Source organism: Mytilus galloprovincialis, chromosome 13 (genome assembly GCF_965363235.1).
Source record: "Mytilus galloprovincialis chromosome 13, xbMytGall1.hap1.1, whole genome shotgun sequence".
NCBI classification, from domain to species: Eukaryota; Metazoa; Mollusca; class Bivalvia; order Mytilida; family Mytilidae; genus Mytilus; species Mytilus galloprovincialis.
Genome location: NC_134850.1, coordinates 5,907,672 through 6,048,719, shown reverse-complemented (window position 1 = coordinate 6,048,719; position 141,048 = coordinate 5,907,672). Strand labels below are relative to the sequence as shown.

The 141,048-nt window shown below is 32.4% G+C and overlaps 2 protein-coding genes and 1 long non-coding RNA gene across 4 annotated transcripts; 2 read left to right on the top strand and 1 right to left on the bottom strand.

Moving 5' to 3' along the window:
• Positions 1–60,342: 60,342 nt before the first annotated feature.
• Positions 60,343–95,380, bottom strand: LOC143057373 (condensin complex subunit 1-like). The gene is made up of 34 exons (XM_076230677.1): positions 95,283–95,380; positions 92,408–92,533; positions 91,519–91,594; positions 87,023–87,081; positions 86,523–86,701; positions 85,808–85,953; positions 84,931–85,058; positions 84,547–84,670; positions 81,641–81,788; positions 80,720–80,842; positions 79,825–79,899; positions 79,489–79,623; positions 78,500–78,602; positions 77,871–78,018; positions 77,348–77,476; positions 76,521–76,682; positions 75,670–75,781; positions 74,859–75,112; positions 74,534–74,618; positions 73,879–74,015; positions 71,914–72,046; positions 71,227–71,311; positions 70,486–70,656; positions 69,871–70,064; positions 69,092–69,203; positions 68,740–68,863; positions 68,115–68,270; positions 67,616–67,793; positions 66,846–66,940; positions 66,297–66,377; positions 65,251–65,434; positions 64,146–64,299; positions 61,218–61,397; positions 60,343–60,707 (listed from the first exon to the last, which is right to left on the bottom strand). The coding sequence occupies exons 2-34, from the start codon at positions 92,523–92,525 to the stop codon at positions 60,580–60,582; spliced, it is 4,416 nt and encodes a 1,471-aa protein (XP_076086792.1). The 5' UTR covers positions 92,526–92,533; positions 95,283–95,380; the 3' UTR covers positions 60,343–60,579.
• Positions 95,381–95,625: 245 nt separating this feature from the next.
• LOC143057624 (uncharacterized) lies at positions 95,626–118,137 on the top strand. Of its 2 annotated transcripts, XM_076230966.1 has the most exons (12): positions 95,626–96,190; positions 104,559–104,747; positions 105,651–105,734; positions 106,498–106,578; positions 107,190–107,430; positions 108,760–108,860; positions 109,400–109,499; positions 110,226–110,324; positions 111,296–111,422; positions 113,249–113,323; positions 114,663–116,543; positions 117,510–118,137. In XM_076230966.1, the coding sequence occupies exons 1-12, from the start codon at positions 95,649–95,651 to the stop codon at positions 117,668–117,670; spliced, it is 3,681 nt and encodes a 1,226-aa protein (XP_076087081.1). In that variant the 5' UTR covers positions 95,626–95,648; the 3' UTR covers positions 117,671–118,137. The 2 variants fall into 2 exon arrangements, with proteins under 2 accessions (XP_076087081.1, XP_076087083.1); XM_076230968.1 differs by lacking the exons at positions 95,626–96,190; positions 104,559–104,747; positions 105,651–105,734; positions 106,498–106,578; positions 107,190–107,430 and adding an exon at positions 107,750–107,856.
• Positions 118,138–134,529: 16,392 nt separating this feature from the next.
• On the top strand, positions 134,530–136,084 carry LOC143057098 (uncharacterized). Its single transcript, XR_012972633.1, has 2 exons — positions 134,530–134,715; positions 135,952–136,084. It is a non-coding gene; the product is annotated as an uncharacterized LOC143057098 (long non-coding RNA).
• Positions 136,085–141,048: the final 4,964 nt, after the last annotated feature.

The window sequence follows — 141,048 nt, the reverse complement described above, 5'->3', positions numbered from 1 at the left end:
CACGCTTATAAGGCAATGTTAAAATACCGATTAAATGACAACAATCAGGACAGAGAAATACATAAATAAATAATATAATAGTACATTACAACATGTAAACCACAGAATAACAACAGACACCTCCCATGCATTTACGACAGTTCACCACACACATATTATTAACTGTGCGTCACGCAAATGTATCAACGACACAAAAAGTGACGTAATTGTTGTGACGTTTATATTATCACTGTTAAATTTCTGAAAATAGAAAAGATTAGTTTTTTTTGTAGACACGAACAAGAATATAAAATTAGGATTGAGTTTGTAATAAATAAATTTTGTGTTTTTACTGTCTTCTGATTGGTTAAAATTATTAGTTTTATTTTCAATGTTGTCAATTTTGATTGCGACACGTTGTGTATTTATACGGCAACATGTGTGTACGTTGTTATTGTTAATATAAATAATATAAAAAGTTCTTTGAGCCTAATAGTTTTGATAGAAATTTATTTATAATGATTGGCAATAATTTATTTTGATTTTATTGAACCATAAAACTAATTTTTGACTCTTCACATTTTACATAATCCGCTTTGCGGATTATTCAATGTGAATGTTCAAAAATTAGTATTATGGTTCAATAAATTCAAAATAGATAATAGCCATTCATTAAATGGTGTAATTATTTATATTTTCTAACCATGTTGGTTTTTCTTCTAAATCAAAACTGTGTATAAACAAAAGTATCCTGTACATATAGTTGCTTTAAACTAAAAATCATATAAATGAACTAGCTGATTAATTATCTTAACTTTACATAAATATAGAAAATATAAAATAAAATAACTTTAATATAAGGCAAGATCATATAAGACCAAACAGTAAACACACTTGAAAACAAATAACATAAAACAAAAACAAATGTAAACGAACCACGAGTAACTGGACTATACTTATTTGTTTTCAAGCCTTGTAGCGGCATTAGCCTGCTCTTTTTCGAAATCTACAAGGGTGTCTTTAACGTGCAAGAGATATTGCTCTCTCTTAACACGGGTCAGCTATTTGTCGTCCCCTTCCGACGGACTATCATCGTTTCCTCAAGACCATACTCGCAAATGGTGTCAAGGGAGAGCCGAAAAATCAGTCCCTAAAATGTTCATCCCAGACGGAAATCGAACCAGGAACCTTTGTGTTAGTAGTCCGATGCACTAACCACTACACCACGGCTCTCTAAGCTATTAAACACTTTGTTCTCTTTGCAGCCATGGTGGCCATGTTGATAGATGTATAGGAATAAAAAAAAAAAAAAAAAATTCAGAATGAAAATGGGGAATGTGCCAAAGAGATAACAACCCGAACAAAGCAGAAAACAGCCGAAGGCCACCAATTGGTCTTCAACACAGCGAGAAAAAATCCGCACACGGAGGCGGGCTTCAGATGGCCCCTAAACAAAAATGAGTACTAGTTCAGTGAAAATGGACGTCACACTAAATTCCAAATTTATAAATGAACTAAAATTAAAAAACATACAGCATTTACAAAGGCCAGAGGCTCCTAAACTTTGTTAACGATACTCGTTTGGTTGTAAGTGGATCAATGTTTTAGAGGACCAAGGACGACAAATGATGGCAATAATCTAGCAGGTCCATAGGGTTAGATGAGTTACAATGACTTATTTAACACAAAAAATAGTAATGAAATCATTTTATTTTGTCTGAAGATTAAGATAAGACACAGCCAATTTCAATATAAAAGTAGCCAGTTTCACTCCACAATCAAGTTTAATATAACAACAGTCAATTTCACTCCAACGACAATTTTAAAATAAAAGCAGACAATTCAACTCCACAGACAATTTCAATTTAAAAGCAGTCAATATCAATCCACAGTAAATTTTGATATAAAAGCAGCCAATTTATCTTCATATTCAATTTCAAGTATATTATCAGCACAACTGTTAGTTCGTCAGCATCATTGTAAGTTCGATTTTTCCGGATTGTCAGCTTGTCTGTGCATTTTGTAGTTGAATTATTTCCATCTTATGTGTTAAGAGGTTTCTTGATTTTATCTCATTCTCATATGCAAATTTTCGTATGGTTGTCATTTCCTATTCATTTCCATCTCAAGGGCACGCCCATTAGGATTTTTCTTAAAGAGCGATATAATCTCATTCCTCAATTTCATGGACATGATGATGTAAATGATGAAGTTGGACAGGCATCCAAGCAATGTAAACAGTTTAATGATTTCAAGAAAGAACCTAAAGACGGAATATCTGTACCAATAAGATCCACTTATCATATATGTATGATCTATCAGTAATTTTGACATCTCATCTTCATAATTTTGAAGAAGACGAAGAGATCTGAATCTTTCGTTAGCCAAAAAATCGCCAGCTGTATGCTTGAAACACCACCATAAGTTCAAAATAACTTTTGGAATCTCTGTTATGAGGAATACGACCAGAACTATTACTATCATTATAACAGACCTTCTCTCTTGTCTTCTTTGTTCTGTCACTCGACCCTTGAACTTGTTGGTACTTAACTTGTAGATGATGAAACATGTAGATATTACCATTACGAAGCAACAACAGGTCATGAGAGTAGTTTGAAACATCAGGTAATGAACAGATGCATACTGTATTACATCTTTGTCGTTTACAGAACCGATACATATTTGTCTTTGCATTGATATATCTTCTTCTAACCTAATCGCAAAATGTCGCGGTATACCAAGAGCAACTGACAATACAAAGAAAAAAACGCATATTATTGCAGTTTTATTTATTGTCAGTTGATTTTTTGTCCAGATCGGATACCGAATAGCTATAACTTTCTGCAACCCAAGACATGTTGTGATCATGAAGGAAATATTATGGAATGTGAAGAATGATATTGACAAATGTGTAGCCAAAGAACAATACGGGTGTTGTAAAAAACACTCATGAAGTGTAAGTGTCGTGCTGTATTCACAATCATATTCTAACAGTAACAATGGATGCAGTCCATAAGACGAAAATGCGGTAAGAAAGTCGGCTACAGCTAGTCCTTGCATGAGTATTGTAGCGGGTGACCGCAAAGCTTTGCGACACAGTAAAAGAAATACAAGGATGTTAAACAGCATAGAGACATAGGCAATAACAGAGCCAGCAGTGAACACGTCTAGTAAATGTTTGTCACTGTCAATCAAATATAGAATACGTGATTTTACCGCACCCATTTTTTCATTAACTGTACACTGTACCTGTTCTATAAACTAGTCTTGCCACGATATGTAACGTCAGATCTTTGGGTTGAAAATAAACTTTAACTAATGTCTTATTACTTACTATTTCCTATAGCGTATATTCATTCCACATGTCCGTATTCTTTTTTGGTCGTTTTGCATAACCTTTCTCTAACTCATATTCAACAAGAATGAGTTATGTTATTACTTTTATTGTGCTATATTATCATATTTTGTATTTTACTTTAGATTCATTTCCATTTAACACATTCTATATGTCAATACAATAATCTATATTCATAATGAATTCAAAATTTTTAATAAGAGACAAATCGTTTTGTTACAAGTAATTAGTATAATTGTTTTTGTTCATAAATATTGATTTGATTCGATCAAATTAAAGGTTAGGCTAATCCAGTCAAATATCAGCTTTATGTTCAAGGCGAAAAGGATAAATCATAAGCATTTACAAATGTTACAGTGTAAAGATCTATTTTGTAAAAATATCCCGAAATGAGAAAACAAAAATCTATTGTATTAGATCAGAGCAAAGTTTGTAAACTTTTTAAGCACACTGGTTTCGATCATTAAGTTTACCGATAGTGACATGTTAACTGTAGTCAGTATTTCCGTTTTGACATGATTATAACAAACCTTTCTAAAATTGTCCGTTTATAAATTTTGAAATATCAAAGAAACTAAGGTTTTAACTCCCTCTGGCAAAGTTGACCTTAGATAAATTTGGCTATTGTTTAGATATACTTCGGTCATATAGCTTTTTAACTGTTTTGGAACGTTTACATTCTCGGCTTAATTTCAAATATTCGGTTTTGAGTGTTCATGATGAAGGTAAATTCAGATATGCGATTCGGACGCAGGAAATTAATGACGTGTTTCTTTCACTTTTTAACTGAACATGAAATGCCAGGGTGGGTGATGCAAGCAAAGGAGGAGATGCATTTTTGATTTTTTGCATTTCCCTTCAAAGTTTAATTTTCTAGCCTGATTTGTATATTTTTAAACGATTTCTGAGATTTCAACATGGCAAATACTGTCACCTTAATTTGTAACATTGAACAGTGTAACCTATTTACCTAAGAGAAAAAAGGTCGATATATATTACTGGCGTGTTACAACCGAGTTAATGTTTCAACTACCTTCTTAAAAGTAAAATGTCGATAGAAAAACAAGATTATATGCAGCGTTGTTGTTTTGATTATGGGAATTCGAATAGATTGACTAAAAGTGAACCGGGTTTGTACTAACATGAGCAAAATGACGGATGTTACATGTGGATAAGGATCTGTTTACCCTTCCAGAGCACCTGAATAAACCCCCGGTTTTTGATGAGGTTCGTGTTGCTCTGTCTTTAGTTTTCTATGTTGTGGTTTGTGTACTGTTGTTGTTTTTACCCATGCATTGTCAGTTAATTTTTGACTTATGAGTTTGAATGTCCCTTTGCTATCTTTCGCCTCTCTTTTGAATTGATGTTTCATCTCTGATTTGATACATTCAATTTATTCACAACTATGAGACTCATGACGATTTAGAGCTTGAAACATTGCAAAGACATGTGCCTTATGTTGATGATTGCATGTTATCTTATAGATATTTGTCATTGACTTATAGCCCGCATCCTCTTTCATTCATAAGTACCTTCATAAATGACGTCTTTTAAAACTACCTGGGCAGATTGACTAAAATCTTACTGTTTAATTGATCCATTCCGTTTTAGTGTACAATTGATATATCGTTATATTTTTTTCCTATTTTTCTTTGCTGTTATGCTACGATCGTATCTTGTTGCTGTAAGCAAAACCTTCAACGTTAATTATTTCACAAGAATAGAAAAATAATCTGATATGTCAAAGGGCAAGAATATCAGAGCAGCATTTGTCCTTGTATATAATTCCTTAGTTTGAAAAAAACATTTTTATCGTCCTAGTGAATCACTGTTTTGTGTTAAATGGCTGCTTCATTGAAATTAAATTCTTTTATAATTTGTATGAATGTTTATAGGAATTTTTGTCAATTCACTTCCTATGTATGTGTACATCAACAAATTGGAACATATATTTGAGTCTACTTAAACAATAATGATAAGAGCAAGATTTTGCGAGAGTAAAGTAAAAGTTGCAATACAATTTAGCAGGATGGAAACCCTTTAAACTAAAACGACCTTTTTGAAACTCCCGGTAAAGCCATTGTAGTAAATAAAAACTTTCGAGTTCCTATTTAAATAATTTGTTTTGAAGTATTCCTTTTTCTATGATTATTCAGCTTAATTAAAACAATATTGAAAATAATGAAAATTGAAATACAATAGCACATCAGAGAAAACTTTAAGTTGTATACTGAAGTGTCCGACAAGAAGCTTGATGTGTGTGCCGACTCATTTACAACTGTACTCAGTCTGTCATTTGTTGAAATAAACTGTTGATGTTGAAAATGAAAAACCGAGTCAGCGAATAATTGCTTTTTTGTTGCGAGTTCAAAAATATTAATGACAGACAATTTCCAGATATCTATGAGTTTTACATTTTTCAATTCCATATTTTCAAATACTATAGCAAAGTAAGACTAATATTTATCATACCTTTATATGACAATTGTATTAGGATAAGGGAATGGAGGAGTGCTTGGATGATTTGCTATTTTATAACGTCATATTAAAATGTACATCGTGATCTTCGATGAGTAGGAAAATAGAGGAAATGTCATTTTTATTTTGAAGAAATATGTGTGTAATGTTGCCATTGATCAATACAATGAATTATGAATTAAAATGAAAATATCTTTACATGTACCTTATAACTTCCGATGTTAAACTATAATTACATAAATATTAATCGTTTCTCCACTAATTTTAAAAAATGATCAAATGATTAAAGTTGATTGTTTTGTATTGGTGACTCTTTGCAATGGCATCATTTCATCAATTAATATTCAAACCTCTCTCCAGTAATTTCATCCTTCAGACATGCAATGAAATGTTATTACCGCTTAAGAACATTTTGGAAATCTACTCCATCTTCTTTTACACAACAATGGGAAAATTCACAGAAAACAAATATTCAGATAGAAACCGTTTTTTTACAAAAAAGAAAACGAGGGATCACAACTTTTTTTTATAACATTTGAATAATAATAACTCATTGATGGCCTTTTCTCTTAAAATACAATATTCTCGCAGTGTCCCTCTGTCATTGGTCAGTTAAAGACGCGTGTGATCATTTCTGAAGTACTACTTTCTAACTCAAGCTTATAGTGATTTAACACAACTTAATGCTTATTTTTTGTCCCTGAGCGGCAATATTTTTTTCTTCTAATGGTCTAAACAGTGTATCAAATTTGGTTCCCATTCCAGAATAGTAATAAGCTTGTTCACACCTTTATTTCTGAAACCAATTCAAAGAAATGCTAGTTTTAATAAGTAAAAACATTCTATATTCAATGTGAATCAGTATTCTCAAATTTTAATGAATTCATAAATATTTTGGTATGTTCCAATTTAAAACAAACATTATGTCATGTTAAAAACAAAATCATATTAAAGTTTCGTTGAATTTAATAAGAAGTTTTGATATATTTTTTATAGATATTATCCATAATACTATGTATTCAATTTATTTCCATCAACACTGAGGAGCATAGATAACAGCATGTTGACATTAAAATTCATTTAATAAAAATCAATTACATTAAAATGTCAACAAAAGAAAAGCACTTTAAAATATTACATGTATTATGTATGCAATAGTGCCACTATTTATTAATTGATATATACAGTCTATGGAAGAAGCGTATCGATAAAAACTTTTCTTATATCACATATATAGCGATATTGTCTAATATCAATTGTAAATATGCAGACATTCCATGCGGAAAATGTTGTTTTCGGCAACGAAAAATTAAGAAAATACTTACTTTAAAACTTATTGTTCAAATATAAACAACAATTGAGTCTAAATATACATTCAGAAGTTAGTTAGAAGCTAAAGTTTATGTCCGTGTAAAATTTGAAGTGCTGTGTTTTTCTTATATACATAAAAAAAACAATGCGATACTTTTAAAATATCATAGCGGTGTTTTTGTTATATCAATATTAGTACCGATTAGTATTAATATTAGACTATTGTATCCATATTTTGACAATTTTACCTATTATGTCTGTTTTGTTCACGCATCGTTGTAAATATGACAGAATTTGACGAGACTTTCATACACGTGAGAGGTTAAGCGCTATAAAACCAGGTTCAATCCACCATTTTCAAAACTTGAAAATGCCAGTACTGAGTCAGAAATATGACAGTTGTTATCTATTCGTTTGGTGTGTTTTATCATTTGATTTTACCATTTAATAAGGGACTTTCTGTTTTGAATTTTCCTCGGAGTTCAGTATTTTTGTGATTTTACTTCTTAGTATAGTATTATATGTAAAAAAGCAGTTTTAAGACCATTGCTTAAATTCAAATTGTTTTGGGTAAAATCTTACATATTTCTCAATTAGTTGTGGAAGCAAAACTTATCAAATAAGGGTTTAATAAACAATTCCGTAATCAAATAGATAAGTATCAAAATGATTGTTCACATATATAACATTTAGCAAATTTCATAATGAACGCACCGAAATAATATATATCCGATATGCTCGCAACGCACGCATGGAAGACTTTCATTGGATAACAATGAAACTAACTTGTGACAACGATGAATCATACTGTCCTCGTACTGATTGATTCGACAAAATCTGACCTGTACTTTTGAATCTCCTTTTTTTTTTTTTTTTTACAAATTAGACCGTTGGCTTTCCTGTTTGAATGGTTTAACACTAGCAATGTTCTTGTTCCTATATAGCGTGGTGTTCGCTGTGAGCCAATGCTCCGTGTTTAAGGACCTACTTAGGTCTATAATGGTTTACTTTAAACAAATTATTACTTTGATGGAAAGTTGTCTCATTCGAACTCATGCACCATCTTCTTATATCTATAAATCTTTAAAATTTCCCCTTATAAATAACTACTTTCCAGTTCTCAAACTGAACGATCTAAATTTATCAATATAGAAAAGATATATACACATTTCTAACGTCAACAGACATTTACATCTTTTTTATTTGTGTTCTAAACATTTTTTTTAGTACTCATTGAAGAAATTAATTTATAAAAAGCGATACGGACATTAACAACTATAGGTCACCGAAAGACCTTCAACAATAAGCAAAGCCCATACCGCATAGTCAGCTATAAAAGGCCCCGATAAGACAATGTAAAACAATTCAAACGAGAAAACTAACGGCCTTATTTATATAAAAAAAAAATGAACGAAAAACAAATATGTAACACATAGACAAACGAATTACAGGCTCCTGACTTAGGACAGGCACATACATAAATAATGTGGCGGGGTTAAACATGTTAATTAGTCGGTTAAACCATGTGATTGAAAACAATAGACTGAACAGATTATTAACACTTCCAACTATCAATAATCTTTAATTTTGTGACAGTTACGAAATTTTAGTGATATTGATCCTAAAACATTAAACCGGTCATGATCTAAGTTTGTGAATTATGTTTGCAGTTTTCTTGACATGCATTGTGACGTGTCATCGTATTCATTTTATATTAGAAAACTATAGCAGTTATATTAGAAAAGTATCGCATTCATAAATTTTTGATATTAAAAAATCATCGCTATGATATAAGACAAATATTGCATTGATATTTTAAAATATAGCAGTATCTTTGACTTATGGGTGATTTTGGCGTAGCAAACAATTGAATTCATCTCAATTGCATTCCACTGAATTTACTACATGATATTTATAGAATGTGTACATCTACAAATGATAAATCATGCATTTTTGTTTCATTTATTCAACAATTCAATTTTCTCGTTTAAATACATTTTGCTTGTTATTACATAAAATAATTCATGGAAATTACACACCATACGTATGTCGTGTTAAATGTCACCCTGTTTTAAGAAACGAGTCATTACTTTATACCGAGAAATCTGCCTTTCGTCGTACAAATGCTAACATTCGTCTGAAATTTCCCACAATGCAACTCGTTGATATAAGACAATATCGCTCGTTGATATAAGAAAAGTTTTTATCGAATCGCTTCTTCCATAGACTGATATACATATACACAGCCATGTATCACCATCATTGCTGGTGATCCGATGGAGAAATCTGTTGTAGAGTTGTCACTGACTCAGACGTACTTATAAATATAACTATTTTCTATGGCTGTATCTTGCATTAATTTGTAGGATCCTTTACTGATTTTCTTGATAGAGGGTTACTGCTCACAAGGAAGCTATTAAATCAAGAGTTCCAAATGGTGAAGTTGAAATCATCCCTTCGTAAATTTTACGGACGCCATCACGAGTTGGTAGACCGTTATGGAATAACCATTTCACAAATGATATCGGATATGTTCCTCACGTCGTAACTACAATCCCCTTCCCTTTCATGAATTTGACCTACCGAATTAGACTATTTACCGGATTTGTAATCACATAAGCAACACGACGGGTGCCGCATGTGGAGCAGGATCTGCTTACCCTTCCGGAGCACCTGAGATCACCCCTAGTTTTTGGTGGGGTTCGTGTTGTTTATTCTTTAGTTTTCTATGTTGTGTCATGTGTACTATTGTTTTTCTGTTTGTCTTTTTCATTTTTAGCCATGGCGTTGTCAGTTTGTTTTAGATTTATGAGTTTGACTGTCCCTTTGGTATCTTTCGTCCCTCTTTTACTATAGATAATTGAGCTGCTCTGTAACAATAACATCTCCATGCCTTATATATCATGTACTGTAGTACGACATTAGATTAAAACGAGGAAATGTAACACACGACCACCGAAAGCTTTATTTTTGTGAAGCCCAGGTTGTCGTGTGGTCTAGCGGGACGGCTACAGTGCAGGCGATTTGGTGTCACGATATCTCAGTAGCGTGGGTTCGAATCCCGGCGAGGGAAGAACAAATAATTTGCGAAAGCAAATTTTCAGATCTCACATTGTTGGGTTGATGTTTAGACGAGTTATATATATATATATGAACGAGTCTAAATTGAAAACTACGTTCAAACCTATGATTGCGTTGGATAAAAACCGCAATTTTTATACGTGTGCATGTAAAACAAATTTCATTGTAGAAGGGTATAAATACAGCACAAACAAAGTCTACCCTATATAATCCTATTCCTGGGAACGAAGCTATCAATGTAAATGACTTATTGGTCCAGGTTAAAGATATGGACATTTTGTTTGACACTGTGGTGACAGAACACAGGACAGAATTAGTTCAAACTGAATTTGGAAAATTCCCTAAAGGAAGCATTCTCAGTTATCAACAAAAAATGGCAAGTGACTACCTCCTTAACTTAATGGATAATAATTCATTTCCAGAATTACCATTGAAAAATGTCATGATTAACAATTTTGAAACTGTTCTCATGAAAGATCAGTTAAAAAAGAATGACTCCTTGAAGGTTACACTGCTGCAAAGTAAAGAGATTGAGGAAGGAACACGTCTTCAATCGAATGATCCTAAATGGCATAAAATTAGACGTGATCGTATCACAGCATCACATGCAGGAGAAATAGCCAAGAGAAGAGCTGATGGGGCTAAACTTGCTGAACGCTTACAGTCAACTAGACATGTTCAGACAGCAGCTATGAAACGTGGTATAGAATGTGAGGTTACTGCAGCACAAGCCTATAGCAAGGTGATGAATGACAATGTCAACTTATATCCATGTGGTGTGATTGTAAATCCCTGGTGTCACTGGCTTGCAGCTACCCCAGACAGAAAAGTATATGCACCTGATAGAAATCAACCACATGGTTTATTGGAAATAAAATGTCCAAACACTGACCAATTATCAAGCGTCAAATGTCTTCATTTAATAGACGGGGAGCTAAAATTGAAAAAAATGATAACTATCATTATCAAATACAAATGCAAATGGCCGTTACAGGATTAGACTGGTGTGACTTTTTTGTTTGGCTTGAAAATGATTCACATTTGGAAACAGTTTATTTTGATAGTGAATTTTGGGAAGCTACAAAAGACAAACTTGATTTGTTTTTCAACACTTATTTTTTGAACTAAATTATGTCACTGTATGCACTGTATAAATTAAACACAATGCCAACTTTTAATTAGTGATGATTTAGTTTTTTTGTTTAATTAATGGTCTTCTGAACAGAGTCAATAGATTAGCAACAGTCCATAACTGATTCACAGATCCAGCTAATGAAAGTGGGACTGTATACTGTAAAAGTCTATATTCTTTAGCCCGCTTTATATGCCGCTCAACATGTATTCTTAAGGATGCAATTTTTTGATTGTCCTCAATTTGTGACGGTGTAAACTGTCCATCACTGCAAAGGAAGTGTGGTGTAGCTATTGATACACCTGTATCTTTAAGTAATTTATTTAAAATAAACCCTTTATCCGCCATTATTTGGTCTCCTGGTTCTAATAAGTCAATAAGTCCACTATGCTTGGTAATTTCTATGTCAGACATACATCCAGAATATAATGCAGAAATGAAAGTGATAGCACCATGTGGCGATATTCCGACCAGTCCTTTCCAGGTGTTGTGACTTTTGTATGATGATAAGGTTTTTGACGCCAAGGCTAAAGAAGAAGGTCTTTCTGTAAAAATTTCGGTACAGTCTATTATCACACGCGTGTTAGGGTACAGAAGTTTGAAGTCCTGTGGCTCCATTATTTTACCCCTACTAGGCCAGATATTAATGCCACCCAATATGAAATATAAATAATTTGTCCAAGTTATTTTTTTTCTGCTTACTGTTGATGCATGAATGTTAAATCTTACTGACAAGTCCTCAGTCAGAAAACCACACCTTAACCTACATAAAAACATAAACAGTTCATCAATAGGATCCATTGACTTTGGACGTCCTCTATTGCTGGGTTCCTCAGAAGACTTATAATACACAGTTTTCATTCTTGTTGCAGTAGGCTTGATAACAGAATAGAAAATTAAAAATAAATCAAAAGTTGGAAATCCAGTATAAAACTGTATCATTTCATGGTCATAAGAAAATCTTGTTACTCCGAACCGTTCCATTTGTAATTTCTGGTTTAAACTTGCCAGCTCATAGGTCTTGTCTTTAAGTTCATAGTCCTTTTGCTGTACCACATGTTCCAGTTTCTCAATTTTCTCAAGACAGCCAGCATGAATGTTAGAATCACAACTCCTGTCAATACAAAATAAATGTATTAAGTAATGGTATAATCTCCTTAACATTAAAAAGGGGGAAGTAGTTTTAAAGCACACTGTGTTTCCCTTTGATTTTATAAAATATTTTTATATTTTCTTTTTAATTATTTTGAAAATAATTATATACATAAAAAAAACATGCAAGTTTAATTTAAATTTGAGTGTGTACATTTAATAATTTTTGTATTTTCAATTAATACAGTTTAATAACTTAACTTACATGTCATTTTCATGATCAACACTTTGTGAATTGTGAACTTCACAGACACTCTCCTCTACAACCATTTCATCTTCATCTTCACGATCGTCAACTTTCATCTTCTTGAAAAGGGACTGTCTTGATGTGGGGGCCTTTCTGCTGCTTTCATTTAATTTCCAATCAAAGACAGATGGAACAGCTTCTGGTTTGAGACATTTTCTGGAGTCCAGCGGTAATCTTCCTTCTTGAAATGTTTGGAACAAACCACTGTATTTCCTCCAATCTGAAAACAAACACAAATGAATAGGTTTCGTTCTTGTATAGCATTGTTCTTAACTTATCATATTTATAATGTAGACCAGTAACATATTTATAAAAAAAAATAAGAAGTTTATTCTTTTTATTATTAAATAAAAGTATTTGCAATTTACAAATGTGTTTATAAGTAAATTACAATTTTCAAAGAATGTTGAGAATGATATTGATGGTGTTGTTTACAAATACATCACATTATTTTCATTCCCTATGACCATGATGACTGACGTGTTTGGAGTTCAAAATGCATATTATATTTATAACAGTCTCATACACACAGTGATAAAAACAACATGGGATAAATTTATTACACATATCTACAGATATGATGAAGGAAAAATCGCTATCAACATGTGGTAACAGTTTGCCATGGAACACTTAAACAGATGTTTTACGGCTAAAATAAAAGTATTGTTAAAGAAAATATTGTTGAACATAATCTTTTAGTCTGTCTGAAACTAATTATTGAAAATTGGGACCGGTATTACATATAAAAGAACATTATCGGCTTCTATGAAAAGTGTAAACAAATGCACGTGTTTCTAGTATTTACCTTGAAAAATTCACCTTCATCTCTACGGATTGCAACAATCCACTGTTTTTTTGTAAGCATTTTCTTTTCTGATGGTATATGATGAAAACTCAGCTCTTTATTAGTTCTGGCATTGCCATTACAAAATGGCACACAACAGTATTCATCTCTTTGTTTACTTGTTGATGATGCTGGAGAAGCCATTATTGATAATACCGGTGCCTAGCTTAGCCTCATTTTCGAAAATTGAACTCTGGGTCAATGCATACATGAATAACTTTTAAGAACCGTCTATAGGATGAACGGATCATATAAACCGGAGGGAAAATATGATACAAGCCCAAACGAAAAAATATAAACGAGTCTAAATTGAAAACTACGTTCAAACCTATGATTGCGTTGGATAAAAACCGCAATTTTTATACGTGTGCATGTAAAACAAATTTCATTGTAGAAGGGTATAAATACAGCACAAACAACATTTTCCAAAAGACCAAAAAAGTGAAAAAGTATATCTAAATATATAGTTTCGATTTTAAAGCCACAATGTGACCTTGAGTTGAAGAACAGCAAATAAAGGGCTGTTACGATGACTTTTCTTTGTTTTTTGCTGTTCGTGAACTGATCATGAACTAATTTCGTATCAAGAATACTCCGTATCCCTTCTTTCCTAATGTACGGTAAGCATTTCTTATCATTCTGTTTCTTTACTGTGATACTCTTTAAATACTACTCTCCTTCCTCTGATACCGTTAGTATCGCTACCATTTCCCGTTATTACACAATTAAGTATTGCTACCCTTTCCTGTTATTATATAATGAAGTATCTCTACCCTTTACCGTTATTATATAATTATGTATCGTTACCCTTTCCCGTTATTATATCATTAAGTATATATTCCTCCTCCTTATTTCAATACATACTTTGCTACGTGTTGAAGGCTTCATTGAGACTTTGAGACGGAGAAAAATCAATGAAAGCGCTGTTGCGTTGCTTTTTGTGTGTGTTTTTTATGTGTTTTTTTTTTTTGCTGTGTTTTCTAATGATTTTGTGTCATGGATGGATACCTCATATCCTTTCTTTTGTATTATACGGTAAGTATTTTTTTGTCATATTTTATGTTTAACCCACCATTTTTTTGGTCATATTTTATGTTCAACCCAACATTTTTTTCTTAAAATTTCCTGTACCAAGTCAGGAAAATTGACATTGTTATATTATTGTTCGTTTTTGTGTGTGTTTCATTTTAATGTTGTGTTTCTGTTGTATCGTAGTTCTCTTATATTTGATGTGTTTCCCTCAGTTTAAGTTTGAACCCGGATTTGGTTTTTGTTTTTCTCAATCGATTGATAAATTTCGAACAGTAGTATACTACTGTTGCCTTTATATATAATTAGTCCGTTCGTTCACTATGGTACTCAAATGTTTATCCCCTTTCTTACCATATTTTGAGTATCCATACCCTTCCTTCCGATACCGTAAGATCTTCCTTCCTGACCTGTCGCACTGTAAGTAACCCTTTTCCTATTATACTGGTAATAAGCTCATTACCTGAATGTGCGGGTATGTGTAACATCTCCTCATCATGACATACTGTAAGAATTCCCCTTCATGCCGTACTTTGGTTACCTCAGTTCCTATAATACTGTTAATATCTCTCCTCCAAGAATGACATCGTATTTGGAACCTTATTCCGACAGTCTTAAAAACCTTTCCCAAAGTTAGGCGTTCATTTGGTTTTGCTTGATGAACATGCAGGCAGCCACGTCGAGTCATCATATCCTGTCATTATGTCATTATACCGCTCTTTTTGAAAATACTTTTTTTTTCATCCACATTGTTATTCTTCCTCTTTCCTGTAATAATGAAAGTATTCCTTTCCTGACATATATAATGCTCCAATTTCGAGGCCTATCTGTTTGACTTTGAAATGAAGAACGGCAATAAAAACGCTGTTCAGTTAGTTGCTTTCTGTGTTGGTTTTTTTGTATTATGCATGGATACACAATATCCTTTCTTTTGTAAAATACGGTAAGTATTTCTTGTCATTCTGTTACTATTCTGTCCACACCCTGTGGTACTGTAGGTACCTCTCCTCCTCCCTGTGGTAGTATATGTATATCTCCCCATCCTGAATAGTTTTAGTGTTCAAAACCTTCCCTTCAATACTGTACGTATCATTCGCTTTCCTGGCAAACTGTAAGCATCCCCATCAAATTTCCTTTCATACTTTAAATAATCCAATCTTTGTGATATAAGTATCCCTTTCACCGTCATAGATACTGTCATTAACCCTCCCCTTTCCCGCCTCTTCCCTTCCCTTTAATACTGTAAGTATTTCTCCTCTTTCGTGTGTGTAACCTTGAAATGAAGAACAGCAATTAAAGCGCTGTTCCGTTGCTATCTGTGTTATTTTATCATGTATGGATACCTCGTGTCCTTTCTTTTGTATTATATGGTAAGTGTTTATTGTCATTCTGTATACCAGGCAATCCAATACGATATGACAACATTTTATTAATATCCAATCGAAACATGTAATCCTTTGTAACCATATACCTCCTATAGATGTGCGTTGGTCCGGTTAAATTGTAACAATGCTAAGATGTAAGATTTTTTATTTGAAGTAAATACATTTAATTCACTTTGATTAGGCATGGATCAAAAACTGCTCAGCTCGGAGTCAAAATAATATGTCCGGGTAAGTTGACAAGTCTTCCTTTGGACTTCTTATTTGTCTATTAGCACGTTAAAATGCTGCTCAGCGTGTCGGTCTTGTACAAAACTGGTTTTATATTCATATAACATTATCATTGTTTTGTCATTTGATTTTGCCATGTTATTAGACACTTTCCTATTTGATTTTCCTCTGAGTTCAGTATTTTTGTGATTTTAATTTTTGCTTGTCCTCAATGTGTATTTTAATTTACCGCGAAGAAAAGTGATAACGTTCACAAAGACGAATAGGCAAAATAAATTGTATTTTGGTGTTTTTTAAATTTGGAATTGTTTTTGAAAAATACAAAGTAGTTGAGATATAATGTAAAAAACGTATATTTTTTGCAAAATGTAAATCCTAGGTTATAAACATTTTGTATAACGGGCTGTATAACATATAATGGAATACCTAATAACCTATCATTTTGTTTGTCATTGTGAGCTTCAAAATTGTATTTTCATCTTTTATCTAAAAAAGTTATCAATTATTACTGAACAAAATAAATGTTTCGAATCAATTTGATAAATCTGACACTAAGTTGCAAACCACACTCTCTATTTTGAGAAATAAAACATTGTGTTCTAGTTGTCTAGCTATCTATTCTTTTTTACAACTGCTTTTATCAATTAGGATATGCGATAAAAGTTATATCTTTTCTATTTCGTTTTAACATTAACGAAAAATGTAACAATCAGAAGTTCAGAGTTTTGTCACTATATTTCATATCATTGTATACAAGTTTAACCATATTTAAATCATATAAAATCAGGCGGAAACCCGGTTGAAATAGAACGAAAGAATCGAAGCTCTTTGTTAGAGAAGGCGATAAATGCTTACTGTAATGTTTATTGTAGTGACCAAAAGTTTGAAAGTTAATAGAAACAAATAAAATGAAAATTTTCTTATCAATTACGAAGTGTTTTATTTTAAAAACACCATTTGCATACGTTTTCAATTGATCTAGTACATAGCTTAGCAGAACAATTAGATATCAAGTCGACGACATGGGTATCTTTCAAGTTGGATGTAGAAAATGCATAACCTCCGATTTTTTTTTGAATTACCACGGACGGAAAACATATCAATCTACTAGTGCAGTAATTTTCGTGTCTGCCCTTCCATTATGTGACTCAAGAAAAAATTCCAAAAAAAGGGTAACAATTGTATCGAAAAGAGAAAATCGAGTCCACCTTTTTATGTTAGGGCGTGTTTGAGTTTAATATTTTGTCTTGATATCGTACAAAGCAAGAATATTTCATACATCGTCTCGCTTCAGATTATATCATTTATATATATTAAAGCTACAGGTTGAATTTATAACATAAAAAAAATCACAGTACTAAAAGATGAAATATATGGGTCAATGAAATACCTATCCAATGAATCACAAAAACAGAGAAGGTGTGTTCGAATAGCTATTTTTTTACTAAAAGTACTTGACGACAGTCTTTCAAGTTGGATGATGAAAATGCATATCTTCGAAAAATTATATATAGGGTTTATAGTCTTCAACCAAAATCTAGTCTGCCCTTTCACGAAATATTTAATTATAATTTTTTTAAATGTTTATGAATTTTCGAAAATTCCACCTGACAACCGATCAGACAATAGTTTTTAATTTGACTCAGTGCAGACAAGATCATTAACTGATGCTCATTAGCTAGTTGATACATTTGTCTTTTTAAAATACAACTGACATATAAGGATCGTAATGGTGCAATGTGGAAAAATTTATCGGTTTCCAAGAGTAAAATTGGCAGCGCGTCATGCCTACAGTGGCTTCCATTTCTACGATTGTGAAAATGAACCGACGTAATGGGAAGATAATTTTAACAAAGTAGAATCCTGACTGTAATTCAATACAATTTTACATCAATCTAATTAAAATTAAATCTCCGCACTTGCTCCTCTTTGTTTATATATCGCGCGACATATAAACAACGAGGATCAAGTGCGGAGAGAGCAAGTGCGGAGATTTAATTTTAATTGGATTGATTTTACATATACAGTTATGATTGTGTATGTATGCAGCTGTATGTTTGTGTAACAATAAAAAATAAATGATACATTATATAGAATATAAAAATAATATAAAATCGGATGGGCTTGTCTGAGGAACTGGATTGGGTTGTTTATTTAATTTGAAGACTTTTGTTCTCTATTCTTGATAAATTTTACCCATTGTTCTCAATCATTGATATTTCAACACTCTATTTTTCTCTTTTCTTTAAATTGTTTTGCTTGTAAAATAAAAATAATAAATAGAAAAAATATGTATATTCCAGTTCGTTAACTCAAACGAACATAATCTATACACCTCGCCAAAAGTTAAGCAATACCTATATGTTATTGCTTCTATTTTTTGTTTTAAAATCTAATTTAATACTGCTTTGATTCCATATATTTCGTTAATCTATTGTTAATCGACAGGTTAGAATTCAGGAACAAATTCTATTCCTAGGTACCTTAAAAAACAGGTTTTATAATGCTACATACAAGTTTTATCCTTGCAAGTTTCGTACAATGCAATGTAACTGTTAATCGCAGACTAAATTGTGTCAATTTACGTGCCCGTAGACCAGTCAAAAGACCATTGCTGACTCGTAGGCATCGTCAATCTCGACATCAGTGGTCACGTTGTCACCGCAATAGGACTTTGAGACAGTGGCGTTACGTCCATTGGTCTGACGAGAGAAGATTCCTCCAACATCATATTGATGAGCGCATGCGCGTATGGCGTCTTCGGAATACAGCAACAAGGAAAAAGTTCATTCTTGGAACTACATGTAAGGGTTTGCCATTTTGGAGAGGCTTTTCATTTGACTGCAAACTGGACCTTTATGTTCTGGATGGGACTATGACGTGTCTAAAATATCGCGATAACATACCCGGGATATCGATGTGCCATAATTGACTATCACAATCTTGCAACTAGACCAATATTCATTGACGATAATGCTAAGCCACACAGAGCACGCATTGTTTCAAATTATTTACGCAAGAAGGTGACTGACACTATTCCTTGGCCACCCATGTCACCGGATATGAAGCCCATTGATCATGTCTGGGATGATATTGGTCGAAAAATCAACAACAGGATTCCTGCTAGTAAGAATTAACAGGAATTACGAGCAGCCTTGATTGAAGAATGGCAAAGAATTCCTGTGAGAACATTACGACGCTAAGTTCAGAGCATGCGACGACGTGTAAATGAACTAATTAAATGGGCATTTAAAAAGTCAGAATGTGAATATATATGTTCAAACTCTTTTAGGTCATTTTTTAGTAGCAATAAACAAAAAAACTATGTCAATTGGACATGCTTTGATACTATATCTGCCCTTGAATTTTTACTAGATAACATTTTTGTTCGCTTTGGAGATTCCGTATAATGCCAGGTTATCGGAATTCCAATGGTGACTAACTGTGCACAACTTATTGCGGACCGGTTTTTTGTATTGCAATGAGTTACAATTTATGACAAAAATCAGCAAAGTCTTTAAGACCCATCGAAACTACATCTGATTCACAAATTTAATAATACTTTTACATATTTGAATGATATTTTGGCTCTCAATAATGACAACTTCAGTATGTATACTAAAGACATTTTTCCTGTTGAACTTACTTTAAATAAAGCTAATACTAACAATGACCACTACCCTTTCCTCGAACTGATATCTATATCATTAACGGAAAGCTGAATACTAAAATTTAGGATAAAAGAGATGATTTCTCATTTCCTATCGTTAATTATCCATTTTTAGATGGTGACGTTCCCTTGTCACCATCTTACGGTATTTATATATCTCAACTTGTACGATTCGCTCGTGTTTTTGATTTTAACGAAATTTATGTATTACTGAAACATTATTACATCAGGGTTTTCGATATCACAAACTAGTCAAAACATTTACTAAATTTTATCATCGGTATAAGGACATCATTTGTAAATATAGCTCAACATGCAGACTTCTTATACGTTCAGGTATTTCACATCCAATGTTTTATGGAAATATTCTTTATAAAGCACAAAAATGTCAGTGTTCACCTCAGAAGCTAACAAAACCTTTAAATAGACTTATTAAGAAGGAATATAGTTACGATACTGTTGTTAGGTCATTAAAGATTGCATATTTTGGCGTTAATATTGATTCACTTATAGGGTCTTTGCATCAGAACTAAACACTTTTATTTAAAAACCAGTTGTTGGCATGACACGGGTTATGTTCTTCTCATATATGTTATGATGGCATGATACTAGACCCCTCACGGGAAGGATTGTGATATTCATATGATAAAGACATAATCTATCAATCAGTTTAATTGAAGTCTGGAGCTGGCATGTCAGTTAACTGCTAGTAGTCTGATTTTATTTATGTATTATTGTCATTTTGTTTATTTTCTTTGGTTACATCTTCTAACATCAGACTCGGACATCTCTTGAACTGCATTTTAATGTGCGTATTGGTATGCGTTTACTTTTCTGAATTGGCTAGAGGTATAGGGGGAGGGTTGAGATCTCATAAACATGTTTAACCCCGCCGCATTTTTCCGCCTGTCCCAAGTCACCTGGAGCCTCTGGCCTTTGTTAGTCTTGTATTATTTTTAATTTTAGTTTCTTGTGTACAATTTGGAGTTTAGTATGGCGTTCATTATCACTGAACTAGTATTTATATTTGTTATGGGGCAGCTGAAGGACGCCTCCGGGTGCGGGAATTTCTCGCTTCATTGAAGACCTGTTGGTGACCTTCTGCTGTTGTCTTCTCTATGGTCAGGTTGTTGTCTCTTTGACACATTCCCCATTTCCATTTTCAATTTTATTGTCCGGAAGCGTGAGGAATACACTCGCTAGTGACCTACATTTTACTTTAATGTATTCACAAATTGTCACTCTCGCGTTTTAAAAAGAATTTTGTGAATAGTGCAAAGCAAATTTTCAAAAACGTCAGTATCAATTGAAACTACATCTTGTATTTCATTTTGCCATTTTACAACCATTTGCCCAAAATGTAATAGTAAAATATTCAATCATGAAAACAGTCAAAACTTTCACTATTCAATTAATATTATATATGTAATCTTATAAAAACGCAAATTTACTTTATTGTATCGATATTTCGATAAGTTATGAATTCAGTAAAAAACGATTCTGGAAAATTATCAGGTGTTGCTTAACTTTTGGCGAGGTGTATATTTATAAAAGTGCACATTTTATAATTTATCGCTGTGTCGAACGTTCGGGAAAATACACCAAAATCTAGCAGCTGGTACTGGTTGCCGCATACATGTTAAACAAATCTGCAAATAAATTTTAAAAAAGACATAATAATTAGAGAAAAAAAAGATTACAAAATTGTCCCCACAACAAGCTATATCTGCCTGAAATTTTTTTAGAAAAATAAGTTGACTCGTTTTAGAGTTTTACCCCCGAAATCTAGATTAATTACTTCTTTTGCACATCTTTGCTTTCCTCTCGAAAATATAGGAAGCTAGGTAAACTGTAAATGCAATTATATAATTATCTACCCCAAAAAATCAATTTTCCCTGTAATGTCTGTAAACGACAATTTATTTTGGAGTTTTTGGTTTGGATGTTTTGTATCATAGAAGCTAGTCAGAAATGTAATTGCAAAAAAAGATAGGAAATGATAATGGCACAGTTTCAATGAAATGAAAGAAAAATGTTTAATTTATGCAGTTTTCCATACATTTTTTTTTTGGAAGCAGCATGCACTTCCACGTGGACCAAATTTTTTCTAGAGAAGCTTTATTGTAGTTATATATATATCTTAAGTTGTTTCTCGTGTGCGCACATATCTTCCAATCAAAAACAGATTTTAATATGTATGTAAAACAAGGAAAAACATGAATAATACAAATGTTGTCATGGTTTGTTGCCATGGCAACTCGTCTAATGTGAAATTTTCTGAACATCTTTTATCTTGGTATAGTTCGTTCATATATAAGATAACGCTGCTTCCAAATTTGAACAGAAATGGACCAAATAAATGCCTTATAGCCTCGTCTCCTTTCAGAAAAGGTGGGTTACCTTTTTGGAGTTGCTTTCCCTGATTTTTTTTATTTATTTCGATTTTCACACATGTTAGGTTATTTTGATGCAGGTAGGTTAAATTAAGATTTGCAAAAATATCGAATAAGAAGATTTTGCAACCTGTTTTGGGCTTATTTTAGTCTTATCTACGTTTTCTCCAAAAACGGATATGAATGAAGTCTTCTATAATCGTAGTGACAATGCAAAGGCAGACATTCACTTTTTCACTAAGTGAGCAGAACATGCTTATGTTAATCTATTGTTTCAGATATTAATTAGCAAGATTGTAAAAAAAATCAAACTGTTGATTAAGATAGATTTTATTAATGTTTATTTTTAAAGTGGCCGTATGTCATATTGCATTATAATATTCTCCTATTTTAAAAGAACTTATAAAGACAGCACATTATGTGGGTTTCGTTGGGTTGCACGGTTACATCCACTTCGTAAAGGAATAGTGAAGCCATAAATTCTTATGAAAATTAATTACATAGTATGATTATATGATGGCAACAAACAATGGCGACATTTCTACAAGTATACACCACAAGGTATACATTCAGTATTAATATACATTGAATTAATAAAATGAGTTGTAACTTACAATTGATTTTTTCATTTCCAACCAAAGCATGGTAAATATAGTATATGTTCTTTTAAAACAAAATTGATTGATCAATGTCTAACGGTTGACGCTGCAAATATATAAAAAAAAAAAAAAAGAATTAAGCAAATTACAACAGAATTCGTGGTAAATTTCTTTCTGAAAATTCATCGTTATTTTTTGTTTATGCAATAGTAAAACGTCTTACTACAGCAATATGCGCTTTCTGAACTGTAAAGCGATAAGTTAAGTAGTCCTGGTAGAATATGACACACATTTCTGGAATAAAAAGTCCATATAAAATAATATTCAAGATTTTAGTCCATGTGTACATAAAAAATAGACTTTGTTTCCTATGTTCAATATCCCTGTTTCACGTTTTGAAGGAAAATTAATGTCACACATTCTTTACTAAAGGAGGGACGAAAGATATCAGAGGGACAAGCAAACTCACAAATCGAAAAAAAAACTGACAACACCATGGCTAAAAATGAAAAAGACAAACAGACAAACAATAGTACACATGACGCAACATAGAAAACTAAAGAATAAGCAACACCAACTCCACCAAAAACTAGGGGTGATCTCGGGTGCTCCGGAAGGGTAAGAACTTGAGATCACTATGGTCCCATTTATCTTGGATTTATTGTAAAATTATGAACATGGACTACCATAAATGTATAGAAAACAAATTAAAGATACCGATTTTAAGGACCAAATGTTATGTTGTTTCACCTTCAAATAGTATGCCATGCCGGTTGTTACACTGGATCACACGCATTCTCGTATGTTGTTGTGTTGATAACGAAAAATCGATTATTTGAGCTTATCAAACGTCGGCGGAAACTACGGCGACAACTATTTGTATGAAGCTTTATATTTCAGAGAATAAAAGACCTGGAGGTGTTTTACTCTGCAAATGACAGCCATATGTCCCAAAGTTACTATTCGTCATCTATCAATTTATTTGAACTCAATTGTATGGTTCAGTAAGTGCTGAAAAGTATAGATTTTGTTTTATTTGAAATCTTCTCTTATTTAAGTTCGATGTGACTGTCATATAAGTGAGATGTTTAGCTAGCTATAAATCCAGGTTAAATCCACCATTTTCTACATAGGAAAATGCCTGTACCAAGTCAGGAATATGACAGTTGTTATCCATTCGTTTGATGTGTTTGAGCTTTTAATTTTGCCATTTGATAAGGGAATTTAAGTTTAAAAGGCCAAATAAAGTACGAAGTTGAAGAGCATTGAGGACCACAATTCTTAAAAGTATTGCTAAATAAAGCTAAGGTAATCTATGCCTGAGGTAGAAAAGCCTTAGTATTTCAAAAATTGTAAAGTTTTGTATACAGTTAATTTATAAATATGACCATATCAATGATAATTCACGTCAACACAGAAGTGCTGACTACTGGGCTGGTGAAATGTTCAGGGAATTAAAAATCCACTAGCAGTGGCATCGACCCAGTGGTTGTAAATAAACTCATCATAGATACTAGGATTAAATTTTGTATAAATGGATCGTATCTTAAGTTGTTTTTTTATTTATTTTTTTAACAAATTTGTGCTATCCCGTTTTGAATAAGAACACAGCTTCAGCCAAACTGCCAAAACAAAACTTTTTTCATCTATGGAAGAATTTATATAACGTTTTAAGAAATTTATGCAAGCAAAATTAAAAAAAAAATACCATTAATGCATAAATTATGTTAATTGAAATCTTAAAGACGATTACATATATGGGCCGATAGCGAACAAGTTGTGATATACACACTGTAAGAAGGGACAAAAAAGGAACATCACCGTCCAAAAACGGGACAATAATAATAAAAAAAAGATAGTGTTTCCAGTGTGAAACTGAAATATCAAAATCAATAGAAGGACAACCCTTGCTGTGAGTTTTAGGTTTATTTAAAGTTAGTGTTCTGCTTCACTTGGCACCCGCTTGCTGTTCTTGTTAACGTTACTACAAAGTTGGTGATAAGTCCAATCTGTAGGTCACGTTCGCGGACAAGAGGGTGGGATATATCAGAATATGTTTTGGTTTTGAATACTATAACTTGCCTATCAAGTAGTTGTAATAATCGGAATATGGATTTTAAATAAACAAGTACATATAACTCACCCTCATGTCCAAAATTAACACTTCAAGATAATCTACCGGATTGTCAATCATTTCTTTTATCTTATATACCATGCTATATTGCCGTCCTTGAAACAGATTCACATTGGGAAAGAAGAAATGTGGAAGATGGTTCTCCTCAATAGATTTCAGTAGTCTTTTCAGTGCCGATTCATAACGCTCTGCTAATTTGTCTTCTTTCCAGTTATTTGGGTCTGGAAAATCATGAGCTTCATGAAGCAAAATTGTTTTCATATGATAAGAGGTCAAAGGTGGTGTTGGATTAGAGCCCTCGGGTATTTCCATCAATCTCACGGCTTTGAGAATGACCAACAATTTCTTATGTATAAGCTCATCTTGACAGTGTCCAAATATGCAGGTTTCAGCGCGAGAAACAGAATATCGCCACATCAGATGTACATCAGCTGCAGTTTCGCTAATGAAACTATCTTCTGCATTCACATTTTTAGCCACCAGTCCAAAGCCGATTGTGTTTTGAATTTTGTCTACAGTATCAAACGACGGCCACCGTTTTATTTGCGATGAACTTTTTTTAAACCATGGTGCTAATACGGCGAGCCAAATTTTTTCAAAACTGATTAACAAAACCATCAGTTCAAAGCCGATAATGTTCCGAAAATTCTTTAAAGTATCAAATGTCGGCCATCGAGTGATTTGCGATGAATTCCCATTCAACCATGGTGCTAATTTAGTGGGGGGCAATCCTTCACAACCAATTAACAAAACAAGGTCACATTTGACTTTTCCGAAAATATCGCTGCTTTGGCCATATTCACCCACTAAAGTTATGGCTACTGAATCTCCACCTCCTACTTCTATATTTGTCAAACCATGAAGGTCGTTGGGATGTTTTGATTTGATGTTAGATACAGCCCATTCAAAGCATTTTTTGAAGTCAGAAGATATCCTTCTAGGATCAAGATATCCTTTGTTATTGATGCAGTCTTCCCAATCTTCCCAGACAGACGGGTCAACTTTAAATCTAGCAAAACCAGGGGAGTCAGGTTGGTCAGTTATGACCCCTTTAATGTTGAATATAAGAAGAAGATCCATTTCTTTTTTCAGCATTGCAAATACGTCTGTTGCAGAACTTCCAACTAATTCAATTTTGCTTGATCGAAAACGTGGATATTTCTTTGCAACCTCCTCAAGCGCATTTTCGATGTAATGTTTAAACACCGTATATTCTTCAAGCTGATAACCAAATGCTCTTTCCAGATAAAACCTCTCAAGTGCAGCATTTAATCGCAATTGCTTCTGGCACTGAATAATATAAAGTCCAAAGTAAACAATTTATATATTATATATCAGGACAAAGTTTAATGACATTTTTTGTTATCGTTAAAAAAAAAATTAAAATTACAAGGCACGGGTTCATTTATATGTACGATTATATGTATCTTGTGTATATTAGTCTAGACACCATCTAAATAAAGGCAAGAGTAGTATACCGCTGTTCAAAACTCGTAAATCTATGGATAAAAAAAACAAAATGGGGGTAACAAACTAAAACTGTGGGAAAAGCATTTAATATAAGAGGAATTTAACGACACAACATTAAAATGTAACACACACAGAAACGGACTAAGCATTAAACCAAATGCGATGAAAATAACAAACATAACATCAAAACCAAATACATGAATTTGGGATAGAAAAGTATCGTGACACGTCTTATAGTAATGTGAATTCACACTCAAATATAAGAGAAAATAAATGATACAACGGAAACACAACGTGAAAATGTTACACACACAGAAACGAACTATGATATAACAATTGCCATTTTCCTTACTTGGTACAGGACATTTTTAAAGAAAAAATGGTGGGTTGAACCTGGTTTTGTTGCATACCAAACCTCGCACTTTAATGACAATGTTAAATATAACATTAAAATGACAACATAATATTACAGGACTACAATAACAACTACTAACAAACTATCGAGTTAACCTAAGAAGACTGCAATATAAGCGATTCAAATATTTAAAAAAAAAGTGATAGCGAACTCGTGCAATCAGATATTCTAGGTTTGTTTAATTTCATATGATAGGACAGAGATATATGTTAATCATCGTTTATACCTTAATTAGAATGATTTTTGGTGGATATAATCAGTCAATTAAATGATTTACCTTTTTCACTTTCAATGTTGACATTTATTTCCCTTTAATAATAACTCATCACGCATATTTCATGCGTAATCTCTCTCTAGCTATGGTGTTAAATTGAAGATTACACGAATACAGATTCAATGAGGTCGAATTAATACTTGCAAGTGATAAATAAGTCATTGATGTTCCTTGACATATTATTTTCCAAAATTGAACCATACTGGCTAAAAATTATTTCACTATTTCACTTTAATTAATGATAGAACCTAGCAAAAATATATTTATTTATTTTTCATATCTCATTGCTAGTGGCCCTTTAGCACTAGTAATCTGTAAAATATCATAAAATTGATATCGCATTTAATGTAAATGTTTTCGTTCTACTTCGAGTTTGTTTATGACGTAAAATTCCAATGGCTATATGAACAGCTGCACACTTTTCATAACAATTTAAATAGACAATTGATGTTTGTAATGTAATGTAATGTAATGTCGGTGCTATGTTGTAAATGTCCAACCCAGCTGTAAAGGTTTTCTTTTTTGTAAACATCGACAGAATTTTTCAACAAGCGAAAAAAGAGTTTGTCGGTTACCTAACAGCAGTTTGATGTATACAGAAATGCAATACTCTTCCCAATTTTAGTCTTCATAGATTACTATGCTCTTTATAAAGCCGACTAAAGAATATAAACCAAAGACTCTTGAAATGGCGTTGAAAGCTTTACGACTCTTTAATTAAATCGAAATGTAACACCTTTTTTTTAGTCTTTGCAGAATCCTACTCTCTATTATAAGCTGACTGAAAAATATAAACCGAAGACTATTGCGAAGGCGTTTAAGTCTACAAACGTATAAAACAGAAAACTTTTCTACGGAAGAGTAGTTTCACATGTTTTCTGGTAAACTTTACCGTAACAAATAAAAATATCAAGAAAATTTTGAATTTCATTCACAAAAAAATTTGACTGATTTGGATAAAAAGGAATTCAGATATTCAGCATACAACAACCATTTTAGACGAGAAGTGACTCTAAAACAGGAAGTAGAAAATTATATCCCTTATTTCCGGTAATAGTATATAGAAATAATCAGTATGAAGAAACCAATGGGAGGCAAGTAGTAACTTTAACTAAATTAGAAGTACTTTTTTGTCGATCGGTTAGAAATATTTTAGTTGATAGACCTTCTAAAGGTTTTGTTATTATCTTTTTATTATCTGCCACTGTGTATTCTTGTGTAATATTTTTGTTACGCTATGCCATAGTCATAGGCATATAATCGGTATATTCTGCACATTATATTGAACAGTTATTGCACTTTTTAAACTTATCCTGTTTAACTAAACACTTATAATTTGAGAGTTATCTCCCCAAAATTATTTTTAAACACACTATCTTTGTAAACTGAAAAGAAATCTACAAATTTATTGTTTTCTAAATTGTTGGTAATATCCTTAGGATTTCATGTTCAATGTTTATTAAAACGAGACAAAGGCTTCATATTACGGTTATTTTCCCCTTCAGTGCACTTTATGTTTAAGTACAAGAGTAGTTTAACTCGATTTTGTTGAACTTCACACTTCTACTACATCTTATTGGTACATTAGGCTTTAAGATCGACCCATAAGATTTTAGAATAATTCAAGCAGAAGTAACCTTTCAAAGACTGCAACTAGCTAGTTTTTACCTAATTCATTAAATAGTACCTATAACTATATATTTGACAATCAGTGTGAAGAAACATGTCAAAAGAAACCGAAAGTGACTTTTTCAATAATTAAGTAGCATTTTATTTAAAACAAAATCAAATAGAAAATATATATTTTTTAAATCATAGTTAAATTTTTCATGACATCGGAAGTGATTTTAATTTAACCGAAAGTTGCTTATTAATAAAGATAACAGTAGTATACCGCTGTTCGAAAGTTATACATCGGTTTGAGAGAAAACAAATTGGGGTTACAAACAAAACCTGAGGTAAACAAATAAACTATGAGAGGAAAACTACGAAACAACAGAAACACTAAAGTGCAACAAAAAACCAAACGGCAATGTAACACACACAGAAAAGAACTATAAGCTAACAACTGCCATTTTCCTGACTTGGTACAGGACATTTTAAGAAAAAATGATGGGTTTATAACCAGTGAAATCAGTGTCATCTGACCCCACAGCTTCTATGTTCCTCCTACTTTTCTTATCTATCAGAAACTTGTGTGAATACCCCTTCAATTTTTCTCTGCAACATTCTTGTTTTTTTTTATTTTGGCCCCGCAACGAAGTTGTCGGTGCCATATAGTTTTACCCTTGTCCGTCATTCCGTCATTATATCATTCTGTATTTCCGTCATTCCACAACAAACCATTATACGGAGTTTTTGTCTAAAGGCCTTCAGATATTGGACTGATATTAGGTGTGTGAGTTAACAATGATGAGTAACAGATCAAGTTTAAGTTCCGTTCCTCTAATTTGTGCCGAAAATACGGGCTTTGGACTATGATAAATTGTTGAAAATCACAGTTTTACGGACCTTTCTCTAAACGCCTTCAGATATTGCACTGCTTTTTCGTATCTGAGTTAACCATGATGAGTTACAGATCAAGTTTAAGTTTTGTTCTGCTCCGCTAGCTCTGGCCGAAATTACGGGCTTTGGACTTTGAAATTGTTAAAAATCACAGTCATACGGACTTTTTTCTAAACGCTTTCAGATATTGGACTGATTTTTGGTATCTGAGTTAACCAGGATAAGTAAAATTTACATTCGCCATCACGAGTTGGTTGACCGTTATGTAATAACCGTTTCACAAATGATATCGGATATGTTCCTTACATCGTAACTACAATAACTTTCCCTTTCACGAATGTGATCTACCAAATTATAAAAAAGAAGATGTGGTATGATTGCCAATGAGACAACTATCCACAAAAGACCAAAATGACACAGACATTAACAACTATAGGTCACCGTACGGCCTTCAACAATGAGCAAAGCCCATACCGCATAGTCAGCTATAAAAGGCCCCAATAAGACAATGTAAAACAATTCAAACGAGAAAACTAACGGCCTCATTTATGTAAAAAAAAAATGAACGAAAAACAAATATGTAACACATATGCAAACGACAACTACTGAATATACAGGCTCCTGACTTGGGACAGGCACATACATAAATAATGTGACGGGGTTAAACATGTTAGCGGGATCACAACCTCCCCCTAACCTGGGACAGAGGTATAACAGTACAACATAAGAACGAACTATAAAAATCCGTTGAAAAAGATTTAACAGATGGACAAAAATACAAGTGGACGTGACCGGGTACTTATACATCCCGACACAAAAAGAAACATTGAACAGATCTGAGAGTACTCGCAGTCATCTGACAGCTAGTTCAAAGCCACTAACAACTAATACATAAATCATGCATCTAAGACTAAACTATCAATCCGTACACAGCCAAAATCCAATGGATTTAGTGTAAAGACGTCATAAACAGCCAGAGAAAAACATGACTTTGTGCAATGCCAAGTTACAGGTATCGACAGATTGTAGATCCATTAATATGTATATGTATATAATATACTAGTAATATTTAGTTTCTTTTAATTTGCTGATAACAAAATTAATATTTAAACCAATAAAAACAATATTCAATGACCTTATTACAGTGTTGAGTAGGTAACCTTTTAGAATAAGTTTATTTAAAGGAGCGAATTAGACTATTTACTGGATTTGTTATCACATAGCAGCACGACGGGTGCCACATGTGGAGCAGGATCTGCTTACCCTTCCGGAGCACCTGAGATCACTCCTAGCTTTTGGTGGGGTTCGTGTTGTTTATTCTTTAGTTTTCTATGTTGTGTCATGTGTACTATTGTTTGTCTGTTTGTCTTTTTCATTTTTAGCCATGACGTTGTCTGTTTATTTTCAATTTATGAGTTTGACTGTCCCTTTGGTATCTTTCGTCCCTCTTTTACAGATCAAGTTTAAGTTTTGTTCCGCTCCGCTAGATTTTGCCGAAATTACGGGTTTTGGACTTTGATAAATTGTTGAAAATCACAGTTATACAGACTTTTTTTAAAACGCCTTCAGATATTGGGCTGGTTTTTTTTGGCAAAGTATGTTAACCATGATGTCCAGTTTAAGTTAGGTTCCGCTACGCTGATTTTTGTCATAATTAAGGGTTAATGACTTTGAAAATAGTTCAAAATTTCAATTACACAGCCTTTTTTTCTATAACCCTTCAGATTGTGAGTTGATTTTTGATATGTGAGACTACCATCATGTCTGTGTCCACATGTGTTGTTGAAATTATAGTTTTTCATTATTTTTTTTAGACGGGGCAATTCGTGTCGTTTTGACACATCTAGTTGTATTTAGTTTTTGTGATTGTTTATTTTTTTACCTTATCTGCTCGGATACACTAAGCATCTATCATCACTTACATAGAGTCTTACAGCTTAAGGCGTCACCGGAAAAAACATATACTGGAATGTTTCACAAAAAATATATACATTTAAAAGCATGCATTATAGGTAAGAACATAAGGGTAACTGGTGAATAGAAATATATAGTCACCGGTGGTCTTCTTCCGAACGGCAGTAAAATCCTAGCCAAAAGGGGGCGTCCGTTTGACTGTGTAGGATGTACAAATACGTATACAGTCATAATGGGGATGAAAATTTCAAAAAGGAAGCCATTTGTAAATAGAATGCCACTTTCTCTGTACGTTATGAACCTTTGCAACAACTCTTTGACGGGTCCATAGGTGGCCTGTTGCCTATCCAATATACACTCAGTGACATTCCAAACTTCCTAATCATTCACCCTCGGTCAACCTCTATTACAGGACCTTCATATTGTATTTGTTATCAATTTATTCTCATCCTGAACATGCATGAAATAGTAATCGATCGATCATTAAAGGTTATATTGATGTGCATGTGTTTTATCTTTGAATAAAGAAGGATATAGTTTAATCAAAGATATCCCTATTGAAATTGATATTATTAGTACACCTTTTTGTTGAAAAGAAAGAAAATAAAATACAAGGTAAATAAAGATTTAAAGACTGAAATAAAAGGTTGCTTTTGAAAAGGCAACAGTAGTACATCGCTGTTCATAGTCATATTTCAATTAAGCAAAAACTAAATATTAAGATAATAATATATATGCTTTATCATTAGTTTCATTTACTGATACAGAACTATGAAACAATAAAAAGTATTCATTTAGATAAATGCTATTTGTTCGAATAACACATATTTTTCCCTGGAATAAATTTGCTATTAGAATAAAAAAAAAAAATATCCTCAAAAGTCTGAACCAGTTAACTCGTTCTTAGCCTGTTTTCAATGTCTGAAACATCCTCACCCAAAAGTCTCAACTTCTTAATCATACTTGACCATATACAAAAAGAAGATGTGGTTTAATTGTCAATTCCCCAACTCTTCACAAGAGACAAAATGACGCAGATATTAACAACTACAGGTCATTATACGGCATTCAACAATGAGCAAAGCCAATACCGCAAAGACAGTTATAAAAGGCCCCGGAATCACAAATGTACTTCGAACGAAAAACTAACGGCCAAATTACTGTACACAAAAATGAACGAAAAAATATGTAACACAGCAAGAAACGAGAACTATTTAATTATAGGCGTTCCTGGCTATGGTCAGGAACATTTATACAGAATGTGGCGGGTTAAACATGTTAGCGGGATCGCAACACTCCACTTACATAGGACAGTGGTGTAATGACAATTTATTTCTATGTTATCAATCTTGGTATGGTGACTTACTATCATTATTAACTATACAATTTATACAATATATTTTTAAAAGAGGGATGAAAGATACCAAATGGACAGTCAAACTCAAAAATCTAAAACAAACTGACAACGCCATGTAAAATATATACTAAAATATATACTATTGTATTTAAGAGTAAAACAGATCTAATTTACTGTCATACAAGTGCGAGGTTAAGCTAGCTATGAAACCAGGTTTTATCTTGGTCACTTTGAAAACTATTTACACCACTGGGTCGATGCCACTGCTATCACCAGCCCAGTAGTCAGCATTTCGGTGTTGACATGAATATCAATCATAGGGCCATTTTTATAAATTCCCTGTTAAAAAACAAAGGATTTTCTTATCCCAGGAATAGATTACTTAAACCGTATTTGGCACATCTTTTTTTTTGAGAATTTTGGGTCCCCAATGCTCTTCAAGTTTGTTCATGTTGTTTATAACTATTTTGATCTTGGGCTTCACTTATGAGTCTTATGTAGATAAAACCCGCGTCTTGCGCATTAAATTATAATCCTGGTACCTTTGATAACTTATTAATCCATCATTTTCTACATGAGAAAATGCCTGTACTTAGTCACGAATATGTCAGTTGTTATCTATTCGTTAGATGTGTTTTTGTGCTTTTGATTTTGCCATTTGATTATGGACTCTCCGTTTTAGATTTTTCGCGGAATTGAGTATTTTTGTGATTTTACTTTTTACTACGGTCATTGACCATTGGCCATCATCACAAAAAAAAAATAAAGTTATGTTTACTCAAATAAGGACTTAATCTGAAAAAAAAATCTTTATAGAAAATATAAAGCTATGCAAATACAAATTTGGTTTTTTTTTGTCAAAATGATTACGAATAGTATGAAAACGGTACAATTTAGTCTGTAATAAACAATGAGAAATAAGTTATTAAAAATACCGAACTCGAAGACATATTTAAAGTCCTTTATCAAATGGCAAAATCAAAAGCTCAAAGGAAAACAACTGTCATATTCTTGGCTTTACAGGCATTTTCTTGTGTAGAAAATGGTGGATTGAACTGGTTTTTAATGTAGTTAAACCTCTCACGTGTATGAATTTCAATATATTGACAACAATATGTGAGCAAAACAAAAAAACTTTATAGTTAAAATTGTAAAATAAAATTAGAAATGATAGACTCAAGAATATAATGTTTCCTGAAAGTTTGATTGCCTTAATGCAAATGGGTATATTCGTTACACAGGTAACCATAGAAAATAAATATATAAAATAATATTAAAGGAATTTAAGTTAATATAATTGCAAGATACAAGACTAAAACATTTTACAGTATACAAATTATATGTAGAGAATCTTTGAAAGTTATATTTATAATATCAACAAAAGTAAATCATTTTTCCAATTAATTATGAATTATTTAGTTTTAATGAATGTATAAATGGTATAAGGAAAAATAATAACTTGATATTATATTTTTTTTTAGTTTAAAGCATTTATTAAATTGAAAACACTTGGATCATTTGAATTTAAGGGAAACAATAATATTTCATTTTCCAGGCTTTAAGTTTTACGTTTATCAACGGCAGTTGTTTAAAGTCAACTTAGGACCGCTGCGATTGGATGTAAGGTAAAATACATATTTTTTTTACTATTTAGTCATGAGTTACTGAAGTGTGTTTGTTTAGTTCTTAAAACAAATAATTCTGAACAATTAATCGAAAACGCTACCACATTTTCATGAATTTGAAGTAAAAGATGGACAAAAGATACCAGAGGAACAGTCAAACTCATAGATTGAAAATTAACTGACAGCACCATGGATAAAAATAAAAAGACAAACAGACAAATAATAGTACAGAAGACAAAACATAGAAAACTTGAGACTAAGCAACAAAAATCCCACCAAAAACTAGAGGTGATCTCAGGTTCTCTGGAAGGGTAAGCAGATGCTGCTAAATGACAATCGACATGGATATCATTGAAGGGCTATGTTTGAAAAAAGTCATAATATCATGATTAGTATTGTCGTTTATGAAAGAATGAATGATATCGTTTTCCTTAACGTATTGGTTGTAAATGATTTTTGGGTTAAGGTCCTTACAAATATAAAAGTTTAACATCTTTTATGATTTCTTGATTTCGTTTTTGATGTGTTTTGTTATTTGATTTTGCCATGTGATTATGGACTTTTAGATTGGATTTTCCTTCAAGTTCAGTATTTTTGGGATATACTTTTTTCCATGATGACAGAATATATAATTAACGGGTATTTTGTTTACTCTTATTGATATTTTAAAGATTATTCACAAAGATTCTTTATATATGATTTGAACTTATGTAAAGTTTATTTGTCATCGTTTACAAGCAATGCTTTAAGGTAAACGGTATCATGTATTCTGTCAAAAGCGACAATATTTACATTTTCTTAAAATATCACTTTTTATAAAACATTGACAAAAACAGTTTTCGGAAAAGACCAATCGAAACAACATCTGATACAAAAAATTTATAATACCTTTAGATATTTTGATGATATTTTGGCTCTCAATAATGACGACTTCAGTGTGTAGACTAAAAATATTCATCCTGTTGAACTTACTTTGAATAAAGTTAACATTATCAATGACCACTGCCTTTTACTCTATCTTGATATCTATATCATTAACGGAAAGCTTAGTACTAAGATTTATGATAAAAGAGATGATTTTTCATTTCCTATCGTTAATTTTCACTTTTTAGATGGTGACGTTCCCTTGTCACCATCTCACGGTGTTTATATATCTCAACTTGTACGATTCGCTCGTGTATGTCACAACGTTTTAGATTTTAACGAGAGAAATTGATGTATTACTGAAAAATAATTACACCAGGGTTTTCGATATCACAAACTAGTCAAAACATTTACTAAATTTTATCATCGGTACAAGGACATCATTCGTAAATATAGCTCAACATTGAGACTTCTTATACGTTCAGGTATTTCACGTCCAATCTTTTATTGCAATAGTCTTTATAAAGCACAAACATGTCAGTATTCACATCAGAAGCTAAGAAAACCGTTACATAGACGTATTAAGAAGAGATATAGTTACCTATATATCAGTTCTTATTTAAAGTATTGTAAAAAGGTATATTATTTATGTTTAACAAGATATAAACACACCATATGTTTTACAATAATTGATTTTTCATATACGTATAAGACCAGAAACTTTTACGTCATTATTCTTAATCGTAGTTGAATTACAAAATTATAAAATATTTTTAAAAAAAATCCGCTAAATAAACAATGAAAATTAAAAAAAAAAATTAGAATATTCACCAAGAAATAATCTGATTTTTTGTTATTTGAATGAATGTTGTTCGGTGTTGGCCAATGCAGCGTGTTGAAGGCTTATATTAACCTTTACTTGTTTACTGTCTATAAATTGTGACTTTGATCGATACATGTAGTTATCTCACTGGCACTCATTCCGCATCTTCTTGTTTATATCTTATTGAAGTTTTAAAACTTATAAAACTGAAATGTTGTCTACTTTTATGAAGAAGAAAAAAAAGACTACAAATTGGGTATAGCACGACGTGTTTAAATGTGGGAACTGGCCGTGTGAATTGTGAGCCACAGAAAAGTAGAGAAAAATAAGGAAATCAAATTACGAAAACAAAGTGCAATAAAACCTTACATCATTGTGATAGATTATACCAACTTTTAACATCCAAGAAAACTATTTTCAAAAACTGTAATTTTTTTAATTCTTTTTCAAATATTTTGTTACTGTATTAATATATATCTTTTTAAAAAAGTACCCCTCTTTTACAATAGTTTAGTTAAGAACCCTATGATAGCTGAATTACAGATAAATATCAAGATGCAAGTCCTTACGAGGACCCCTTTATTCCTGATGTTGTTTAAGTTTAATAAGCAAGTGTTGGAGAAATGTTGTCATGCCCTTCTTATAAAGTCAATAAGAATTATCATGTTAAGATATAATTAAATTGAGAATAAAAATGAGGGATATGTTAAAGAAACCACAACCCGAACAAAGAGCAGACAACAGCCGAAGTCCACCAATGGATCTTGAACGCAGCGAGAAAATCCCGAACACGGAGGTTGTCGTCAGTTGGTCCCTAAATATAATTGTGTACCATTTCAGTGAAAGTGAACGTCACACTAAACTCCAAAACATATAAATGATCAACAATTCAACGGGTTGAAGTCATATAACTTTGCTCAGTGCTCGGAGCATAAAAATCATGCTCGAAACATAAAATCCAACATTTTGATTGGTTGATTTTGAAGTGTTTTGTACAAAAAACTGACTAGAAAGTTTTATGACCTCAAGGCTAGAGGTTCCTGACTTTAGACAGGCGCAAAAAACGCTGCGGTGTTAAACATGTTTTGTGAGATCTCAACCATCCTCCTATACCACTGTGTCTAAACCACACCGGCAAATTTGTTCGGACTCGATGGTATCTAACATCTGGCACAATGACGGAACATTAATAGAGAGAAGAAAGCTAGGTTTCTCCTTATTTTTTTTTATTTTTTTTATGATATCGAAGAATATATATACATATACAACTATTTTCTATTGTGAGATGCAATATTTTCTACAACCGTTCTATATTAACGGAGAAATAAGTCAAAATGCATGTCAAAATGACGAATTGAGTGAACCTTGCCTCGAAATTGTTTAATTTCTCGTTAAATTGTTCACATTGTACGGAAAGAAAGGTACGGGAAGATAGATATTGACACGGAGATTGCAAATTTAGTTATTATGAGCATCTCCATAATTGTATCTCTGTGTATGGAACGAAAGAAATGGGTCATGTCAAAATGGAACTGGCCGGTTTCGTCAATTTATACAACCCGGTTTCGTCATAGATTTCAAAATGCATAACCCGGTTTGGTCAAATAAAATAAATCATAATCGCATTACATTATAATTGATTATTTAACTCCAGCGTTCAAAAGGAGTTTTGTGGGTCGTTGGAAAACAAGTTCGTTCACCGGACAACGGCTTATTATTTATATGAGTCTCAGATTCAAATAAATAATAAGCAAAAACTTGAATTCCTACTCTTATAGAACACAAATATTTCAATTTATTTTGCATTCCGAAATTTTTTAAAAGCATATTGAGATTAAAGCTCTCTAAATATGCGTTTTCTATATGAGTTATGGGAAAATATGTTGAACATGTTTAAACTTGAAATTAAAGTTTCGGTCTTAAAAATCGAAACACACAATTGATATGTGATTTTCTCGCACAAAAGGAAGGACACCTTTATAAGTAATCTAATCATTCTATGTATGTAATCTTTTCTAAAATCGTTAACAATAAATCTTCTTAAGGATAAACGTTGATAATAAGACAACTGTATATGCATGCATAATCGACATAGAAAATGAATGTAGGATTACAACTACCATGCATTAAAATATTTTTGTGTATCCCTTATTGTAACTATACTGCTATGTCCAAATTAGTATAATAGTCTCAGGTCATCGACAAAATTCAATAATAATTATTTTGTTAACATTACAAAAAAAAACGAGTCTGTACTGTCGCCGTTGTGTTATGATGATCGTACACTGACGTTGGTCAATATATTTTGACAATATATACGGACAGACGAATTCAGTTTATTTCAAAGTGGACGTAATTCGAGCAACTTTTACATACCGCCGAGCGTAGCGAGTCGAACAATATTTTGATTATTTTTTGCTTTACAAAATCGTTAAATACAGGAATCAATATAGTTTTGGCAACCAAAGGTGGGATCGGGGCGTGCAACCTATACATCATCTAGATTCGCCACTTATCTTATAAAGTGTATACCGAATTAAAATATTGTAAGAAATGAGAAAACAGGGAAACCCGGGAAATCGGATTATGTGAGTTGGATTATGTTTATTATAATAAATGCCGAATATCAAGTTCTTTTTATCGATTTCTATACATTTTTTTCAAATATATATAAAAGTTATATAGCAAAAATGATAAGGCAGACAAATATACAAATAAATCGACTTGGCCGATATCCTAATAAAACTTATTGACCTTTAATTACGAGGTTTTTTTTCATTTCTTTGCGTTTTTACACGCCCGTCCCAATTTTGACAGGACGTATTATTGTATACACCCGTCTGTTCGTCCTTCCGTCCTTCCATCCGTCCATTCCTCCATCTATCAGTCATTCGGACCGTCCGTCTGACCGTCTATCTATCTGTCTGTCCAGCATAAACATGTCGCACCGTAACTTCAGGACAGCTTATCTTAATAAAAAAACAACAGATTATTTAAAAATGTCTATCAACATGAAAAGTTCATACAAATTCCAAGCGACAACAACCCGACCATAGAGCAGAAAACAGCCGAAGGCCACAATGGGTCTTCAATGAAGCGAGAAACTCCCGCATCCAGTGGCGTTCTTTAGCTGGCCCCTTAATAAATATTTATACTAGTTCAGTGATAGTGGACTTCATAGTAAACTGCGAATACGTGTATATTTATTATATTTAAGGGATAATTTTAACTATGATACAAGTTTTGGCACACATCGTGCATTTACTATACAGGCTCTGTCATCGGACGAGTTAAGGTTTTTTCATCATTTTTTATTATTTGTACTTTTGTTGTACTGTTTGTGTCAGCGACAACACTTTGACTCAGTCCATTCCCGAATCACACGCTTGTAATTCCATGGTTGTCTTTGGTTGCTTTATACCATATGCGTTTTGAACATAAAATAGGTAGGTAGTTTTCTTGTTTGAATTGTTTTACATTTATAATTTAGGGCCCTGTTATAGCTTGCTTTCATGCAGTTTGTGTGTTTTTCTCATTGTTTAAGGCATACGCTGACCTAAACTTGATTAATTCAACATAATTTTTGTGTCTAAAAGAAAGTTGTCTCATTGTCAATGTTTATGGGATAAGTGGTTACCGTCACTTCTTCTTAATAAGACCTAGATATAAATGACGGTCATGTTGTGCAAACCAACTTTTATTCACATTGAAATTACAAAACTGTCAGATATTGTTTTCGAAAGTTATCTTGAAGTTTCAATTGAATTTGAACTGTACAAAAAATGAATTTGAACTGTAAAAATAATGTGAAAAACATGCCTATGAAAATAAATGTGCCTACCAGAAACGGGGAGAAAGTTACAAATCTCACTGCTATGTTATGGATGCTTAAGTGTGAAAACTCTCTTTAGTGCGCAAGTAACACAGTATATATAGTACCAGAAAATCTGGCAGGACTGCATGCATGATTAAGTTGTGCAGAACAGTATAGACTATAGTCGGTTTGGGACTGTTCGTCAATGATTGAATGCATAAATGTATTAATAATTGATAGTAAATATTGTAAACTAAGTGTATATAATACAGTATAGTAAATTAAAATTATGGCACAATCAAAACCCATCCTTTTATTTTTCATTTTTACATACTAATATTATAAACAAAGAAAATATAATAATGTTACAAAATAATTAGATACCAGTGTTTGCTATTCAGTATTTATATTCCATTTAAAATTAGTTTGAAGTTAAGTGAAATAAGGGATACGCCTTTCATTAGGAAAATGTGTATTATCATAATTAACTATGTCCAAAAGTGCCCGTTTAAAATAGATTTTAACACGCCAAGTTTACTTTACAATAAATATATATTTAAATTCTCGAAAGACAATGTTTAGATCCGTGCCAAAGTTTCTTTTCATAAATTGTTTGTTAAAAAAAAAACCAAAAAAACCGGGTGATATATATATAGACGAAACCGGGTGATTGTGTAGTAACAACATAGACGAAACCGGTTTATTTTAATTTGACATGACGCTTTTCTTTCGTTCCATACACAGAAATACAATTATTGAGATGTTCATAATAACAAAATTTGCAATCCCCGTGTCAATATCTATCTTCCCGTACCTTTCTTTCCGTACAATGTGAACAATTTAACGAGAAATTAAACAATTTCGAGGTAAGGTTTACTCAATTCGTCATTTTGACATGCATTTTGACTTATTTCTTCGTTAATATAGAGCGGTTGTAGAAAATATTGCATATCACAATAGAAAATAGTTGTATATGTATATATATTCTTCGATATCATAAAAAAAAATAAGAAAATAAGGAGAAACCTAGCTTTCTTCTCTCTATTAATGTTCCGTCCTTGTGCCGGATGTTAGATACCATCGAGTCCGATAAAATGAATAGCCAAATTCATCTAAGACCAACTTTGTCTGAGGGAGTTGATACCTTAGTTTCATAATAATTTATAAATTTATAAACGGACAATTTTAGTAAAGTTTGTTAAATCATATCAGTACCGAAGCACTGACTACTGAGCTGATGATACCCTCGGGGACTGAAAGTCCACCAGCCGAGGTATCGACCCAGTGATGTAAAAAAAATGAAAACAACACGTTTAATAATTTCCTGCGTCCGACGCGCTTTTCTGGATTTACCTTCATCAGGAACGCTCAAAGCCAAACATTTGAAATCCGAAGATGTATAAGTACCAAAAATGGTTGAAGAGCTATATGTCAAAAAGACCTAAAATGAATAGCCAAATTCATCTAAAGCCAACTTTGCCTGAGGGAGTTGAAACCTTAGTTTCATAATAATTTAAAATTTATAAACGGACAATTTTAGTAAAGTTTCTTAAATCATGTCAGTACCGAAGCAATGACTACTGAGCTGATGATATCCTCGGGGACTGATATTCCACCAGCATAGGTATAGACCCAGTGATGTAAAGAAAGATGAAAAGAACACGTTTAATAATTTCCTGTATCTGAAGCGCTTTTCTGGCTTTACCTTCATCAGGAACGCTCAAAGCCAAACATTTGAAATCCGAAGATGTATAAGTACCAAAAATGGTTGAAGAGCTATATGTAAAAAAGACCTAAAATGAATAGCCAAATTCATCTAAAGCCTACTTTGTCTGAGGGAGTTGAAACCTTAGTTTCATAGTAATTTCAAAATTTATAAACGCACAATTTTAGTAAAGTTTGTTAAATCCTATCAGTACCGAAGCACTGACTACTGAGCTGATGATACCCTCGGGGACTGATAGTCCACCAGCCGAGGTATCGATCCAGTGATGTAAAAAAAATGAAGACAACACGTTTAATAATTTCCTGCGTCCGAAGCGCCTTTCTGGATTTACCTTCTTTAGGAACGCTCAAAGCCAACTGATAGTCCACCAGCCGAGGTATCGATCCAGTAATGTAAAAAAAATGAAGACAACACGTTTAATAATTTCCTGCGTCCGAAGCGCTTTTCTGGATTTACCTTCTTTAGGAACGCTCAAAGCCAAACAAGTACCGAAAATCGTTGAAGAGCTATATGTCAAGATGCTTGATTTCTTGATAGACAACATATTTGTTACGTTTGGATGACGTGTTTTTTTTTTCAACAGACTGATGGCATTCCAATGGGAACCAGTTGTGTCCCTCTTCTTGCCGAATTGTTTATTTATTATTATGAGGCTGAATCCATATAGGAACTTCTTATGATGAAAAATAAGAAGTAAGCAATATCCTTTACCTTTACTTTCCGATATATAGACGATGTTCTCTCACTAAATAATTCAAAATTTGGTGACTACGATGAACGCATCTATTCCATCGAACTAGAGATAAAGGATACAACATATACATTTAAGTCTGCCTCATATCTTGACTGACATCTAGAAATTGACAACGTAAGTCGGTTGTCAACAAAACTTTACGACAAACGAGATGATTTCAGCTTCCCAATTGTGAACTTTCCATTTCTATGTAGCAACATCCCAGTAGCGCCTATATACGGAGTGTATATCTCCCAATTGATACAATATTCCCGCTCTTGTATTTTCTATCATGATTTCATTGATTGAGGGTTGCTACTCACAAAGAAGCTATTAAACGTTGAAGTTGAAATCATCCCTTCGAAAATTTTACGGACCCCATCACGAGTTGGTTGACAGTTATGGAATAACCATTTCATAGATGATATCGTATATGTTTCTTACGTCGTAACTATATTCCTCCTTCTTTTTCATGAATGTGACCTGCCGAATTAGACTATTTACCGGGGTTTAAATAACATGAACAACACGACGGGTGCCACATGTGAAGCAGGATCTGCTTACCCTTCCATATGAGATCACCCCTATTTTTGGTTGGGATCGTGCTGCTCAGTCATTAATTTTCTATGTTGTTTATTATGTACTATTGTCTCTTTGTATTTTTCATTTTTAGCCATGGCGTTGTCAGTTCATTTTCGATTTTATGAGTTTCACTGTTCCTCTGGTATCTTTCGCCCCTCTTTTGTAAGTAAAATACGGTAAACAGAAATGTTTACTTCTGGATATTATCGTCTGTCCAAGCTTGGTAGAAATCCAGGAAAGTTTAAGAAAGTTATTAACATTTTAATTTTTTTTAGTACAATGTGAATATTTGTGGACGACGACGACAACGACGGAATGTATGATCGCTTTATTTCACTTTTGTCACAAAAGTCGAAGGCTCGACAAAAATGTACAATCCATAATGTCTTAACAACAGTATCTTAACTATATCCTTTCCGAATAAGTCTGTTTAAAGGTTTGGTTAGCTTTTGAGAAAAGCCGATATTTTTGTACTTTGTAAAGCATATAGTACCATAAAATATTGGATGTGAATTACATGAACATTTAAGATATCTGCCTGTTGATATATATTTACGAATGATGTCCTTTTATCGAAAATAGATAAACTATTTGAAATTCTTTAACCTTTTATCTGTAATTTCCTACCTTAATCCGCGCATGGAGTGAATTACATTGCAATGTAATGCATTATATTACAATTACTTTTACATAAACTGTTATATCACAGAGATATGTCTCGCTTTTTTTTAAATTTCGATAATGCAAGTGTTGAAATCAAAATAGCAACACTTTAACATGTCAGTTTTGCAAATATTCAAAGTCAATGATCCATGACTGAAAGAACATGGCTAAACAAACACCGTTTTGAAATGAAATGTGCCTATACTAATACAATCGATACCAAATACCATCGACCTCATTAAAATCTCGTATTCATGTGCACTTCAATTTAACCCTTGGCTAGCGATGGACAACGTATGACTTGTACTTGTACTTGTTATTTAAAGGAAAAGAATGTCAACATTGAAAATAAACTCATCATAGATACCAGGAATAAAATTTAATAATTACGCCAGACGTGCGTTTCGTCTACAAAAGACTCATCAGTGACGCTCGAATCAAAAATGTTATAAAAGCACAAATAAAGTACGAAGTTGAAGAGCATTAAGGACCAAAAATTCCTAATAGTTTTGCAAAATACAGCTAAAGTAATCTATTCCTGAGGGAGAAAAGCCATAGTTTTTTCAATAATTTCAAGTTTTGTTCACAGTTAATTCATACTTATGAACATATCATTCATTTAATGATCCACAGAAATAACTGTATACTAGTATAAATGTAAAGACGATGAGAAACATGTGTTTTAAATCTATAAAATAAAATTAAACAGACCTATAAAGATTCAATTGCACGAGTTGGCTTAATCTATTTATATCTATATTTATGTTACATCGCTTATATGGTCATCTGAGGTCAACTCGAAAGTTAATTAGATGGCATCTATACTAAAATACAAACGAAACAAAGCTACATATTATCGAGCCCCTGCTCTGTAAATTGTTTATTTCAGACTTTTGATAGTTTTGATAAATATTTTACATTGTTATAAATAAAATATGAAAATTTGAGTCAAATCGGTGACCATTTATTTGACAACTAGTGCCCCTTTAAACAGACCTTTTAAAGTTTTAAAGTCAATAGACCGTGACGGAGGAGAGGAGGACCAACAGATATGCAAATGCCTATTCAGCTGCATACCAATTATCATTTACTTATCACTAGGGGTTCCCCATAACTGACCAAATCACAAACTAATATATGAAAACTAAGCGAAAATTTCAAAGTCAAATAATCATGACTAAGGGGACGGGGCCAAACAATCTCCATGGAAATGAGATATGCCAATGCTTATACAATTGCATACAAATTATCATTTACTTACCACTAGTGGTTCCCCATAAACTGACCTAATCGCAAACTAATACATGATAACTAAGAAAAAGTTTCAAGGTCAATAGATCATTACTGAGGGGGCGGGGCAAAATAATCTCCATGGTAATGAGATGTGTCAATGCTTATACAACTGCATACCAAATATCTTTGACTTACCACTAGTGGTTCACAATAAACTAGACCTAATCACAAACTAATACAAGTACATTGTTGGCGCCCACGCCGAAGCCGGAAACATCATACCTATGTCTCGCTTTTTGACTCCGTCAAGCGAGACAAACCATGCATTGAATATTAATCATAATTACATTCATTTATCAAAGTATTGCATTATATTACAGTTTATTTTGCAAAGTAATGCATTGAATTATACATTCCATTTGTAAATTAAATGATTAGAGTAATCAAACAATTTGAAAAACAACATGAAGTCACAAAAGATTCTAACATATTATGCAGTCTCATGTATTGATTTCAGTATGCATGTCAAATGTCTGTTCTATACGGTTATTACATTTTTAACTATTTCAATCTAATGTTAACTTTATTTTAAAATATACTGTTTTACTTTTTTTTAACTTCTGTCTTAATATTTACTCAGCATTTCCTTTATAATTATATAATACACATAGAGCTTAATCAATGACCAATTGTCAAACTTGTGAACATTTGATTGTAAAACTTACAAATGTGTGTTTTGCAACAGTGTTCAATTATCTTTTATTTAATCATGACAAGGTATTTTTTTTATCTTTTAAAAACAATCAAACTTTTTATGCAGGAAAATGTATGAAATGTAATGAAATAAGAAAAAATAACTCAATCTGATATACAGTGTTCTATTATTCACTTATAGAGTTGTCATTCAGTTGTGATTTATGAAACGGATGAAAAATGAATAAAACATATATCATCAATATTAAATGATTATGCTCTAAGTAAGTAAAGAAATCTAAATTATGCATTAGTAAGTCTTCAACAATATGTTAAAGATATTGTTACGCCCCGGTTATTTGAAAGCTGATATTTTTACTGTGGTCTCCGTTCCACACTTGCTACACGCAGATGTCCGTTGTTGTTTTCTGTCTCGTATTTTACAGAAGAAATAGCTTCCTTTGACCTAATATTATATACTGATTTCTTTAAGTCTATATATCGACTCTGTTTATGTGTGTAATTATTCATTTTGTATGTGTTTATACTTAGTTGCAGTATAACGCGCCAAATGTAACGTTACGTGTTCTTGTTTATGAACAACTTGTGTATTACGTCAGACGTTGTATAAAATACGGAACGCATGTTCCTACGTTGAGCTTCTCTCCATAAATCTCCATGCAGTTAGCAGTCTCTCTAAAACTAGAATTTGCTGCACCAAGTAAGAGCACTTGGTGATAATGCAGTGCACCAAGTAGATTTTCTGCACCAAGTAAAGTTGCTTGGTGAAAGTATTTGAATGCAGTGCACCAAGTAGATTTTCCTGCACCAAGTTATGCAGTGCACCAATTAAGAGTACCTGATGATAATATTTAATGCACCAAGTATGCTGAGTATATGAATGCAGTTCACCAAGTAATGCAGTGCACCAAGTAGGAGTACTTGATGATAATATTTAATGCACCGAGTACGCTAAGTATTTGATGTGCCATGCACCAAGTAGATCTTCTTGCACCGAGCGCTAGCTAGCAGAATTGTTTTATTAAACTTGGTGTAATGAATGCACCTTGCTGTATTACTTTTTGTATATAATAATTAACGTATTTTGTTTCATAAACCGCTGTACTTGTAAATTGATGTATTGTTTAAATAGAAATACTACAATTTATGAACTTCCATTATGATTTTATTATTATTTCCTTCACCAGAGGCCCAAAAACGTAACTATGGGTGTATATCCTGACAAGAAAACCCCGAAACGTTACAATATGTAGTATGCGAGAAAAGGAATGCCATGTAATGCAATGAACTGCATGAAATTACACAACTTTTTTCTCAAGTAATGCATTAAATTACAATACTAGTAACATGTAATGCAAACATTGCTGCAGTACACATTACATGCAATTACTTGAGGAAATGTAATGCATAACAATTACAAATTTGCATTACATCATGCATGCCTTAATCCCATTTATAATTTTTATTGTGTTTAACTAGTAGATGACAATTTTATGACCCCTTTTAATTATTGTCTATTTAACACAATATCAATGTCAGTAAAAATCATATTTTAGGGAAATGTTCATTGTTAATAACAGACTGAATGAAACCTGTCTTTTCATTTTGAAAATCAAATACTGCTATTCATCACTATAGTTTTTTATAATAAATAGTTTGACCTGTTTAAAATTTGCTTGATATGTTCTAATTTAGTCTGAAGAGTAGAAAAAATAAAATAATACAATTATAAGTCTTAAAGCAGGTATTTTAGTCATTTGAATAGCAATAGAATATAAAATTGAGAATGTGAATGCTTGTATTAATAATGTAGAAACATCATTTAATCTTAATTACTTACTTTTAATACTAATTGTTAAATCAATACTATTTGTATTCATAATGCAAGTTCAAATTGTTAAATGTGAAATGTTAACAGTAACGTCATTAGAATATTTAGTTTTTTTTAATGAATAGGAACAAACAATTTATAGATTTAAATAATATAAATTAAAATATATAAATGATCCAACCCCGATCCCACATGCAGGTGCATAAGTTTAGATCCCTTTTTAAACATTCTATGAGGACAGGGACTCTTGAAATAAAGACCTTCATTGTGTATATAAATGATTTTGTTGGTATTGTTTGGGTTTTTTTTCATTTTGTTATATTATGTCACATGCTATAAAATGTAGTATAGTCATGTAGTGACAACAATATTTGAATTGAATTTAATTTAATTTAAAGCTGATAAGAAAACAGTGATACGTATAATGTAGTTTGAATTCCATCGTTATATATATGATGTAATTTGATGCGACGGTTATACAAGAGAGAGGTATAGCGCTATAAAACAAGGTTCAATTCACCATTTCCTACATTTGATAATGCCAGTACCAAGTCATGAATATGACAGTTGTTGTCCATTCGTTTGATGTGTTTTATCATTTGATTTTTCCGTTTCATTAGGGAATTTTCGTTTTGATTTTTCCTCGGAGTTCAGTGCTTTTGTTATTTTACTTTTTAAATCATAGTAGGTCACTTAATCAAAATTTATAAAATAGAAATAAATTTCTACAGTATGATTTAAAACTGCTGAATGAGTCTGGATCAAATTAGTTCATTCGAGTTTGTTTAAGATTTGTGTCCAGTAATCTTTAGTTCAATTCAGACTCTTTTTTATTGAGTTAAGCCTGCCAATTGATATTTATCGTGTGTTTTCCTATGTTGTGATGTTATGCTATTGTTTCAGAAAAAGGGAGAAGGTTTGGTACCATTAAAACGTTTAATTCCGCTGTAAATATTTGCAGCTTTCCTAAGTCAGGAATCTGATGTACAGTAGTTGTCGTTTGTTTGTGTAATTTATACGTGTTTCTCGTTTTTTTTATATAGATTAGACCGTGGAATTTCCCGTTTGAATAGTTTTATACTAGTAATTTTGGGGCCCTTTATAGCTTGTTGTTCGGTGTGAGCCAAGGCTCCGTGTTGAAGGCCGTACATTGACCTATAATGGTTTACTTTTATAAATTGTTATTTGGATGGAGAGTTGTCTCATTGGCACTCACACCACATCTTCCTATATCTATTATCCGGAATAGTAAAGAATCAGTAGTCCAGCACACATATTGTACAATTCAGATTACTGTTGGTTTTTAGCGGAGTGTTCATTAAATAAAGATGAAATAGATTCTGCAATCTTATTTTGGGCAAAATGCTTGGAACAGGAATTCATTGATTTCGGCTTGGAAGTGATGACTCAACAATTGAGTAAGTACTCATATAAGCTGATCTTATTGTTTGGCTTGTGCTTTCTACATTTGAAAATGCCTGTACCAAGTCAGGAATATGACAGTTCTTGTCCATTCCTTTTTTATGCGTTTTTTTATTTGATTTTGCCATGTGATTATGGACTTTCCGAATTGATTTTCCTCTAAGTTCAGTATTTTTGTGATTTTACTTTTTTCATTAGAATGTAGGAAACTTACTGTTTCCTTTTTATTTTATATAGGCAAGATTACGACTATAGGGCATACCAAAACGCATTCCGAAAATACGTTTTCGTCGTCTTTAGTTTCCATGATTGATAACATCAATCAACAAATAATAAAGGAATTATCTGAGAACATCAAGTCCTGTCACAACAATGCATACAATTCAAAACTTACGCTAACGAAAGAACAACCCAAGATATAGCATCCCAGGGTCCATATGGTATTGATATCTATGATTTGAACATATGAATAGTCAATGAAATAGTTGTTGCTTAAATACAGTCACAACAATATATCGTAACAGTTGGTGTATCGAAGAATTTGTCGTATTACTTTGTTTGACAGAAAACAATACATTTAGTCTACGGCAGACAGTTGTCTCACTGGCAATCACATCACATCTTCTTACTTGTGTGTACTTATGCATTATTGTAACTCACCTCCATTTCAGTCATAAACTTTTGAAGATGTTGGTTTGGTCTTTCAATAATACCTTCTATCAGGGAGTTCATTTGGACTTTAAACAAGTTCACATTTGGAAAGAAGAAATGCGGTAGATGGTTTTCGCAAATTGATTTCTGAAGTCTTTTCAGTGCTGATTTATATCGCTCTCCTAATTTATTTTGTTTCCAGCTACCCGGGTCAGGATAAGCATGCGCTTCGTGAAACAATATTGTTCTTATATGATGTGACGTCAAGCGTGGTGTCCGGTGAGATCCCTCGTGTATTTCAACCAGTAGCACTACTTTCAGAATGACCAATAGTTTCTTATGGATGAACTCAGCTGTACATTGTTGCAATATACAAGTTTCAGCGCGAGAGACAGAATACCGCCACATAAGTTGTAAATCAGTTTCGGTCTTTCTAATGTTACTGACTTCTGCGTGCAAATTTTGAGCAGCTAGTCCAAAGCCGAAAGTGTTCCAAATTTTCTCTACTGTATCACATGTCGGCCATCGTTTGCTTTGCAATGACCCATTATATAACCATGATGCTAATTCAATAGGCGGTAATTCACAACAACCAATTATCAAATTCAAATCACATTTAACTGGTGTATAAATCTGGCGTTTCAAGGTAAATTGAACTGGACTATAAGACGCCGATATTGTCAAAGCTGCTGCATCGCCAATATCGACTTTAATATCATCAATCCAATCTCTTGACAACTTTTGTACGGTTATCTTTATAACGGAATTGATGCATCGCTTGTATTTTGCAATTACTTCCTTAGGCTCCAGATAACCTTCCGTATTGATGCAGTCTGCCCAATCAGATTCAGCAGATGAATCAACTTCAAATTTCGCAAAACCAGGGGATTCAGGTATGTACTTTACATGCCCTCTGATTTTTAGTATAACAAGATGATCCGATTCTTTTGAGTGCAGTGCATCGTTTGTTTCTGGACTAGTAAAATTTTCGATCTTACTTGATCTGAAACGTGGATATTTTATCCCAATGTTTTCAACCACCTCTTTGATGTATGTCATCAACTTTGTAGTTCCTTTTGAATGGTTATCTTCTTTGGAATTATCCTGGTAAATTTTTTCCAATACATTGTTCAAGTCAGACATTGTTGTAGGATCATATACTTCGACTGCCGTGTATAAAACAACACTGAAGGACTTTATAAAACTATTGTAATGTTTTAACTGAATTGTCATGCATGCATAATACTAAGTTATTTGATCATTGTTCAGCGACATGAGTCACATGATATCATATTTTAAATCATACCATCAATTGTTACGAGAAGTAGGCATAAAGCAATGTTCACTGAATCATTCGACTGGGATTTAAATATTTTCTGTAGGTAGTTTTATTTTATTTTATTTTATATAAATTGTGGGTAAAAACTCATTTGTCAAGGACGTTGATCGAAATCATTTTCCAAGTACTTATTCATGTGTATTAGAAGTGGGGGGCAAAAGAGAATATTCATATTTCATACAAATCAAATTTTATGGTGGGGGACATACTCTGTCGTCATCATCACAATATGTATTGTTTTCTGCGGAGGATGCACATTATAAAGCATTGAACTAGAGATAAAGGATACTACAGATACAGTTAAGTCGGCTTCATATCTTGACTTACATCTAGAAATTGACAATGAGGGTCGGTTGAAAACAAAACTTTACGACAAAAGAGATGATTTCAGCTTTCCAATTGTGAACTTTCCATTTCTAAGTAGCAACATTCCAACAGCACCTGCATACGGGGTATATATCTCCCAATGATACGATATTTCCGTGCTTGCATTTCCTATAATGATTTTCTTGATAGAGGGTTGCTGCTCACAACGAAGCTGTTAAACCAAGAGTTTCAAATGGTGAAGTTGAAATCATCCCTTCGTAAATTTTACGGACGCCATCACGAGTTGGTTGACCGTTATGGAATAACCGTTTCACAAATGATATCGGATATGTTCCTTACGTCGTAACTACAATCCTCTTCCCGTTCATGAATGTCACATTGTGACCTACCGAATTAGACTATTTACCGGATTTGATATCACATAAGCAACACGACGGGTGCCACATGTATACTATTGTTTGTCTGTTTGTCTTTTTCATTTTTAGCCAAGACGCTGTCAGTTTGTTTTAGATTAATGAGTTTGACTGTCCCTTTGGTATCTTTTACATTACACAAAAGATCGTATTAATCACAAAATAATGTGCGAAGGATACCATACAGATATCGAAGCTCATTAGTCAATGTCAAGATAGAACAAAATATAAATAAACTGTTAACACAGAAAATTGTACCGCTTTGGGGTGTGTTTTTTTTTAAGTAGAATTTCAATGTGGAAATTAAAATGCCAATACCTTTATATGTAATTAATGCAAAATATTTAAAGATAATGAAACATGACTGAAGGAACAAGGGTAACATCTTCATGGAAACTAAAAAGAGTTTCAAAGTTAATTGAACATGACTGAAGAATGGGGACAAATAATCTCTATAGAAATTATATGTGCAAATGCTTATACACCCCAGTTTTTGGTGGGGTTTGTGTTGCTTAGTCTTTAATTATCTCTGTTGTGTCATGTTAACTATTATTTGTATGTTTGTCTTTTTTCATTTTTAGTCATGGCGTTGTCAGTTTATAATCTATCTAAGAGCTTGACTTTGGTATCTTCCGCCCCTCTTTTATACAAGTCACCAGTCAAACTATAGAGTTTGCATTTTCTATCATAATTGACTTGATAAATGATTGATGCTTACGCTTGTTTGTCGATATTTCAAAATAATAATAAAAAATTCAAACAAATATACGTTTAATACAAACATTTTAGCAAATCTGACTCTTTTGCTTTGTACAAAATTGTTTTTATTTGTTCTACATATATGTGTATATGCAAGCATGCACAAACTCAAATTGTTTTTTTTTTATGTGTTTTGAATATGTTTTTCAAGATGAAGTGCTATTGCGCTTATACTCATTTGATTCCACCAGCCCCTGAGTGTGCACAAATTATGCGGTATATGTCAATGTCTGTTTTTGAAGTCACAAGGATGACCCATGGGATAAACTAAACAAAACATTTTTATCATTTTTTAATGTAACTTGTTTGTTTTCAAAAGAATAAAGGAATGCTATTTTGTTATATATGTAAAACCATTAAAATGAAATGGAGGATGGCCGCTTTATCCTTTTTTGTAAAATGAATTATAATACAACAAGTACAAGTAGAGGTAAATGATTGATAATGTTTATAAACATTATTCAGGCCAAATAAAAATAATATGTATGTTTCCTATTACAGCTTTGAAAAAGAACTGTTTCTTGTTTCTCGTTTTTTATTTAGATTATAACGGGTTTTTTTCTGTTTGAATGGTTTTACACTGGTAATGTTTTGGGGTTCTTTATAGCTTGCTGTTTAGTGTGTGCCAAAGCTCCGTGTTGAAGACCGTATCTTGATCTATAATGGTTAACTCTTATAATTGTGACTTGGATGGAGAATTGTCTCATTGGCACGATTACCACATCTTCCTTTATCTAGGTAGGGATTCTTATTATTTTACCATTTTTGCTATGGAAGGAACATTCTGAAAAATAACCAAAAAAACTTTAGGGTAGGCTGTTTTTTAGCTATAGATGAATAGGGAGGGTAGGGAAATAGGAAACACACATCTTTTTTTATTTGGCCTTAAAAAGATAATTATAGTAAAACTTGTAATGATTACACAATAAACACATTGAGATGCAAAAGTATAAGAATATTAAATAGTTTGTTCCTATTCATAATACAAAGAACAAGTCGATTAATAGATAACATTCCCTTTAAACCTGGAAATAGTGTTAGAAATAAAACACCTGAAAAGACGTCTATTTATAGTCTCTGTGAAGGTCAACTAAAATAGAACCTAACTCTGGAATGGGCTTTACTTAAGTTTAGTGAAGCTTAATAGGTGTTACAAATAAATCAAATACTCACCAACTATGGTATCAAACAAACCTCTTCATAGATTCAGATTCAATATTTTATTATAGTCTCACCACATACCAAAATAAAATGAGATTCACATAAATAAACATAAAACATTAAAACATATGAATTGTATGACCCAATCTTAAAAAGATTTATGAGGGACTCTTAAGACACAGTACATACAGTTAATTGTATAGGCCTGCAACACCCTGATGAAAGAAAAAGATTGATTAAATGGTCAAAATCCCCAAAATGTGACATTCTTCTTTTGCAAGAAACACACTTAACAGATAGATTTGATAAATAATTTGAATACTGAATTTGAGGCAAACTTTCATTAAGTAATGGTTCAAGCAATTCAAGGGGAATTGCCATATGGCTGGGAAAAATATAAAATCATTGATGACTATAAAGATACTGAAGGAAGGCAGTTGTTGTAAATGTATCAATACAAAAACATAACAAAAGTTAACATTTATGCGCCAAATAATTCAAAAAGCAAAAATATTTTCTTTGAAACTGTACATGCAGTAATGGAAGAAAAAAGTTTGGGTCAACTAATTTTAGGATGAGACCATAATGAAACATAAAGCAAAAATTCAAAATGAACTTGACATTCTAAGGGACAACTTCAAAATTGAAGTCAGAGACCAGACAATCAGCCATTGTAAACCAAAAGCCAAGAAAATAATCAGCAAATTGGAAAATAATGTTGACGGAATTAAACAGTATTATAGACACATCGTCATGCAATGATCAATACAAGTAATTTAGTAAATGTAGAAAATATAGAAAATTAAATAGGAAAACCCTATAATTATAAAATAAAAGTTAATCGAATAAGGGCACGGGAAAAATGGGTTGAAGAGGGGGAGACAAATTCAGCATATTTTCTAGGGACGGAAAAATCTAGACCAAGTAGAAAAACAAAAGCCAAACTAGATTTGTAATTGCCAGCAACAACGGATGGCACCCTCGATTTCCCCAGGGTAAAAGCAGCCATTTTGACAATTCCAAAGTCAAAGAGGGCATATACACATGCCAATAGACATTATTGTAAAGTTTCATTGAGTTTGGAGCATTTTGAAATTTTTGACATGTGTGTTTCCATTGCAACGGCGTCAAATCTAGAAACACATAGTCCAATTGGACATCTGCCTATGCCAGTCAATATTTGTGTTAAGTTTCATTCACTTTGGAGCATGTTAAGGGTGATGAGGTTGTTAGTTTAGCACCTTATCGTCAATCGCCACAGCTGCGTGCAGAAATTGATGAGATGGAGAGACATGGTATCATCGAAAAGTCTACATCACCTTTCCACAGCCGGATTGTTTAGTGAAAAAGCAAAATGGTGAATTTTGTTTTTGTGTTGACTTTCGTGTGAATAACAAGATAACTGGGACATTTTCTTTTGTGATTCTGACATTTTGGATACTTTATACTTCTTGTAGTGGAAGATCTTTGCGTAGCACTGAACTAAGGTGGCATATTACAGAAAGGGAAGCATTAGCTCTAGTTGATGGAATACAGCACTTCAAACATTATTTTGCAAATCAAGTACTCACTGTGTTTACCGACAATGTATCCGTAAAGTATTTACAGAAAATCAAAGACTTTCAAGGTCGTCTAGGGAGATGAAGTGTGTTGCTTGAATGATACAACTTAGAAATGCACACTATAAAATACCAATTGAAAGGCTTAACTCGATCAAAAAGGTCAGACTAACCCTGCCAGACAGATATGTAGACCTTACAGTCATCACATGCTTTAAATGTAGTTGGTTGCATATAGTATCTAAGAAACAAACTTAAGCAGGAAAACTTCAGATTGACCAATGAACCATGAAAATAAGGTCATGGTCAGATGATAATTGCAAGACAGACATATACACAATAGATTCATTTCATACACCAAATTAAACAAGATTGTGTTCATAGTACATAGATGCTTAGCTCGCACAATTATTTTCTATGTTCAGTGGACCATGAAATTAGGGTCAAAATTTGGCATAGTAAGATCATTTAAAACGGAACAGGTGTACAAAGTTTCAAGTTGATAGGACTTCATCTTCAACAGTAAAATGCTGGGATGAGCGCAGCCTGATACGACCGCAGAGGTCAAACCAAGTTTTGGCAAATTAGGGTGCAATATTCAAGCTTGTTACTTTCTGAATTTGGATTGTGATCAAATTTTTGACATAATATAGGTTTTTGACATCAAATAAATGTGGTCAAAGATCTTACAAATCTCAATAATTTAAAATTTGAAAATTATTTAAAAAAACGATATGAACCCTCTTAAAAATAATCTCCCCCACACTTTTTGAAGCCCCTTGGAGCAATTACCCACTCAATTCCAGCATTTCCTTTGTAGTATGGGTCCTCGTAGTACAATTTTAGAGAGATCCATACACTTAAACACAAGTTGTTAGAAAACTAGAGCAATGCTTGTTTTTTGCCTTTTTTCCCCCTAATTCCTGCATGCTTGGGGTACTTACCCCCGAACTCAATTCCAGTTCCTTTGTTATATGGAATCTTTTGGAACAATGTCAGAGAGATTCATACACGTACACACAAGTTTTTGTCCTGAAACTACAAAGATGCTTGTTTTTGGCCCTTAATTCCAAAACTGTTGGCACCATAATCCCAACCTTCCACTTGTGGTACAATTTCAGAGCAATTAGAATACTTATACACAAGTTATTATCCTGAAACTAGAAAAATTCTTGTTTTGGGCCCATTTTGGTCCCCTAATTCCTAAACGGTTGGGACCATCATCCCAAACCTTCCTTTTGTGGTATTGATCCTTCTTAAAACAAGAGTGCACATGCTGAAATGTCTGGCCTTCTTTACTAATCATTGATATTATGTTGATAGTTTTAAATATAAAGCTTTATTAGAACTGTCACATAAACTAAACATTGACCAAAGAACCATGAAAATGAGGTCAAGGTCAGATGAACAATGCCAGGAAAACATGTACAGCTAATTATTCTTCCATACAACAAATATCGTTGACCTATTGCTTATAGTTTAAGAAAAACAGACCAAAACACAAAAACTTAACACTGAGCAATTAACCCTGAAATGGGGTCAAGGTGAAATAAAACCTGCACGACTGACATATGGATCATTAAATATTTCAATACACCAAATATAGACCTATTGCATACAAAGTATAAGAAAAACAGACTAAAACACAAAAACTTACACTATAACCACTGAACCATGAAAATGATGTCAAGGTCAGATGACACTTGCCAGTTGGACATGTACATCTTAGTCCTTCCATACACCAAATATACTAGACCTATTGCTTATAGTATTTGAGATATGGACTTGACCACCAAAAACTACACCTTGTTCACGGATCCATGAAATGAGGTCTAGGTCAAGTGAAAACATTCTGACGGGCATGAGGACCTTGCATGGTTTGCACATACCAAATATATTTATCCTATTACTTATAATAAGAGAGAATTTAACATTACAAAAATTCTTAAATCTCTTTTCAAGTAGTCACTGAATCATGAAAATGAGGTCAAGGACATTATCCTGGTAAACTTATCAATCCTTTAAATAAACTTATTCTAAAAGGTTACCAATTCATCACTGTAATTAGATCATTGAATATTGGTTTTATTGGTATTAATATTGATTTTGTCATCAGTAAATTAAAAGTAAACTTAATATGATTACAATATGTCAAAACCTGTATCTTGGCATTGCACAAGGTCATTTTTTTCTCTCCGACTGTTTATGACATCTTTACACTAAATCCATTGGATGTTGGATGTGTACTGATTGTTAGTCTAAGATGCATGATTTTTTTTAATTAGTTGTTAGTGGCTTTGGACTAGCTGTCAGTAACTGTGAGTACTCTCCGATCTGTACTTAGTGTCTTTTTGTTGTTGGGATGTATAAGTACCTGGCCATGTCCATTTTTATTTGTAGTATTTTTTATCCATCTGATTAGTAAAGACTTTTTCAACTGATTGTATAGTTCGTTCTTATCTTGTACTGTTACACCACTGTCCAAGATTAAGGGAGGGTTGGGATCTCATTAACATGTTTAACCCAGTCACATTAAGTCAGGAGCCTGTAATTCAGTGGTTTTCAAAATTTGGTTTGTTTATGTGTTACATATTTGTTTTTCGTTCATTTTTTGTACATAAATTAGGCCTTTAGTTTTCTTGTTTGAATTGTTTTACATTGTCATTTCAGTGTTTTATAGCTGACTATGCAGTATGGGCTTTGCTCATTTTTGAAGGCTGTACAGTGACCTACAGTTGATAACTTCTGTGTCTTTTGGTCTCCTCTTGTGGAGAGTTATCTCATTGGCAATCATACCACATCTTCTTTTTTATAAATAGGTAGAATATTGTGTGCGCTTGTGTGTTAGGATATGGCATGTTTGTAAACTTGTGATGACAAAAAGTGTGTAAACAGTTAAAAAGGCCTGTATCACACTCATAAAGCATAGAATGATAGTATTATATGTGTAACAAACTTTGATCTATGAACTTTTATTACTGTCAGATGGCATCAGTTTAAAATTTATAGTCAAACAGATTTTTCAATTTTCAGACAGCCTCACAAACACATTATACGAAGTTAAAAAATATGTTTTATAAGTTCTTTTTTTTTAATATTTTATCCCAAATTTAAGGCTATTCCATTCAAATAATCTTCACAACAGTAATTAAGTTCCATAAAATATAACTTTTTAAGTTTCTTATTTAAGAAATTTAAAATTTGTTTAAATTAGTTTTCTTTCATGTTCATAAAAACGACCATAACTATTTAAAAATATAAAATACATATTATGCTCAGAAATAGAGAATTTATGTTAATGTAGAAAATGGTTTGGGATTACATTATTCAAAACGTATATTTTCTCCTAACATGCATAAGGCCACCCTTAAAAAATTGTTTGTTTGGCATTGCCGACCCACACTATCAGCAGGTGGGTAGGTAGGTAGGGATTTTTTTTTTTTTTTTTTTTTTTTTTTTACATTTAAAAGCCTTATACATGTAAATCATGAAGTCTCTAGATCAATGTTGTCTAAAGCATTGCAGCATTGTTGTGTGTACATGCTGGTGGTTTCTTTGAAAGGGGTCAACCATCAATGTCACATTCTACATCATATGGATAATTTCACGTAAGACAGTCAGTTTTATTGGCAAAGTTAAAAGAGGCCTGATGTCACATCTTGAAGTTGTGGTCACAGTTTGGTAAAATTACCATAAGTTAAATGGCTCAACCACTACGGCTCCTTGTACAAATGGACAAAGATTTAAAACTTTGATTGTTTTCTTTGGTTTTATAAACATCACTTTCTACACCATATGGGTAATTTCATGGCAGTCAGTTTTAGTGCCGTACTAAACCGTAGTACTTGAAGGAAAATGCCAACCTGTGGGAGGAAACTGACTAACCTTATCACATCTGACATGAAAACCAAACCTTAATTTTGCAACTGCCCAACTAGGGCTCAAACCAATACCTGGAGGCTAGTAAATTAATCATACATGTAAGGTGTGACGAACTACCATACAAACACGCCTACTTCCCCATATAAGTTTTGAGGATAAAGGATCTGTTCCAAATTAGGACAGCAAAATATTAAAAATTTGGAAGGTTGGGGTGACAAATTATAGACATGGTGTTTATACTAATATTATCCAAGTGCAAGGTTTTTCAGGGATAGGTTTAAAACGTATGATAAATTCAAAATGGAAATATGCAGCAGGAGACAATTTTTGCAGAAAAATAAATTATGGGTTGTAATGCTTGTTTGATTAACAGAAATCTGGACATGCATTACATGAATACAGATAAATTAATGAGCCCTTAGAATTGTGGAAAAGGTTTCTGTCAGTATCTTTTATGTTTTAAGAATTATCTTATTCATGTTAAGAAGAAAGGCAAGAAAAGGGGGAAGTACTTCAATTGACACAAGATGCTAGTCTTTAAAATATGTATGTTTTGTTCCAGGCTAGCAACTACTGGTACAAAACTACTATAAACCTGTAAATCATTATGGTCTTTAACAGTTTAAGCTTTGGTGCTTACAGCCATAATTATCTTAAATGCATCATTGTGGTTCTGACTATAGTAGATACTTTGTTCTCTGGTTCAAGGGAACATTTGTCAATGATAAATTTCAAATATTTGATAAGTTCAACAAATGTAAGAGCCATGCATATTTGTTCTGTGATGTCCCGGTGAAAAACTTCTATCTCATGAAGCGACAAAGTCAAGCAGAAATCATCTGTTTCTGCTTTACAAAAGATAAAATTGAGTCCTCTACAAGGTCTCTCAGAACGTTTCTTTCAAAGAATAGCTGAAATTTGATTTTTGATAAAATACATCTCCCTTAACCAATGCATTGCAGCATAGGGAGATGCCTTCCCCTGTCGGCCTCTTTGACATTACTTTTGGCAGACTTTTTCTATTCCATGTCATTTAAGTGTTTGCTCCCAATACAGTGTAAGGCAAGCGCTTTTAAGATCATGATTTGAAATAAGTAAAGCCAGGAACAAACTCGGCGGATACGATCAATTTCCGGCACAATTTCGATTTTTTTTAAATAAAAAAAAAAAAAAATTCTGAAACGCAAATAAAATTATTTTGGCGGCAAGTTTTTCAGTGGGTCGGGCGGCAATGCCAAACAAATGAAATTTTATTTTAGGCCCAATGTAAGTCACATAATAAAGTTCTTTATGCATCCCTTTAGAATTTATACTATGCAGTAAATGCCAAATTCACTAAATACTCATATACTATAAATTAACATAGAATTACATAAGTTATTTCACTTTTAGTGTCAATTAGTCATGCCTATTCCTCTGGTCTTTTTGTCCAATCATAATTTCACTTTAAACCAAATATCGATAAATAAATCTCTCAACGTCTACATCCTTGAATCTAACTGAACACTATTTGACCGGAGAAAGTGAAAGTTTATGTAAGTGTCTCTTTCCTGTCCTTCTTCGATTATTAGTTTTCTTAGGACTTAATGGGTCGTCTGATTCTTCACTTTCAGCCTCAACTTGACTGTTAGTCTCTGAAAATGAAAGGATGAATACATTATAATGTTAAAATAAACTTTTAACAAATAAAATATGTATATGGCTTTTACAAGTAAAGTGTACAGGTATAAGATAAGACATTTCTTTACCCCCCACCACCCATAATTTTCTTTTTCATTTCCAACAAGGAGATTAAAGATTGTCTAGAAACCTCATTTTTTCTAATTATGTTATTTTATTTTTCAGCTTGGTTTCATTAATAAGTGGTCAAGGTATATGATAAATTTGACAGAAGTCTATGTTATAACAAGATTCACTCTTTCAAATGCAAACAGAAAAAGAACTGACAATACAGTTATTGCAATGTTTGTCTTTGAGTTGCAACCCCATGATTGATTCATTTTCTCATTTATAACAAACATTATAGACAAATGACTAAACTTTTCTGCATCCAATGTTAATGAAAAGGAGTTAACAGAAAAACATGTATGTACAAACCATAATTAAAAACACCCCACCCGCCTTATATCCCTATTTTAACATACCTTGTGAAGATTTGTCCATGTCAAACATTTCTATATCACTTTCCTCGTCCGAACTGAAGGACAACTTGGGTTGAGGTTTTTGTCGTGCTCCCCGTCGTGGTGCTGGAGTTCTGTTTTCTTTAAACTCTTCATCACTGTCACTGTCGACTTGACGTCGTTTAGACTTCTTTAACCCTTTGGCTGAAAAACAAAACGTAAGCATTACTTAATATATCAAAGATCATAGACTATTTAAATATAAACAAAAAATTCCAACTTCCAGAAGTGTTGACAAATCATTACTTAGATAATTTCCTGTTTACCACACTCGTCTGTTTGAGAAGAAGCCTCAAAATGGGTCAATATCAGCAATAAAATTCTTTTTAATTTAAGACCAAATACAGTATAGTAATTTGATGAAAAAAAAAATGTTAAGTACAAAATGTTCAACTCCAACAAATTCAATACATATTTACGACACAGACGTAAAAATTCAGATAGTTTGTTTCAGATAACATTTTTCACTTGCACAGACCAACACAATTTTTTGAATATCTATACTGAATACTTTTTCAGGCCTATCACTACTCTTTTGCCCATCTGAAATCTGGTTTTGTACTGAAAAATATCCTTGTAAAAAAAATACACCTATTAAGGTTTCTATCAAAGGAAGTTTGGTTGTTTTAATTTTCATACAAAATAAATCAGATTTTTTTTACCACAATGTTGTATTTCTCAAACACTTTTTCACTGTATTACTTTAAATATGCCAACATTTAAAAATTTAACAATTAAACTAATATTCAATATTACTTTTGAAGACATATTAGTTAAATGGTACAAAGAAATTTGAGGTCAAAGACAAAACTGATAAACTATATACATACCACCTGAAATCAGGAATTTCTTTATAACATAAGCATAGAATACAAAGAAAAGAACCACTCCACTTAAAGTAAATGAAAATCCTACAAATTTTATAGCTGACTGCCAACAAATGTTTAGCCTAACTTTATATGAAAGGACTGTCGAATTAATGTAGTAAATAAAGGCTTTTCAATTGCTACTACAATGGAAAGCAGTGTAACATGCAAAATATTCCATTTTAATGTTGCTGTGTTACTCAAGAGTTTATGCTAATATATGAAATTAGGGGTTCAAAGTTTTAAAGTACTTGACAAATAAATGTAAATGTGTTCACAAGAAATAATTTTTTTCAGAAGGACTGGCTATAACTTTTGATTTATTAACTGAATTATCCGATTGTAAGAGCTATACCAAACAGGTCTTAAAATTAAAGCCTTCTTTTAACTCCCTTTCATCACTCTCAAAGTCTTTTTTTTGGGGGGGAAAGGTGGGGGGTCTATAGATCAGTCTCAATGAATTTCTTTTCAAAAGTCAAAAGTTAAAACTTTCACAAAATAATTAAACAACAAAGGAGGGAACAAAATATATGACAGCACACTAATAAAGAGTTCTGTGCAGAGGAAGAAGCAATGTATGATTAGTTTAAAGCAGTTAGTGCTAAGCCAATTATGTTATTTTTGCAATCTCAATGTGCTTACCCTTCTGGAATTTCATCTCTCGTACCATTTTTTAGGGCGTGATCTTTTCACTGAAAAAATTATATTCTCAAAGTTTCAGTAAAAATTTAGCTCAGCAATAAGGAATAGGTGCAGTTTTAAAAATTAATTTTCAGAAGATGAATTGTTTAATTTTGTTCTCTCAATGGTTTGTCTAAAATAAAATCTCAAAAATTTCACCAGTTGATTATTTATAGCCAAATAGTAAATATTTAAGATAGAATGAGAACTAAGTTATTTTTACTTTGTCTTGTTTTAATGCATTAATTGTAACTCTTTTAAAATAAAAATCAATCTATTTTATTTCAAATTTTTAGAAAAAAATGCAAATGAGTCTTGTACTATTTATAGAGCTGATGAAATTTTTGAAGGGTAATATTGAGAGTAAGCAAAAGCAACATGCAACATACAGTCAATTCTACTGCAACAGGGCCTAAAATAAAATATTGTTTGCTTCCCAATCCTGACCAACCCTGCAAAAATGGTGCTACTCATAAAATTTTATTGTCAAAACCAAGTCAAATATTATTTTATTCATTTTGGATTATCAGGCTTGCCACTCGTCCGATAATGTTCAAGCTTTTTGGAAAAATAAAATTATTTTCCTACGTACCTACCCACACCTGGCTTGGCAGGGTTGGGATTGGGGAAACAAACAATATATTTATTTAGGCCCAGACAAAGCCTCTATAGGATATATCTGTGTAGTCATATACAATCTGTGCAGATAACTTCTTCTGTCCAGTTAAGGAAATCAATTATTTGTTCTCAAAATGCTTATGTTGATACAATTATACCATACATTTTCATGACAACCCTTTGATTACAGAATGATAGATTAACAGAAGGATGAACTAGGATTAAGACTACAAGCACTAGGCTCTCGGCTATTAAACTCTATTCAGTACTCCAAATGCAACATTTGTGCTCCAAACCCTAAATCCAGTATTGTTATTGGTTGATTTCTGAGTTGTCCCTAAAATTTTAATGACCACAAAACAACACCACTTTAATAGTGGGGTTAAATATCTATATTTGACCACAGTACAGATTTAACCTATTAACAAAGGAAACCTGTTAGACATCCATGGTTTAGCTTTTTCTTTCAACAGTTGAAGGCAAATCATTAAATAAAAAAGAACCAATTAGAAACAACATTTCATGGAAAAGCATTGCAAATAATATCAGCATTACATTTATCATTTCGATGTTTGTCAGACAGAAAAGGATTCAAAATTTACAACACTTGCCAAAATGAGTCAACATATTTACACAAATAAATCTGAATGGTAATGCTTTTTTTTTACAGTAAAATACTTTTCCATGTTATAACCTGAACAATATAACATTATAATATAACAATTACCTGGCGTTTTTCCCGTTTTTCCTCCTTTCTTTTTAAGTTTGTGTGTATCAGCGGCCTGATCTGAAGCCTGACTGGCTTTATGTGCTATCTCTTCCTCCTCTAAACCTTTCTGGTGACACAGCTCTATCCTCTGCTCAAGCTCATCCAGTAAAGCCTATAAAATAGTCAAATTCAAAAGGTAAATAGAAATATTCCAATAACATGTGTTTAACAAGAATGTGTCCATAGTACACAGATGCCCCATTCTCTATCATTTTCTATGTTCAGTGGACTGTGACATTGGGGTCGAAAATCTAAATTGGCATTAAAATTAGAAAGATCATATCATAGGGCACATGTGTACTAAGTTTTTTAAAGTTGATTGGACTTCAGCTTTTTAAAAAACTACCTTGACCAAAAAACTTTGACCATAAGCGGGACAAACGGATGAACAGACGAACGAACGAATGGAGGCACAGACCAGAAAACATAATGCCCATTTACTATCGGACTTCAGCTTCATCAAAAACTACCTTGACCAAAAACTTTAACCTGAAGCAGGACGAATGGACGCAGACCAGAAAACACAATGCCCCTTTACTATCGTAGATGGGGCATAAAAATTAGACTACAAATTTAAAGGATTCTAACTATAAATCATTTAATGTTGATTTTAATAAGCCATGTATTGAATTTTTAAGACTTTTTTATATCCAAACTCACAGTGGTCTATATTTTCGATTATTTTACTTGATTAATTTTTCACACAAGAAAAAAACTGTTTGACTGTTTGACATACTGTAGATTCATTTATTTTCGTGGATTACGAAAAACTTGCATGTTCTTGGATAATTAATTTCATGGTTTTGCCAAAGTCTGCATATAAGCCTATAGAAAATATATTATTCGTTGAACAATATTGTGGTTCACCTGTACCCACGAAAATTGGTATCCAACGAATAATAATGAATCCACAGTATTAGATATGATTTATTTTCACTTTGATATTATACTGTTAGTTGGTTTCAATACATAAATCAAATATATGAATGAATGAACAATTAAGTCTATAAAGCTCTATTTAGAAACCCATCAGTTAATAGCCCCTGCATGATGCTACAAATACCTTCATTTCTGGTTTAGCAAAACTCTTTGATTTGGACATAATTGTACAGAACATTCCATAAACATCATCATCAGCCAACTTGTCCCCAAAGCAGGTGAAATTCTCCTGTAGTTTACGTAGCCCTTTGATGCTGTAGGACAGCATGGATAAGCAGAATGATAGATCTCTCCATTGACGGTCAGTTCTAAAATGAAACATTAAAATAAACAATAAAATCTTATATACTATAGGCTAGCATGGATAAACAGACCAATAGATCTCTCCACTGACGGTCAGTTCTAAAAGGAAACAATAAAATAAACAATAAAATCTTAGATACTAATAAATTAACAAGAATGTGCGATTTTCATTCGTCAAATAAGACAGAATAAATAAACACTCACAGTTAGTTCTGAAAATTAGCTTTATTGTTTTTGTTTGTTTCAATCAAATTTTAAATTCTTATAAACAGGAATGTGTGTATTTTTTAGATTTGGAAATGTCATGTGATCAATAAAAGGACTAGAAATAGAACGTACAAAAATCATGACATAACTTCATTGGCAAATAAATCATATTATACTTCAGTGTAATATCGGACTTGAATCAAAGGGTATAACAAAGAGTAAACTTTTAAAATATAAAGACAAATAACTTGTTATATTTTTTGGCTCATTATTATGTTTGATACTTTGTAAACATAGATGATTCAGATTGTGCTTGTAATAAAGATCGTTTGATGTCTGGATCAAAGATTCAAACAATCAAAAGAAGTAGAACAAGAATGTGTCCATAGTACACAGATGCCCCATATGCACTATCATTTTCTATGTTCACGGGACCATGAAAATGGTGTAAAAACTCTAATTTGGCATTAAAATTAGAAAGATCATATCATAAGGAACATGTGTACTCAGTTTCAAGTTGATAGGACTTCAACTTCATCAATAACTAACTCGACCAAAAACTTTAACCTGAAACTGGACAGACGGACGGACGAATGGACACAGACAAAAAAACATAATGCCCATAAATGGGGCATAAAAAATGTATAAATGAAAACTTACGTTGTAGCTCTGAATCTGTGACATAATTTCTCCACTAAACTCTCACACTGTTTATCTTTCTGTATAAAGGAGAACAAGTACCTGAAAAAAATTAATTTGTTAATGACTCAATTCAGATTTCTCCAATTACTATTTCCACTAATACCACTATTAAATGCACTATATTGATTATGAAACACCATTATTAAGTCTCATTATTTTCAGAATTTAAACTTATTTTCCATCAAGTAGAAATGGCAAAATGCATATTTTCCTAATGCAGACCCCAAAATCAGTATGATAAAAAAAAACATATGTTGCACAACCTTTTTGTGATAAAAAAAAACAAGACAAAAAAAATTATCCTGCAACAAGGAGACACAAAAATCTGTAATGTATTGTAAGTACTATAGCTTCTAAATCACAATTCAACATAATGTTTGAAACAAACTGCATTTAAAAAGCACCCTATTTCTGCTTGTATTTTTTTGAAAAATCTTATTGAATTTACAAAAATATAACAATGCTAAAATATCCATCTTTAATAGCAAAACATAGATTTCTACTCACTTCATGATAGTTCTAAAGTTTTCTTCATCAACTCCAATATCTGGATCTGACAAGCGACTGATGACATCTGGCATGATATTATATACAGCATTACCCTACAATAGGAGAGTTACATGAATTATTCTAATGCAATATCATATTTCACACCATTTTTGACATTGGAAACAGTGTTGTGAAATATCCCTGTGATATTTTAATTGTTTAAGATGGTACCTTACACTACAGGGAGATAACTGTAAAATCAGCTTAAAGTTTTAATCACTTTTCATTATTGTTAAGGAAATATTAAGCTTCCAAATGATCAAAATTGGTGTTTGTCAAACTGCTATATAACCAATGAGATTTTTCTGATGAAATTGTTGGTTAAATTTTTTTCAAATTTTTATTCAAGGTAAATATTTTGTAAAAAAATTATGAATATTAAATTCAATTTTAGTCAAGGTGTTGGGTACCTCCTTAATAGAATTCTTTAAGAACAGGTTCTCGTTTCTGGTAATGTTACCACTTTTGAATTCGACTATGCACCTCTTCAAATACAGTACTGTTCCTTTATGGTCCTTGAATAATTGAACCAATTGAACCCACTAATAACGTGTCATACTACAAACAGCATAAACCTTCGATAAAATTTAATAGGAGAAATCTATGTAGTTGAAACAATTTGTAAAAGGTCAAGAAGGTAGATGTCAAGGTATGACACAAAATTATACCATAAAGGTCCCTTAAACGTTATTGTTTTATTATACTTTTCTCATTTATTTATACTTTACCTTCTTTGACAGTTCAGAGAAGAACAGTTTTGCTAATCCAGAGATTCTTTCATCATCATCTACAATACACATGGCCATCTCACTGATCTGACCTTTGACCTTCACCATATCATTTAAGATGAGATGTGTCAATATCTGCATGGTGTTCTTTCTAACATGAGTAGATGTGTCTCTCAGTCTGTAAAACATAAACTAATGTTAGGGCGGTTTTAGAATTAAAGTAGAGAATTTAAACTGACCTTAAACTTAAACTAAAATCTTCCAAATTCTATTTGCATCAATATTCTTGCTTGTTAATTTGTATCAGCAAAATTTAAAACTGATGAGCTCATCTAAATGTTATACAACAACCAATAGTGATACATGGGAGGAATATATAGATCTGTACTCAAACAATTTTGGTTCAAATTTACTATAGATAAGATACCTTTATTCCAAGATATGAATTTCTTATATTTCCAAAACAGGATTATAGGTTTTGAAGAAGTAAACATTTTACCTTCCATATATGTGTGCTGTCCATGGCTCAATTAAGTTAGGGAACCTGAACGTCAGATCTCCCAGAGCAATAATGGTGTTGGCCCTGATGACTGGGTTAGAGGATTTCTCCAGAATAGTAAATAACAACTGTAGGTTATCTTCACAAAATGTGGAACTGAAAAACAGAAAAGAAAAAGGGTAAAAACATTTTGCTATCAAGTACAGCAACATATTATTAAATAGTGGATATTCTATGTGAATAAATCAATTTGCCCTGAGCAGAAAAAAATGTTATATTTTAAAGTTCTTATTTGACGTCCTTCTTATGCTTAAACAATAATTTCCACAAAATATGATGTACCCATGCTTAAAAGTCACAATTGATATAGCATCATTATTTGCAATTTCTGGAAGTTGCTACCACTAAAACTCAATAAAAAGTGTTTACGGAAATAATTTTTTTTTTTTTTTTTTTTAGAAATTAAATTGTGAAACACTTCATAACATTTAGCTTAAGTTAAGCATAAAGTAAATGACAAATTCAATGCCTTTCATGTTAAAACGAGCATAAAAGATAACAAACATTATTTCTTAAAACATCACATCTACATAAATTATGAATGACTATAACCAGTTATACTAACCTGACCATCATGAACTTTGACATTGCCATGGTAGCTGCTGTTCTCAGCTGTGGACTGGAATATTTAGTCTGGTTCTGACAAATGGTAACCAGTAATGGTCCAAGAATTCCTAGCAGGTTATTTCCTGTCAGAAAAATATAATTAAAAACATCAAGATATCTGAAGCCCCACTTCTCTATATTAAACTATGTTATCTTAATACATGATAAACTTTATAAAAAAAAAAAAAAAACAGCAACAAAAAACGATTATTCATTGATTTAAGAAAAATATTCTGTAAAACTTTGGGCTGTTTTCACAAATAAAATCTTTAAAGTAAACTATATAATTGAATCAAATTAGATCTTTATACCTGTGACAATTTCCTGCTCACATATTCTTCTGATATATTCCACCTCGGCATCTTCAGCTGCTGCCCCTGCCAAACCAAGTTCATCTTCTATAGCCTCACTTTCAATTCGTGACTACAAATAATAATACATAACATAATCAATCTATTGTACATAAATATTTATTTTGAAGATTATAACGATAATATTTTGAATCTTGATATTTATGTATCAATATTTAAAAGAATATACTGAAACATGCAAGATTTAACAAGTGAAACTGTGAGCAGATTATACCCCCCTCTGCAAGTGGACAATTTTAAAAGTGTAAAAATATACAAGTGTTCGGTAAACAGGAAGTTGTTGAGTGATGAATCTGAAAACACATCACACGGTATAAACTTGTATAAACCCTGAAACCAAATTTCAGAAATCCTTGTATTGTAGTTCCTGAGAAAAATGCAACGAAAAATATTCATGAAACAGATGGACTAACTGATGGACAGACAGAGGTAAAACAGTATATCCCCTTTTTTTAAAAGGGGGTATTAATATCAAAAGCTTTATGACTCATTGTGGTTTTAGTTGAATGTTTGCTGTCCAACTGGCCTACCCCTCATTTTTTATTGAACAAAAAATATCCTCAGGTTTGATAGTAGGTTGATAATAAAAATCAAAGTACAGTTAAACCTGTGTTTAAATGACAGTTCCCCCCCCCCCCCCCCCAAAGTGGTGACATTAAAAGGGATCAATTTTGCTCATGGACACTGAGAATGAAATATTTGATAAATTGACAACTAACTTTATCTTGTTTTTTGGATGGTTTCTTCTTTTTCTCTTCCTGTACAGCTCTGCGTCTCTTGAGTTCTCCCAGTACACTGTTATCTACATGTATCATCTGACTGAAGGCTATACTACCAGCTATAGAGACCAGTCGGGTCAGGAGTATTGTTACTTCTGTGGTAGAGGAGGTATCATCCATGGGTTGAGAATCACCTAGGAGAAAAAACATAAAAAATTGTCTCTCAGAAAATTGTTTTAATCTTCAAAATTATTCAATCTAAAGGTCAGTGTAAATCCCTCAAGGGTAAAGATAGTCTCCTGCATTTCATCCAGGTTATCGCTGATCTCAAACGGCTAATTTGTGAAGATTTTACAAGTGTATATCGATGGTTTTTGGGGGTATCATTTAGACTAAATAATGAGTCAAAAATGAGTCGGCGATCTCATATTTCTTGGAGACAAATTATTTGTCTGATATATATGAAGTGAAATATTTATCCCTTTTTCATGTTGAAATTAACTTAGATACTTCAAAGGGGTAATTAGTTGCTGCTATTGGCATCTATAAAATTTGTTTGGAAACAAATATGCAGACGATTTTTTTTTAGTTTGTTCATCTATACATATTGTTTACCTGCTGCAGATAATATTGTTGTTTCTAGTTTGCCTATCTGTATAAGTTTATCCGCTATAGCCTTAATGATGTTCCCACAGATGACATCGGGATGTTCAGATAACTTGTAGATAACTTTTACTGCCTGCTCTGCCAATGCTATCCAGTGATTGTTTTTCTCATCAGCTACATCTAAAATCAGAATCATACATTAATCCCTGCCCTCTTTGGCTAAATCTTAAATCAACATTGAAATGTTACATAAAATCTTTACCATTCATGGCAAAGTTTTCATGTAAGCCTTTAGAAAGTATGTAATTTGTTGAATGTTTAAATTTGTGGTTCCCCTGTACCCACGAATTCAATGAAAATTGATATCCAACTAATATTTATGAATCCACAGTAGATTGATTGAATGAAACTTGGTTTTAAAGCCACTTTAAATTCAGAAATTATTACAGGGTGAATAATGCAACAATTTGAGAATTACAATAACTTGCACTCTGTAATCATATTCTTAATATAACCCATCTGTAAAACTTTACGTAATCAACAGAAATCTATACCACTGTAAATTCGTTATTTTCTTTCAATTTCTAGTGCCACTACTAACCTCAATGTTTTCTTTCCTCGATTGATCAAATGTAGGCGAGAGAATATTTTTGATTTTTCCTTATTCCTGAAGTTTGAAAAAATTAACACCTCTAAAATAACATTTATTCAATATTGTCACTTTCTTGTATTTTTTTGTACTATACTTACTATCAATAAGTAGTTCTGACAGTCTAGTAAACATTTCATGGTCCTCAGGCAATCTGTATGGTTTCTTGGCAACAGCTCCTTTTGCCTGCAAAGGAATTACTACTGGTTATAATACACTATCAAGGAGCTTACAATTAATGCAAGCAAGTACACATATGGCTGTTGCAATCATTATTTTCTTATCTCTTGCTTGACTTGTAAAATTTCAGACCAAATCTTTATTGGTTTTCTTTACCTATGTGTTTAGATATAAATTGAAAACAGAGAAGAGCATGTGTAAGGTCAAATCATCAGGGTAATTTCCCTGTCTATTCCATTTACAGCTACTACCAGTTGATATATTCTTAGTTTTTCTCATGTTAGCATTGTGATAAAAAGGTCTAAATTGAAGAAGACCAAAAGGTGAAAAGTGAAGAAGACCACAAATGCTAAGTAAACTCTGTGGAAGCTCCAATGAAGGGAACAATGACAAACTGGGTTCTAGAAAGGGTCAATTGTGTGCTTATGGAGATGTTTTCATATTGTGGTAAGTCCTGACAAATGACCAAGATCTTTGAATAATTTGTGGTGGTTCCATCATCAATCATATTTGACCAATAAGAGTACACACAATAGCATACAATAAGACAGTATCTCTGAATATACTCAATAAATGATTTTGGAGTAAAACTTGACTACTAATCCTACCTTTTTGTCTAGTCCTAATTTGAGTAGTGTAATACAAGTATCTTTGGCCAGTATAAAATCTTTTGTAGCTCGACTGCCCAGTCCTTCTTTGACCAGTATTTCAACATTACTCTGAACTATTTTGGCATTGGCCCTGAATAATTAACATTACAATAATTGATTTAATATGATAATTAAAATTGCTTCTTATTGTTATTCACAGCAATGCCTCTGAAACATAAAGAGTAATGTGAATGCTAAAGAAAGGAGATCATCTTAGTGAATAGTGAATTGAAGAGCAATTCAGACATGGTCAGGACAAGCAGATGTAATATTAAGGGGGTAGACCTTGGTTCAGGGAGATAACTCTTTAAATCAGTTAAGCGTTTGTAAAAGTCAAGTTCATCAATGTATTATAAGCATTTACCTGAAACAGATTGAAAATAATCTATGTAACCTAGAAGCTTAGAATATATTTTTGAAAATGGTTGACACAAACGTACTGATGATTTTAAGAGTTATTTCCCTTAACCTAGATCTACCTCCTTTAAAAGAATTACATTGCCTTCAATGGTGACTATATCAGAAAAAAAATTAGACACTCAGTTAAAGAAAGCAAATTTGATAGGAAGGTAATGCAAAATTGTGGTCACTCTGGCCTAAATTTCAATTCATGGTTGAGGGACTTTCAATTACTTACAGTTTGTTTGTCAAAATCTAAAAATTTAATTATTTGTACACCAAAATGAAAATCATGTTATGCGATTGGTTGAATATCCATTCATTGTTATGCGATTGGTTGAATATCCATTGTTCAGGAAAAAGTTAACCAAAAACAGCATATAGTTTTACAGACCTGCCAACTTTTGAAAATCTCCATGGGGGATTTAGTGTGCGACCAGATTTTTGAAGGTTTACAATTTTAGCGACTTTTCTGTGTGCATTGTTTTTTACTCCTAAAATATTAGTAAAATAGTCTAAGTCCTCTTCTTTTTTCTTTCGGTATACTAATGATGAGCTTGTAGGTCTTGATTTCTTTTATTTGCATGATTTTTGAACTATTAAATTATAAAATTGACAAAATAACTGAAGAATAGAGAAAAATGGCTTTAAAAATAAAGGATTCAAAGTAGAGAACCCCCCTCCCCTTTCCTTGACTCAAAAGACCTTAAACTACATGTCCTAAAGTTAGAAGGATGAAGACAAATTTTGATTTAGTCTTACTTATGGTCTTATCAGTATCAATGATAAAATGGATAAAATTTGAGTTATCTTTCTTTGTATTCAGAGGTGCTCTTACCGGCGTAGGCTTATACCGTAACACAGTAGAAGTGAATACAAAATGGCGTCGATTTGAAATCAACAGACACACGACGTCTGGTTTCAAAAATTAAACGGATTTCAAGATAAATGATGTTTTCTTGAGAGTTCATTACAGTTCTCATCTTTCAATTAATTATGATTTTGTTGTGGAACTACGGCAAATGTTGCAAATTGTGCTTGTATGATAAATTGATTAAAATTGAAAGGCTGTTTGACCAAATTTGTGTATACAAAATAAATTAATTTCGAGGACTGTTACGACCCATTAGGTAATCTGATTACCTACAACCACTAATTATGACACCTGTTGTGACTGTTGATTAGCGTAGGGTCATTAACTTGTCATAATATGTCCCCAGGTAAAATTATGGATTTTTTAAAATTGATCAGAAAAACTTCAAAATCGGTAAACAATAATTTTTTCGGGTATATTTGTTGAAAATCGTGATTTTTACTAATTTTACGATCCCGATATCAGGATTCGGGTTGAGGGATCAAAATCGGGATGATACCGCAAAAATCCGGATAGTTGGCAGGTCTGGTTTTAAAAGGTTACCCAGAATGCATTAATTGATTGATTAGCTTTTGTTTTACGGCACCACAGCACAATATGCTACATAAGAAACCAGAATGCATTAGACATTGAAATGATATATAACTCACCCTGCAGCCATAGATAACAACATTAAGGCGGCTCTACTATCCTGCTGGGTGGTGTTAGGGACTTTCATAGTAAATCTTTCCCACAACATCTGTATAACTGATTGGTCTAGCTCTTCAGACTTCACAAATTCTACAATCTGAAAAAAGAAAAGAGTCATCACAAATCGCATCATATTTTATATTCAAAAACCTCTAGGATTCATCTGTGGACTACATGGACTTCAAATGTATGCAAGTGTTTACATTACTACAAAATCATCAATTCTACACAGGATTTTAGCCAAGTTTTTATATATTTGGTCTGAAGGACTAGTACAGTCTGAAATAAAGTTCTACTTAATTGTTTTATTTCTTTCAAACGTTTCAAAATGGACAATTCTGTAAAAAAAATTGAAGCCCTCAATATTTTGGTTTCTTTTTTTACCGCAGAAAATAGTTGACTATTAGAAACCTCAACTAATATTTACATGTTTACAGATTCTTTAACAACCATGAACAATTTAATAATTTTTGTATAAAATACACTTTCACTTTTACATAATTTCATACTTTTAACAGCATACAGATCTAATTTTTTAGACAAACTTGAAAGCTTGTCTAACTTACAGACAGAAAATTGCAAACATAAAAACCTCATCTGTAGAATAATTCTTACCAATCCTTCCAGAGAAGTTAGATCTCCCATAGTAGCACCATCAACTAATGCTGACAAATTCTTCACAATCGTTAGGGATTTTGATCTGAAAAAAGATGTTAGCAAACCTCTCAAATTTAGGAATTAAGCGTTAGTCTTAGTGTTCAATTTATTGCCTTGATTTTGGCACAATTTAAATTTCATCATTTTAGGCATTTTTTCAAGTAAAGTAGACACAAGATCTCATTCAAACATGTTAGTAGTGCTAAATAATCATACTTAAGTTCTTTAGCTCATTAATCAGGCAGTCCTGAACTAGCACAATTGGTTATCTCCCCCTACCTACCTCTGATTAGAATCTGCTGGGCTGAGATACAGTCGTTTGTAGGCACCAACAACAGCTTCTTTGATTCCAGACTCTCGGCTCCAGATCAGGGGTAACATTCTTCTGATCCCCATCATCATTATACCTAGCCCAAACTCAAATCCTGTAATGAAGAACTCAACTGCTTCAAGAACATCTGTAATTGACTTAGAACCAAGTAGCTGGCAAATCATTGGAACAGCTTTCTGTATTTGTGTGGCAAAAAGTAACGAATCCTGGAAAAAAATGTAAAATTTAAGTTCAAATGTGAATCAACGCAATTACTAGAATTTACTTTTAACCAACTATTTATTTATCAATGCAATAAACTGTTTTAAACTGTGAAACAACACAATAACTTTATTGAATTTTAACCAATTAACATTGAGAATGGAAATGGGGAATGATTCAAAGAGACAACAACCCGACCAAAGAGCAGACAACAGCCGAAAGCCACCAATGGGTCTTCATTGCAGCGGGAAACTCCCGCACCCGGAGGTGTGCTTCAGCTGGCTCTTATTTATAATCATTGAAATGAATTGTTTAAACTGTGAAACACCACAATTAATTTATTGAATTTTATCAATTTATTTTAATATGAATCCATAAAATGATGAATTGTTTAAACAATAAAAGAAAGGTAAAAAAAAAAATGATTTTTCAAAACACATTGGTTGAGGGATCTTAACAACACATGTCCACACTTAAAATTGTCACAAGTCTTCATATAAACAAATATGTAATTTGTTAATTAATACTAGAAGTTTTTATATTTGTCTGATATATAACAAACCTTTAAGTACTGTACAACAATCTGTTGTTTTGATATTTCATTAACCACTAGATCATCAGCTGGCTGTTGTTGTTCAGACAAAACCAAGTTAGGCTTCTGCGATTCTGTAAATTAAAAATATTATTTCATTCTTTTACTGTTATAAAATGATTATTTTCAACATAGTGTTATAAATGAGGCTGTTAGTTTTCTCCATTGAATTGTTTCCCTTTTTTTCATGTCTGGACCTTTCAGACAATATTAGGCATTGTTATTTTCTCATTTTTTAAGCCTGAATTGTTGCCTATAATTGCTTATATTTGCTTTAAATGAACAATCATACCACAACTCCTTATTATTATATTAAAGGTATTGTTCCTAACATGAGTTCTGTGAATTCATACTTGGAAACACATGTTTATGTCTGTCGTGGGAATACATGAACCATGAGTTTAGATGGTCAAGCTAAATACCTATTTCCTATAGGCTTTTACATTTAGAATGTGTGATAACTTTGAAATGAAGTATCAAGGAAAATGTGGGTTTTTTTTAATCCACAAGATAAATAAATAGAAAACAGTACAAAACATTGTAGATTACAGTTTGTATAGAACTTTTGCTAATTTTTGTGCTATTTTCATATTTCCTGAGCGGTGTGAGAAAATATTTCTGATCACTAGTGAAATATCTGTTCTGAGAAAATGATTGGTTGAAATTTAATTATGACTTTTGGTTTTTCTTGATTTTTCGGAATTTCCTATTGTGACGTAATGAAAAAAAGTTGACCATGTCTGATGACATCCCATATAAAAAACAAAAATTTCTGCAAATGTTTGAAAAGGAAACATCATCAGAGAAACAGTTTCCATCACTTAAACTGGCGCTTCAAATATTCAAATTTAACTGTCTCCAGTGAACAATATAGTAACATACTTGTGGTAGTTATGGAAACTATATTGACAATACCTGAGAAAATCTTGTACAAATATTCCATAGTCTTTTCCAAGCTCTTTAAATCTGGTTCTTCTTCACCTCTGTTAAAAATAAATTAAATACCCAGTTTTGTTCATGATATTAGTTTACTATTAAACCAATGTGGTAAAATAAAACTTAAACCAAAACAAGGGTTAAATTTTCTTAACAATAAACCAGTACTTTCTGTAGCCTTGATTACTAGCTAATTTATTATGACAATACATTTCATATAAATCCTTCATGAATCATAAAAACTCTTTTATATAATGTAGGCATGGGTACCAATAAATGGCCGACATGAAGAGACAAGAAGATGTTGCTGAAAAGGATGAGGTTCTCTCAACAATTGGTTTTTGTTTCTGCAGAATTCCCACTAACAAGTACAGTAGCATTTGGTCAGATAAGACTCCCCAACTTTCTGGTTTGGGGGAGGGAACTCTTTCTTGAATGAGGCTGACTACTTCTGATATGTAGCAGGGACTCCTTCTTGAAGGTGGCAGACTACTTCTGATATGTGGGAGGGACTACTTCTGATATGTGAGAGGGAATACTTCTGATATGTGGGAGGTACTACTTCTGGAGTGGGGGAGTGACCTCCTCTAGTATGTGTGAGTGACTACTTCTGGAACGTGAGAGTGACTACTTTTAATATGTGGGAGTGGTAGTTCTAGTGTGTTGGAATGCATATTTCTGAGGTGGGAGGTTCTACAAGTTTTTGACTTACTCTTCATCCTGAGAATTTCCACCAACAAAAACAGGAATCTGTGGGAAGACATCTAACAAGGCCCAGGTCAAGGTCACAGCATCTTCATATTTCTCTTCAGTAATCAAATCGTTGATTTGTTTAATGACGCTAAAAAACATAAAACACTTGGTGTGAAATTAGCAGTACTGATATAGTTAGTTAGTTAGCAATTTTGATTTACAGAAATGAAATGCACATGCAGTAAGATAGTCTATATATCTGTCAGGTTAGTCTAAAATACCTCCATTTTTCCCTTACATTTAATTTTGTCTTTTTAAAATTTATTCTCATCGTGAATCTTTCCAATACTCTCAGTTCTATTTTTTCGAATCTTTAATACCTCTTTTGAACTCAAAATTGATTTGTAAGTTTTAAAAATTTAGTACATTTACAATCAATTGAAGTTGTAACATTTTCTTTAGAAAAGCAAAAGTTTCATTCTCCTAAATCCCACTTCTAGATGTCCCTCCCCTTAAATGTTTTCATTGTTCCAATCTCTTACCTTTCAGAAGTTTCATTTTCTGGAATCTTTCCATTATTCCCACCCTCTTCTTCTTCATCATCCTCCTTATCATGTAGTGTTTTAATCGCACGCCTTAACTTTGTTTTCAGTGGTTTCCATTCCTCATCTATCTTCTTAGTGACTGGATCTACAGAATCATAGTTTATAGCAATTATTTTCTTTTAAACCATCAAAATGTAGTCAGCTATAAAATATTCATTTTCTTGAAATATAACTAATATAAATATTATTAAAGATGTTCAAAAAACATCTCCCCGGCTATCACACAAAAATTCTTTTAAGCACAGTTAAGACAAGATTTATCTCCCTTCTATCACAACTTTCTGTAGTGTGCTACCATTGGGCAAGTCCATTTAACATTTCAATAACCCTTGTGTGGTGTATATCCTTGTATTGCAATCAAAGAATAATCTTTCAAATACTTTTCATGGTTTAATTTGAAATACCCCTCTTCACAGTTAATTGACTGCTCAAATTAAATCAAAGTAACCATTGCTCATTTAATAACACATTAATTGTGAGCCATGTGAAATTTCAACTTTAGTCTATAAAGTGGAATTAAAGCACAATATCCTTTCTTTTATTTCAATAATCATTTAATATTATACCTGTTTGTGATGAATCTGTCTCCATCTCCTCATCTCCACCAGCCATTTCCTTTAACTTCTCCTTTTCTTTCTCATAATTCTCCTTTAGTTCCTCCACTGATAACTATACAATACATTAAGTATATTGGTCATCACATTGTATCATTATTAGTTTTACCCTGCAATATTATCTTTTTCATATTTGTTTAGTGGAGTTTTTTTTCATTGCTATAAAACTTTGTAAAAATATTTATGTTGAAACAAGACAAAGGAGAAGGTCCGGTAAGGGCCGATTTTGGCCTCAAATTTCAGGTTCATCTAACGAAAGTTTTTCGACGCTTTTTAAACACTTAAGTGTCTATTTCAATTGATTTGATTAGTTTATGTGAAATTTTTTAACTGATTTAGTCATTATAAACGCTCTGATTCAAGCTTAAATATGAAAAATCTATCAAATATGCCAAAAACGTCACTTTTCAGATGTTTTTTTGTCAAAAATGAAAGTGGCCGCAACCGTGTTCATCCTCAACCTTTAGATATGATTTGTATTATCATCAAATACAACTTATATTTCAATATAATGAATGAACACGAATGCGGCCACTTTCATTTAAGACGGATACCGTCTAAAAATTAACCAAAATGCTAAAATTTTGAAGATTTCAGTAATTTAGCATGACTTAATTATGCTAGAACGCGATATTTGTGCATTGTATTGTCAAAAACAGCTCATATTTATGTAGCAGAAGCATTTTACTTTCCAAAATATAGCATAAAGATTACATTTTCACAATTTTCTAAATCTGCTATATTTTGGGGCCAAAAAGGGGTCTTACCGAACCTACTCCTTTCAGTTTTTAGTTTTTAAGTGCCCACTCTGCTTTTCTCAACTGTATCGTACAAGAAAAGTTGTTATGAACTATTTGTGTCTAATAAATTTTCATTTTAGCTGTCCAATCCCAAATCTGATAGCAAGCTTTGACCATGTATAAAACATTTCTTCTAAATACCTTTGCAGCAAATGGGTTACACTTGATGAACGCTGTGACTAGTTGTATAGAGTTCTTCCTCACTTGACTTGATTTATCTGCTAATCTTCCAATTACTAAAGTCAACACTTTATCCTGCCATGTCAGTGGTAAACACTAAAAACAGAATAACAATATTACTTAGATTGTAATTTCTGACTTTCAGCTTTGATATAAACTGACTTGTAAGAATACTTAAACAAGTTAGAGGTCTTCTATAATACTTTATGTTAATTTAACAAAAAGGTAAATGACGTACAATTTAATTTTCAACCAATTATACTATAATTTTATAACTACATTTTCTTTAGTGTTTACCTTTTCATTAACGATATTCCACCAGATCTGCAATAATTTACTTCTTACAAAAGCATTGACATCATGGATATGTTCCTGAATAATAAAATCATCAATAAAAATATACATGTACTTATCATAATAAAATGTAAGACACTCAAATTCTCTGAAATAAGATGAAAATAAAAAAATAATGGTGTTTACGAATACATCAATATTTATTTAGACTTTTAACAATGACAGAAACAACATGAAAACCTTTAAAGTTGTCATAGAAGATAATAAATTGAAAAGATTTTTTTTCAAACAAACTATTTCTGAAAGTTTCAACAACTTTTCTTATATACGATTGAAGCCCTAATCCTGAAGATAAAATTAATAATAAACTCATCATTGATACAAGGATTATATTTTGTATTTACGCCAGATCCACGTTTCGTCTATAAAAGACTCATCAGTGAGGGCTCAGGATCAAATCCAATAAAGTTAAAAATGCAAAATGAAGTACGAAGTTGAAGAGCAGTGAGGACCAAAATTCCTAAAAGTTTTGCCAAATACAGCCAAGGTAAATCTATTCCTGAGGTAGAAAGCCTTAGTATTTTAACAAGAATGTGTCCATAGTACATGGATGCCCCACTCGCACTATCATTTAACATGTTCAGTAGACCATGAAATTAGGGTCAATACTTTAATTTGGCATTAGAATTAGAAAGATCATATCATAGGAAACATGTGTACTAATTTTCAAGTTGATTGGGACTTCGCCTTCACCAAAAACTACCTTCACCAAAAACTTTAACCTGAAGCAGGGCAAACGAACGAACGAACGGAGGCACAGACCAGAAAACATATTGCCCATCTACTATCGTAGGTGGGGCTTAAAAATTCAAAAGTTTCATAAAATTGTGATACATACTGTTAGACATTCTAAGAACTGGTCCCTGGTCAGCTTCATCTTATTATCCAGATCATCTTTACTGAGAACTTTCAGTAGAATTTCTCCCATCACTCCAAGTACACCGTTCCTCAATGTATACGACTAAAAATAATAGAAATAACATGGTGAAGATTACATACTGTGGATTCAAAATTATTTGTTGGATACCGATTTTTATGATTTTTATGTGTGTAGATGATCCACGAATTCAAATGTTCAACCAATTACACATTTTCTATAGGCTTTTAATACAGAGATTGGCAAAACCACGAAATAAAAAAAACCCACGAAGTTTTCCTCAATCCATGAAAATTGATACCCACAAAAATATATGAATCCGCAGCAAAATAAATATTTCTAAAAACAAATAAAAGAGTTAAAAGTTAAACAGTTAAAATTGTATTGAAATTAAAGAAATTATTTAAACTTCAAAGATATCTACAATCTATGAATTCTCTTTGGAAAGAAACAGTTGATATGTTGAAAGAGTTTTGAAGAACAGGGAGAATAAACTGGGTGATCATTTTTTGTTCAGAATTAGTAGAAAAATTTCTTTTACTTGTGGCTACCTTTTTATTACTTTTGTTCATAAATCAATTTCTATACATTTATCAATAGTTGTAGTAGAGCAAAAAGACACCAATCCTAATGACTCCTCCTCTCCATTGAAACCATGCCCTATGGTGGCCTATACTTGTAAACTTCTTTACCATTTGGTCAATTGGTCTCTTGCGAAGAGTTGTTTCATTGGCAATCATACTGCATCTTCTAATTTTTATAATAACTTTATATTCTACCAATCTATTTTCAGTATGATATTAGGATTTAGCATTTCATTATTAATGTTGAAAAACATGGAGCTGTTTTATTTAATTAGAAAATATCAGTATAAAAGCAAACCTCCTCATCCAGGTGGCACATCAATACACTTATACTAGGTAACATCACTAATGGTATTTTCTCAGCTACTTCAACAAGGAACGCTGATATACATCTAGTACCAGAAGGATCTCTAGCGATGTCTTTAGGGTCAAGGCGACCTACTTCTCTAAAATAGGTTATACAGAAATTCAGCTCATCTTGTTGACACAAAGTAATTGTAAGAATACTTTAGAAGAAAAAAAGTGATCAGAAGCAAATCTTTTCCTCATAAAATTGTCAGAATATCTTATTTTTTTAACTTTAAGGTCTCAATGCACTAGGAACATATTTTGTTTTTCAGTCTTAGATGCATCGATATAAAAACGAGTGCACACACTGAAATGTCTCGCCTTCTTTACTAATCATTGATATTATGTTGATAGTCCTAAGTATAAAGCTTAATTACAACTGTCACATAAACTTAACATTAACCAAGATAGCTAAACAAAGACCAATGAACCATGAAAATGAGGTCAAGGTCAGATGAACCATGCCAGGCAGACATGTACATCTAACAAAGCTTCCATACAACGAAAATAGTTGACCTACTACTTATAGTTTAAGAAAAATAGACCAAACACAAAAACTTAACACTGTGCAATGAACCCTGCAATTGAGGTCATGGTCAAATAAAACCTGCGGGACTGACATATTAGATCATAATATATATCCATACACCAAATACAGTTGACCTTTGGCAATGTTTGGCATATAATATTAGATAAAAAGACCAAAACTTAAAAACTTTGACCACTGAACCATGAAAATGAGGTCAAGGTCAGATAACATCTGTCCGCTAGACATGTACACCTTACAATCATTCCATACAACAAATATAGTAGACCTATTGCATAAAGTATGAGAAAAACAGACCAAAACACAAAAACTTAACTATAACCACTGAAAAATGAAAATGAGGTCAAGGTCAGATGACACCTGCCAGTTGGACATGTACACCTTCCAGTCCTTCCATATACCAAATATACTAGCCCTATTGCTTATAGTATCTGAGATATGGACTTGACCACCAAAACTTAACCTTGTTCACTGATCCATGAAATGAGGTCGAGGTCAAGTGAAAACTGTCTGACGGGCATGAGGACCTTGCAAGGTACGCACATACCAAATATAGTTATCCTATTACAGTAGACTCCACCTAATCGGATATCGGCTAAACGAATATATCGGCTATTGTAATATTATTTCAAAACACCGAACCATTCCCTATACATTTCAGTCAAAATACATCGGATAATCGAATATCGGTTATTAGAATATATCGGCTAATTGGATAGGAATATTCATGAAAAATGTGTGAAACCATGTACAATCGAATATTTTGAAATAATTTCATATTTTTCTTGACAGGAAATGAAGCCGGAAGTTGCGCCATTACGAAGTTTAAGAAAATTTCAGTACAGAAATGTTTCATTTTATTAATAAAACGATCTTTTATAGTCAAATAAAACATGTTTCTTCTTGTTGTCTTGTTTATTTTATGAATCTGATATTATATTTTGCCTAAGATGTGTTTGTTATGTGTTTATCAAAATGTGATCGTTATCATTTACTTCACAAACAGGGACACGACAGAAATAATAAACTGTGCGTGATGTTCATCAATAATTATTAAATATGAATGAAAAGTACCTCTTTCTCAACAATTTATTAAAATATATATAAAAGTCCCGTGTAAAAATAAGGAATCGTGTGTCAATAGCATATCCCAGGTGAAATAGAATTATGTAACTTGTACACATGTACGCCATTTTCCTAATTTACATAATATTCAGCCTTTTATTTTGAACCACGGCAGATAAGATAGAAAAGTAAATTAATTTTCCTCATCTTGATGTCCAATTTTATAATCATAAAAGTAGTTGTATTACTTGAAATGGAAATGTGTTTCAAAAATAAAAAACTGTAGAAAATTAGATCCGAGTTCGATCACCTTCTTAAGCTATTAATAGATTTACCTGTGGCCTACTTCCGAGAATTCATAGTTATTTTTAGCTTTTACCTGTTTAAACACACAAATGAAACAAATCACGCAAAAACAACAAGTCTCATATTTTAAGAGGTACATATTTTATTCAGATAATCAACACATAATTATAAAATCAACAGACTGACAGTTAAACAAAATACATTGTAATCAACTGATCGATCTATTACTCAATCAACCGATTTATCCGAACTTGTACCTGAAAAAAACATTGAGATTAGTTACAAATTTCCATTAATAAAGCAGCTATAATAGCTATTGGTATCTTAGGGTTGTGTCTGTCAATTTAAAAAAACAAACTTGGAGGAATATACGTTCATCGGCTAATTGAATATATCGGACAATCGGATATTTTTAGCTGACATTTTGGGTATCCGATTGGCCGGAGTCTACTGTACTTATAATAAGAGAGAATTCAACATTACAAAAATTCTGAACTTTTTTTTCAAGTGGTCACTGAACCATGAAAATGAGGTCAAGGACATTGGACATGTGACTGACGGAAACTTTGTAACATGAGGCATCTATATACAAAGTATGAAGCATCCAGGTCTTTCACCTTCTAAAATATAAACCTTTTAAGAAGTTAGCTAACGCCGCTGCCGTAGCCGCTGCCGGATCACTATCCCTATGTTGAGCTTTCTGCAACAAAAGTTGCAGGCTCGACAAAAACATTGTCCAATCTGTAATTTTACTGATTGTGTCCTATCATAGATTGTGACATTATAATTGAGTGTAGATTCTATAAGACGGAGGAGACACTTTCCCTTTCAATGCACCTGGTTCCAATCCCTTCTGGAGTTCAAGCAATTCATTTTTGATGGTAATTAAACAATTTGAGCGATTTGAATATAGGAAAACTATTGTTGCCTAAACTGACCTCATTATTTCTTGTATGACACTTTTCACTCCCAGTTCATTGGTAATTATTTCTACTGTGTGGGCTAGTGGTGACACTAAATGCTCAAAATGTTGAAGCAATTGTAAGATCTTCAAACTGGCACCTATAAATAGAAAATATATGTTATATCTTTGTACACCTTACTGTTGAACAATTTAAACGAATATTTTAAAGGGCAACAATTCAAAGCAGAATGTACTAATTTGCTGCATTCAGTCGAGCTTTCTATTTTCCTTCATCAAACATGTCAAACCATTGTAAACATTAAGTTTGGGGAAGACAAAAATATCAATACCTTCAGTATAAACCAAGAATTATAACTCTTTTGGCACTATATTTGTACGATTAAGTTTAAAATCTTACTGAGTCCATGGTTATATCTTTTGGCCATTACACCAATCAAATGGCTGATAGCATCTCTGGTTTCCTTAGATGTCACTCTAGTTATACTTGGGTTCTCTAATAGCCTGTACCCACAGTTTGTTACAAGACTGAAAAATAAAAAATATCTGGTAATTATATGTTGTCTAGAATTTAAAAATGCATGTTTTAATACGTTTGCTTTATCACTTCTCCAATTGTAGTCTCAAATCAACAGAATAAAACAAAGATACTCAAAAGACTTACAATTATAGACAACAAATACACAAAAATCTAGTCTTTTTATAACATTGATTTAAATGTAAACAGAGTAGAAAATGAAGAGCTATTGAGTGATTGATTGTTTGCTTAATCATATGTTAATGATAATCTACAGCAGTGCAAATATCTATATATCTGTGTTACGTGTTCTTACTATGTTTTGATGCAATTTAGTTTACAAAACACATATTCTTGTATAACTTTTGAGGATAGAAAATACAGGATTTATTTCACATGTGAAATTGTGGTTTATTTTTGACAGGGAAATCACAGCATTGAGCATTTCGTTGCAACCAATATACAAATATTCATGAATATAACATGGTTGTAGGTGAATTAAATACAATTACTGTAAACCAACATCTTTTCGCAGATACTTTTTGTGTTTTGTCTTTACTAGCCCCCTCCACAACAATTGAAATTTCAAGATTTTCATATTTATTTGATGTAGCTGAATAAGGAGAGATCTAAGTTTTAATTATTTGAGAATTTCTCAATCATGTTATTTTTCTACTCTTCAAGAAATAGTAGGTTTACAGTATTCATGTCTAAAATCTTTTGTTTTCAGTAATAGCTTTAAATTTTCTTTTGAACATACGTAACAAATTCCTCTTCCACTATTGGTGGATCCCAGAGTCTGTGGATATTAGGAGTTACTAGATGTAACAGTACTTTAATTCCACATTCCTTCTCTCTATCCCAGTCTATTCCAGAGTCACTAGGCTTCTTTTTGCCTCTTCTTCCCTGTAAAAAATGTTAATCAGTTATAAATTTATATAAAAAGTAGACTGATATTGTTTCTGTTATGCTGTTTATATACTTACAGTTGAAGCAGTTAATGTCTGGGTTAAATCAAAATAGATTCTTCACAAATTTTGAAGAACATCTGATTAAAAAGTTACTTTATACTTAAACCACTCCTCTAAATAGCAAGATATGAAACTATTTAAAAACTTCAGAATTAATGCGATGTTTTTATTATTGCAGAAAATGTCACAAGGTTGTAATTACAATAAATAAAACTCTGATTTTGAATTTGTTGTATATGATTTAAACAGGTTTTTTCTCAATATTTCAAAATTTAAATTGCACTTTAGTCTAAAATTGCAGTAATAATTTCTGAATTACAATATATGGTTAGGTTACACAAAAATCATGTATCTTTTATTTCTTAACATATTATTAAATAAATTCTTGCAAAATAGGTGAACATCTGCATTGTTAGAAAGGGTGTAAATTTTCTTGGAATATTAGCACATAGTCATAAGATGACAGGTGAAAGTTGAATACAGACAATTTAAAATGTCAATTACCTTTCCCCCAACAACTTGACTTGCACTTGGCTGTGTGTCTTCTGCTTCAAAGATCTCAAAGAACTGACTGAGGAGATAACAAATCATCTTCACCATGTTAGAGCCATCTTTCCTCACCTCTGGCTCAATGCTGGTCTCATCCAATGTGGTGGCCAGGTTATTGACAAAACTCTGAGCAACTACAAAGTCATTTTAATGAATATAAATAATTGGTCATCATTTAGATAGTCATCTACCGGTACTGGATAAATTCAGTAAGTAAACAGAGGATATATTTGCTTATTTTTTTTGGAGATTTTTCTCTGATTTCAGACTTAAGAAGCTTTCAAATCATGAATTTTAGGGGCAAATATGAAGGATGACAATTATTTTTTGGTAAAATTATATATTTACTAACTTCAGTGTCATTTATTTGTAAATTATCTCCCATGTTTACATGTAAATAAAACATTGCCCTGAAAATTGATTAAAACAAAATTTTGTTATAAATGTTAATTTACTTTTAATGAGGAGCTGCCATGCTTCTTCCTTCAGGTCACCACTAACATCCTTCTGTAAACTGAAAAAAAAATAATCAAAATTTAGCTATTCCATCATTCACTGGGGGTCTCATTGGGGGGTTCCGATCCCGGATCCCGCTTACTGTTTTGTCAGATTCCCGTATCCCACTTACACTATGTACGTAAGCAATTCTCATTTTTTTGTCATTTCCCGGGTCCCGCTAGACCTCATTTCCTGTTTTCACGACACAATAATTTGACTTTCCCGTGTCACGCTTACCAAAAATCGGCAATCCCGCGTCACGCTTAGACCCCAATGAGACCCACTTCACTGTAGTGCCTTAACCTCCTTATCATTTGGGAAGAGTACATGTATGTTGCAGATCAATTTTGATTTCACTTGTTAAATTTGCCTGGTTTCAAATGATAACAAAAATTGTGTGAAAAAATGTAGACCTCTTATAATAATACACTTTGAAATAAAATGCAATAATGAATTGCAGTAAAAATATTTTTGAACTGAAAATGAAAGCTATTAATTAAAACAATGACTTTCCCTAATTTTTTAACATTATTACAGCTAATTTCTTTAAGCATGTAGAGCAAGACTTTAGTTAGCTTGCTTGCTTTGTTTTTTTATTGTACAATCATTATGATAACACCCAATTTAATTCAAATATTACATATGGACCATAATTTGCTATTGGGCTCCGTTTCCTATAACTATAGAAAAGTGATAAAATTTGAATTACTGTAAGAAAAGTTGTAACTATATCTAAAGATGCCATTATTTTTATTAACATACAAGTGTATGCTACTCTTCCCTAGAAAAAAAATTGAAATCTACGAATTTCAAAGATTCTACAACCGTATTTTTGTGTCGTTTCTCGCGTTACTTTTTGCTTCCGAAGAGCATAACGCTGACTGATTTATAGATAATCGTCACCGGCAAATTCGTAACTTTTGCTTTCAAATAACAAAGAACATCGACCAATAAGAATAGTGAGAAGAAAATGCCGAGAACTATAAGTATTTATGTAGTAGATGTAAGAACAGTGGCGTGATTTTTGTGTCCGATTTCGTAACGCAAATTTTAGATGATGTAATCTGCTTTGTTGTAATAGAATTCTTAAAAACAATATGCAAATATGAACTCTCGCGAGATGTTCAAACAGGTAAATCAGAGATGATTTACATTCTTGTTTTGATCTTCGTAATAATTAAGTAAGAAAATGAAGTTATCGTTATGCGTTACATTTCACACGAAACAGATGTCCAGTTATTTATTAAAATTGTTTTTGTCCTTAAGTTCTAATCATTTCCGGTCATACGTGAAACATGTGACTAACATGTGATCACGCCCTTACAGCCGGACATACGATATACTAGTTCTAAACATTGTTTTTGTTTCCAACAGGATGTTAGCAAACATAATCTGTAGACTTGTTTCGACTTGTTTAAAAAAGGAAAATACAATTTTCAAAGAGATTGCGCCGGGGGTCTATTATTATTCCTATGTGCATAATGTTACATACGATCTTGTGTGAAAATAAATGCCCAATGACTTGACAAAATCGATTTCAAATTTGACCGACATTTAAACACACTACGTTTCCCAATAACGATGTAAAGGGTCCTTGGAAAATTCAATCAAAATTACGTCTCTTATCATGGTGCCGATGTTCCTTGGATTGATTTTGCTTCAGCAGTAAATATTACTGGATATTTTAGGTGAATAAAGATAATTAAATGAAAAATGCATGTTAATATACCGTTACACTAGGAATGTACAAAGTTGGTAACTTTGTCACAATTTTTAATTATTTTTTTTTATTCATGTTCTGCAAACACTTTTCAGAAACGCAATAAACTTGTCAAAGGAAAAGTAAACTTTTACCAGGCATGACTTGAAAAGAGAAACTTTATTGATTTTAGCCCACTAAAGTAGGTTAAAATGTGGAAACCATGTAGATGGTGTACAGGTCACAAATATCACATGGTGCCTATTTTAAAGATTTTAATTCCAAGTTAAAAGTTTTTTTCTTTACTGGATTTAAAGAATTTTACATTGCCAATGATTTGGAATAAATTTTATATAACTGGAATTTCAAAACCAAATATAAATATATTTTTTGGGCCAAAACATCAAGATGCAACGATTATGGTATATCCTGTATCAATGAAGAAAATATGGAAAATTCTGAATAAATTGTACTAATTGTTTTCAAAACAAGCACATATTTAGGAGTTTTATAATACTGTTACATTTAAGATGGATTTTAAGAAAAAGTATACTGTTCAGATTATTTTAAGCAGATTTTGCAATAAAATAAAACTAATAAAATGCTTTCGGTTTCTTATGGTTTCCTGTCACGTTTAAAAAAAACTTTAAATATAACATTGAAAATAGATTTTAAATATTAACATGAAGCAAGTAACACTAGTAATGGTGTTTATTTATGCCTTTTAAATTATATTGTGCAAAATAAAGAAAATAAAGATTGGTTTCCTGTTTGGTTTCCTGTCACGTAAACGGTGAATCAAAATGTATTAATTTTTTCTCGAAAAACTCAATTGTTCCATTCATACTATTCTAACACTAACACAACCCACAAAATAAAAGTTAAAATTTTAGAACTTATAAAAAAGGATACAAAAAGAAACCAAAGGCCGAATACCAAATTATGGTCCATATACAGGTTAAACTATGCCTATCAGTGTTCTCCCCAGGCCGATATGACGCTGCGGTGCCGCAGCGCCTTCATAATATTTTCGAAGATCCCGCAGCGTCTTAATTGTCCGCTGTCCCTTAATACTTGATGCCGCAGCGTGTTAATTTTCACAATTTCATTATAAATGTTGGTTAAAATTGTCTAGTTGCTGATCACCGCTGAGAGGTCGGTCAGTGTTACGCAATAACTGATAATTAGTTTTACCTGAGCCACGCTTATCTCAGCCTTATCGGACTATGTTATCATGTAATAGCGTACATGATCGTCAAGAAGATAGATATTTGTAGAAGAAAATTTAAAAAAATAAAAACTTCAGTGCAGAAATTGAAGAAATAGATCGCAAATACATTGTATTTACGCATTGTGTGTGTGATCAATTGACCATTTAAATAACGAATTTTTTCATTGGTCGAGAAGAAGAATCTATTTTAACACGACCAATGAACGTGATGAATACACGTGATAAATTTGAATACACATTGCTAAAGATATTTACGATGAAAATTATGAATGAGAGTATTTGTAATTGAAAATAATAAAATAATCTTTGATTAAAGATAAAGAGAAGTGATTTATTTTACTATAAAGTGAAAAAATGTTACTTGCTAGGTAAATTGTCTCAAACTGTCGTGTTTTTAGAATTAAAATGATCATTGAACATCGATCGTAAAATTCCGTTCGTCGGCAAATATGTGACAATCAACACGGGTACGGAATTGCTGAAGCTTCTATATAATGTCACTAGTTGATAATTTCAATGGTCTTAACTTTAAAAAACTTGCAAAGTTTCGTTTATATCTACCTGCCAGAGATAGGTTTCTACAATAATACACATGGAAGCGTAATGTAAAACTACGGAAACTTGTCAGCTGTTCATTAACATATTGTTGTTTTAAAAAGTTGTTTACCAAATATGATCAAATATCTTAACCATATTCGATTTTATTAATTCTGAATGAACATGTTCTCTGCAAATAACAAAAGGGTGACTTCTAAGCAAAAGGCAGATGTTGGAAGTAGAAGTTTTTTTTCTCTCAGCCTAATGACTTCTAATGAAAAGGGGAATACACCTTCCTCTTCACTGTCAGTATAAGCAGATGTCATTGCTTCTCTTAATCCCAACCTAGCTATAGTTTCAGCAAGTGATAACAGCAAGCACCATGTTTCTGGTTTCAATGACAGGTGGCTGACTGAGTTTTCATGGCTTACAAATGTGAAAGGGGGTAAAACCAAAAGTTATTGTGAGAGGTGGTTTTCAACCCTAAAGAGGATAAAGACAAAATTGAGGAACAGACTGTCCAACAAAATAACACTATCTTGAAACTTTATCCCTAGAAGGAGCAGAGAGTACAGAGATGAATATTTATATTTTGACTTATAAATAACTTTTGTGTTTAAAATCAATTTATTTCATATATATATATATATATATATATTCTTGTAATTCATTATTAAATACTCTGCATTCTCAAACACATAACACAAAGCATTATAATTCATATTGCATGTCATGGATTAATGACTGATTGCTTCAGATCACAAAAGTTCACTTTAAAAAAAAGAGTTACGCACCCTTGAATTTTGCGCCTTAAAAAAATCCTGGGGAGAACACTGCCTATACATATTGTTTAAAGATGTCAATCTTAATTACAAAGTTCGTATAAACAATTATACAAACAAAGCAAGCAAGCCAACCAAAGTTTTGCTTTACTTGCATTAGGAAATTAGCTGTAAAAACAATTTTATAATGAATAGAATACAAACCATATAACACTGAACAGAGTATCAAACTTATGTAAAAGACATTTGCTGCCCTGGCTTCGGAAAGCAGTCTTTAATTCTGTAAAGACAAAAAATATCTTTTTATTTCGAGCACTTTGATCTTGTAAGTTATAGTAGAAGTTTAAGGAAAAATAAATAAAGATTGTAAAATTTTTGAATAGAGATTAAAATACTGCTGCTTTCTACCTGTAAATAATTTATATCAGTATAAAATAAGAAACATGGTAGGATTATCTTTTTAAATGTCAAAAACAAGAAATAAAACTGCTTAGAAATAAATATATACCACAATATTATACTGCAAATCCAACGGAGTACAAATTGAAACAGCTTTTAACATTTTGTCATGTAGAACTTTACAAAAACTTAGCAATATTTTTTAAAATTCTTACACGGTACTTGTGATTTATGTTAGTCTGTTTTGAGTTGAATGTTATGGTAGTTTGTAAATTGACATTTTGCTATATTTTACCATGTATGTAGCATTATTATGTTTAGTGTGAATGTATAAACATGTGTATACGTGTATATATATGATGTCCTCTTGTACACCTACATGTATGTGTCTGAGGTTTATAAATAAAGTATTGTCTATTGTCTAATAAGGCAACAATCCTCAAGAGTTCAAATCATTGATGTGGCTTATTTGATTGAAAGTAATATGAAAACACAATTTACAGAAAAGAATAAATTGGGCTTTTTTTATCATATATATTGTTTAATCTTATATTTGTTATGCTTTTCTCAACTTTTTTCATTATCAAAATGTACAATAACTACAGTTAAATAAATAAATAAAAGATGTGGAAAGATGGATAACAGCCGCATAAACATGTTTCAATTTTCATCAACAAAATATTTTTCAATTTACCTTGTAGAGCACCTGGTATCTCTCTCAGTGTGGCAATCTCACTGACAACAAAGTGATCTATACCTGTTCTGTTTAACAAGTCATCACGAGAAGAGGGAATTACAAATTCAAAACTCATCTTTAAAACTGAAAAAAAAAGAATAAGAGATTATTAAACAGTATTCATTTCTTCAATCATTTGTCAATAGAAATAGACTTCATAACAACATTTCAGATTTGTCCATTGATTGCACTTATTTACAATTTTAATTCTCATTGTGCTCATTTCGCAAATGTAGGACTTGGGCCGTTCCTTTTTAACCAAGTAGATAAAATGGGCTTACAAACATCACAGCATGGGGTTAAGTCATTATCAGAATAGTAATGAGGCTGGTCACAGATGATATTTTTTTCCATACAGTGCCAACCAATCAAGTTGTCATTTTCATTCCAGATAATTAACCACTTCGATTTTTGTTAATTCTGCAGAAAATACTTGCTTCAGTTTCTAGACTAGTTCATTAGTTGATTTCTTTTTTATAAGTTCATGTAGTACATTCCCTTTTTATTTTCAGATCTCTAAACTAACTTATTCATTTACTTTAAATTTCTAATCTCAATATACAATGTAAGAGACAGGAACAACTTGCTTTCATGTCTATCTGGCCCCAAGTCGATCCAGCCCCAATAAAAAATTATATCTATAAGGCCAGAATTTTTTTATTTGTTGGTCTACGGATCCGCCGATCCGATTTTGCCGATTTCCAGAATAAAAATAAAATTCACTTTTCATGCTTTTTTATTCCCGCCGACCGTACCAAATGCATTATCCCTAAAAAATAATTAAAATACTCGTTTTTTTATGAAATGAAATTTATGCATTAATCACTATTAAAATTGATAACACTTTCTGTAGTGAAAAAAATAAAACTTCCATTTTACGTTTCTAAAAATAGACAAATCAATTTTAACTGACCTTGAAATGTGGTTTGCGCAAATAAATTTTGCGAAACGAAACCTGTGTTTAAAACCAATTACAAAATCAATTCGTTTACCGTATTTGTCATCAGTCCGTAAGATGTATCATCTGATAGAAATAGACTTGTCCAAATGTGGACAGGTAGAAGACGTCAAGTTAAAGTACTAAATATTAACAAATCATTTGAAATTTTCTTGCTTCATAGATCATAAAAAAATATCGTCCATTTGGCCAAAAAAAAACGGGAATGCATGACAACAGATTAATCCGATATTCTCGTTTTTCCAGTGGACGAGTCCATTACGTTTGTTGACATGTGTGTTGAAACTTATTTTCGTACGACGTTTTTACATTTTTTCTTCTTTATCAGTTTTTGTGCTTGAAGATCGTAATTCACCAAGCCCACCAAGTTATCGGGATTTGATTAAGAGCTACGCGAATCTGTTTTTCATGTTTGTGAAATGACGATATCCAAGCAGTCCCGTCCACTTTTTGTTTACGGGAAATTATTAGAATGTCATGCGATGTTTATGATAGCTGATTTCATCGCACTAAAATCTAAGAAATGATGACAAAGTAGCATATTTTTTTTATTTTTTTTGCGACCGACCTACCCGACTTTTTCATTGGTAAAATCTGTAAACCAACAAATTAAAAAACCCTGGCCTAAGGAATAAAAGGAAGATATTTATTGTAATTCATAAATGTTCATGAATTTTATATTATAATAATGTTAAAGCTGTACGGGTATAATTACAATAAAAAACATATATAAAAGAATTTATTACAATCAACAGCCATCAACATTAATCGGTATTGTTTCCAATTGACTGTGATCTTAGCAAGTGTCATCCTGTGTAATAAGGAAGTTACATTAACAACAACACAAGCCGATCCCCAAGCTGACACACACTTAATTTTTGTTTAAGTTCTAAAAACTTCTAAAATTGATAAATGTTGTTTGATTGCCGAATCCTTTCTATAAAAAAGGAGACAGAATGTGCTTTCTTTTAATATCACAATTAATTAATATAACATCAATATTACAGACACAATGACACTGATTTTCATATCGATTCAAAATAATGTCGTCAATTATTGATACTTGTAGATTTTTAAAATTCCATTTATACTGATTTAAATTTGTCACCAAATCCTCCATAGGCAGTATAGATTAGTATTCATTATTATATTATGGGGCCAGAGGGACCTGGGAAGGATCAACTGTGGGCCGGATTGACTTGGAGCTGGATTAGTTTGTAGACAGAATGACAGAATACCGAACAACTTTATCTTCTTCTGATTGTATAACCCCCTCTTTTCCCGACTTAAGGCTAGCCCAACCTTTTACAGGAGTGTATGGTGTTGTGAAATTATACACCTTATCGCTAAAACAGTGACAGGATAGTCAATCAAATGACGGTGGTCACTTAGTGTTAGAAGTAGAAGTAATTCCGGCTGACCCGGCCGCTTGAACTTTTAACGTAAAAATGTATACAACAATCACTTTTCAATTCTGGCTTCAGATATTTTGTTTTATGATGTCAAAATTTTACAGGAACCTGTGTGATATCCAGTAATGGCGGACAGACAAATAGCGATAAGATGTATTGTGAACAGAACAGGGAGTTTCTTCAGTTAGTACTGCAGGAACTGGTACAGCAACAAGGGATCCGAATGAATACATGACACAAGGGTTTGAAGGATCGTACTGCCTCTTACGAAAGATATGATATCTAGAAAGTTTCAACATTTAGCAAACTTTCAATAACTCAACCTTGCAATGTTCAAGGAAACCCCCCTTTTTATGTTTCAACAAAATTATGAGGTCACGCCTTCTTGCATTTCCTTTATAACTGTTCTCATCTATAAATCAATGATAAGTATAATAGCATTACTTGTTATGTGGACTCTTACTTCTTTTAACTTCCTAAGCGTCAATACTATACTCGCATCATTCCACAATGTTTACAAACTTTGAAAATTTCAACTTTCCGCCTTTCGCAGCGTGAGATATCAACCAATCAAATTGAAGCTTTATATTTACATCTTTTAGAAAAAAGAAAAATAAAGACCAAAGGAAAATAGAATTATAATTTCGATTAGATTTGTCAAATTTCTTCCAAATTTTGAACCTATAAATGATTTGATGAAAACTCAAAATTTAAATAGACCAATCAATTTGAAAATCTATTTAAAGTTCCGACAACTGGAAGCATTCATTAATCTCCAAACCGAAAGTGGCCGGCATGAGAAAATCTTTTAACACCGAGATGGACAAAAATGAATAATTTTAAGCCCTTTTATCTTATTCTTTTATTGCTATCGTCTGTGATATTGTTATATTTAAGTTTTAAAAGTATTGTTTTACTCACAGTTTTAGCAGTTGCTGTCATATGGGGCTCGAATGTCGTAAACGGCTCCTGGAAAAGTACAAATACTCAAAAATCAACAGCATTTAAATTGAAAAAGACGAAACCATTCTCACATGAAAAGAAAACTAAAATAAAATTAAGCAACAAGAAGAACATTTACGATCCATCATTCAAACAGTTTTTTAATGCAAATTGTGAAGCAGAAATGCCATCCACAGTCAAACTGACACCAGGCCCAAATCGACAAAAAACATCAAATTTTAACAGAAGTCAAACTTTTTCATCTCCGTCTCCATATCTCCGGACGTCATTGTTAAACAGTTCATGCTCTTTTCAAGAGCGCTCGGATGGCAACTTGTCCATTTCATCAACAAATGGTCATTCAAGATCTCCAGCACCATTTTTACCATCGATCAAAAGAGCACTTGGGGTATCAGAATACTCACCAAGGTAATTAATAGTACGAGACAGGTGCTGCCATGAAAGAGAATTTTGCTAGTATTATCAAACAGTTGCCAATAAAGGCACTTAGAGATCAAACAAACCATTTTAAAGGTGCTGCCAGACTGCAATGTCATTAGTCCGAGATTACTCTGACGTCCAACGGCTGTTTTGCCAGACAAGCTGGGGCCGTGGGACGTCAGAGCTCGTCCCATATCAAAAAGTGGATATTGCCCACCCAAAATATATGCGCTGCTTCGTCACTTCTGGTGCCGACTATTGCGGACTTGGAATTATATAAATCGGGCATCAATCTGTTCATTTTTCATTTATCTCTCCATTCATGTAAGTTTCACCTACATGCACACCTTTATTTTCTCATAATTAGACAGTTTTCACAGAGCCCCATCGATTTCGGCATTTTGCCTTTCATTTTCAAAGATTATCACGTGACCACGAGAAAACAGTGATGATTTATGCAAATGACCATAATGTAACACCTCGTTCATTTACGATGCAAGTTATCTAAATGTCCGAGAGCTTCCGATTGTAACGTGGTCGGAACTAAAATGCTTCATACCGATCTCCTGTAAAGGAGGTGAAAAATCGTTGTTGGCTTCTAAAGGTTAAAAGGAAGTAAATATAGATCGCTGGCGCCACCTAGATTTTACATCCAAGATAATAGGTAGAAGTAAATTTATTTTCTGCTGCCTTGGTAATTAGAAATTAAAATTGAAATAGTGAAAAATGAGTGTTGGCCATTGGTGTAGAAATAGCGAGAAATTTAGAGAAAACTCTCTAAGACTAGCAAGATTTTCTGTGCCAAATTAAGCATGGGGTGTTCTTCATTCATACTATTTCGAAAATTCCGGAACCGTTGAGTACCCTTAAAAAATGCCATTTTTCTATCAAAAAAGCTGCGGCACCATATGTGTTTGACCATTGCAATTACACCCAAAGGTGTTGATAATTCAGAATTCGAAATTTTTTTTAATGGATCTTTGATAGTGAAAAGGCAGGACCAAATAAGGCTACCATTGTCGCCTATGTAAATAATTACTTCCTTGTAACCTAAAGCAAAATGACGATTTCTGGCGCATCACTGTATTTTTCGAGATATTTTAGAAATTGGATCGGTAAATTAATAAGGTACTAAGTGATTAACTATATCAGAAGAAAATTACTGATCGCCGTGAAACTATAGTCTATATCAAATTTTTACTGTTTTTTTTGTTCTTCTGTCTCAGGGGTAGGGTTCATCGATCTACTGTAAAAACGAGAATTCTGTCAAGGACTCTGTCTTTAATAATTTCTCCTCAACCTCGATAACACTGAATGTATTTATGCATATCTAAAAAAAGGGGGGCTTATTTTTGCTTATATTAGCGATTTTTTTGTATTTTTAATGGCTAAAATGTGCCAAAATGACCGTAAAATATTAAAAATTAGGTAAAAAATCAAAGGCTATACATGTTCCTCCTTAGTATCGTCGAATTGAATATTCTGAACACAATTCATATAAAACACATAACAGCAATGATGAATTCTTAGTTTCAGCAGTTTTATAGTCTATTTCATAAAATATTTTGACTCTTATGCAACGGTGTCCATATATTCGCGATAAAGACATATAATTTGGACACAGTTATTAAATCATCAGCCTTAAGTCTTTAATAGACCCCAATCGAACTTCATTAATCAAAAACCGCGTTTTAAATATAACCAAACAGTCAAAATGAGCTGGTCAATGGCCCCAAGTCTGTAAAAAGTAACGTTTTCTGTAAAGGGGGGTACCTGTAAAGAAAGTCATTTTAAATGGTGAATAATTGTCTCTTTAATCCAAAATTTTGAACTTAAGCAGCAGTAGTATATAGTAATCGACTAACGTAAAGGTTGTCCGATTTTATTTCAATATGTGTCAGTATAGGTTAAAAGGAAGTAAATATAGATCGCTGGCGCCACCTAGATTTTACATCCAAGATAATAGGTAGAAGTAAATTTATTTTCTGCTGCCTTGGTAATTAGAAATTAAAATTGAAATAGTGAGAAATGAGTGTTGGCCATTGGTGTAGAAATAGCGAGAAATTTAGAGAAAACTCTCTAAGACTAGCAAGATTTTCTGTGCCAAATTAAGCATGGGGTGTTCTTCATTCATACTATTTCGAAAATTCCGGAACCGTTGAGTACCCTTAAAAAATGCCATTTTTCTATCAAAAAAGCTGCGGCACCATATGTGTTTGACCATTGCAATTACACCCAAAGGTGTTGATAATTCAGAATTTGAAATTTTTTTTAATGGATCTTTGATAGTGAAAAGGCAGGACCAAATAAGGCTACCATTGTCGCCTATGTAAATAATTACTTCCTTGTAACCTAAATGTTAAACATCGATCTCCTATGAAGGAGGTAGAAAAATATAAATATTTGCATATTTTGAGTCTCGAGACCACGAACTCTCTCGTAACTTGACGTCCATTTGAAAGTGAAAGTCAAAATGCCGAAATCGATGGGTCACTGTGAAAACAGTCTAATTATGAGAAAATAAAGGTTGGCAGGTAGGTGAAACTTACATAAATGAAGAGATAAATGAAAAATGAACAGACTGATGCCCAATTTATATAATTCCAAGGCCACTAGTCGGCACCAGAAGCGACGAAGCAGCGCATCTATTTTGGGTGGGCAAATATCCACTTTTAGTTTTTGATATGGGACGAGCTCTGACGTCCCACGGCCCCAGCTTGTCTTGCAAAACAGCCGTTGGACGTCAGAGTAATCTCGGACTACAATGTCATATGCATGATATGGGCCATGGGATAACACTGCCTCGGTTAACTGGATATTTTTTCCCAACTTTATAAGATATGAAAATGATAGAAAACACTTATGTTCCGTCATTGTGGTATTAGTCACATTTTAATATAAAATCTTTTTTTTCCCAATTCTTATTTTTTTACATTTACAACAGACATGACAGATTATATATTTCTAGACATATTTATGTATCTTCTAATTTCAATTATTAACTTGTGTGATGATGATTTGTAACTGCAAAAGGCTTGTCTATCATGTCTTTAACCAATTTTTGGAAGTTAAGGTTCATCATAACAAACGGACAAATATGGCTGTATTTACATGCCAAAAATTACTCATACAGATCTAGACTTACCTGTAAAGTTGGAAAAGTTTTAATGCCTAGCATCCACTAGATATAATACAGTTAAATGCATTTTGTGTTTCAGAAAGATAAAATCTCTTTTGGATTTTGAAGGGCATTTTTTTTCCTTCATGCAAAAGGTGTGAAAATTGACTAAGTTGTGGTACAACTATGAGATGCTTCCTCAGGTAAAATACCGGTTTGTATTGTTTTCATTGTCCTTAATTGACATGGACACCAGGTATCTTCACAACTATAGGTGAGTTAAAGAGTTTATCTGAGTCAGTGAGTGGACAGTATACATGGTATAAAAGTAATTCAGGTGTTTGTTTATTTTTGCACCTTCTGCAGAAAGGAAAAAAATGCCCATCAAAAACCAAGAAAGATTTTATCTTTCTTAAACACAAAATGCATTTAACTTTTATATATCTAGTGGATGCTAGGCATCAAAACTTTCCAAACAGCACAGGTAAGTCTGTACACAGAGTAGTTTTTGAGGTGAAAATACGGCCATATTTGTCCATTTGTTATGATGAACCTTAATACATGTACAATCAAATGACAATATGTCCAGTGACTCCAGTCCATCTTCTGTATTTACATCTCAAAAGTGTGGGCAGGCAAAGACCCAATAATGTCTGATTAAAAAGGAATCTAGTAAAATGATGCTCTAAATGAATTCTTTATAGGTTCAAGTCTTTCTGTAAATTGCAATTTTACATTGAAACTACAAAAAAGTTGAAAATAATGTTGCAAAATGCCAAGTAAAAGATTAGACTGACGAAATCTTAATCAATGTCAACCCAAATGACTGGCATGTGACTTATTTTCAAGAACTGTTGGGTTGCCATGAAAACGTTTTTGAAAATATTGTATATATGATCAGATTTTTTATTTTTTCCCTAGTTTGTGCATTCTTGTAATCTTCAACATATTGAAGTTAAAGAGTATTACATGTATGTAGATGTATGTGTAGAGAGTGCTGAATGTTACGTTCAACACAAACAATTAATCAGTAATATTTTTCAGGAAAAGACAAGTGGTCATCCATCTTATGGGTTTAGAAAATAAATTTCTTTATAACCATGCTTACTGTATACTACTGTAAATTCAGAATTTATTGCGTGTATTTATTATAGTGATTAGAACACAATTTTAATTTTTATACGACCGCAAAATTTGAAAAAATTTCGTCGTATATTGCTATTACGTTGGCGTCGTCGTCGTCGTCGTCGCTGTCCGAATACTTTTAGTTTTCGCACTCTAACTTTAGTAAAAGTTAATGGAAATCTATGCAATTTTAACACAAGGTTTATGACCACAAAAGGAAGGTTGGGATTGATTTTGGGAGTTTTGGTCCCAACATTTTAGGAATTAGGGGCCAAAAAGGGCCCAAATAAGCATTTTCTTGGTTTTCGCACTATAACTTTAGTTTAAGTTAATAGAAATCTATGAAATTTTGACACAAGGTTTATGACCACAAAAGAACGGTTGGGATTGATTTTGGGAGTTTTGGTTTCAACAGTTTAGGAATTAGGGGACAAAAAAGGGCCCAAATAAGCATTATTCTTGGTTTTCGCACAATAACTTTAGTTTAAGTAAATAGAAATCTATGAAATTTAAACACAAGGTTTATGACCATAAAAGGAAGGTTGGTATTGATTTTGGGAGTTTTGGTCCCAACATAATAAAGGGCCCAAAGGGTCCAAAATTAAACTTTGTTTGATTTCATCAAAATTGAATAATAGGGGTTCTTTGATATGCCGAATCTAACTGTCATGACTGTGTATGTAGATTCTTAACTTTTGGTCCCGTTTTCAAATTGGTCTACATTAAGGTCCAAATGGTCCAAAATTAAACTTAGTTTGTTTTTGACAAAAAATGAATCAGTTAGGTTCTTTGATATGCTGAATCTAAAAATGTACTTAGATTCTTGATTATTGGCCCAGTTTTCAAGTTGGTCCAAATCGGGGTCCAAAATTAAACTTTGTTTGATTTCATCAAAAATTGAATAAATGGGGTTCTTTGATATGCCAAATCTAACTGTGTATGTAGATTCTTCAATTTTGGTCCTGTTTTCAAATTGGTCTACACTAAAGTCCAAAGGGTCCAAAATTAAACTTAGTCTGATTTTAACAAAAATTGAAATCTTGGGGTTCTTTGATATGCTGAATCCAAAAATGTACTTAGATTTTTTATTATGGGCCCAGTTTTCAAGTTGGTCCAAATCAGGATCTAAAATTATTATATTAAGTATTGTGCAATAGCAAGTCTTTTCAATTGCACAGTATTGCGCAATGGCAAGAAATATCTAATTGCACAATATTGTGAAATAGCAATTTTTTTTTAATTAGAGTTATCTTTCTTTGTCCAGAATAGTAAGCAAGAAATATCTAATTGCAAAATATTGTGCAATAGCAAGATTTTTTTTTTAATTGGAGTTATCTTTCTTTGTCCAGAATCAACTTAAATCTTTGTTATATACAATATACAATGTATATTCACTTTTTACTACCAACTGATAAATTAAAATAATCTTTACCATTCAGTGATAACAAGCAGTTTTTTTTACATCTTAATATTTTATGATGTATTTAAATGAGTAGTTATTGTTGCAAACTCCATTAGAAATTTTAATTGAGATTAGTTTTGGAATAAGGGAAAGGGGGATGTGATTAAAAAAATTGGGTTCAATTTTTATACGACCGCAAATTTTGAAAAAATTTTCGTCGTATATTGCTATCACGTTGGCGTCGGCGTCGGCGTCGTTGTCGTCGTCCGGCGTCCGAATACTTTTAGTTTTCGCACTCTAACTTTAGTAAAAGTGAATAGAAATCTATGAAATTTTAACACAAGGTTTATGACCATAAAAGGAAGGTTGGTATTGATTTTGGGAGTTTTGGTCCCAACATTTTAGGAATAAGGGGCCAAAAAGGGCCCAAATAAGCATTTTCTTGGTTTTCGCACCATAACTTTAGTTTAAGTTAATAGAAATCTATGAAATTTTGACACAAGGTTTATGACCACAAAAGAAAGATTGGGATTGATTTTGGGAGTTTTGGTTTCAATAGTTTAGGAATAAGGGGCCAATAAAGGGCCCAAATAAGCATTTTTCTTGGTTTTTGCACAATAACCTTAGGTTAAGTAAATGGAAATCTATGAAATTTAAACACAATGTTTATGACCACAAAAGGAAGGTTGGTATTTATTTCGGGAGTTTAGGACCCAACAGATTAGGAATTAGGGGCCAAAAAGGGACCCAAATAAGCATTTTTCTTGGTTTTCGCACTATAATGTTAGTATAAGTAAATACAAATCTATGAAATTTAAACACAAGGCTTATGACCATAAAAGGAAGGTTGGTATTGATTTTGGGAGTTTTGGTCCCAACAGTTTAGGAAAAAGGGGCCCAAAGGGTCCAAAATTAAACTTTGTTTGATTTCATCAAAATTGAATAATTGGGGTTCTTTGATATGCCGAATCTAACTGTATATGTAGATTCTCAACTTTTGGTCATGTTTTCAAATTGGTCTACATTAAGGTCCAAAGGGTCCAAAATTAAACTTAGTTTGATTTTGACAAAAAATGAATCGGTTGGGTTCTTTGATATGTTGAATCTAAAAATGTACTTAGATTCTTGATTATTGAAGTTTTTTTGGTCCAGTTTTCAAATTGGTCTACATTAAGGTCCAAAGGGTCCAAAATTAAACTTTGTTTGATTTCATCAAAAATTGAATCCTTGGGGTTCTTTGATATGCCAAATCTAACTGTGTATGTAGATTCTTCATTTTTGGTCCTGTTTTCAAATTTCAAATTCTACATTAAAGTCCAAAGGGTCCAAAATTAAACTGTTTGATTTTAACAAAAATTGAATTCTTGGGCCTCTTTGATATGCTGAATCTAAAACATGTACTTAGATTTTTGATTATGGGCCCAGTTTTCAAGTTGGTCCAAATCAGGATCTAAAATTATTATATTAAGTATTGTGCAATAGCAAGTCTTTTCAATTGCACAGTATTGTGCAATGGCAAGAAATATCTAATTGCACAATATTGTGAAATAGCAAATTTTTTTTAATTAGAGTTATCTTTCTTTGTCCAGAATAGTAAGCAAGAAATATTCTATTTGTGCAATAGCAAGAATTTTTTTTAATTGGAGTTATCTTTCTTTGTCCAGAATCAACTTAAATCTTTGTTATATACAATATACAATGTATATACACTTTTTACTACCAACTGATAAATTTAAATAATCTTTACCATTCAGTGATAACAAGCAGTTTTTTTTACATCTTAATATTTTATGATGTATTTAAATGAGTAGTTATTGTTGCAAACTCCATTAGAAATTTGAATTGATATCAGTTTTGAAAAAGGGAAACGGGGATGTGAAAAAAAGGGGGGGGGGGTTAAATTTTTCTCATTTCAGATTTCATAAATAAAAAGAAAATTTCTTCAAACATTTTTTTGAGAGGATTAATATTCAACAGCATAGTGATTTGCTCAAAGGCAAAAAAACCTTTTAAGTTCATTAGACCACATTCATTCTGTGTCAGAAACCTATGCTGTGTCAACTATTTAATTTTAGATTTAAAAAGTTTGAAGAAGAAATCTTTAATTGATTTGTAAAATCTTGGCATTTGTTTTGTGTAAAAAAAAAACATGTAATGTCAAAAATTTGATCACAATCCAAATTCAGAGCTGTATCATGCTTGAATGTTTTGTCCATACTTGCCCCAACTGTTCAGGGTTCGACCTCTGCGGTCGTATAAAGCTACGCCCTGCGGAGCACCTGGTTCTCATTTGAAATTTCATAAATAAAAAAGAAAATTTCTTCAAACATTTTTTTGAGAGGATTAATATTCAACAGCATAGTGAATTGCTCTAAGAGAAAACAAAAATTTTAAGTTCATTAGAACACATTCATTCTGTGTCAGAAACCTATGCTGTGTCAACTATTTAATCACAATCCAAATTTAGAGCTGAATCCAGCTTGAATGTTGTGTCCATACTTGCCCCAACCATTCAGGGTTCAACTTCTGCGGTCGTATAAAGCTACGCCCTGCAGAGCATCTGGTTGCGATTTAATCTTATAAATTTTTATTAAATGTGAGATTAAATTTTTGGGATAGTAACCCAGTCGCTTTTTTTTTTTTTTGCATTATTAAAAACATCTCAATAATTTCAGCATTTACAGTAATTAGTTTTAAATGTTTATTTTCAGACAGGAAAATTCAGTTGTTCCTCCATCTTACCAAAACTATCCTTCACAAGCATCACCAGGATTTGTTCCGGCAGTTAGACTTATAAAGCGAGAAAGGTCATATTTAGGTCACCAGAAATCACCATCAGTAAGGAGTTCCAATGTAGTAAGGATTGCTCCACCAGAGCCACATAAATTGTCAAGTCCAAGGTAGGATATTATAAGAATGAAATTAGGTATAGTGTGTAATAATCAGGTTGGCCTTCTTTTTTTATGCCCCACCTACGATAGTAGAGGGGCATTATGTTTTCTGGTCTGTGCGTCCGTTCGTCCGTCCGTCTGTTCGTTCGTCCGTTCGTCCGTCTGTCCCGCTTCAGGTTAAAGTTTTTGGTCGAGGTAGTTTTTGATGAAGTTGAAGTCCAATCGACTTCAAACTTGGTACACATGTTCCCTATGATATGATCTTTCTAATTTTAATGCCAAATTAGAGATTTTACCCCAATTTCACGGTCCATTGAACATAGAAAATGATAGTGCGAGTGGGGCATTTGTGTACTGAGGACACATTTTTTTTTAAAGTTTCATATATCCTTAGAATAAACAAGAGATTATAAACAAACGCTAATAACACTATTTTTAATTAAAGAATTGAAAGTAAAGTTTAAATTAGTCAAAACTTAAATGTTGATTCACATTAAAGGAACAAACACACACATATACCATGTATACATGTATCACAAAATAGTAGCCGATTGGAGCTGTTATACATGTATGATATCCTTGCAACATATAACACCCACCAGTGATTTCTATGTTTTTAAATTAGAAAACCTTTCAGGAATGAAGATGGAAAACTAAACTTCCATTGTTTAAAAAAAAAATGTACACAAGGAAATAGCTGACCAACTGATATCCAGTTGGAAATTTAAATTTTGCTTTTCATTACATCTATTATTATAGATTATCTTGTTAATTGATCAAAGTTCATTTGTCAGATTGAAATGGCTGATAATGGCATTAAACACCAATAACCAATTAATCATTTCATAAAAACAAAACTCACCTCAGTTTTAGTGTTAATAAATATAGAAGAAAAATTGTTATTTTTTTCAGATTATTTCATATACAAACAAGTAGTACTGATTCAAGGAGGACACCAGATACTCAAGCTGTTATACAAGCTTTAAAAGAAAAAAGGTAAACTAGCAAAGTGTGTTCTCACTAATGTTGTAAAGAAAAACATGCTTTAACATAAATATTGATATTCAGGGTGAAAAAAGGTCTTTTTATTCATTTAAAACAATAAGTCAAACATATAATCAATGCAATGAAAATTTGTTATTTTATAGATTTTTTCCTTCAACCTATGCTGTTGAAATTTTAGCATTAACATGATTAATCAAAACATCTAAAAGAATCCAGAATTTACTGTAAATTTATGTTATCTTAATCCTTATAACCTTTTCCAATAGTTCATTATTTGCATTGATATGGCAGAGTTCACGAAATCTTTTTTCCCCTGGTGGTCCTTGAAGAAAATCTGCTGGTCCTCACTATTAATTCTATTGAAAAATACTAGAATTGTGTCAGTCCTATGCAAAATTTTGGTGGTAAAATCCCGAGGACCACCACTTTTCGCAAACTCTGATATGGATTTATTTTCCTTTGAACCGAACTTTCCGGTAAGACGACTGGAAATGTGCCTCCTTTTATTGGGCTAGGATACTTATTACTGTGGATTTACTTATTTTCGTGGATTATGAAAAACTTACATATTCGTTTGTATTTAATTTCGTGGTTTTTAAAGATTGCATACAAGCCTATAGAAAATTTGGCTTCCATTGAACATTTAATTTCATGGTTCACTTTTACCCACAAAATCCATGAAAATTGGTATCCTACGAATAATAATGAATCCACAATATATATTTCTGAATAAAATATTGTAACCCTATTTCAGTTTGAAGAGAAGTTATGGAGGATATGACCATGACCTTGATACCTCCTACACAGATTACCCAGTACAGCAGGCAAAAAGAAGGTATGTATGTGTTGTTGATTGTTTATTCCTGTTCCTTCTTTAAATGTGATTGACTTGCCATGATTATGATGAATGGAAAACTGAGATCTAAGTCCATTAATCAGGTGATCATTTTGATTATCTTGCTTTTTCACCCTTTTCAACATGTTAAGATAGTTCCTGATCTGATCAAAGTGGTATTTACTTGGTTGGAACTTCATTAAAGAAATATAATATATTCCTAATTCTAAAGGTTAGAGGAATCCATTTAAAATTTGTGTATTGCAACTTTTTATTGGTAGACCAATGTTCCACAAGAATTTCAGAAAGTTGATGTTCTTAGAAAATTACCAATTTTTTTTTGACTGATGACAATTGAATAGAGTGTTAGATTGCTCTTACAATAACATCTTGATATTCTTTGGTGCTCATTTATTATTTTTCAAAAAATCTATAAAAACCCATTTATTGTAGCATATGATTTGACAACTAATGATTTTTAGAATTAATAACTAGTTACCCATTTTCTTTGCTCAATGTATGATTTGTATTAAAACATATATCAGAGCCGTCAATTATATACTGCAATACTTGTTGAGTTCACTGAACATAATCTGGTTTTGATTTTCTAGACGACAAGACAGTCAACAATCAAACTCCTCAACCTCATCTTTGCCACCATTGCCTGATAGTCTGCCTGACCTGTCGTCATCAGGTTATACAATACCTCGCCTAGAAACACCCACGTTAAAGAGGTCAGCTCACATTGACGACTGGGACGATTCCTGCAGTGCTAAAAAGTTAAGGAAAGATGGACGTGTTAATTCTATACTCAGTTCCTTAAGTTCTAGTCAGAGGGTAGCAGAAAAGGAAGTAAGTTTTTCATGCAGTGTATTATGGGTAAAATGTTAAGAAAAGATGGACTTGTTAATTTATATTCAGTTCCTTAAGTTCTAGTCAGAGGGTAGCAGAAAATGAAGTAAGTTTTTCATGCAGTGTATTATGGGTAAAATGTTAATAAAGATGGACTTGTTAATTCTATACTCAGTTCCTTAAGTTCTAGTCAGAGGGTAGAAGAAAAGAAAGTAAGTTTTTCATGCAGTGTATTATGGGTAAAATGTTAAGAAAAGATGGACTTGTTAATTCTATACTCAGTTCCTTAAGTTCTAGTCAGAGGGTAGCAGAAAAGAAAGTAAGTTTTTCATGCAGTGTATTATGGGTAAAATGTTAAGAAAAGATGGACTTGTTAATTCTATACTCAGTTCCTTAAGTTCTAGTCAGAGGGTAGCAGAAAAGGAAGTAAGTTTTTCATGCAGTGTATTATGGGTAAAATGTTAAGAAAAGATGGACTTGTTAATTCTATACTCAGTTCCTTAAGTTCTAGTCAGAGGGTAGAAGAAAAGAAAGTAAGTTTTTCATGCAGTGTATTATGGGTAAAATGTTAAGAAAAGATGGACTTGTTAATTCTATACTCAGTTCCTCAAGTTCTAGTCAGAGGGTAGCAGAAAAGGAAGTAAGTTTTTCATGCAGTGCATTATGGGTAAAAAGAAATCACAAGATCATTATGACCATCTTATATAAACTAATGAGATATGGTATGATTTCCAATGAGACAACTATTCACTAGACACCAAATCACATAAATGAAAGCAACTTATTATCTGCTATAAAAAGCCCAGACATAAGAAAAAGTAAAACCACTCAAATGAGAAAACTGATGGCATTATTTGTAACAAAACAATTTACGATATCAAATATGACAAACAGGAACTAACGACAACTATTCATCTATAGCTTACTGACCTAAAGAATGGTGGGTTAAACATGTTTGTTGGCGCATAACCCTCCCCTAACCCAAGACAGTGAACATAAGAACTGTAAAAAAAAATTTAATGGCTCAACTCAAAAAGATCAGTTCAAAAATAACTAACAATTGGTTTCCATTCTCTCACTTTAGTTTGCCTTAACCATATTTTATGAAACTAATAAACAAAGCTTATTCCAACCAAACACACATCAGGTTTTGAATTTATGTGGTCTCACTTTCACCTTAATTCATTTTGTAAAATAAAAATGTTTCCGTACTTATTTTTCACTTTGCCTCAACCAAATTTTATGAGACTAATGCTTCTTACCACCAAACTCAGAGATCAAGTTCAAATTGGTGTCACTTTCACCTTTGTAACCTATGTTTTCTTTCAGGTTCAAGTTAAAAGAAAAGTATCAACAAATGGCAAAGAAAATAATCCGTCTATATCCAAACTGGCAAAGAAAGACATAACAGAAAAAATATCACTAGACAGGTAAGCTACACAATCTTTCATTTCTGTACACAAAACTTTTTTATTTTCGTGTTCAGAAGGGGCCTAAATGAGAGTATAACACTGTTCAGTGGAAAGTAGTTGCTCATAACCAATATTATAGGCTTCATGCCAAGTTCATGGATTTCAAATGGGATAGTATTTATACTTGATGATCATCACTTTTTGATACTTTTTTTTATCAAAATCATTTTCATGATTTTCACTTTGATAACTGCTTATTTTTATATAAGGTTCAAGATTTATGAAACCAATATTTTGACAATGGAAAGAACGAAAACTAGCAAACCAAATTTGAATTCGGTCAGTCAGTTTTTGCAAATTTGGAATAGGAATTGAAATATGAGTTGTGAGCCAGTTATTGTTCTAGAGTTATGCCCTGTTGTAAATTAGAAAAATTGCATTTTTTTGTTTGCACACTAACTTAATTTTTATGAAACTCATACACAATACTCTAGTATCCCAAGACACAGGTTTTAAATTTTGGTTGTGAGTCGTTTATGTGCTATTCTTGTTGACAGATCTGACACAGTTATAATATCAACAACAGAAGGTGTTGATGACACACCCTCTAAAGAAACAGATACACCAATCAAGGACACATCACTCGATTCTTCTGTGGTAAGTTTGAATAAACTTGATTGTCAAACATTGTAAACAAAGTCAGTTTACAGTTCTGTAGTTTTTCATTTCACAAAATTACCTACCCCTGTCTAAGTTGACTGTCTCAGTCTCAGTTAAACAAACTGGTTATTTATACTATGCAATATTATGTAGGTCCATTTCTATACTACTGTGGATTCATTTATTCATTTTCATGGATACCATTTGTATTTTTGTATTTTCATAGATATTTGATTTTTTGGTAAAGATGAATTCTAAACACAATTTAAAAAAAGGAGATATGGTATGAAACAACAAACCTGCAGAATATTAAATGGTACACTCAAATTTGTGGTTTACCTTTTCCGAAGATATCCACTAAAAGTGGTACCTTTTCAACAAATAATAATAAACCCACATAATCCTATATGGTTAATGAGGGAGGGTAGGAGGGGTCCTGATCCCGAAATCCCGACCTTAAAAACATGAAATCCCGGCTTAAAAAAAAGAATTCCCAGATCCCGAAAGGGTCAATCCCGAAATCCCGAGCTTAATAACACCCGATCCCGGAGTCTTGATAAAGGTCCTATCCCCCCTTGTTTATGTCAGTTGATTCAAGTTGAAATGTTCATTATTTTTTTTAGCATGTGCTCTTTTCACCGAAAATGTTTGTCTATGTTGAGCTTTTATTCAAAACATTTGGTGTCAATAGAAATAATCAATATTGGCCATCTTTAATTTCAGACTGTAGATAAACCAAAGATGGTAACGCTCAACCAAAGCTTCTCGGCCAGAAAGAGGCAGACATCTTTATACTCAGGGCTCAATAAAAGTTTCCAGAAGGTAGGATCATATAGCATGGCTAAAGATACTTCAGGAGTATTCAAAGAAATGACTTCTCTTTTTTTGGAGAAGTTTTGAATCTGCATGGAAAATTAGAATCCTGCTTCAATTAAAACCAAATTTTATCAGTTCTTGTTCTATAGTGTCAAAAGTAAAACTTGGAACTGTAGTATTTGACTGCATACTTATGAGGGAAGACCTGCCAACTATCAACATTTATGGGGGATATCCCCCATAAGAGGTATTGACCTGAATTTTGAAAAGTAATTATTTTATAAATGAAGACCTCAACACAGGCATTCCATGAGTTAAAAGGCAGTTACTCATTTAAACATTAAAGTTGTAGATTATGAACACTTGAAAATTTAAGTTGGATTATATTGGCATGTAGAGAAGAACTTAACAAACCTGAAAGCCATTTCACAAGCCAATGCTGTAGGACTTGTGGTTAAACGTGAAGACTGACTTATGACAATATAAGAGGAGTATTAGGTCGTCTTGCACTTAAAATCCCCCATGTAGATTGTGAAAAATCAGCAGATATGTGAGGGAGGATTTTTATGTGTCACTCATTGATTCTTCAAATTTTTATATGGTGGAAGGGGAAATTACTTTTTGAATCTACAAAATTTTAAGATTTTTGGTGTTGATTTACTCAAGTAAATTAGACAACAAAAGAAATCATAGACTTGCAATTACAGGTAGATTATATTAGTAAAAACTCTGTCTTGTATGTATGTAAATGATTATTAGGGCTATTCCAGAAAAAAATGTATGGACGGGTTGGAAGGCAGTTTTTGTCAACACCCACCACCCAGACAATTGTAATTGAGAATTATAGTGCATAATAGTGTGAAAAGTTGCTCTGATACCCATCACCCATGTATTATAAATACAATGTGCCTTCCAATCCTCCAATACATTTTTTTATGGAATAGCCCTTAGTAATATGCCTTGTTTTCTGTATGCAGGTACCACATGCTAATGTTATAGCTAGTATGGAAGACTATGAAAATGATATGGGTGCTGAAAAGAAGAGAGTTCAAGACATGCTAGAAGGTATCCATCAGGCTGAGACTGAGAAAGAAAAGGAAAAAGGTAAAGCCATCTGTTTTAAAGGGATCAAGGAATCTGTCTGCTTGTTCTGTTTGTCCGTGTAAACGGATACCTGACATTTTTGTTGCCCACCACAAAAAGGGGTCTTAGGAATAGGGTTTGAATGTCTTTAAGGTCAAGGTCACAAAATGAAACACTTTTTGAAAATTACCATATGCAAATATTCAGTCATGTTCGATACCAAATTTTGAGTATTTTGAAGTTTATTGAAGCAACCTGTAAGGTGGTTTGTTGACAATTTGACTGGAATGTCTGCCTGCAAGGTCAACAATTTGTATGCCCCACATAATCCTCAATTTTCTACATAAGAAAATGCCTGTACCAAGTCAGGAATATGACAGTTGTTATCCACTTGTTTGATATGTTTGCGCTTTTGATTTTGCCATTTGATTAACCCTTTAGCCGATGAGTCCCGGTTTACCGGGATTCACGCTTCAGACAACTGACGATGAGTCCCGTTTTACCGGGATCGGAATACATCTTTTATGTTTCCCGCTCAAAACAGTGCAAACATGAGTTATCTTTCTTTGATGAATACCCGGATGAACGTGTAAACATGGGGCTTCCATTTGTTAAGAACCGTGTCAAAATCAGACGAAATTTACGGAATTTACGAGAATTTGAAATGAGGGAACATTTTTTTTGAAAGAATATGGAAGAATTGAAGCCAAACTAGTATACTTTTTTGACATAAAATGTCGTTTTATGTACAAAACACTTGGAATGGACATCGTTCAGTGTGAGGAATTTGTACAGCCTCATAAAATTTTTCAAAAGTTTGCTTTGGGTTAAAAAATTACGATTTGGGGTAAAAGAGCAGAATTTGGAGAATTTCACCTAAATAATGCCGAAAATTTGAAAATTTGAATATTTTATGAGGAAAAAATTATCAAAACATGAATAAAACTGTGAACATGGTGTTAGTGAATGAAATAAATAAACAAATAACTACAAACAAGTTTTTATTGACATTTATTATGAAGATCTCCCACTTGAGCAATAGTAGCCAGGGAAGCCATCGTCTCAGAGTAGCTTCTGTCTGGGCAGCAATCGGTGAAAGGGTTAAGGACTTTCTGTTTTGAAGTTCAGTATTTTTGTTACTTACTTTTTATAAACATGGATTGACAAAATATCTGTTTTTTTTCTAAATCCAGCACTGTGTACTGATAGTGGAAGACACATGATTGTTTTTAGTGTAAAAAAATAGAATGCAGCCTTGAAATATAATATAACATAAGCTGTGAATACATTTAAAGATTCTCGTAATTTAAATCAAGTTAAGAAGTACATGTATAATTTTAAACACATCAGTTTATTTGCCTGGACATTTTTAAAATATCTTCAATGCATTTCAATTAATTCTCAGCTGATAAATTATGTCTGTTTTACAAAAGCAACTGCTGTGTGTCATTTTATTTGATGCGACTGTCATACAAGTGAGAGGTTTAGCTAGCTATAAAACCAGGTTCAATCCACCATTTTCTACATTAGAAAATGCCTGTACCAAGTCAGGAATATGACAGTTGTTATCCATTCGTTTGATGTGTTTGGACTTTTGATTTTGCCTTTTGATTTTTGATTTTCCTTTTTGAATTTTCCTCGGAGTTCAGTATTTTTGTGTTTTTACTTTTTTTTTTCAATGAGTCCATATTCAGGTATCCTAATTATTTAATTCTTCTTATTCTGTTTCATGAATAAAGACAAATCAATTCATTGCATGAGTTTCTGACTAGAGAATATTTGCTTTCTTTGTCAGGAGTCTTATCAACATTTTTACTACAATTTTATTACTTGTGTTATATTTATAGAGGCAAGCAAAAATTCAACAGCATTTGGAACCTCAGTCAAAGCCAGTGAAACAGTGCCACCTACAATTGCACAGGGTGAGCTCACATGTCTATTTTGTTGTAATTTTTCCAATTAGTACATGTATGTATAAAATGAGATGTGGGATATGTATCAATGAGGCCACAACTAAATAAGAATAGAGGTCACATTACAATCCATGACATTATATACATTTAGAGGTCACTGTAAATTCTTTGATAAAATAAACATTTATAGAGGTCACATTACAATCCATGGCAATATATACATATAGATATAAAAAAAGAAGATGTGGTTTGATTGCCAATGAAACAACTGTCCACAAGAGACCAAAATGACACAGAAATTAACAATTATAGGTCAGTGTATGGCCTTCAACAATGAGCAAAACTCATACAGCATAGTCAGCTATTAAAGGCCCCGAAATGACAATGTAAAACAATTCAAACAAGAAAACTAATGGCCTTACTTATATAAAAAAATGAACGAAAAACAAATATGTAACACATAAACAAACGACAACCACTGAATTACAGGCTCCTGACTTGGGACAGGCACATTCATACATAATGTGGTGGGGTTAAACATGTTAATGGGATCCCAATCCTCCACCTAACCTGGGACAGTGGTATAACAGTACAACATAACAGGTCACTGTAAATTATTTGATAAAATAAAAATTTAGAAGTCACACTACAGTCCATGACAATATGTACATTTAGAAGTAACCATACAATCTGACAATTACAACATCCACACTGTATAACATTTTCTTATTCAACATAGACTGTATGTTTATGTTTTATCCCAAGTGAGGAACTTTGTCAGTGAACACAGATTCATGTTTCTTCTAATTTGAACAGCGATCAAATTCCAATCCTAGTCCTTAATGTTAGTAATAGTAATCCTAGAGATATATACAACATTTGGTCAATATCAGAAAAATATAAACTTGTTTTGTATGTGGCTGAGAAAATGGGGAAGGGTGAGGTTTTACCAACTCCTACCCAGTTAAATGCTGATTATGAAAAAGTTTATATTTTTATAACATTGACCTTATGTTGTTTTTATAATGCAAATTAAATTGTAACACATATTCTAAACTTATTTTAATGCTTGAATGATCCCCTGATTACAGAAAATGTTCAATGATGAAATTGACATTGCACAACATATACATGATATAGCTGTGTTACTGTATTTAGGAATTGAATACAACTAGTTACAGTATAAAAGAGATTATAGTATTATCTGATCCAAGGTCAAAAAGAACTAGTTACAGTATAAAAGAGATTATAGTATTATCTGATCCATGGTCAAAAAGTGAAATTTATATACAAAAATTGACATCCAGCACCTTTCAAATTATATTTATTTAATTTTCTTTCATTTTAGTTTCAGGGTTTCAGACATCAGCTTTAGTAACAACAGCAGCCTCTACTGTATCTTCGGCTGGTTTGTCCTTGACCTCAACTGGACCCATACCATCATCTACTTCTACAAGCTCTGTAACCACGGATGCAGGTTCCAATCCAATGATGTTTAAATTTGCTACTGTCAAAAGTTCTAGTCCACTCAAAACAACAACACAGGGTGGTTTAATGTCAGGGTCATCCCCTATTGGAGGAATTAATAGTAGTGCTGGAGGAAATACTACTACTGTAACATCAGCAGGGATGGCTCTTTCTACTGGATTCTCGGCTGCTTCAGCAGTTTCTGCAAGTGGTGCTCCTAAATCAGCAGTACCTCCATTTGGATTGAGTACAACACAAGGAACAAGTGCACCATCAGGATTAAATTTTGGAACAACTGTTACTCCAGCTTCTTCTACACCTTTACAATCTGGATTTAATTTTGGATCTCAGCCAGCTGGGTTGTCTTCTGTTCCAGGTTTTGGAGCCACATCTACGGCCACTCCTACTGTGACGACAAAGGCACCACCATCCTACGGTTTCACCACAAATGTTATTACTGCTCCTTTGGCTACACCAACACCATCAGGTTTTAATTTTGGTTCTGCCACCTCTGCCTCTGGTGCTCCTGGGACAGGGCAGACAGCATCAGTATTTGGAACACAACAAGGTGCTCCAGGTTTTGGAGCCCAAACTCAAGCCTCACAACCATTTGGATCTCAGCCCCCACCTGCATATGGATCATCAACACTTTCATTTGGTGCTGCACAACCTCAATCTACAGCGGCTTCATTTGGTATGCAGCCATCTACTAATGCCACTACCACAACAAATTCTACCGGCACTAATCCAACAGCATCAACATTCAACTTTAAATCGTTTAATAATCAAACACCTGCTCAGCAGCCAACAACACAGCCTGCTATGTTTGGAAGTCAGCCTAATGCAGGTGTTTCAACCTTTGGGCCTGGAGGATCTACTGCCACAACAACTCCAGGATTTGGAGGCACACCATCTTCCTTTGGACAAGCTACTTCTACTGCTCCCTCAGGAGGAGGGTTTAACTTTGGAGCAAGCACTCCATCTTTTGGAAGTCAAGGGACATCTGGTTTTGGACAAACGAGTGCTTCTAGTGCTAAACAATTTGGGACAGCAGGATTTGGAGCTGCACCTACACAGCCTGGGTTCTCTGCCACCACTGCAAGCACCACATTTGGTCAGGGAACAACAAATATGTTTGGTCAAACTACCACAACAGCAAGTTCTTTTGGTCAAGGTACATCTAGCTTCGGGACAACTTCATCAGTCACTGGATTCGGTACCGCTGTACCATTTGGCCAAAGTTCAGTACCAAAATCAACATTTGGACCATCAGGAGCAACCTTTGGTCAAGGGAGTACAACATCAGGACCAACCTTTGGTCAAGGGAGTACAACAGCAGGACCAACCTTTGGTCAAGGGAGTACAACAGCAGGACCAACCTTTGGTCAAGGGAGTACAACAGCAGGACCAACCTTTGGTCAAGGTAGTACAACATCAGGACTAACCTTTGGTCAAGGGGGTACGTCATTTGGAACTACTACCAAAACAACAGCCAGTGGTTTCGGAGGTACTTCAGGATTCTCATTTGGCCAAGCCTCCAATACTTTTGGGACTTCTAGTACACAGGCAAGCGGTTCTGGAAACTTTGCTTTTGGAACACCAGCAAAAACAACTCAGCCAGCTGCTAATTCAGCCTATAATTTTGCATCTTCGAGTGGAGTACCCTCTACTCCAAACAATAAAGTTGGAGAAGGATTTGATTTCTCAGCCTCAACAACTCCATCAAACACAGGAGGAGGAGGAGGAGGAGGTTATAATTTCAGTAAGTTTATCTTTTACATGCTGCTACTGTGGATTCATTTATTTTCATGGATATCAGTTTTTGTGGATTGAGGAAAACTTGCATTTTCGTCGATATTTGATTTTGTCGTTTTTCAAATCTCTGCATGTAAAGCCTCTAATAAATTTGTAATTTCGTTGACTATTTGAATTCATGGTTTACCTTAACCCATGAAACCCATGAAAATTAGTATTCAACGAATTTTTATTTTATGCTTAATATATTTTGAGACAAATATCTACTAAACTTCAAAGAAATGGATATAAGCAATTTTTGGCAACCTTACAGTCTTCAACAATGAGAAACACCCATATCACAGTCAGCTTTAAAAGACATGAAAATGTGAAACAATTCAATAAATTGATAAACAAATTTTTTTTAAAAATAACACAAATGGCAGACATGAACCAACAACAACCTCTAAACAACAGGCTTGTTAACGAGTACTTTTAAAATCCAGATCAGCTTGTTGGTCTGGTACAAAATAATTAAGGTAACATGTTCTAGTCCTGATATGCATGTAATAATTGCCCCAGGACTCTTAACACATCAACATAGAAGAAATAATAATAGCTATAAACTAATTCAACTTAAGGTGGTACCTAACACTACAGGGAGATAACTCTGTAAAATCAGCTAAATGTTGTAATTACGTTGTGTTGTTAAGGGAATATTAAGCTTCTCAATGATCAAAATAAGTGTTTGACAAACTGCTATATAACCAGTGTAATTTTTCTGATAAAACGATTGGTTCAAATGTTTTGAATTTTTTATATTTTTGTAAAAGGGTCAAAGTAAATACTTTGTAAAAATTTTAAGAAAATTAAACGAGCCAAATTAATTTTAGTTAAAGTGTTGGGTACCACCTTAAATCAGCTCTAATACAATGTACTTGAGAATTTAACTGCCAAGTATTTCCCTATTGATTTTTCCTTGCTTCATTTCTAGGTGCCAATGCAAGCTTCGTAACTCCAACTGGAATGGCCACACCTGTCTTCGGGACACCAACAGGAGGAGCTACACCTAACATGTTTAGTGTAGGGGGTACAGGAAGTGTACCAAAGCCAAGAGTAGCTCGAAGGGGGAGGAGAGGTATCCGAGGACGTTGATCTCAAAAAACTATTAATATTACCATAGGTTACCATGGTGATCTCTAGTTTAAAAAAGAATTTGGAGAAACATGGTAGCTCAAATAATCAAAGAGATATATGTCCTAGATAAAGTGACAGTTGAGAACAGTAACGATTGTTTTAACAGGATATTGACATTAATAATCATGTATAAGATAACAGTGTGTAACATGGTGTAAGTGTCCAATGGACAATTGGCCAAAGTCTTTCTCCATCTCTGTTAAAATTGTCTGAATGTCTCGCATATATCAGGTCTATGATGAATTGAAACTTCCAATGTCTAGGAGAGAACTCTTATTTGCTCATAGACCTATGCAGGTTAGCTAATTGTATTAAGGTCAAATTGTTTTGTCAGGCTTTGCAGATCTAGAGATATGGTTAAAAGGGCTATTGATCAAATTTTGTTATGCATGTATGCATTTATACAGAAGGACATATTTAAGACAAATTTCTCTGTCTCAGAAATTTTAGTTTTGAAGTTATTCAGAATGATTAAATATTCCTCAAAAGCATAAAAGTGTATAATAATATTTAGATTTTTGTTTGGCTGAAAAAGGAATCAAATGTCTTACTACACCTAGAGAAGAACTTAAATATGTTAATGGTTTTTAATTTGAATTTCATTTTCTAATTAAAAAGGAATCTGGTGTCACTTATTGGCAATCATACCACATGCATTTTTTTTGTACTAGTGCCTTTTCTAATTTAAATATTAGGGTATATTTATTTATTGTGAACTTTATATGTATGGTATTAAATGATATGTTGCATTTGTACTTATTAATTTGTAATCACACAGGAGAACAGTGTTCAGATATTATAATTGTTACCAGTTTTTGTGCTACAAAAATGGAGGATGATGATCTTTTTTTTTTTGTTGCTCTTAATTATATAGATTTATGTGAATTTGGCAATTAGGAGTTTGACTTGAGGTATGGATACTGTTGTTTACTGTAGATTGCATGGTGACCTCTAAATGTGTGTACTGTAAGATTGCTGTTTCATTTACAAATACATTGTGAGAGCTTAATTAAATTTTCCACTGGTTTTAGATGTGAATTTTATAAAGAGTATTGCATACAAGATGAATGAAATGCTTGGAATAACTATGAAAAAGGCGGCACTTTCAATGAAATTCTATATAATATATGAAATTTAGGGATCATTAATAAACAACGGAAACATCTTCAACAATATTACATAATCATGGTATATTTTATTTTTACATCAGGAAGTTTTTGTACAAGTACTTGACAAAAAGTAATATTTTGTAGTTTATAAACACAATCATGATTAAATAAAATGAAGCTGTTAGTACTGTTTGTTGTAATTTCATCCGTTATTATTGTTCTGACTGGAGAAAATATTACCATAGATTTATTTATTTTTCGTGGGTACTAATTTTAGTCAATTGAAGAAAGCTTCCAAATTTGTGGATACTTGATTTCTTGTTTATTTCTACGGAACATTTGTAATTCGCTGATTTCGTGGTTTTCCTTCAATCTAATTAAAAACCAATCTCTCAACGCTCCTGTTTCTGATATGTCACGTGGGAGATCTAAAGAAACCTGCTTTGAGGTCACATGTGAGTGAACATGAAGTTATGAATTTATAATGATATGCAAATGAGTTGACGACCTATTAATAAGCCAATCAAAAAAGTTTATGGATTATTTGGACTGACGATATCTTCGTAAATAAAAAGAGTTGCATCCCTTTACCTCACGATGAACTTTCAAGATCGTCGAAGACTCATTTTCATTGGTCGAACAAGACACACCTACGAGGTCACTCACATGTGACCTCAAAGTGGGTTTCATTAGATCTCCCACGCGACATATCAGAAACGGGAGCTTTGAGAGATCGGTTTTTAATTAGATTGGATTTTCCTGTACCGATGAAACTGCTTAAAATGTGTATCCAAAGAAAAATAATGAATCCACAGTACCTAACTTTAATTAAAATACATCCTATTGTGTCGAAAGGAAGAAGTAAGATGATGCTGATTGATATACATGATGCCAAAAACAAAGTGTTATTGGAAACACATTAAATGTACAAGAGAGAATTGAGAATGAAAACAGGGAATGGTTAAAAAAAAAACGACCAAAGAGCATGAATCAGTCCAAAGCCACCAATAAGGTCTTCAACGCAGCAATTTTACTTCAATATAATCTCTGAAGTTCAACCACCAACATGTATATATAATAAAAAGAATGTTTCAAAGCTAGCATAGTATACTGTGAAAGTAATTTCATTGGGTATCAACTTTCGTGGTTTGGGCAAAAGTTCATAGGTTAAAGAAAACTAGTTAGAATTTGAAGACATTGGAAACAAGTACTGGAATAATAATATGTTGTTTTTGTGTCGCCTACAACATAAGTAGCAGTATGCCAGGCATATGTTTTACTATTCAGCTGTGGCATAAACTATATTTGTTAAAAGCTTTATATATCAGAAGGTAGAACCCCGAGATGCTTCATATCTTGTATGCAGTTTCTGTCTTTCTTATGTCAAATGTCCTTGTCCTCATTTTCATGGTTCAGCAACTGCTTGGGAAAAAACTGAGTATTTGTCATGTGAATTTCTCCCTTATGAGTTATTGGATAACCATATTTGGTATATGGGTTCCTTGCACATCTACATGTCAGTCGGACAGGGTTCACCTGACCTTGACTTTATTTCATGGATAAAAATATCAAAGTTAAAGTTAAGTGTTAAGGTATGTTTCTCAAATACTATATTAAAGCAGTAGGCCAACTATATGTGGTGTATTGAAGGATTGCATTTGGAATATGTCAGTCTGGCTGGCTTAATCTGACCTTGACCTCATTTTCATTGTTCATAGGTTAATGTAAGCTTTTGTGTTTTGGACTGTTTTTCAAGTACTAAAAGCATTGGGTCAACTATACTAGGTGCATACATTTTGATATTGCTGTAATGAATAATTATGCCAATGGTCTGTTTAGTATGTGATGTTTATGCTATACAGTGCATGTACGGTGACTTCATATTCAACAATGAGTATGCATGTACAGCGATTACATTTCAATAATTGGCATTTGACTTTTATTCTTAAAAATTAATTCACTTTTGCAGAGGCATTTCATACATAGTTTTATGCTGCTACCATGTGTCTTTATTCGTTTATTTAAACTGGGACCTAAATGTTTATATTGGGATATTTGGTATATGGGTAAATGTCAGTTAGACAGGGTTCACCTGATCTTGACTTTATTTCATGGATCAAAGGTATGTTTCTCAAATAATATATTAAAGCAGTAGGCCAACTATATGTGGTGTATGGAAGAATTTTATTGCTACCAGTTTTAAATAATGTATGTCTTCTTCATTGAATATAAACAATAAGAACAACTCTCCTACCCAGACCAAATGACATACAACACGACCTTCATCAAGGTATAAATCCCCTAATAACGCATTGTCAGTCATAAAAGACCCCCGAAATGACAAATGTTAAACATTTCAATCAAGAAAGCAAATGGCCTGATTTAAGAATAAAATAATGAACGAAAAATAAATATGATATATAGAAACATCTAGCAGAAAACTACGGACCTTTATCCTTAACATCTGTCATCAGCAAAATTCTAGAACACATCGTTTGCAGGCACATCATAAAACATCTGGAAAAAACAAAATCCTAACCAATTTAAACCACGGCTTCAGGTCAGGATACTCATGTGAAACCCAACTCATAACTACCATCAAATCGACGTAGGCATATTAGATTTCTCAATAGCTCTTGACACAGTACCACACATAAAAATTATTACATAAGTTAGATCAATATGGAATTAAAAGAAACACACACAAATGGCTTAAGAACTTCCTAACTGCAAGATTAATCCGAACCATCGTGGAAGGCGAATCATCTGGCGAAACAACAGTTGACTGGGGTCCCCTGGGGAAAAGTCTTGGGACCAATCCTGTTCCTGTACCACATCAATGACCTACCAGACAGCGTAACGTCATCAGTAAGACTATTTGCGACGTTTGCCTACTGTATAGAACTGATGAATAATGTCTCCTTTAGTACCGGTGAAGTTATTTTGATTTACTAGTGAGGTTTCCGTAGCGTAGGTTTTTTTTACATGATAGAGGAGCTGGCCCTATGCATAACTCTCCTCCCTTTCTCATCCGTGCTTGAGACCGGCAAATGCAGAGTACCTGTAGCTTTTCGGTTAGGGGTTACATCCCTTAGACGATTGCTGTTGCTAACGAGTTCCATCTACCCGGATTTTCTGTCTGGATTTACTTTCATAGCCTTTGATTCAAAAATCCAATCACAACACAGTGATACTATTTAACCCATAGCTTGGACAAGGCCAATGAGTGCAAGTGCATGTCCACACGCCGGTGGGCCAACAGACTGCATTTCTAGGGCCCTTGTTGCTCCGAGATCCTCTACAGATAATGCCTAGGTCAATATACCTAGTTACCGTGTGCTGTCGCGGAGGACACTGTAGAAGTCTTGGACAGTGTAGAGGCTTTGTACTAAAGAAGACATAGCCTCCGTCTTATTCTGATTTACAAGGTGGTTGAGGGTCTGGTTCCGGCTCTACCAAAGGGACAGTCAAACTCATAAATCTAAAATAAACTGACAATACCATGGCTAAAAATGAAAAAGACAAACAGACAAACAATTAACTGTGCATTTGTATTCAGACATCGCAGATCAAATTTATTCGTTCATTGTTTAATCATACGTTTTTTGATTGAGTTAAGTCTGCCAATTGATATTTTATCGTATGTTTTTCTTTGTTGTGATGTTATGCTATTGTTTCAGAAAAAGGGAGAAGGTTTGGATCCATTAAAACGTTTAATCCCGCTGCAAATGTTTGCACCTGTCCTAAGTCAGGAATCTGATGTACAGTAGTTGTCGTTTGTTTATGTAATATATACGTGTTTCTCGTTTCTCGTTTTGTTTATATAGATTAGACCGTTGGTTTTCCCGTTTGAATGGTTTTACACTAGTAATTTTGGGGCCCTTTATAGCTTGTTGTTCGGTGTGAGCTAAGGCTCCGTGTTGAAGGCCGTACTTTAACCTATAATGGTTTACTTTTTAAATTGTTATTTGTATGGAGAGTTGTCTCATTGGCACTCACACCACATCTTCCTATATCTATAAACAATAGTACACATGACACAACATAGAAATCTAAAGAAAAAACAACGCGAAAAAATGACATAGATAGCAGCAACTATTTGTCACTGTTTGTCCTACAACCATAAGAAAAACCAAAACCGCATCAGAAGTCATGTAAGACCGCGATATATGTTCAGTTAAGGTAGCACAATACAAAGATTTAATAACTCCAACTCCCAAGTTTTAAAATGCTGTAACTTTCTTAATATGCTTGAAATTTATAAAAGTGGTAGTTATGGATAGCTAACAGATTGCTCTTTCAAATAAATACAATGTTAGTATGATGCAACAATTATGTAACCAATTATAATGTTAACTGTGTTTAAAATATTTTTCCTCAAATTTCCACTTTCAATTGAAATTAGCTTCCTCATCGGTATTCCTAGAGGATTGATTTTATTATATGTTGTTCCTATGGCCATTATCTACAAAAGGGTGTCTCAGATTTCATATAGAATGCATAGAACAAATTTTACACCTAATTAAACATTATCTTCTTTTATGTGGTTAGGATGTTCACACTAATTAGAGATTTATGAGAGAATGAAATACCAAAGGGACAATTTGAGACACCCTGTTGAAGCCCATGATGTGTTGATTAAGATTTCGTTAAAATTTTTTGTATAGTTAAAGGGATGAAAGAGCTAAATTCATACAAGTGAACTGACCGAGATTTTGCCACTAATTACATAATAATTGATTACATAATGATTGCATAATAAAAATATTGCATTCCTTTAAAAGTTTAATCTTTTATCTATCTATATATACCTCTTTTATTATTTTGTATGCATTCATAAGAATGTTACAGAATTTTAAAGGTTAGTGATTGGAAGTAAAACAATCTTTGTATTGTGCTACCTTAATATAATGCTTTGATATCTCTCCTGCAGATAATTAGATTGAGAAAGTCTGGTATCTTATATTAACGAATATTGAGATGTTTTGTGATTGACAATGTGAAACTATAAAAAATAAAGAAATGTTTTAAATATGTCTATAAGTACAGATCACCATGCGGTGACAAAATATGTGATATTTTTAAGAACACCGCTAATCGTGTAATTAAACCAAAGGGAAGATTCTATCCATCTGGTACTTCTAACCAACTTTGGTTTAATAAACCATGCAGAGATAAGCGAAATGTTTTCCATAAAGCGAAAAACCGTTACAGTTTTAATAATTAAAAAAAAGCGAGATGAGATGAAAAAGTGCGAGAAATTTTACAGAACCGAAATGAATAAAAGTTTTGAGAGTTTTCAACATGCACTAGAAACTGACATAGATTCTGGTAAATTTTGGAAAATCTTGAAAAGATTTGATAGAGTGGGGTCAGAAGAAGATATCCAAATTAATATTGATCAATCATATGAGTATTTTAAGTCATTAAATAAGAGCGATGTTCCAGATGATGATATTGATTATGAGGATTTAGCTAATAGTATAAAAAGTCAGGGTTTTATTGAAATTATAGATCAGGAAAGTACAGAGGACGAAATGTAATGGTAAAGCCCAAGGGGAAGATGAGATTGTCAACGAATATATAAAAAGCACGGTGAATCAATTTTTGCCTATTTTAAAGTTACTCAATTTAGTGTTAGATTCTGGAAACGTTCCAAATTCATGGCTTATTGGTATCATTAAGCTGTTATTTAAAAACAAGGGGGATCCAAATAATTTGGATAAGTACCGAGCTATTTGTCTTACATCGAATTTAGGAAAAGTGTTCACCTCTATACTTATGGTGACTTGAATAACACCAGTATCACTCAGATTACAATTCTACCTTGACAGGTAAGTTTGTATTTAGCCTATAAAATACTTATTTAGCCTTGAGAATTGAAAGGTCAGTTTATCCCATTCATACAATAGAAGTTTACCTATGAGGGTCTGAATGGGGTTTACAGAATAGAGAATAAATGTAATAGCAGCAAAAAATAGAGAATAGAGAAAATGAACAGCAAAATAAAGAATAGAGAATAATGCGGTGCAAAAGTATAAAGAATAAATGTGCAAAATAAAAAGGAAACTTAGGTAACTGTAAATCGGTATAATGATCAATGTGCATAATTGATAAATAATCTTGTAACAGAAAGACTATATAGTAAAATCATTTTCATGAGAATTTGCTTTACAGAATGAGAGTTATTTTTAAGGCTATTAAAAGAAAAATGCCCTAAAAATTTAAAGAATACAGATATTAAAAAACCCATGCAGGTCCTCATGTCATTTACATTGTCAAAATATAGGACACATCTAGTCAAACTGGTTTTAAACTAGACATCTTGTCAAACTGGTTTTGTATAACTGACTGTTTCTTGCCCTAGATGTCTATTTCACAGTGACCTTATGTGTTTGTGCTAAGAGTACATTGTACTGTCAAATTCATTGATTTTCTGTTGGGACATGACCTACATTGTAAACATGCAAAATAGTGGCTTGAGATTTCAACTGATATTAGTATAATAAATTAAAATTTGGAATATTATATCCTGGTTGATGATGGGTTTTTTTGGGACCAAGATGTTTTCTTCATTCTTGTTCACATTATGATTATTTTAACCTTCAACATTGTTTAATGCACATTTAAAAATAGAAAAAATTTCAGCTCTCATTTAAAATATTTTGCAACGTAATAATAATCTGTCAGATTTGGTTTAAACAAAAAATAAGACCCTGCAAGCATAGTCTATTTCTATAACAGTCAAGCAGATAGTTTTTTTTATATCTGAAAAAAAACTACCATGTAAAGAAATATGCAATTAAAAGGCCTAAAATAACCCCTAAAATTCAACATTAACAGATTTTTAACAATTAAATCAAAGTTTTAAGTATTGGTCAGAATATAGGGTTCTTTTGTACTTTAACAATATCACAATAACAATAAAGTGACCTTAATTTTGGACAAGGTAAATGGCATGAAGCCAAATTTATCAACCTCTATTGTATGAATGGGAAACTGACCTTTCAATTCTCAAGGCTAAATAAGTATTTTATAGGCTAAATACAAACTTACCTGTCAAGGTAGAATTGTTATCTGAGTGATACCGGTGTTATTCAAGTCACCATAATTGAAGACTTAATGCTCTGTCAGACGAGATCGGAATTATAACTGATGCTGCCCAGGGTGGTTTTCGTAAGGGGTATTCTGTCCAAGATAGTATTTCACTATATTTGAGTTCGGGAAAGAAATTATTTTTCGCTTTTGTAGATTTTAGAAAAACTTTTGACACAGTGTACAGGGTGGGACTATGGCAAAAACTATTAAAATATAACATTGGTGGGAAAATGTTTAAAGTTATATTGAGCATGTATCATGTGTATACAGATATTAATTCTTGTGTTCAAAATGGAGAACTTAAAACAGATTTTCCTTCCCCCGTGTGATGAAGGTGTACGACAGGGAGGAAAATGTCACCTTTTCTCTTTGCCTTATACCTGAATGACTTGGAGTAATTTCTGGATGAAAACTCTGTGAATGGTCTAAAATTTATGAATGAAAAATTTACAGAGAATCTTGATTTGTATATCAAGTCATTTATTCTTCTGTAAGCCGATGACACAATTATTTTTGCGGAGTCGACAGAAGGGTTACAAAAGGCTCTGGATGTTTTTTAGCAATATTGTTTTGAGTGGAAACTTACTGTTAATGTATCAAAAACAAAGATTGTCATTTTTTCAAAGAGAAAGTTTAATAAGAATGTTACTTTTAAACTATGTAATGCAATTATTGAAATTAAAGATTCATATGAATTTTTGTTTATCTTGGTCTGCTGTTTAATTACAACGGAAATTTCTTTCAAGCTCGAAAAAAATTGGTAGACCAAGCTCAAAAAGCACTTTATGCTCTTTACAAGAAAATACAAAATATCTCACTTCCGATTGATTTACAGTTAAAATTATTTGATGCATTGGTGGTTCCTATTTTGACCTATTCCTCGGAAATATGGGGGTTTGAAAATAAAAATAATACTGAAAAATTACAGTTTTGTAAGCGCAGATTGTGAGTGCGACCGTCTACGCCAAATTGTATGGTGTATGGGGATCTTGCGACCGTCACTGATGAGTCTTTTGTAGACGAAACGCAACTTTGTCGCAAAAAAAAAATCGATCCTGGTATCTATAAAGAGTTTATTTATATGCTATGACATAAGCAATAAACCTATTATCCAGTATGTTGTTGATTGCTCCCTGCCTTATGATTATTTAATAATAAAACAAAATCAAGTCTTTCTAAGCAGAACAATTTCTACAGGAATAATATATATGTCACACTCTCAAACGTGTCCATCCTCTCAAATGGGAATGATCAAAATTACCATAATCAATTCTATGGACTTCACCTTTTTGAATTTACCTTGGAGTGCGGTATTTTTTGTTATAATTTTTCATCGGTCATATTTCCAGTAAAATATAAAGACAAACAGGTATGATTTAAAGATGAAATGAAAACTAATACACAGAACAACTATAAATATATTTAGTTAAGGTGGTGCCTAACACTACAGGGAGATAACTCTGCAAAATCAGCTAAACTTTTTAATTACGTTGTTTTATTGAGGGAATATTAAGCTTCTCATTGATCAAAATTAGTGTTTGACAAACTACTATATAACCAGTGTATTTTTTCTGATAAAATGGTTAGTTAAAATGTTTTGAAATTTTTATATTTTTGTTAAAGGGTTGAAGTTAACACTTTGTCAAAATTTTATGAAGATTAAACGAGCCAAATTAATTTTAGTGAAGGTGTTGGGTACTATCTTAAGTTTCAATGATGAAAGTTCCAGTGTTTGGTGCCACAGACCATCTAATCTCTTTTCACCCCTGAAAAAATAGAATTAGTATTATTAATAATATTTTTATTATTATAAAACTCAATACGAATAGTCAATTTTTGTATTTGTCATTACCAGTCATCCTACGGTGTTATCAAAATTATCATCTCTTTTAATATAAAAAAAGAAGATGTGGTATGATAGCCCTGTTATATTCATGCCGTCCCAATTGTGGCAATCCACTAGCTGTTTCTTTTAAAATTGCCATAAGTTGCTGAAAACCTTTTCCATTAGACATACATGATATAGACCAACTAATTATTGATACCAGCAGTAAGATGCTGTATATCTTATGTCAATGAGACACCCTCTTATATCTCCCTCTTTTCAAAAATATCGGTCTACTGACAGACACATCACAATTTTCTGTTTTACCTGTAAACATCTTATGTAATTGTGATTTTACTTTTTACTGAAAAAAACTGCAAAAAGAATTTTCAAAATGTTCTTTTTTTCATACGTTCATTCTATATAAATAAATGTATATATGAAGTCAGAGTCAATGTAATCTCATCCCTCCCCAAAAAACCCACCAAAACCAAATACAATCATTAACTTTTTATTGTTTTTAAATGATTAGATTTTCTTTCTTTTAAATTTTGCAAGAATAGCTTTTCGTAAATATGTGATATTTTTTATCAATTTTAAGAACAAAATGCATATTATTTCAACTTCTTTTAAAAAAGTACATATATAAGAAATTTGAAAGAAAAAAAGTGATATTGGATGTATTTGTTTCTGGTAAAATCCATTATTGTCCCAAAACTTTGGTTAAAACGACTAACTTGATTGGTAATAAAATTTGAAAAAATTATTACTCAAAAACCTATTATTGTAAATACACAATTTCTTTCACAGAGTTTGATTATAACATTTTTTTAATTTATCCACTAGCATCACATGTTTTGGAAATATTTACAGATCGAGAAGTTCTGGAATGCCAATACTTTAGGTTAAATTCAGCGTATGTTTGCTTCCTTTTCACATTGTCAAATCTGGGTTCTCTTTTCATAGTTATTCAAGTGGAGACTCGAAGTGGCATGTAGGTCCCCGCTTGGATATATGTTCAGCTCATTAAATTTGTGGTCTTTTCTTGCTGTAATGTGTATAATTTGTATCCCTACTGAAGATACTTTGGTTACAGTTAAAAGTTCATGCTTTTTTTTTTAAATTTAATTTCTAATTATCACACAGATCTTAAATTTTAGATTTTGAATTAAATGGTTCATACTCTTATTTCTAAGGGCGTATCACAGATTTTCGTATTTTTATCACGATTTGAATCTATATTCTATTTTTTATTAGACATACCTTTATTTTGCTTAGCATTTGCTTAGACATGTTTAAGCAAGTTTTTCATGTGTGTGTAATGCATGTAACTGTTATTGTTTATATGATGCCTGTATAGTTTCATATGTGTGTAATGCATGTAACTGTTATTGATTATATGATGTCTGTAAAGTTTTATATTCAAACAAAAGATCTTACGAGCTTATGTTGTATAATTTAATAAATATCAAATCAAGATAGAATTTCCTTAAATTAATATCTTATCTTAACAGGAGAGGAATCAAAGGCGAGACAACATTCATTAATCTACAGAAAGAGAAGTGGATGTCAACATATTACATTTACGGAAGAAGTGATAAAACATTAATACATCCACAAAGAGTGATGGATGCCAAAGCATTACATCTTTGGAAGATTACAGCTTTTACATTAATGCTAGCAAGACAAATCTTTGTTTGGCTTCCTTGCTTTGTTTGTATCAATGTTTGCTCAAGCATGGCAATTAAAATAGGCGGGGTTTCAGCTTTTATACATCATACTTAAATTTTATTGGACGTTATGTTTGAGGTTAAGGACACTAAATTTTAAAACATCACATGACAAATATTCTCACATGTTTCCTTACCTGTAAATATACAATACAGTCAGGATTCTACTTCGTCAAAATTATCTCCCCATTACGGCAGTTCATTTTCACAATCGTAGAAATGGAAACCAATTTTTTTTCGAACATATGCATTTTCATCATCCAACTTAAAGATTGTCGTCAAATACTTTTAGTAAAATAGCTATTCGAACACACCTACTCTGATTTTGTGATTCATTGGATAGGTATTTCACTTGACCCCTACATTTCATCTTTTAGTATTGTGATTTTTTATGTGATAAAGTCAACCTGTAGCTTTGCTATATAAAAATGATAGAATCTGAAGCGAGATGATGTATCAAATACTCTTCCTTTGTACGTTTTCAAGACAAAATATTCATCTCAAACACACCCTAACATAAAAAAAGGTGCACTCGATTTTCTCTTTTCGATACAATTGTTACCCATTTATTGGAATTTTTTTTTGAGTTACATAAATGAAAGGGCAGACACGGAAACAACTGAACTAATAGATCAATATGTTATAAAAAAAAAAAAACAATATTAAGTTTATATTTTTCTTTCATTGACCAATTATTGTATTTTTACAGGTGAGGAAACATGTGAGAATATTTGTCATGTGATGTTTTAAATTTAAGTGTCCTAAACCTCAAACGTAACGTCCAATAAAATTTAAGTATGATGTATACAAGCTGAAGCCCCGCCTATCTTAATTGCCATGCTTGAGCAAACATTAATACACACAAAGCAAGCAAGCCAAACAAAGATTTGTCTTGCTAGCATTAATGTAAAAGCTGTAAAGAAAACAACAACAAACCTATACAGAGATATTGATATCATAGCACTGCATCTACTGAGTAAGAAAATATTAATACATCCACGTAGAGAGAGATGGATATCAAAGCATTATATCTATTTATCATATGTTAAGTAGTAAATACAGTAGTTTTGCATATGTGATAAATAGCCTGCTGTTTAATCCATATCCCGCAACTTTGATGCGCACCCTTTATCGCATACCCTTTATCACACCCCTACCCTTTATCACACCCCCACTTTTTTTTTCTTTTTTTTTTTTACATAAAGTCAGTTTTTTTTTTTTTTGCTTAAGAAAAATTTTCCTCAAAATCGGTAAATTTTTTGAATGACATCATTGTTTGGTATGTGACGTCACGAACGTCGAGTTTTCATTTGTATGTGACGTCACGAACGTCAAGTTTTATATTTTTGGCACACTAAATGCAACTATGAAAAATACAAAACACATAAATTAATACAATAATAAACAAAATATTTTTAAAACAACAGCACGCAAATTGTAAGGTAACCCAGGTGCTTCGGATAAGTAATTGAGCAGTTCTTTTAAGGCCTTTTAAACAAGACAAAAGTAGAACTGAAGGTAACCCAGTGCTATGGATCAGAAAACAGTTCATATAATATAATACTCTTCTGTTGAAATATATGATAAAGTGTATAATACATGGCAAAATCCGTATCACATGCCGTATCACCCTCGACCAATATCATCCCTCGGGCCTAAAGGCCCTTGGGTTGGTATTGATGTCTCGGGATGATATGACATATGATACGAATTTTGCCATGTATTATTCTCTATGGAAGAAGAAAGAGAATATTAATACATCCACGTAGAGAGAGAGAGAGATGGACATCAAAGCATTACATCTTTGAAAGAGCAAAGATAATATTAATACATCCACGTAGAGAGAGATGGGTATCAAAGCATTACATCTACGGAAGAGGAAAGAGAATATTAATACATCTTCGTAGAGAGAGGTGGATATCAAAGCATTACATCTATGGGAGGAAAGAGAATATCAATGCATCCACATAGAGAGAGATGGATACCAAGGCATTACATCTTTGGAAGAGGAAAGAGAATATTAATACATCCACATAGAAAGAGATGTATATCAAGGTATAAAATCTATGGAAGAGGAAAGAGAATATTGATACATCAATGTGCTTAAAAAGTTTCTAAATTTAGTAATTAGTAATATGAATGTGGATCTACTAAGTACTTTTCAAAAGACAAAACGGGACATAAGGGTTTTTTTTTCTCACAAAAATCAGACGGTTATTGATTCTTTGTATACAAAAGACCACATAGACTTTATTCGGTCTGTGCATTTGACACTAAAATATGCCTAGTCACAGACAACAATTGTTTTTTGTCTGATGTTTTATTTTGCGTAGTCAAGAAAACAAGTTTTGAATAGATTTGTCAATGGTATATAAACAAACGAACGCCACATGTTCCAAGCACTCCTGTTTTCATGTTTGATTAAAGACCAAAAACAAGGTAAATACAATACAACATAGTTTTGAAATAGCTGATTTCTTTCTATGTTTTAAGACTTATGTAAAGTAGAGGAAAATTAATATAACATTTTATGAATTTAATGCGTGACCTTTTTAGGTACTTTTCCCTAATTTCACAATAACTAACAACTTTGCATTACTAATTGTGCATAAATAATCATTTTACAGTAACATCTGAAATAACTATACAACAGAAATAGACAGCATGGTAAATTTAACGCGAAAAGCACTAAATATGATAAGATTTCTGATGTTAACACCTACATATAATTCTTTTAAGTTAAATTTATTCAGATTGGTCCACTTCATCTTTATTGAAAGTATAAATGAGAAGACCTCATTTTGTGTGTCGCTTCTTCTCCACTCACAATAAATTAATCATCATGCATCTGTGTCCTATAGGTACCGTGCATAGACGCATTCGTCATCCATTCTTATGACTTTTCAGTTTGGGTTATTTTGGGAGAAAAACGAAAAAAAGGCGTCCGGATATTGATTCCGTATTCAAACCGACTTTTAAGTCAGATATGACTACCGGTTTTAACATTGAGAACCAATCGTATGATAGAAAACAAAAATGAAATATAAATAAGCCAATTAGGGAGTTGTCTATATCGTGGTTTTTAGATCGTAAGAACCACTACTATTATACCTCGGTTTAACTTGCACGTACTCGGACGGGGACATGACAATTATATTCGCGTTTATCTGCATGTATACTAATAATAGTATGATTAATATACTATTATAATATATAGAGACTGTCTATATAATATAGCAGTGATCGCCATGGAGATTAAACTTAGAATTAATAGTTAATAGAAAATTAAATACACTTTAATACAATTATAATATAGATACGTATGTTCATATTCTACAGAAACGCGAAATAATGGAATATAACAGAAAATAGAATAAAACAGACTTGGAAAAGAAGAGAAAAGGCTTAAAAATATTGTCATGTCTCCATGTACCCATATGATGTTGATGTCATTTCTTAAATTCTCCAGACATAAAATCGTTTACAAAAATTCATCCCCGGCGCTAAAATATATAGTTAACATACTTTCAACCAAGTTTGAAATGCCCGCGATTTCGCTTTTAAGTCAAACAGGACTTCCGTTTTTAACTTGCACAGAAATTTCATAAGATTACTCCGGGACAGGACAATAATAATCAACAGTTGCGTTGATAGAGACTCTATATATAATATAGCAATGATCGTCTAGGAGAAAAAACTTGAATTTGAAAGTTGATAGCAAATACATTTTAGTAACAAATAATTATAGTATATGTATGTTCATAGTATACAAAAACGCGAAAATAATGAAATTTAACAGAAAGATAATAATAACGGACTTTGGAAGCAAGGGAGAGGGCTTAAAAGAGGGACGAAAGATACCAAAGGGACAGTCAAACTCATAAATCTAAAACAAACTGACAACGCCATGGCTAAAAATAAAAAAGACAAACAGAAAAACAATAGTACACACGACACAACATAGAAAACTAAAGAATAAACAACACGAACCCCACCAAAAACTAGGGGTGATCAGGTTAAACTGTATTTTTGAATTTTGATACCTTTTCTGAAATTCTCCAGACATGAAATCTTTTACAAAAATTCTCCCCCCTACAACAGTTTACATACTTTCAACCAAGCTCTAAATGCCCGCTCAGAGGAGACCAAGTACATCCTTAAGATCACATCACTCAAAGTCACTGGAGCTTTACCGTTACAAAATTTGTAAGTCTCAAGTGCCATATTGTCCTGATTCTTTTCACCTGTAGATTTGTAAATTTTGCCATGTCTAGGAGGTTTTAAATGATTCCAAAAAGGTACTTCAAATAAAAGTATGGAATATTTTCAGTTTATTTAGTCTGGTTTATGTATACCCATGTATCGTTATGATACAACGTGAAAAATAAGACGGTTGTTTGCTTCAATCAAATTCGGTCGCATACTGACTCTATGTGCACAAAAGTACACACAGATTAAATTCGGTTAAAATAAGAATCTATTAACCATAAAGTTAAGTGCATAGCTCAATTATTATTTTGTTTGTCGTTCATGACCTTTAAATTTGCTTTATGTTGATTTGACACAAATTCAACGGGAAAAAAATCTTTAAAGAATAGGAAGATTTTCGTTGTCAAGAAACAACACAATTCTTTTTGTGACTGGTGTTTTATTTTGCGTAGAAAAACTGTTATAAGAAGGTGTGTCAATGGTATATAAACAAACTCCATATGTTCCAAACACCCGTGTTTCCCTAATCGACCAAACACCAAAACAGTAGGTAAATAAAATACAGCAAATTTTAAGCTTTGATATAACTGATTTTTTCCTATGTTTTAAGATTTTAAGGGGGGGGGTATGATTTTCTCTATATCATGTATGTCTAATGAGTTCATCAATTTTCCATTATATATCTTAAACTAAATCTACCACAATTTACTTTACAAGTTTTGTTTCGTGTTTTTTTCATTCGGAAATTTGTGCGCACAAACATTATATGTTATGATAATCATATACTTCAGGTGAACAATTAAATCCCTAAAATTTAGACCTGTTATCTATGATGAGTTTATTTGCAGAATGAAAATATTGAAGATTCTGTGTGCGATATTCATGATGCTAATGGCAGTTTTAGCAGGAAACGTCAGTGGAAAGCCACCAAGAGGAAGGCTTGAATTGGACAGAATAAGACCACCAAACGGAGGTTATCGAGTTAAAAGAGATACTAATGACCACCATTTGGATAGAACCTTGGGATTACTGGTAATTACAAATCTTAAGAATTGCTTATTCAGAACATTAAGTTTAATAATAATAATAATAATAATAATAATAATAATAATAATAATAATAATAATAATAATTATAATAATAATAATAATAATAATAATAATAATAATAATAATAATAATAATAATAATAATAATAATAATAATAATAATAATAATAATAATAATAATAATAAATAATAATAAAAATAATACTAATAATACTAATAATAATAATAATAATAATAATAATAATAATAATAATAATAATAATAATAATAATAATAATAATAATAATAATAAGAATAATAATAATAAGAAGAAGAAGAAGAAAGAAGAAGAAATAATCATACTGTAATTAAAGTACTGAAGTACTGAACATCGGATGACCGCGAGTTCTTGTTGGTGGTCAAATGCACTTATCACAGTAAAAAATCACATGTCTATACCTGAATCTGAGATAAATGTACAGAGATGTATTGTTTTCTAAGACAAATTCGTGCGTTGAGGATAAATAAATGACAGGAAATCCAACCTCACCATAATAACTATTTTATTGTAGTGATACAAATCAGTATACACTGGTTTGTTGTTATATTTTAAATTAATGTAACAGTAACATGTATATATAATTTTCATGCATTTGTAAATCATTCTATTCTACTATTCTAATAATAGTGCAGTACAAGTACCTTCTTCTGTAAAATTCGTTTTTTCTAAAAGATTGGATATGAGTAGGCATTTATATTTTCCCGCAAAAACAATTACAGAGTTACCGTTCCTTGCCAGGATTGTCGTGCAACGTTCTTGAGATATTCTTCCGCAAGCCTTAACGCATTTGTTTGGTACTTGTGCGTAGATATTATCAATGACTTTTTACTTATAAATATAGATTATTACATTGATACAAGTGGATTATCGGATTTATCCAATCGAGATAGTTAAATTATCAATGTTAAAGTCCTAGCCTTGGCGAGGACTTTAGAATTGATAATTTAACTATTATGTTCTAAACAAAAACATTTTTATCAGTATTCATTGAAGAGATGTATCTATAACAAACAAAAAGGAATTTTAGTTTGCATTAGTTAATATCCGCATGTTTATCATGTGTATTGATCGGTTAAAACCCCAAAACGAAAGTGACGTATGCAAATCTAGGCTATAGCAATACATCGGAATGCCCTCACGGTCATCTTGATGTAAAAATAAATATAATTGTATTTTTCAGGTGAAAAGAGATTAGATGGTCTGTGGAGCCACAAACTGGATATTTCATCATTAAAACTGAACTAAATAGATTTTGATTTTGTAGTTGGTCTCTGTATTAGTGTTTATTTCATATTTTTAAATGATTCTATTTTTGTCTTTACAATCTACTGGCCATATTATTCTTGAAAAATATGATTGTAATTAAATTGGGAAAAGTTACAAAGAGACAAAATTCCGACCTAAGAGAAGAAAACAGCACAAGGTCATCAATAGGTCTTCAACACAGCGAGAAAATCCCGAACACGGAGGCTGGCTTCGGCTGACTCCTAAACAATCATGTGTACTGGTTCTGTGAAATATGGGCGTTACACTAAAATCTGACACATATAAATAAACTAAAATAGCAAAAAAATTAAACTTAAGACTTAAGAAAGGTCAGCGACTACTGACTTCGGACAGGCGAAACAATACGACGTGGTTTACATGTTTTAAAGAGAGCCGTGGTGTAGTGGTGAGTGCATCGGACTACTAACACAAAGGTTCCTGTTCGATCACCTCTACGGGGAGAAAATTTCATGGACCAAATTTTCGATCCTCCCTTGACACGATTTGCGAGTATGATCTTGAGAAATGATGAAAGTCCGTCGGAAAGGGACGATAGATAGCCGACTTGTAGATTTCGAAAAAGAGCAGGCTAATACCTCTGCACGGAAGCACTAGCACCCGCAAAGTTGAAAGGGATTAATATAAGTTGCAATGACTTGATTCCCTATCCATTATAAATAAATATATTTCCAGTTTTCGGACAATATCTCAAAAAGGCTTTCAGCAGTTCTCATGAAACTTTGGTGACTTGTTTATATCTATTGATGTAAGCTCCTTTCTGAATTTTATAAATTTCTAATATGACATTGAGAGGGTATTGTATTTTATTCTTCGAAAATGGAAAGGCATATCATGCACTCATGGCGCAGCTGTTTATTTGTTTTGTTTTGACTTTGATTCATATTTTTATCTTGGGAATCCAATAATACGGAATCCCAAAAATGGCTTCAGACCAGCAGATCACCTTAAAACAACTATACAGCTCTGTACGGCATACAAACACGAGCAAATTCAAAACCGCATACCAAGTTATATATAATATATATAAACTTCGCATGTCAGTTAACTGCTAAGAGTCTGATGTTATTCATGTATTATTGTCATTTTGTTTATTTTCTTTGGTTACATCTTCTGACATCAGACTCGGACTTCTCTTGAACTGAATTTTAATGTGCGTATTGTTATGCGTTTACTTTTCTGCATTGGCTAGAGGTATAGGGGGAGGGTTGGGATCTCATAAACATGTTTAACCCCGCTGCATTTTTGCGCCTGTCCCAAGCCAGGAGCCTCTGGCCTTTGTTAGTCTTGTATTATTTTAAATTTAGTTTCTTGTGTACAATTTGGAGTTTAGTATGGCGTTCATTATCACTGAACTAGTATATATATTTGTTTAGGGGCCAGCTGAAAGACGTCTCCGGGTGCTGGAATTTCTCGCTGCATTGAAGACCTGTTGGTGATCTTCTACTGTTGTCTTCTCTATGGTCGGGTTGTTGTCTCTTTGACACATTCCCCATTTCCATTCTCAATTTTATTCGATACCTATTCTGTAAATATAGTACATTGATATCTCGCCTGTAGATAAGTGTTGTATCTTTTAAGATGTGGTTGTTAGACATATTTGAAAAGTTTCCCTCAGTTTTAGTTTGCAATCCGATTTTTTTTCTCTCAATCGATTCATGAATTTTTGAACAGCGGTATACTACTGTTGCCTTTATTTAGACATCTTTGTTCTTTTTTTTGTTTGTTTTTCCTAAAGTCATATTGTCAATCATAACACCGGGCATCTCAATGTACTTATAAAGAGGCACGTCTCCGTACACGATGTTTATGGGAAGGTTTATCCGACCGGAAGTGGTTGTGTATATTGTTTAAATGTATATAAAATTTTAAGATGGAGTTTGATTGGCAATAAGACAACAATCCACTAGGGAATATCTTGTATGTTATGCTATTAAATCTTTTCTATAATATGTTTTGCTTTCCCGCACCTATCTTGATTTGATATCTCTTTATAGGTGTAATGCTTCCATATCTCTTCTGTAGATGTAATGTTTTAAGTCTCCTGTTAAGCTAAGATAAGATACGAACATTCTATTTTGATTCAGCATTTGTAAAACTATACAACACTAGCTCTACAGAGCTTTTGACCGAACATAAAACATAGCCACACAAAACATAATATCAACAAGCATAACATACACAAAGTTCGGCATCTATATAGGAAATACTTGGTTTAATCTGATGTAAGATAGAGTTGTGTCTTATAACATATTTGGAATACGCACTAAGAAAATTTTATGATTCACATTTTGATATTCATAAGTATCAAAATCTTTAATTAGCACTAAAAATATGAGTATGGACCACTTTAAATATAATGAAAACCCTTAAACTGAAGATTTCTGTGATAATTTTAGAGTAAATAAAAACAAATTGGGCATAAGCATTCTAATTGTTACAATTCTAACCAGTTGGATAATGGCCCAAAAAAATAAAAATGTAAATGATATAACTTATAACACTAAAAAACTGAGAATGAGCCAAATCGAAAATCCCTCATGTGTCACTGCCTGCTTGATTCTTACATACACCAGTACTTAAACTGTAAACTAAGCTTCTCCAGCAATCGGTATATATTACAGCGAAACATGACCATATTATGAATATTATAGTGATCTGAACGAAATTCTAAGTTGAGGGGGAAACCCATGTGACACTCTGACTCTTCTCTTGAATAACTATATATATACATACAGAAACAAACCAGATTTGACAGTGTAAACAGGTACCTAATGTACATAGATTTTAACTATCAACAGACTGATCAAGGCAGTTTGAACCATTCCAAGACTGGAGCGAACTCTTAAAAAAAATGATAGTAAGGGAAAATATTGGTAAGTTATTCAAGTGTTAAACGGATGCACTGATGATATCTGAATGATCTCGCATCGGTTACTCAGAAATATGACAGTTGTTGTCCATCATGTTTGTCCATTCTCGGAAGCCTTTTTAGGGCCATGCTAGTCTACTTTTTACAATTTGTTATAACAAATCATCAATTTGTTATAACAAATCATCAATTTGTTATAACAAATCATCAATTTCATATAACAAATGATTAATTTGATATAACAAATTATTAATTTGATAGAACAAATTGTTTATTTGATATGACAAATTATCAATTTGATATAACAAATTGTAAATATCTCTACAAATAGTGTGATTTTATCATAATAATGATTAATTAAAAGTTGCATAACCCGGACTGGCGCATTTCGTGTATTAATTCATTGTTCATCTGACGTCCGGTGACAAATATATAATGCATTTTCAAAAATTAATTTACAGGTTTAATGTTTCTATTACCAACCCTCTTCCCCTTTCCCTTTTTTTTAAAACTATTTTTGGGACTTGTTTCTCAATTTTACATTTGGGACCTGGTGCCTCAGAACGAACAAATCTACTAGAGAAAAGGGGGTATATTTGATCAATTTATAAATTTTCAAGAAAAAAGTCAAAGCGAAATGAAGAGTTCTATTGAGATTTTGATGTTTTTAGGAACATATGAACATGCAAGGATAAAAAAAATGTTTTTCCTTCTTGAAAAAACCCTGGCATGTTGATTTATTAATTTCAATAGGAACTTGTTTAATCCGCCGCAAATGTTTGCACCTGTCCTAAGTCAGGAATCTGATGTACAGCAGATTTCGTTTGTTTATTTTATTTATACGTGTTTCTCGTTTCTCATTTTTTTTTATAGATTAGACCGTTGGTTTTCCCGTTTGAATGGTTTTACACAGTCTAGTAATTTTTGGGTACCTTTAAAGCTTGTTGTTCAGTGTGAACCAAGGCTTCGTGATAAATCTGATCACCTTAATTACGTTGTATATATAGAAGAAGGAATTCAGATCCTGAGCATTGCAAAAAAAAACATTTTGGTCTATATCTGTAAACAGTTTAATCGTTTCATAAATATATACTTTATGTGAAATAGAGAAGGCGGATAACCCTAATCCATGCATAGGTAATTTGACATATCAAATTTCCTTTTTTGTTATATCTAACCAATACATTGTTATATCAAACAATTATAATCTGTTATATCAAATAAATAATTTGTTATATCAAAATCGAAAATCTGTTATATCAAATTCGTTTTGAATTTTCCTCGGAGCTCAGTATTTTTGTGATTTTCTGTTTTACCTGCAGAGATATTTGCCATATCTAGAAGTGTTTCTATAGCTAGGTATAAATCAAAACAGCGCTCTCTTTTTCAAAAACTTAGAGTTGGTGTTCGTGTAGAAGACAAAAAGTACTTCAAATAAAAGTATGGAATATAATTATTCTATCTAGTCCGGTTAACATATACTAGTACCCATATATCTATACAACGTGAAAATAATGTTGGTTTTTTTTCTTTCATAGAATTCGGTCGCATACTGACTCTATGTGCACACAGATTTAATTCTGTCAAAATTAGAATCTATAAACAATAAAGTTAAGCGCATGTCAGGTTAATTACTCTACCTAACACCTGCGGTGTTTGACCTCTTCACACAACAATTCAAAGTCATAAACGACACCTGATTTTACGTATGGACAGTGATCAGTTCTTATCAGTTATTTTACCTGTAGATGTATTTCGATAAGATATTTATAGAAATGTATTCATGGTGTATATTTGATTTGTATTAATTTATTTTTCAGTTTGAATGACAGATTTTACAATCAGTTTTTTTTTTTTTTTTTTTTTTTGATTACCTTTAAAATTTCGTCATTAATTATGAAAAGCCTTCGATTAACAGACGAATTACTCTCTTGTAAAACCACGTGTCATGTGATTTAATGGGAATATTTAAGTTAATATTTCTTTTTCGATTTTAAACTTTTCCCGATTAATTTTTTTTCTTTTGAATGAAGATTGCGATGTTCTAAATTATAGCTGTCTGACCGATGTTTTTCATTGGTATTTGTTTTTTTGTTTATCAATTATTATAGAGCGATGTTT

Excerpts from the sequence above, each read along its gene's own strand:
- LOC143057373 (XM_076230677.1), bottom strand. The coding sequence starts at position 92,525 with ATGAGTTTTGAATTTGTAATTCCCTCTTCTCGTGATGACTTGTTAAAC. Across the intron at positions 68,271-68,739 it reads TCAAAGTTCATGATGGTCAG|TTCCACATTTTGTGAAGATA; the intron begins GTTAGTATAACT and ends TCTGTTTTTCAG. Across the intron at positions 60,708-61,217 it reads CATGGACAAATCTTCACAAG|AGACTAACAGTCAAGTTGAG; the intron begins GTATGTTAAAAT and ends TTTCATTTTCAG.
- LOC143057624 (XM_076230966.1), top strand. The coding sequence starts at position 95,649 with ATGAATAATTTTAAGCCCTTTTATCTTATTCTTTTATTGCTATCGTCT. Across the intron at positions 108,861-109,399 it reads GAAAAAATATCACTAGACAG|ATCTGACACAGTTATAATAT; the intron begins GTAAGCTACACA and ends TCTTGTTGACAG. Across the intron at positions 113,324-114,662 it reads GCCACCTACAATTGCACAGG|TTTCAGGGTTTCAGACATCA; the intron begins GTGAGCTCACAT and ends CTTTCATTTTAG.